This window comes from Pipistrellus hanaki (assembly GCF_964339955.1).
Source record: "Pipistrellus hanaki genome assembly, chromosome: X".
Taxonomy (NCBI): Eukaryota; Metazoa; Chordata; class Mammalia; order Chiroptera; family Vespertilionidae; genus Pipistrellus; species Pipistrellus hanaki.
Window position 1 is genome coordinate 9,945,427 of NC_140524.1, and position 144,179 is coordinate 10,089,605.

The 144,179-nt window shown below is 47.3% G+C and overlaps 3 pseudogenes across 3 annotated transcripts; 2 read left to right on the forward strand and 1 right to left on the reverse strand.

Annotated features, from left to right (window-relative positions):
• Positions 1-25,263: 25,263 nt before the first annotated feature.
• On the forward strand, positions 25,264-25,932 carry LOC311615381 (EKC/KEOPS complex subunit TP53RK-like; annotated as a pseudogene). The gene has a single exon. The product of its transcript is annotated as an EKC/KEOPS complex subunit TP53RK-like (transcript).
• Positions 25,933-29,797: 3,865 nt separating this feature from the next.
• LOC311615382 (ribose-5-phosphate isomerase-like) lies at positions 29,798-79,305 on the reverse strand (annotated as a pseudogene). Its single transcript has 4 exons — positions 79,275-79,305; positions 77,683-78,345; positions 30,203-30,309; positions 29,798-29,936 (listed from the first exon to the last, which is right to left on the reverse strand). The product of its transcript is annotated as a ribose-5-phosphate isomerase-like (transcript).
• A 617-nt stretch (positions 79,306-79,922) lies between these two features.
• Positions 79,923-80,901, forward strand: LOC311615384 (olfactory receptor 10V1-like; annotated as a pseudogene). The gene has a single exon. The product of its transcript is annotated as an olfactory receptor 10V1-like (transcript).
• Positions 80,902-144,179: the final 63,278 nt, after the last annotated feature.

Consider the following 144,179-nt stretch of genomic DNA (forward strand, 5'->3'; position numbering starts at 1 on the left):
AGTAAAGAGAGCAAAGGGTGCTAACATGGCTTTGAGATTGAAGGCCTGTGTCCTTCAGACTTGAGTGTCCAACCCCAGGAAAGGATCTCCAAACAGGACTGACGCTGAGCATGGGTTTGAGAGAGGTTCTAAAGCATCTTTTAGCCCTAAGTGGTCTGGCTCAGTGGACACAGTGTTGGCTTCCCACTCAGGGTACATCCTGGGTTGCAGGCTTGATCCCCGGTAGGGGGCGTGCCGGAGTCAGCCCGTCAATGATTCTATCTCATCGCTGGTGTTTCTATTTAATTTCTCCCGCTCCCTTCCTCTCTGAAATCAATAAAAATATATTTAAAAAACAAAGCATTTTTGGTTCCCTGCTGCTCAGGCTGTTCCACAGTCTCCACTTCTACTCTCTGCAGTGCACAGGGCGAGGCCAACAGGAAGCCCATCAACGGAGACACAGAAATAGCAGCCCAGGAAGCCTGCTTGTCTTTTTCTTTCCTTCCGAACTTTCTCCCTCGACCATCTGGACCCTCTGTGCTTCCCCACTGCTGAGCTTGCTGTTGCCAACTTGGCCTTCAGAGGGGCTGCCCCCACATACAGCTCCGTCAGCAGCATAACAGCCATTCTAGCCTCACTCAAACGGATACAAATTGTTTACGATTTTGCCAGTCTCCTGGGCAAAAACAACTCTTTGTTTTAATTTGCATTAAAAAAAAAACATTAGCAAGGCTCAACATATTTTTCTTGGTTTATTTGCCTTTGTATTTTTTTATGACCTCCCTGTCCACATTCATAGATTTGTGGACACAAAGGGGCCACATGCTAACCCTGACAAGCTCAGGGCAGGCCTGCATGGCAGCCTTTCGAACTCAGAGACCTAAAGTAAGCACAAAGGATGTCCTGACATGGAAATTTACCAACTGAAAGCAGTTTATGGCAGGTGGTTAGGTCCTCTGCTAAAATCTTCCCTGACAAAAGTCAGTCTTAATCTTAATTAAGCCTGTCTGTTGTCTTTTTGCATCTACCTTGAAATGTCAAAGTAATTTCATTTTTCTGGGGCCCTGAAAGCAGATACTGTACCACAGCAAAGACCACAAATCCCCTCACTGCTACTGAGTTAATTGTTGACTGTTAACTATCCTGTAGCCACCGGAATAAGAGAAGTACGTGTCTATCATTTTACTTTTTATCCAATCCCAGAGGTTTCCCTGTTTTGCTTTCTCTCACCTTTCTAATCTATCACCAATGGATTTCATGTAACCCACTTATGTCCTCTTTCCATTCATTGAAATGTATAAAACAGGGTACAGAACTTCCATTTTTCCAGAGCATTTTCTCAATCTGAATTGTCCAGTTTGACTCAAATAAGCTCACAAACATTCACTACCGGTTTGATTATTACTTACATTGATAGATTCACAGCTTACTTTTATATTGGGTTGTTTGCTTTGTCTTATAAAAAATATTTGTTAACGAAATTAGCTCCTTTAAATTGAGATGGGTATTTTTCTCATTTGCCTTTTGCCACACATACATTTTAAATTTTATGTAGCCACTTTATTGTTTTTCTGTTCTGGGGTTTCTGAGCTCAAACGAATTTTAACACTCTCAGATATAAGATATCCACCCACGTGTTTTTCTAGTTCTTTTAATGTTTCATTTTTTCCCTGTGTTTATTCTTGGAGCCATCTGGGATTTATTTTGAAGTAAGCAGTGAGATAGGGATCCACCTTCGTGTGCATGGGCATGGAAAGCCAATTGTTTCAAGTGCCATTTATTGGTGTTGGGAAAATTGGAAAGCCACAGAAGAATGAAACTAGACTATTCTTTAACAACATACACAAAAATTAACTTGAAATAGAGTGAAGAGCCTATATAATCAAAAGGTAATATGCAAATTGACCCTTACTCTGTCACACCATCACAAGATGGCTGCGTCCACTGAGGAGGCAGGGTTCCTGTAACACAAGAAGGTTGCACCCACAGCAGAGGTGGGGCTCCTGTAACAAGAGATCAGCAGGGACCTAAGGCTGTGTGGTGCTGGGCTGGGGGGGGGGCTGAGGCTGCACCCCCCTTTGCCTGGTGGGGCTTGACGGGGAACTTCAGGCTGTGCCCCCAGCCCAGCAGGGCTTGATGGAGGACCTCAGGCCATGCCCCCTGCCCTGGGCCTGGGAACCTGAGGCTGTGCCCCGCACCAAGGCACCAGTCTGGGACCTGAGGGTGCGTTGGGGGACCTGAGGCTGCACCCCCCACCCAGCAGGGCTTGATGGGAGTGGGGCAGGCTGGGTATGGATCTCGCCCAATGTGGGTGGGAACGGCCAGGTCTGTGTCTCACACGATTTCGAGATGCACGTGGGAGGGTGGGGACTTGACTCTGGGTCCTGCTGTGTGCCCCAGAATCTGACAGGAGGAAGATTTTCATATACGTTTTATTAATCTTCTTTCATCTCTGACATTTCTATTGTAGAGAAAGGGCAAATAGCAATATTAAAATATTTCCTCTAATTAATTCCCTGGGCCACTAGTTTAAATATAAGCTCTTAATAAAATACATAGAGGAAAACTTAGCTACCGAACTTATGGACCTTGGACTCAGAGAGGCTTTTGTGAACTTGACCCTAAAGGCAAGGGAAGTAAAGGCAAAAATAAATGAATGGGTCTACATTACACTAAAAAGCTTCTGCACAGCAAAATAAACCATCAACAAAACCAAAAGGCCGCCATCAGAATGGGAGAAGATATTTGCAAACAGTACCATCCAAAATATATAAAGAATTCATACAACCTAACAACAAAAAACCAACAATCCAATTTAAAAGTGGGCAGAGTACTTTGGGACACTTTTTACAAAAAGACATGCAAATGGCCAACAGCTATGTGAAAAGATGCTTAACTTCACTAGCTATAAGGGAAATGCAAATGAAAACCACAACGAGACACTGCCTCACAACTTTAGAGTCGCTATCATCAGTAAGACAAGAAAGAACAAATGTTGGAGAGGATGTGGAGAAAAAGAAACCCTCTTTCACTGCTGCTGGGAATGTAAACTGGCAACACCACTACTGAAAACAGTATGGAGGTTCTTCAAAAATTAAGAATAGAGCTAACATATGACCCAGCGAACACTCTTCTGGTTATCTACCTGACTAATTTGAAAACATTTATTTGTAAAGATATTACGTAATCCCACGTTAATTACAGCAATATTCACAGTAGCCAATACATGGAAACAACCTAAATGGCCTTTGATGAATGCTTGGATAAAATGTGGTACATTTATACAATGGAATACTACTCAGCCATATGAAAGGATGACAACATGGGTAGATCTTGAGAATATCATGCTAAATGAAATAAGTCAGATGGAAAAGAACAAACACCATATGATTTCACTCATGTTTATCCTCTTCCCACCCCCCTTCCCCTCTGGTAACCACCATACTATTGTCTGTGTCTATGAGTTCACTTGTTGCTTTCTGTTTTGTATCGCATGCTGAAAGTATAGACTCTAACCCCATTTCACCACTCTTCTTAGAAACCACCACGCTCACTTGCTTCCTCCTCCCCATCATCTCAGTATAGTGATATCAATCAACATTTAGGCCATGATTGCTATGTGAATACTTACAAGTGCATTTCACAGGCATTCCTTAGCAATCTTACATTCAAGTGGACATGAAGAAAATTGTCCAAACATGCACGAATATTTAACCATGTCAGATTTGACCTGATGTTGAAGATTTCTGTTTAACCTTAGGTGATATATTAAAGTGCCATTAATGAGCCGAAGCCGGTTTGGCTCAATGGTAGAGCGTCAGTCTGTGGACTGAAAGGTCCCAGGTTCGATTCCGGTCAAGGGCATGTAAATGGTTGCGGGCACATCCCCGGTAGGGGGTGTGCAAGAGGCAGCTGGTCGATGTTTGTCTCTCATCGATGTTTCTAGCTCTCTATCTCTCCCTTCCTCTCTGTAAAAAAGCAATAAAATACATATATAAAGTGCCATTAATGAAAAACCTTTGAGTGCCAGCATCCCTAACTCCTGGCTCTGCACCATCACCTGACTTTCAGCACCCTCTGTTAATGTCAGTGGAAACATGCTTTTCATCAGCGCAGCTCTATCACCACCATGCATCTAAGAACACTAATCATGGTAGAAAACTCCTGAGTTGTACATCATCATCACATCTGATCCCCAGTAACTATGGTATCATGTCTGACTCCCGACCACAGGGCTGTCCAGTTTGGTTTAGACTCAGCCATCTCTCTGCTCATCTGAACGTGTTGAACATTCAACATTCATGGGAAACACGTCTGAGGTCTTTCTCCACCTTGGCACCAGGGGAGAGACAAAGGGACTTCACAGGCCGAGATGACTGATGCTCAACTGGCTGGTGCTGATATGATGCCAGTGTGTTCTGATGTAAATGTCCTGCTAGGGTGGGTAGGAAAATGCTGGGCTTTTTCCTGAATGAACACTTGTATTTACAGACCAGTTAGTTATACATATATTCTCTTGGCATTCCTCCAAACAATGTGATGAGATAACTAGTATTTGTCCCATGTCAATGGAAGGAAAATCTAAAGACTAGATTAAGTATTACAGCTCAGCTCAAATCACACAGCCAGGAAGGGGTGGAGTTGAGCTTGAAACTTCAACTCAAGTCTACCCCTCAGTCAAGTCTTGCTCTCGGTTTCCATTCTATGCAGACTGATGCTCAATTCTTATGTACCACAAGGGTCTGTGTTTGGTCCCTTATTAGTCTGTAACTCGTGCATAGACTCTGGCACAGGAGAGAGGCATAGTAAATGATGGCTGTCGGGCTAATAATTCTAGTGTCTGGACAATAATTCTTTGAGTCACTCATTCTTCAAAGGATCTGAAATGCAGCTTTGGACAATGAGTGCAGAAGTCTCAGGTGTTGGGCTGTGAGGTTGCAGCATGAACTTGTTATTTGTTGTCACTCTTTGGAACAAAGGGTCAATCTGTTTGTCCCATCAAGGCCACATTTATAATTGAGGCTACCCATAGAGGTTACTAACAACTTCAGCAATGTGGTTGGCATATACCTCTAATTATTTTCCCTGAGGTTTTTCTTGCCAAGATCATTTTGTATTTTCTAAGACTCTCTCTCTCTCTCTGATTAATAAGGGCGACAGAGGTAACCCCCAAGTAAGCTCTCTCCTCTCCAGTTTGACTGTGGATTGGAAAATTGGGATTATTTTCCTGAGTTACGCTGTAAACCACATGACTCTAACAGAGGTCCTCAAACTTTTTAAAGTGGGGGCCAGATCACAGTCCCTCAGAGAGCTGGAGGGCCGGACTATATGAACTACTAATTCCTACTGTAACACCTCGGCTGCGCTCACTGCCCCCAAAACCTCTGCAGGCCGCATGTGGCCCGCGGGCCGTAGTTTGAAGACCCCTGCAGGAGGTGTCTCTCTCTCTTCCTAGAGTGTTGGCCTTTGTGTGTCCTTAGCAAAAACAACAACAACAACAACAACAACAACTGGATTTTCTTATTTTAAAATATTTTTAAACTTTATTTCAGAGAGGAAGGGAGAGGGAGTGAGAGATAGAAACATCAATGATGAGAGAGAATCATTGATTGGCTGCCTCCTGCACACCCCACACTGGGGATCAAACCTGAAACCTGGGCATGTGCCCTGACCAGGAACTGCACTGTGACCTCCTGGTTCATAAATCTATGCATAACCACTGAGCAACACTGGCTGGGCAGAAGGCTGGGCTTTCTTATTACCTATCCTGACATCACTGCAATCCTAAATTGTGGGCAATGGATAGAAGCTGAAGGTCGTAGGGTAACTGAGGACGCTAAAGTCCTTGGCAACTTGTGCCTTGAGGGATGTCCTTTGCACTTGTCCCAGGTGGACCTCAGAATCTGGGGACCAGCTAGTCAGGAAATGTTGATCGTTATTTAAAAAAGAAGTGACATTTAGTCTACACCCCAGGGAAACAAGAAGTACTCACCTCCACTCACATGTTCATTCACATTGCCTACACCCAGTCCCTGAAAAAAAGTTATCAGGGAATAATCCATATGTATAGCCCTTAGATCTTTAAGGTTATTTAATTTTAATGCCTTACCCTGGAGCCCTTCAAGTCACTACTGATTAGGTCTGCTGACCTCTGTGTGAAGCAAAGCACTGACTAAGCAGTGACCATATTTTTTTCCATCTTCCAGCTAAAATAGAAGTCAACATTTTTGGTAAGTGAAAACATCATGGTTGGAATCAGGCAAACATGTTATGACTTGACAAGAGAAGGGTTACAAAAATACCGTTATGTTCATACCAAAGCAAATCTCAAGAAAACGAAATTTGGCTCAAAGTGAGAGCAGAAAGGGGCCCTCTTTTTCATTTTCTCCACCATCATCACTGAGAATTTGGCCCCTTTAGTCAATTAGACCTGGCTACTGAGCTGGGAGAACCCTGGCTGATTTGAGCCAGCTGCTCAGCCCCTCTCACAGATACAATTTAGTCATGATTCCATCCTATGCCTGGAGGCTGGAATGCCATGTTTAGAAATACATGCCACCTATGGCGTTCTCATGAAACATATCAGGGTCTTTTCCTTGGGGATGATGTTGCCAAATGTCTCAGTGACACAGGATACCTTTGAGTGAAGAAGCTACTTTCTTTAGTCCTCCAGAGGGAGTCCCCACAACAGAAGATAAGGTGGAAGTTGGCCTAATGGCAATATGAGGTGATCACCTAGCCCGGCCAGTGTTGCTCAGTGGTTGAGTGTCAACCTGTGAACCAGGAGGTCACAGTTCGATTCCTAGTCAGGGCACATGCATGCCCTGGTTGTGGGCTTGATCCCCAGTGTGGATGGTGCAGGAGGCAGCCAGTCAATTATTCTCATCACTGATGATTCTCTCTCTCTCCCTCTCCCTTACTCTCTGAAATCAATAAAAATATATTAAAAGAAAAGAAGTGACCACCTTCTAAAATGACTAGCCTGTTTTGTGCCTTACAACATGGCAACACCATCTTCCCCAGGAGCTGGCTGTGAAACAAGCCCCATCAGTGGCTTTTGAAAGGTTGTGTGGTCTTAGTGCCTGTTCTTCAAGTCCGTGTGGGCACATCACTGAGGCTAAATAAAGCTTTCTCAAGGAAAATGCAGGCAGGGATAGTTTAAAATTGTGAATATTTACAGTAAGCCAGAAATAAAACCTTTCCAGCTATCTAAACTTATGAAAATTTCCAAATACTAGTTTAAAAATGTGTGTGTGTTTGTGTGTGTGTGTGTGTGTGTGTGTGTGTGTGTGTGTGTGTGTGAGAGACATAGTTTCACAAAACTTTTGGAGGGGAGTAAGTAAAACTACTTGAAGTCTATTGAGGTGTGCCCCCTCCTCTGTGAGTTCCTCACTGCTGGATCCAAGGGGCAAAGATGGAAACTGCTTCTACGACCTCTCATTATTTTTAGTATCCAATGCCATGAAAGCTTCATGTGGGAAATGAAACTGAGAAATGTGAAAAGCTGGAGTCACATGACAGAAGTGTGGCTTAACAGCCCTGGGGAACAGCAAGGAGGGCTCATTTCCTTTACAAAACCTGGCTGTCTGAAGACTTGGGTACAGAGGAGGGATAGGGGGCAGGCTGGTTTCTCTAGGACTAAAGCGAATACTCTTTCTCATTCTGACTTTAGGACCCTACAGTTATTAAACATCTGAAAAGTTGTCTATGTCTGTTTCTTCTCTCATTTTTGCTTCGGGACAAAAGTTGAGAGCCACCAGGAAATGAGCAAGCTGTACTTGAAGCCAGTGGTTCTCAAACTTTAGAGGCACCAGAACACCATCCCCTGCAGGTCTCTGCTCCCCCATTGCTAGGCTCTACCCTCAGAGTTTCTGACTCAATAGGCCTGGGGTGAGATGCAAGAGTCTGAACCTCTGCCAAGTCCCAGAAGATGTAGAAAAGATGTGCTCTAACCACATGCATCTGTCTGTGGTAACTGAGTTGAGCTAGTTATGAATCGAGTTAGTTCTTTCAACTTTGGTGCCTCCCTCTCTCTACTCCTCCTCATCCGAACTTGAGATGGTCAGATTTTTTCACTCCATGGATGGTCAGCAGAGACTGATGTATTGGCCTTTGTTTCTGCTCTCTTCCCTCCTAATCTCCGACTTGTTGTAGAAGGAACTGACTGACTAGTTCTCACTCACTCTTAATATCTTTGCTGAGATGTCACTTCTTCTCTGATCAGAATTGGGAAGAAACAGTCAAAAGCACCCTTCCTGGATTTTTTTTTTTTGACATTGAGTCTCCCCCAATATGCTACATATCAAATTGTATTATAATAACTAGCCTGCTTCCTTTTCTGTTACTCTCATCAGCTAGGGAATCCCCTGAGCACAGAGACTGTGTCCGGGAGATTGTTAGTAGTAAGTCTTGGTGTAAGGTGGTAAATTCCTGGACTCTAAAGACATCAGAATAAAGAAGAATTTATAGATATGAGAGATATTATAAAGGAATATTCTTCTCAATGCCCAGTCCACAACAGGTGTCTGTAAATGCTTATTCAATTAAATGGACAGGTTAACAGAGCTTTTTGACTGATGATATATGGAGGGTAAATTGAAGAAGGGATCTAACATATGTGCCAGACACTAATAAATTGCAAAGTTGAAAATGGCATTGACTGAGAGGGGAGTAGGGCATAGGAATGAGCTTGACATTGGTGAAGTGGTATTTAAGGTGATGGCAAATACCCAGATGGAGGTACACATCTGGAGACTTATTGATTATACATTGCAGTACAGTAGTTAGGAGCACAGTCAAAAGATTCCTTTTCCACATGTGGCTCTTACCTGGCTATGTTCAACACTTACTTTAGGACATTAAAATATATTTATATGAGACCCCAGACCAAATAGTCTTAAGATGGATGCAAAATTGTCTCTATAGTTTATGCAGCAGTGACTCCAATGCTAAGTCCCCTCGCCTACACCATGAGAAATGAGGATGTGAAAACTGCTTTCAAGACAGTAAATTTTGGGGCCAAGTCCTGATTCCTCGATCACACAACAGCACCATTTCAGACTTCCAGAAATAGGGCTTTAGCCACCCTGGCAACTTTGCATTTGTGATTGACACTTCTAAAATGGGAAACGTTTTTGCAAAGCATCTGAATAATGGAAGAAAGCCTGCAAGAATAGAGATTTGATGACAAACAAAATATAAAACTACAGCATGTCACATGCATCTTAAATAAAAATAAAATGCAAGTTACACACGAGGAGCAATTTTTGCAACATACATAACAGAAATCATCAATAGTCTTTATATAGGGGGGGCAATGGTAAGATATGTACACATATAATACCTTAATAAAAAATAATAAAAAATAATAAAAATAATAAAAATAATAAATGTAACCAGTATTCAACTTGGGGGAAAAAAATAGTCTTTATATATAAAACCTCTTGCACGTCATTAAGAAAGACGGTCAATCTTCCATTAAGAAAATGGCCAAAGAACACAAACATGCAATTCAGGGGGAAAAAATTAAACATTCACACTTAAAGCAACAGCAAAAATATCGCCTTTCATTGACCATATCAACAAAAAAAAGGGGGGGGTACAGTGTTGGTGAGAGTTTGGGGAAATACCATGCAGGGCATATAAATTGGCACAAACTTTCGGAGGGCAGTTTAGCTAGCCATAAACAGCAAACATTTGGGTGGCCCAAGAGTTGGGGAGGTGGCTCTCAGTTGGAAGGGGCTTTGCCCTCTGCACACACTGCTACAGGAGAGCCTGACAGCTCTGAAAATACCCACACACGAACAAGATATCAATCTCCACTTTTAGCAGACTCCCACTGCATACATGCGGAGCTTTCCCCTGCACCCTTCCCAATATTAGGAGAGCTATCACAGTGAGGAAGGTAAAAACCATGAAACTGCACTCTGCCCACCTTGATGAAGACAGTGAATCAAAGACAATGAAGTATGACCATCTGAAGGAGGAGGAAAACATCCAAGCTTTGTTTATGGATCGTTGGCTCAGTGTCTGGGTACAAGCACGGAGCGATGGCAGCTGCATTCTAGTCACACCCCAGGTGACCCTTAAGAAACAGTAGGGCCTGACCGGCATGGTTCAGTGGATGAGTGCCAATTTATGAATCAGAAGGTCACCATTTGATTCCCAGTCATGGCACATGCCCAGGTTTCGAGTTCAGTCTCCAGTGTGGTTCCTTGATCAATGATTCTCTCTCATCATTGATGTTTATCTTTCCCTCTCCTTCTCCCTTCCTCTCTGAAGTCAATAAAAATATTTTAAACAAAAAGAAATAGTGGAAAGGGAAGATCTTATTAAAGGGCAGAACTATGAGTGGTACACATCATCATCCACTTTGTGGGGAAGGAGAAATAGGTCTAGGTGGGAATACCTATCTATCTATCTATCTATCTATCTATCTATCTATCTATCTCAGTTGAATGATAGCCCCCCCCCCCCACACACACAAAGGATAATGTCCCCGAACCTGTGACTAGGTCCTTACTTGGAAATAGGGTCTTTGCCAATGTAATTCAAGTAAAGAGGTTGAGATGGGATCATCCTGGATCAGCCAGGTAGCCCTAAATCCAGTAAGTGTCCTTATAAGAGATAGAAGAGGCGAAGCCATGTGAAGGTGGAGGCAGAGATTCAAGTTATTCAGCTACAAGCCAGTGGACCCCTGAAGCCACCAGAAGTTGGAAGGAGCAAGCAAGAGTCCTCCCCAGAGCTTCTGGAGGGAGCATGGCCCTGCAAGCACCTGGATTTCAGACTTCCAGAAATAGGAGAGGATGAATTTCTGTTGTTTCAAGCCACTCTGTTTGTGGAAATATGTTATAGCAACTCTGAAATATATATTACAGGTACATATATAAATAAAACACAGATATCTGTATATGTTTCTATAATAATAAAAGCGTAATATGCTAATTAGACTGGACACTCCTCTGATGTCAGGACACCTTGCTCCGGTAAGCTGGGAACCAGAAGGTTCACGGGGAAATATGACAAACAACTGGCATTTTCACCCCACTCCACCCCTTGTTGTCTCCCACCCAGCATTAGATGTTTGGTGTGTGCCCTTCTATAACTTTAAAAAATGTGTTTGCTGCCATTGCTGGTTTCAATGGCTAGAGCGACGGCTTTCTGATGAAAGACTGGCGTGTTCGATTTCCGGCCAAGGGCAGGTATCTCTGTTGTGCGTCAGTTGGGGCACATATGGGAAGCAACCAATCGATATGTCTCTTCTCTCTCTCTCTCTCTCTCTCTCTCTCTCTCTCTCTCTCTCTCTCTCTCTCTCTCTCTCTCCTCCCTCCCACTCTGTCTGAAAATCAATGGGGAAAATATCCTCAGGTCTGAATGAAAAAAAAATGTTTGCTTACATATATGTATCCACAAACAGCATACAAGACTTGTAGGGGGATTTTTCATTTACAAATTGTAGCTTACTGTCTCATTTTGCGCCTTCCGGTACAGTCATCACAATGAGCTGGGCAGGCTCACTCCCTAGACCCAGCTGGCAGGAAGCAGGAACCCGTTAATTGCCCCAAAGCTTTCCCCTCGTACAGCCAATTAGCTGCTAGACTGAAACTGTCTTCCCTTCGCTCACACATTCAAGCTAACAAGAAAGACTGTCCCTTCGGTAACCCTTCCTCATCCGAATGCTAAAAAAACACACCCTTAGGTGGAGATTTAACATGCTCATGAGACATACAACGCATGAAGAAGCATGTAGTTTCACTGCACAAGCGCCTAAGAGCTCCCACCTTTACATACTTAGATGTCATCTTTCCCACCTCAGCTTCTTTAAAACTGTTCCCCTGGCTTTTGATCAGAGAGGGGCAGCCATTTTTCCTCTCTTCGGACACTGTTTCCCTGCGACTGGCACATGAGCTTTGTAATAAAGGTCTTGCCTGAGTAGTGTGTGTGTGTGTGTGTGTGTGTGTGTGTGTGTGTGTGTGTTGAGCTCTCTTGGTTTCAATTTTGGGAGTTCCCAAGAACCCCAGACACCAGTAACAACAATGCGTTTGAAATCTAGTTAGTTACACAGCCTCATTCGTTCCTTGTCTCCGCTGCATTTTAATCTAATGGGTGAATATGCCCCATTGCATTCATCCATTTCCTTACTGATGGGACTTGAGATTGTTCCTAATTTTTCCTATCACCAGCATCCTTGGGCATATGTCCTTATACATATCATTTACATGCGTGTCTCTAGGAGATGTATCAGTAATGGGTGTGCTGGGTCACAGATAGATGGGCATTTAAAAAAATGAATTTTATTGATTTAAAAGAGGAAGGGAGTGGGACAGAGAGACAGAAACATCAGTGATGAGAGAGAATCATTGATCGGCTGCCTCCTGCACACCCCACACTGGGGATAGAGCCCATAACCTGGGCATGTGCCCTGACTAGGAATCGAACCGTGACCTCTTGGTTCACAGGTTGACACAACCACTGAGCGATACCGATTGGGCCAGAATTGACATCTGAAGTTGTAATATTCTCAGTTCAAGCCAAGGCCTTGGTCCAACCCTTCTGCTGATATGATTCACAAGCTAAATGACCCTGGGCAAGCAGCAGCCCCTCTCTGTGTCTGTTTCCTCACCTATACATGGACATAATAGTACATACTTCAATCATAGCACTAGTTTAGGGCTTAGTTAATATTTATCTACAGCATATAGAAGAGTGCCAGGAGCCTGAGCGAATGTTGTATAATTTGATGCATAATTTCATAGATTCGTCCCAGTTACTTTGCCAACTGCCTGTCCCACTTCACATGCCCACCAACCTTGGGAAGTTTTGCAAGTCTGGTGAGGGAAAAATGATTTGCCATTTTAGTTTGCGTCTCCTGATGATCAATGGTGAGCACTGGAGTTCTCTCCCTTTTGATTTAAGTCAGGGCTCCATAAACTATGGCCTCTGGCCTGAATGTAGCCGGCCAGTAAATTGTGTTAGAGCAGATTAGTCTACATGCTGGCCAGGGCAGCTTTCCTGTGTTAACCTACACATAAGAGGCAAATAACATTTATTTGAGGCCAAAAGAATAGCTATTCGGGGAAGCACTGATTCAGGCAAATAGTGTTCCGATTGGGAGTCAAGGGAAGATGGTCTTTCTGAGAAAGGCCGGGAACAGTTACATCCACAGAAAGGCAGTATTTCTATTGGTGCAGATAACAAAACATAGTGATGTTTATGCTTAATGATGTTTTAACATTTCAGTCCAGTAGTCATAGTACCTGCTTTCTTGTTATCTTTGCAAACAGTTCTTTGGGACATAAGGTTTCCCTAGGCCCAGCCCAAAGGTAATTTTTACCCTGTTTTGATATTCTAAAGGTTTGAGGCAAAAGACTGACAAGGAGACTCCATTTTATTATTTATTATCTAATTTATTTTATTTTTTATTTTATTTTATTTTTTGTCTTACTTTATTTATTTTATTTTATTATTTATCTAATTTTATTTTATTATTTTACTTATTTTATTTTATTTACTCGTTTTATTTTATTTTATTTTTAAATTTAATTTATTTTCTATTATTTTATTATTTTATTATTTTATTTAAATTATTTAATTTATTTTTATTATTTTGTTTTATTATTTTATTTTTAATTTAATTTATTTTATATTTTATTTTATTTTTATTATTTTACTTTATTTTATTTTATTATTTTATATTTTATTTTATTAATTTTATTGTTTTACTTTATTTGTTTTATTATTTTATTTTATTTTATTTATTTTTAATTTATTCTTAATTTTTTATTATTTTATTATTCTGTTTTATTATTCTATTTTATTTTATTATATCATTATTTTATTTTATTTTATTTATTTTTTATTATTATTTTGTTATTTTATTTTTTATGATTTTATTTTTATTTTATTTTAGTATTTAATTTATTTTATTTCATATTTTATTTTTTATTGTTTTATTTATTTTATTTTATTTTATTATTTTATTTTATTTATTTTATTGTTTTACTTTATTTATTTTATTTTATTATTTTATTTTATTTATTATTTATTTATTATTATTTTATTTTATTTTTATTATTCTATTCTATTTTATTTTTATTATTATTTTATTTTATTGTTTTACTTTATTTATTTTATTTTATTATTTTATTTTATTTATTTTTAATTTAATTTAATTTTTATTATTCTATTTTATTTTATTCTTTTATTTTTTATTCTTTTATTTTATTTATTGGAGACTCCATTTTAAAGTGACTCCATTTATATTATATTTGACACTTCTACAGCAAAGCTTTCCAACCCTGCCTACTGTCTGAGTCCTTTGGCCCTTTGCCTAATAGGCTGTTAGTCTCCTTTGGGAATAGAGACTTGCGATTTTCTGGCCTAGAATGCTTCCCATTCATCACTATATTTAGTCCTTACAAACCCAGGAGGACTAAAACTTGCTACCTCAAGTTTGAGAGTGAGAAACTGAGGCTCAGAACTCAGAAGCAGAGGCACGCGAGGAGGCGGGGCCAGAGCTATGGAACCTGGCACTCAGCTCCCCTCCCCCAACAATCACCGCTGCTAAGGCTGATCTCCCAGCAACGCAGAGTCCCGCCCTCGGCCCTCATTGGCGGGAGTCCTCAAAGGACTCCATGTTGTGCATGCTGATTGGTGGGCTGTGTAGATGTGCGCACTGCTCTTCAGTTTCCGGAGCTTCGAAACCACTCCCAAAGGTTTTGAGATCTGGAGGCGGTGACAGGCAGGGCTTTCCTGCCTGGCTGCCAATTCTGTGCCCATGAGTTCCCCTCTTAAGGATGAGGTGTCTACTCTGGAGGACATCTTGAGCCAGACTGTAGGGCTCGAAATGGTGGGAACGAGGACTTCCTGGGTGGCGGTTTCTAAGGAGTGGGAGGAGAGAACACCCCGAGTGTGTGTCGGGGATGTTGGGATGTTGGAGGCGGTGATGGCCTGGCTGAAGGGGTCCCTATGGGTTAATGGAGGGAGGTGGGCGGTGCCTTGAAAACTAAAAGAGAGTGACTAAAATAAATCTGATTATCACTATGGGTCTCCAGGAGCCGTCCTCACCCAACCCGCCACCCACAGATCCAGAATCCTCTGACGTGTCATCGGATGAATCCCTTGAGGCACAGCTAATGAGGGTAAGCATTTTCTTCAAAGGAGGAAGCCAAGCCAAGCCCAGTGGCTTCAAAGGTTCTTTAAAAATGTCCAGAAAGCGTGTCCTTGGTGGGCCAGGTGCCCTCCTATCCTCCATTCGTCACACATCAACTGTAATCATACAAAGGCAGTCTGCTAGAGACTTTCTCTCTTTTCCCAACAAGTTATCAGCTAAGAAAATGCCAAGCATAGTCAGCGGGAAGAGACCGGACAGGCCTAGCCTCCTGCTTCGATCTACACCTAGGAAGAAGGAACCCCAGGAGAAGAAATCTCGAGTTGGCTGTGTCTCAAAAATTGTCCTGGGGAGAAAATCTCAGGCCTGTATCTCGGGAGGTCCCCCGACACCAGCAGCCTTCCCTCCAATCTCTGGCCCTCCACCTCCAATGTTTGGAATCATTAAGAATTATCCCTTGGCCCCTTTTGGGTCCAAACAGCCCAAGCACAATTCCAGAAATAAATCAGCGGTGAGTAGGCCGAGGGAGTCCGAACTGGTGGCCCAGGAAGATACCAACCTAAATAAAGAGGCTGCTCCTATGGGCCAAGTGAGTAACCCATCTTCCTCGTTCCCTTACCCATCCATTCCCGCAACACAAACAGCTTTTCACCTGCCCTTCTGTCTTTTGATGTTCTCATTAGGATGCCAAGTTGGGGGCCATTTTAATAAGATCAAATGCTTAATATGTGCCCAATGCTGATTTTGGCCAGAGATGGGCTGGGAGGAGGCGTGGTGAGGGCGGGGCTGAAATGGAGGGGGCGTGGCAAAAACGGGGCTTGGAGGGAGGGGCATGGTGAAGGCGGGGCTTTGAGCGAGGAGCCTGGCGAGGGCGGGGCTGGAATGGAGGGGTTTGATGAAGGCGGGGCTTGGAGGGAGGGGCGTGGCGAGGGCGGGGCTGGAATGGAGGTGCGTTGTGAGGGCGGGGCTTGGAGGGAGGGGCGTGGCGAGGGCGGGGCTGGAATGGAGGGGCGTGGCGAGGGCGGGGCTGGAATGGAGGGGCATGGTGAGGGCGGGGCTTGGAGGGAGGGGAGTGGTGAGGGCGGGGCTGGAATGGAGGGGCATGGTGAAGGCGGGGCTTGGATGGAGGTGCGTGGTGAAGGCGGGGCTTGGAGGGATGGGCGTGGTGAAGGTGGGGCTGGGAAGGAGGAATGTGGAGAAAGAGGGGCTGAGATGGAGGGAGCATGGAGAGGGAGGAGATGAGAAGGAGGGGATTAAAATTAGATTTTATTTCTCAACTATTCCCTGCCTTACTCCAGCTCCTACACACACACACACACACACACACACACACACCCACCTCTCACCAGTCAGAAATGTGTGTTTTAGATTTCAACAAACAGGAGAGGGCCGAGACCTCGCCTGACAGTGCATTTTGGAGAATACAGCGGTGGAGACCCTAAGATTAAAACCTTTCCAGTTGCAGAACATGTACAGCTGTTGGCTATAGCCCACGAAGGAGCCAAGTCCAGAGTGCCCCCACCCTCAGGTTGAGTCTAGAGGGTTTGGCTTTTGGGGAGGGGAATTTGTAGGGAAAACTCTGGCTCTCCCCTTCTCAGGGGGTGGGGGGGGGGTGGGAAGAAGGGAGGGGGGAGGAGAGGCGCGAGAAACTGAGTAACTAGGGCTGGCCTGAAGCCATGGCTCCTGAGAAGGCCTCCCTGGGGAGAAAGGCACAAATGCTGGGCAGAGCAGAGGCAATTTGTCCACAGAGGCAAATTCTGCCTCACCGTACATCCTGCTGGGCCCTTCCTGCTTCTCTCCTGGGCTTGGGAGCTGGATGTTGTGTTCTCTTTCAGGTAATCAGGGGCAGCTTATCCAACTACCACCGCAGGAAGAGAAGCAACCACCACCTGGAGCACAAGACTGCCCTCAAGTAATGCTCTGTAGTCTGGGCAGCGGGTTTACGTCCATGTTAAACAGACTTATATTGTCCCCCTCCCGCCATCGTGGAGGGAGGCTACCTTCTTCCCACCCGAGGTCCTATTTCAGTCTAGCCACTGGGCTTTGGGATGTGGGGTAGGTGCCCGAGAGGGAGTGAACAGAGAAAGGAGGCAAGAATACACTAATAATTTCTTTCTCTCCTGCTGCCTGGGTTAGTGTCCTGTGCTCCAGAGAGAGATCGATGAACTGAAAAGCCAACTTGGTATGACCAACCTCTGGCTGGGGCAGGGGAAGACCAGGGCATCCTAGTGCAGAACATGGGGTGGTATGGGCCTGGGAGTGTAGGGCGCTGCCCAGGCATCAATGTTTCTCTGGGAAGAAGACTCTGGCAGACCTGGACCCGGAACCTTCTGTGCATCTTTCCTCTTCTCCTCCTCTTCTCTTCTCTTCTCTTCTCTTCTCTTCTCTTCTCTTCTCTTCTCTTCTCTTCTCTCCTTCCTTCCTTTCTCCTTCTCCTTCTCCTTCTCCTTCTCCTTCTTCTCCTTCTCTCTCTCTCTCTCTCTCTCTCTCTCTCTCTCTCTCTCTCTCTCTCTCTCTCTCTCTCTCATTTCTATCATGTCTCCATGTGGAAATTTATTATATGCGTTACACTTTGTCACTGCCAACAATGAATTTCTGTTCATTTGGAGATACCACATTTATTTTCTCTTTAAGCGCTGCTTGGCAGGGAGTGTACATGTTCTCACCGGTTCTAAATGATCCTGATACATGCCACATTTTGAGAACTGCTCATACCTGTGTTCCCATTTAGAAAACATATCCACCTTTTACTCAAGTGAAGGGGTGGTGGTGGTAGTTTGGATAGGGGGGCTCAGATTGTTGGGTTAGGCCCTACCCATGGGTCCAAGGGGCAGGGCTTCAGTATCGTGGTGCCTGGAGTGACTGGCTATGCTTTTCTCTGTTTCAGTCACCATGCAGGCCCTTATCAACAAATTCCAAAGATTTTGATGTGAGTGGTCCACCCCCCCTCCCACACAGTCTCAGTCTGGGAGGACTGTGGCTGGCCCTGGCTGGAGGCTCCTCCCTGACTCTGCTCTTTCTAAGTTTGAAGACAGCAATCCCCTGCACCCTCCTCACGGAAGCAGCTGTACCTGTCGAACCCGGGACTTAGAGCCACAGGGGTTCCCCTGTTCTCCTTGCCCATAGGCCCACTATGCCCTCTTTCCTGAGGTTTAGCACATCTTTTGTCCTGTTTGTTGCAATTTTATTTTTTATCTTATTATCTTTTAATCCTCACCTGAAGATATTCCTATTGATTTTAGAGAGAGAGGAGGGAGGGAGGGAAACATTGATGTGACAGAGAACATCAATTGATTACTTTCTGTACCGGGCCCCAACCAGGGATTAGACCTGCCCCAAACTTGGGGTCAAACCCGCAACTCGGGTAAGTACCCTGAATGGGAATCAAACCCACAACCTTGCGGTATACAGGATGATGCTCCAACCAACTGAGCCACACCAGCCAGGGCTGTTGGTTGCAGTTTTAAATTAAAGTACTTCTCACCTTGCCCAGGTAACTCATTTTGATTAGTGTCATCCAAGCCCCAGTTGAGGCGCAAGAATCAATCAACAAACACATGGATGAAGTGAAGAACAGATCGATTTCTCTCTCCCTCCCTCCATCATCTTCTCCCTCTCTCCCTCCCTTTGAAATAAAAAGAAAAGAATTTCTTAGATCCTGTGTCTGCTTCTCTCTGGGAGAGGTTCGGGGTGGAGAAAGGGCTGCCGTGCCTCTCTGAGCACTGCACTGTTCCTTATCCCTCTCTCTGGGGTCTCATCACCACCCTCACCTCCCTCTCAGCAGAAGCAAATCCTTCTCTCAGAGGTCCAGCCTCTCTCCCCTCTCCTCATTCGGATCATCTTCCTGGTTCTCCCATCTCTCCCCTTCTTTTCTGCCATGTGTCGGTCAGCTTCTCCTCCATTGTCATTTCAGCAGCCATTACTGAACACCACTGACTCATCTTCTCCCTTCCTAGGTCCAGTCCTCTTTCTGGATTCATTACCTCCCACAGGTATCACCACTTACATGGACAACTCAGCCAGGACTCCACATCGTCCTCATTTCCTCGTTTGCCCTCACATGTCACTCCTCTGTCCTTACTTTCAGTAGAGAGGTGGAGACAAGTCACAACATGGAGAAATGTGGAACAAAAAGGGGGACATAAATCTGTTCTGCTGACTCTGGGCCAACTTGTGGAACAGCTCACGGGTAAATAGAAATGGATGGTCAAGGGGTCAGAGATTTCATATCATTTATATCCCTACTACCACCAGTCTGGGTCCAGGCCTCACCCTCCCACCCCATTAAGGCCCCATGTTACCCATTAAGGCCCCATGTTACCCAGGACTGTCGCATGAATGTCAGTCATGCTGCCCACTTCCTCCGTGCCCTTGTGCCTAGACCCGCACATCTGTGTGCTGACACCAGCCTATCTCCTTTGCTCACACACAAGCTCCATTTTCCCATCAGACTTCACTTATATAACAGAAGCTCAGATATAGAATGATGAAGAATTTCAGATAGCAACAGCAGAGCACTGAACCACACACAAGGTGAGGGGGCTTCTGACTCCAGGGCCCCATGCAAAGGCTGCACACCACGTGCAGGACGACAGCCCTGGTCACATCTAATGACACTTACCTATGTACAGAGATTTGATTCACTGGTGTTATAGGTAAGTTGCTTTTATTTGGATTATTTATCTTTCTCTTAATAATCCTGCTTGATTTTCATTATCTTGAAAGCTTTGTCAGAACTGAAAAGGAGATTGTTTCTATATTTTCCCATACCTTCATAAACATTTAAAATTTTACCTTCATAAACATTTTATTTTATTTTATTTTATTAAAAATCGGATTTAAACCAATTTCCAGAAAGGAAATGTGCCGCTTATGGTTAATTAGGAGTAGTAACAGGTTAGTCTTTCATAAAAAATAAAAGTATGGTTCTTTCAAGATGGCAGCAGAGTAAGCATCACCTCCTCCCAGGACCACACTGGAATACAACTAAATTAAGGAATAATCATCCTGGCCCTAGCTGGTTTGGCTCAGTGGATAGAGCTTGCTGACTGAAGGGTCCCAGGTTTGATTCCAGTCAAGGGCACATGCCCGGGTTGCAGGCTCAATCCCAGTAGAGGGTATGCAGGAGGCAGCCGATCAATGATTCTCATCATTGATGTTTCTCTTTCTCTCCTTTCATCTCTGAAATCAATACAAATATATATTTTTGAAAAAGAATAACCATTATGAACACTTAACTGAAGAGGAGTTTTATAACCAAGGATTTATGTAAGAAGCCACATCAAGAATGGTAAGCCCTAGAATAGGTAAACAGCTAGCTAGTTTGGCTCAGTGGATAGAGCATCGGCCTGCAGACTCAAGGGTCTCAGTTTGATTCCGGTCAAAGGCATATACCTTGGTTGCGGGCACATATCCAGTAGGGAGTGTGCAGGAGGCAGCTGATCGATGTTTCTCTCTCATCAATGTTTCTAATTCTCTGTTTCTCTTCCTTCCTCTCTGCAAAAAAATCAATAAAATATATTAAAAAAATAAAAGTATCACCAAATTGCCTCCTAAATTTTGCACCAATTTGAACTCTAACCAATAATGTATGAAAGTTACCATTTCCCTATATTCCACCTCCCACAGAATATGTCCAATCTTTTACGTAGTGACCAAAATTATATCTCAGTTCCATGCTTGATGAAGAGTGACACCAAAATCACATCTCAGTTGCACTTTTCCTTTTGAATTTACTGTAATTAAATGATAATGTGTGTGACATTTGCCCAGTGGCATCTCGTCATCTGAGAACTATTTGGGACAGTCATGTTTTTCATATTGATCGGTAAATACTCTGTACATGTTCAGAATATAAAATCTTTATCCTAATTGGGAAATACTTTTCCTACTCATTGCTGCATTTTAACTTTGTTCACAGTCCTTTTCTACGCATAAATAAAAATGTAAATGTATTCATGTGATCAATTTTTCATGATGTTTCCTGGATGTTGTGTCCTATGAAAAAGTGATGATAAGATTATAAACCTTTCCACTCACATGATCCTTTAGCACTTTAACATTTTAATCTATGGAAATTTATTTCAGTGATAAAGGACATCAGGATCTAATTTTCTCTTCAATGTTTTAGTCAGGTGTGCCAACACATTTATTGACTAACCCATATTTCCCCACTGAGTTGAAATGTCATCTTTACCGAATTATAAATACCCATCAGATTTTATTCTTGCATATTTGTTCTTCCAAACAGAAAAAACAAAACACAAAAAACTGATTTCTTCAGAATGCTGGTAGCAAGACTTACAGAACTCTCGGCTGGGTGACATTTTGGAGGGCTCTGTGGTTCTCCAAGTCTTCCCAAACAACCTCAGGTCTCCCCATGAGAACTGGGAGGGAACTGGTGCCCTTGTATTCATGACAGAGATAGGGTGAGTTGGGAATACAACTACCGTGTTTCCCCGAAAATAAGACATCCTCCGAAAATAAGACCTAGTGCATGGAAAGATGAGACATCCCCTGAAAATAAGACCTAGCGCAACTTTGGGAGAAAAAATTAATATAAGACACTGTCTTATTTTCGGGGAAACAGGGTACCATTGTACTTTCATAACTTTCAGAATATGTTTCCAGTTGGGTTTCCTTGGCTTCTCAACACTTTAGCTACAAGCACTAAGGAACCCCATCAGCAAGTTTGGGGAGAGGCCAGAAGGTTCCTTCCGGGTCTGGAGACCATCAGAAGTGACTGTCTATCCAGGCATCACTTTTTAAAAAAATATATATTTTATTGATTGTTGGTTTTGTTTTTTTTTTACAGAGAGGAAGAGAGAGGGAGAGAGAGAAACATCGATGAGCGAGAATCATTGATCAGCTGCCTCTTGCACATCCTCCACTGGGGATGTGCCCGCAACAAGGTACATGCCCTTGACCGGAATCAAGCCCGGGACCTTTCAGTCTGCAGGCCGACGCTCTACCACTGAGCCAAACTGGTTTCAGCCAGGTGTCACTTTTTTTTAATTTTTTTAATTTTTATTGATTTTGTACAGAGAAGAAGGGAGAGAGCTAGAGAGCTAGAAAGGTCGATGAGAGAGAGTCATCGATCAGCTGCCTCTTGCACACCCCCTACTGGGGATATGCCCGCAACCAAGGTACATGCCCTTGACTGGAATCGAACCCGGGACCCTTCAGTCCCCAAGCCGACGCTCTATCCATTGAGCCAAACCGGTCTCGGCATCACTTTTAAAAATGGGTTCACGGCAGCCTCTGCCCAAATCCCAGAGCTGGCCCTCAGAGAGCACTTGGTGCCAGTTGCCCACGGGGGACGGTGACAGCTGGGCTCTCTGCCTCCCTCTCCTGCAGTGTGATGGGGGTCTCGGCTTTCCCCAGCTGGACCAATAAGTACCTGCTAATCACAAACCACCTCGCACTTTCTGAGGGTGCTCCTTGATAGAGAGTGTCATCAAGAAGGGATGGCACCCTAACCGGTTTGGCTCAGTGGATAGAGCATCGGCCTGCAGACTGAAAGGTCCCAGGTTCGATTCCAGTCAAGGGCATGTAGGCACATCCCCAGTAGGAGCTGTGCAGGAGGCAGCTGATCGATGTTTCTCTCTCTTCGATGTTTCTGACTATCCCTCTCTCTTCCTGTCTGTAAAAAATTAATAAAATATATTTTAAAAAAGAAGGGATGAGCCGAAGCCGGTTTGGCTCAGTGGTAGAGCGTCGGTCTGTGAACTGAAAGGTCCCAGGTTCGATTCCTGTCAAGGGCATGTACATTGGCTGCAGGCACATCCCCGGTAGGGGGTGTGCAAGAGGCAGCTGGTCGATGTTTCTCTCTCATCGACGTTTCTAGCTCTCTATCTCTCTCCCTTCCTCTCTGTAAAAAATTAATAAAATATATTAAAAAAAGAAAAAGAAAGAAAAAAAAAAAGAAAAAAGAAGGGATGACATGCTCACCTCCTGCTGGTATAGGAATGATTTTTCAGGTGGAACTACAGAGGCTCCTGTGACTTCTAAGAGGACAAAATGTGCAGTTGGAGGCCCTTGTCACTAGGTGGCTGTATATGCACGGGCTGTGGCTTCACGGCACACTCAGTGGGCTGTGAGCCATGTGGAGAAAGAGATGGGTGCCCCTTCAAACTCCTGCCTGGACCATGGCATCTCCACACACCACCCAGGCCATAGCCTTACCCGCTGACGTCACAATGAACATTCCTAGTTCCAGGGGAGAGAATGGATTCATCACCATATCTCAACACGAGCATATGACAGTTATCACAACAGTGTGGCCGAGTGTCTATTCCAAGTGATGGACAAAACAGTACTCTATCCCATGATCCCTGCTGCACGAATGTCTTTGCCGTCTCCTCTGGAAAGGTGTGTGTGTGTGTGTGGGGGGGGGTGTCTGGGTCCCCGATCCTTGAATGTAGGCTGGTTCGTGACTGCTTGTCCCAATGCAGCACAGTGGAAGTGATGCTGTGACTACCAAGGCTGAGTCGTGGAAGGTGGTACTGCTTCTGGATTGTTCCCTGGACTACGTGCTCTGGGAACCCTGAGTTTCCTGGGAGAAGATGGGCCGCCCTGAGGCTGCCAGGCTGTGAAGAAGCCAAGCTGCATGAGAGGCTGTGGGGAGGTGCTCTGGTCCACAGAGCCCGAGCTTCCCAGTCATCCCAGAACAGGACCAGGGAGGAGGGAGCCCTCAGAGGATTCAGCTCACACCTGCCTGAGTCTTCTCAGCCATGGTGGATCAGAGACAACAAACACTCGCCACTCCTCTCTATCCCATGTCCTGACCGACAGACTGATCTGTGTGCACAGCATGTGATTGTTTTAAGTCACGTACATTTGGGGTGATTTCTTTTTTCTTTTTAAAAAATATATTTTATTGATTTTTTACAGAGAGGAAGGGAGAGAGATAGAGAGCTAGAAACGTAGATAAGAGAGAAACATCGACCAGCTGCCTCTTGCACACCCCCCTATCGGGGATGTGCCCACAACTAATGTACATGCCCCTGACCAGAATCAAACCTGGGACCTTTCAGTCCGCAGACTGACGCTCTATCCACTGAGCCAAACCGGTTTCGGCTGGGGTGATTTCTTATTCAGCCACAGTAACTGGAACAAATAGTGATGGCTACAACAGCAAAACAATGAAATATGGATGCTAAGCTTTCCATGACACTGACTTTGTATGGGTCCTTATTCCAAGCACTCGAACTATATCCACTTGAATTACGTCTTAAGAAAACGTTGCCAGGTAGGTATTCCACCATCTCCAGTCGCCAGACCCAGAAGCTGGTGGCTATTGATCATAGGTCACCTAGCTCTCAAGGGGAGGGCCTTCGACTGATCCTTGCAGTCTGGCTCCAGAGCCCACGCTCAGAGCTACTGTCCCACGTGTCAGGCTGCTTCTGGTTCTGCTTCCCGCACCTGAACTTGCACGCGGTGGGCAGCGAGGCCATGGGGCAGAGGGCAATGCCAGAGGAGGTGTGCGGGTTTCAGTTTTTGTTTAGGAAATTTGCTGAGGGACCTCAGAGAGCCAAACAAAAAGCCTCAGCTCCAAGAACGAGTGTGACCTCCCTGTTGCCATAGGAGACACTCCCACTTCCCCTTTCCTAAAGCATTTACTTTAGAAAGCTTGTAACTTCTTTGTCTGCCTCTTTGAAAGCATGCACATTTCTTTTTCTGCAGGAGACAAGAAACCAGCCCGTGACTGGCCACTAGGCACTACCTGGATGTGCAGAAAGCCATCTTGCTCATCCCCAGAAAGCCACGTGGGGAGTCCACGTCTTAGGATCTGAATGCACCCACACCGCCTCCGTGAGCCTCAGGCCCAGTCCCCGGCAGTCCCCCAGCTGTCCCGTGGGAAGGGACAGGGTGGATCCTCCGAGCATGAGGAACACCTCACCGCCTGTCCTCTGCCTGCCTTCCACGACGCAGGCAGCCTGTCCCCATGCCAAACACAGGCCCAGAAAGGGACCCAGAGCCGGTGAGACTGGGGCCGAGCGTGAGGAGACCACAGCTGTGGCTCCAGCACCCCCTGCGCTGCCTGAGGCAGGACCCCCTCACATTCTCCTAGTTAAGTCCTGGCTCCAGGTGGCAGTGCTGAGGGAGGTATGATACCGTGGCTAGGAGAGTGGGTGCTTGCTCCAGGCAGAGCCGAAGGGCGCCGAGGCACAGCCATGGCTGCAGCGAAGAGAGAGGAAACGGTGCCTGAGGCCAGTGCGGTGGCCGCGGCCCACTTGAGCGGCCTGGAGCTGGTGAAGGCCCGTGTGTTCCGCTTCCCTAAGGGCTACAGGCACTGGGCGCCGGAGGCGCGGCAGTGGACGGTGCAGGAGGCCCGGGCGCTGCTCGGTTGCCGCCGCGCAGGGATATCTTCTTTGTCTTCTTTGTGGATTATGCTTCCAACTGCTTATTCATGGAAGAAACTGAGGGCTCGGTGACTGTTCGAGATTATATTCAGTCCGCTATTGAGACCGGAAAACCTCCCGACAGTCTCCTTGGCTTAGCCAAGACCGTGGGGCAGGTTTTGGTTCGAATGCACGATGAGGACCTCATTCGTGGTCATCTCAGCACCTCGAACATGCTCCCGAAACACCCCCCCCCCCCCCCCCCCCCCGAACAGCTGGACATTGTGCTCATCGATTTTGGGCTGAGTTTCATTTCAGCGCTTCTGGAAGATAAGGGGGTTGAGCTCTACGTGCTAGAGAAAGCCTGCCTCAGTACCCAGCCCAACACCGAGAGTGTTTGAAGCCTTTTTGAAGAGCTACTGCGCCTCCTCCAAAAAGGCCAAGCCAAAAAGTTAGATGAAGCGCGCCTGAGAGGAAGAAAGAGGTCCATGGTCGGGTAGAAGAGTGGGCGTGACAACCAGAGACAGTTACGCTATTTACCTCCCAGTGAAAATTTGAAGAAGTGCTAAGAGGATGGATTACACCCAAAAAAAAGCATTTAAAAAATATTTTTAAGTGCTGTCTGTGTTCATGCTTGTTAAGTGCCATTATCCCCTGCACTGAACTGTTCTCAGGAGCTCACCATGGCACATAAGCCATGTTCTAGACCAGGGGTGGGGAACCTCTGCCTGGGGGCCGTATGAGGCCCGCAAAACCATTTGATCTGGCCTTGCCAACGTTTGACCAAATATAGCGGGCTAATTTTAAAAATATATATATATTTTATTGATTTTTTACAGAGAGGAAGGGAGAGAGAGAGTTAGAAACATCGATGAGAGAGAAACATCAACCAGCTGCCCCCCGCACCCCCCCCACTGGGAATGTGCCTGCAACCAAGGTACATGCCCTTGACCAGAATCGAACCTGGGACCTTTCAGTCCGCAGGCTGACGTTGTATCCACTGAGCCAAACCGGTTTTGGCAAGCAGGCTAATTTTTAAGTTGATATTTCTGTATGACCTGCAAATGATGTTATAAATATTCAAATTGAACCACATAATGAGAAGAGTATCCTCTGTTCGTTTCTGGGGAGATGAGAACAGAGTCTCGGTAGCAGTGCCTGTGTACCAGCCTTTTAAGCCAGTGTTGTTTTTTGTTGTGTTCCTGGCATTCCTCTTGGAATCAATGTAGTGGGATACCAGCAGCATTTTAAAAATAAAATAGAACTAGACACTAGGAAATAGAGTTACAGGTGCATTACATCTAGTATTGTAAACACTGTTTTATATGACATATATATGTGTATATAGACAAGTATGTACTCGGTTTTGATGTAAAGTATGTTTTTGAGGGTTATGGTGAATAAGATGAAAAATACAGCTTCACTCCAATTTCTCTTTAAAAAGCTTTTATACAGCAAAAACTGGTTTGGCTCAGTGGTATAGCATTGGTCTGCGGACTGAAGGGTCCCAGGTTCGATTCCGGTCAAGGGCATGTACATGGGTTGCGGGCATATCCCTGGTGGGGGGTGTGCAAGAGGCAGCTGGTCAGTGTTTCTCTCTCATCAATGTTTCTAGCTCTCTATCCCTCTCTCCTCCTCTCTGTAAAAAAATCAATAAAATATATTTTTAAAAAAGCTTTTATACAACATTGTTTTTAAATAAATAGAGAGAGAGAGAGAGAGAGAGAGAGAGAGAGAGAGAGAGACTGTGCTTGAATCAAATCCAGCCTCTGACGCTTGAGAAAGTTACTTATGTAGCTTCCCAGAGTCTCAAAACTGGGTGCTTGTGAGAATCTATAATAATAAAAGCATAATATGCTAATTAGACTGGACATCCTTCAGGACGGCCTTCTGGATGAAGCAAGGGAAGTCTGGGTCCTGGGTGCTTGCCGGTGGCTGGAGGAAAGCCCTGGTACCGGGTGCCAGAGGGAAACTGGGTAACGACAGCTGGGGGAAGGAATGTAGAAATTGCACAAATTTCATACATCAAGCCTCTAGTTAGGTATCTAATAATAGAGGAATGTGCAAATTAGCTGGAACACTGTAATGTCACAACCAATCAGCAGGGACCTGAGGCTGCATGGTTCCTGGCCTGGGTGAGGGACCTCAGGCCACACCCCACACCCCATAGGGTTTGATAGGGGACCTCAGACTTCTCCCCCCTGCCCTGGTACCAGGCCTGAAGACCTGAGGACATGCCCCCCACCCCTGTGCCAGTCTGGGAGACCTCAGGCCATGCCCCCTGCCCCAGCGCTGGGCTCCACCGGCCGCTCCACCGGCCTTGGTGCTGGGGGACCTGAGGCTTCACTCTCGACCAGAGGGGCTTGATGGGAGTGGGTCCGTCCAGGTCTGGGTCTCCTGCCTTTTTGAAGCACGTGCAGGTGGTGGGAAAGGACTTGACTCCAAGTTCCATGGTGCACCCCAAACAGGAGGGAGATTTTCATGTCCACTTTACTAATTGTCTTTCATCTCTGACACTTCTATTATAAACAGCAACTGGCAATATTAAAATATTTCCTCTCATTAATTCCCTTTTAATGTGCATGAATTTCATGCACCATGCCACTAGTATATAATAATGTAGATTAGGTACATAGCATAGTACCTGCACACACACAATTTTATTTTTAATTATATTTTCCCAAGACTACACTACACTGCCCCCCCCCCGCCCCAAAGTCTTAACCAGCTGCCCAGCACTTTTCTTCTCTGACCTGAAACAAGGACAGCAAAGCACACAATTCTTATTCTAGTGTTTCTGGATCCGTTGCTCTGTGTAGGCAATCTGAGTTCATTGTATAGGTTGGTTGGTTTTGTTATGGTTTTGGTGGCAGAAAAAAAAAATCCAGCAGGGACAGGGATGTGGGGAAACCAGCATTCTTGTTGGAATGGGCACATTTTCTGCAGAGCAATTTTTAAAAAATATGTATATTTTATTATTGGTTTTTTTACAGAGATGAAGGGAGAGGGATAGAAAGCTAGAAACATCGATCAGATAGAAATATCGACCAGCTGCCTCCTGCACCCCCCACATTGGGGATGTGCCCCCAACCAATGTACATGCCCTTGACCGGAATCGAACCCAGGACCCCTCAGTCCACAGACTGAAGCTCCATCCACTGAGCCAAACCAGTTTTGGCTGCAGAGCAATTTTTAAATTTAAATATTATTTTACTGATTTTAGAGAGGAAGGGAGAGGGAGAAAGATATATAGAAACATCAATGATGAGAGAGAATCATTGCTCAGCTGCCTTCTGCACGTGCCCCCCCTCCCCCCTGCCACATAACCCAGGCATGTGCCTTTGACTAGAATCAAACTCAGGACCCTTCAGTCTGCAGGCCAAGGCTCTAACCACTGAGCCAAACCAGATAGGGCTGGAGAGTAATTTTGTACTGTATATCTACCTCTTGGAATCTATCTAAAGGAAACAATCATTCAGGCAGAGATCATATCTACACTAATAAAAGAGAAAGAAGCAAGTTGACCGTACTTTCTCAATGCCCACCAGCCAATCAGGAGTATGCAAATTAACCCAACAAAGATGGCAGGTTAATATGCATAGGCAGCCTCAGAGCGGCTGGGGGCGGAGCAATGATGCAGCCATTCCACACCTTCCCAGCTGCAAGGAGCCTCTGGGCAGCATGGGAAAGGCGGCTCTGGCCAGAGTGAAGGCGGTGCCGGCAGCCAGAGGAAGGCAGGCCCATTCTTGCATGAATCTTTGTGCATCGGGCCTCTAGTTATTTATAATGGGGGGAAATGGAAATGATTTAAATGAACAATACCATTAAAATGCATCTTCTATGCAACCGTTCAAGATATTTTTTGAAGAATTTTTGACAGATATTGGATGAGAAAATGTCAGGGGAAAAAAGTCAATGCTAACTTTGAAAAATCTTACTTGTGCATACGACTGCTCTCCATTCACTGTGGATCTACAATTCTGGAACTATAAAAGTGTTCCCAACTGCTGGTAGCAGTTCATGCTGAATGACAAGATCCAAGTAGCTTTCATTGGTTTCTGTTTCCGAAATCGTCTTCCATTGTCCGCTCTACTTGAATATTGGAACCCCAGAACCTTCCCTCCAACCCAAGGACAAAGGCCAGAAAAACGACGCTGACAAGAAACTCAGATGCAAAATAGCAGCTCACTTTTACTACTCGAGTTAGGCGACATTTAAGCAGCAATTAAACAAGAGGGCAGAGTGCCCCAGGGCTGGTGTAGGCAAATAACGAATGAACTCCACACCCCAAATCAAACGGCAGGCACTGCAAAAATCATGGCTTCAGGGAAGGATGTATTTCCCAGGACGGGACACTCCTGTGGCCTCAAGCCCCATTTTGGGACCGGCGCCTTACGCAAAAAGGCGGGACAAAGTGCTGCATGATCTGCACCGCCATGGAAAGCCGGTCGAGCAACGTAGCAGTAGAAATCTGCATCAGGTCAGGGTCCTCAGAAGTTAATCGGCTAAGAGCGAGGGGAGAAGAAAAATCATTTTAGAGGCTGTAACTCGGCGCCTTCCTCATTCCAACCCCTCCCCCCACTGGCAATTCGACCATCTCCTTCACCATAGAGGCGTCCAGGCTGCAGCAGACCCTCTACTGACCAGTGCCCCACGGCCACCCTGAGGCCACCCTTCTGGGGTCCCCACATCGCTAACAGCGCCCCTGGGCCAGAGATCGGCCCCGCCCGCCCCCTGCTGCTACCCCCGCCCAGTCCCTTCTGGAACTTACATAAACAGGTCGCAGCCAGTCACTGTGAGGTCCCAGTGAACCCTCCCGTGGTGGGTCTCAGCACCTGCCAAGAGGTATCCACGGACCACATCTGCTTCCAAGTAAGACTGGAAAGGCACCGAGAGGGTGCTGGTGGGGTTAAGGTAAAGGCTCCATCCACACCGACTTTGTGGTTCAGGCCCCCTTGCCCACGGAGGCCGGTCTTACTCAGGCGTTCCACACCGTCCCAGCTGCTCTGAGCCGCTGGGCAGCGTGGGAAGGCGGGAAGACTGCTCTAAGACCCTCCAGGATGACCCTTCATGGACTCTGGACCACAGCCCCTCGTGAGCCACTTCCCGTGTCCCCAGGCCACACCGCTGCTTCCCCCAGCCATCTTGGTTCCATAACCCCCCCCCATCCTCCCAGATGTCTACCCAGGACCCCGAAGCCTATCCTGCCCATCCTCCTGAGTCCCCCCACCTCCCGCCCATCCCCTCACCCAGGGGACTCCATGGAAAAGATACAACTCCGTCATTGGTCTTCCCAGATTTTCGTGGGAGGTCGAAGCCACTGCACCTTCCGCTGAGTCGAGCAAGGCTCCCTCGACCTCGGGGGCTCGCGCAGCGGCAAGGCTTCCCTCTTCGGGATTGTTCTGGTCTCCAGAGCCCACGGCGCCCTCTGGGCCATCGGGTGACCGGGCACCCTCTGGGCCACTGGGTAACCCAGCACCGCCCTCCACTCCGGCCCTACCGTCGTCGTCGTGCTTCTTTGGCGCCTGCATGGCTGATCTGCTGCCACAAGCCGGAAGTCCCCTAACACTCAAGCTAAGACAATAGGTTCTCCCAAGAAGCTCCGCCCCCTGCAGGCTGCGCCTGCGCATACTGACCTGGGGGGCGGCTCCTGGCACTGGATTGGCTCCCCTCTGCGTCTGCCCTGCGGGGAGACCCCCGCGAGAGGAGCTGCTGGGCGCCTTCACGAAGCCCCGCCCCTCAGTGCTTCACGAAGCCCCGCCCCTCAGTGCTTCACGAAGCCCCGCCCCTCAGTGCTTCACAAAGCCCCGCCCCTCCTTGCTTCACGAAGCCCCGCCCCCGTGCTTCAGAAGCTCCGCCCCCGTGCTTCACGAAGCCCCGCCCCCGTGCTTTACGAAGCCCCGCCCCTCCCTGCGTGCTGCCCGAGGGCCCCGCCCTCCTGGAAGGGCCGGTCTGGAATGAAGGCCTGGATGCTGGGAGGCGGAGTGCGTCCACCATCCACCGGAAGCCAGCAGAAAGGTGGGTGGAATGTGGCCGGGAAACAGGCTCCAGACATGGCCGCCTCAGCCGTGCAGGAGCACCAGCCCTCGGGCTTGCAGGCCGTGCCCTGAGGGGAGGACATGGCCGGTGTCCCTGTGGGCTCACTGTGTGTCCATCAGTAAATGGCGAGGGGCGGGGGGCCCGCTGGGGGACAGCTGGCCATGTTAAAAGTCTCCTCCAGCCTCAGACTTTTAGGAATCTGAGAATAAACAGTATTTCTCAAAGCGTACTGATGGGCTCCTGTCCCACAAGCAGCCAGTTCCCTCGGGGCAACCCAGGAACTCACTGCCCCCGAGGACGGCTGTAGAAGGCCCCCGTGCTCGTGGAGACCCCAAGAGATGCCTTTAGGCTTTCCACTCCCACGGCCGCGACAGCAGCTCCCAAACCTGCTGCTCCAGGCAGGCAATAGGGGCTACCGCCTCACCTCCACTCCCCTTACCCTCCCCCACATACATGAGCTACCGCCTCACCTCCACTCCCCTTACCCTCCCCACATACATGAGCTACCGCCTCACCTGCACTCCCCTTCCCCTCCCCACATACATGAGCTACCGCCTCACCTCCACACCCCTTACCCTCCCCCACATACATGAGCTACCGCCTCACCTGCACTCCCCTTACCCTCCCCCACATACATGAGCTACCGCCTCACCTCCACTCCCCTTACCCTCCCCACATACATGAGCTACCGCCTCACCTCCACTCCCCTTACCCTCCCCCACATACATGAGCTACCGCCTCACCTGCACTCCCCTTACCCTCCCCCACATACATGAGCTACCGCCTCACCTGCACTCCCCTTACCCTCCCCACATACATGAGCTACCGCCTCACCTGCACTCCCCTTACCCTCCCCCACATACATGAGCTACCGCCTCACCTGCACTCCCCTTACCCTCCCCACATACATGAGCTACCGCCTCACCTCCACTCCCCTTACCCTCCCCACATACATGAGCTACCGCCTCACCTCCACTGCCCTTACCCTCCCCACATACATGAGCTACCGCCTCACCTCCACTCCCCTTACCCTCCCCCACATACATGAGCTACCGCCTCACCTCCACTCCCCTTACCCTCCCCCACATACATGAGCTACCGCCTCACCTGCACACCCCTTACCCTCCCCCACATGCATCCAAAAACCGGACAGAAGCATCAGGACAGGCCCGTGATTTCCAAGAAAAGGTTGTCCCCCAAATTGGGAGGTTAGGCGTGAGGGGTGTCTTCAGGGCACTCATCCCCTCGTGCAGCCCCGCCTTCATGACCTCATCTAAGCCCCATTACCTCTCAAAGGCCCCATTTCCAAATACCGTCTGGCGGGGGGTCAGGGCTTCAGTGTACATGGATTTTACGGGAGCCGGGGAAGGACCCAAACATTCAGTCATAGCCGAGTGCTCCTCCCTGACTCCATTATGTGTTTGTATTTTTAACGGGGAGCCAAGGATGGATGTGACCAAATATCGAAACAGCATCTTAACTGATGGCGAGTCCACGGTCTCTGTGTGACAGGAGGGGGTGCTCGGGTCGCACAGGTACTCCCAGCTGCGGGACGGGACAGGACAGGACGGGACAGGACAGTGCACTAAGGTTTTGTGATAACAATCTGTTAAAGCAATCCCCATCCCAATGCCCTCAGGAAGCTCCCGGAATCACAGAGCTATGGAGGCCCACACTACTTTCTCTCAAGTTCACCTGGGAGTGCCCTCCCCCCCTGGGCTGGGGCCTGGGAGACCCTGCTTCCCAGCTGGCTGCTGCAGGGGTGCTGATGCTCCTGCTCCTGTGCCAGGCCCCACCCCCACATCTCAGGCACAGGGGGGCCGCAGGCCACGTCTGCGTTCCTCTCCGCTGCTCTGGCCCCCCTCTCCCTGCTGCTCTGGTGCCTGTCCTTACCCAGCCCTGCTCTGTGCCCAGAGCTGCCCAGGTGGGTGGCACCACTCAGGGCGCTTTGTCCAGGATGCCAGTTGGGCTCAGCCAGTGGAGACCAGAGGGTGGGAGGAGTCGGAAGCAAGGGTGTTTGTCTCCTCACAGCTCCTGGGGCTCCCTGCTGCTCTGGGCATGGCCGCATTCCTCAGCTCTCAGGGGCTGCAGCAGCACTGGCCCTGTCCCGCCCCTTTGGCCCGGGCTGTGCTATAGGCAAGGTGGCTTTTCCTCAGGCGAGGCTTAACGAAAAGGAATAAATTGAGAAGATGTTTTTGTATTTTGGTGCCTGACCACCCTTGGTGGCTGTGGCATACTGGTAAATGTTTGTCAGCTTGTTCTTGGTGTGTGGGCAGGTGGGGAAATTGGAAAGTATGCACATACATCTGTATAGAAGTTTATTAGAATTCTAGCTCTGTTACAATTCTGACTCCCATAAGGAATGTGTAGTACCCCCAATTTAAAATATAATAAAATATAAGATACTATTTATTGTAAATTTCATGGACTTCATGGATTCCCACAGATTGTTTTAGCTGACTTTTGCCAAACTCCTATACCTGTAGCCAATCTGTAATTGCCAATGTGGCCCAGACATGATTGTCACTTGATATTTTCATTCATGTTCTTGAGTAAGGCAAAAACAGCACAGACATCCATCCATCATAATGTTGTCAAATCATAATGTTGGAATATGGCAAACGCATTTCCTCACATTTTTATGCTATTCACATTGGGCCAGCTACAAGTAACACACAATTTCAAGTACATTGGATCTCATTAGTATATTTTCCTCCGTCACTTCCTTAAGTCTAGGCAATCTACAAGACAATCATCCAGAGGTTGGCAAACCAGAGCTCACTAGTCACAAGTGGCTCGCAAGCCGTGGTTTGCCGCTCTGTTGACTAATGAGTTTGCCGACCACTGCAATAAGCCAAGGCCTGATTTGCACCATTTGCCAATTTCCGTGGTGTCAACATTCTAACTCTGGCCGATTTCAAACCACCAGCGGATGTCATGGAACCCGTGTCAGGCAGAGATGTGTCCTCGCTCAGGATTGTACACTATTTCCACCTGGCAGCCCCAATACACAAAATTAGCTACAAGCGCGTAGATGACAGTACCATGTAGCGAAACCATTAGAAAGTCGTGTTTTTGTACCTTTCAGAAGTATAATTCATTTCAGTTATAATTGGATTGTAATTTCATGTAATTAAGATTCTAATAATTATGCCAGATAAATGACCAGTGGAGATCACTATGCAGCACAGAGCCTGTAGTGAACATTATTGTATTATAGCCTTAAAAGTTGCTCTGTTGAGCTGAGACCGGTTTGGCTCAGTGGATAGAGCGTCAGCTTGGGGACTGAAAGGTCCCAGGTTCGATTCCGGTCAAGGCATGTACTTTGGTTGCGGGCACATCCCCCAGTAGGGGGTGTGCAAGAGGCTGCTGGTCGATGCTTCTCTCTCATCGACGTTTTTAGCTCTCTATCTCTCTCCCTTCCTTTCTGTAAAAAATCAATAAAAAAAAAGTTGCTCTGTTGAAATTTATGATCAATATTCTTACCACACATACCCAACAAAATAATAAAGGGGTGGGAGGAGACTTTGGCTGATGATGTCTATGCCCTTGATGGGGGTGATGGCTAAGGGTTATGCTTACCCCCAACCTCGTAGAGTTGTATACATTAAATATGCTCAGCCCTCTACCTGTTAAGCATACCTCAATAAATGCTTAGGAGAATAGGATAAAATAAGCTTTTATTATTGGCTGCACTGAACATCCAACTCCCAAATTTCCAGTGATTTAACACTCAGTTCTTGGGAGCCTCCATGAGCCACCCCCACCCACCTCTGCTCATTGGTCCCTGGCCCCTGCTCACACCTCCCTGCAGGGTCCTTTCATGAAGCAAACTTAGCAGCAAACCTCACAGGTTCCACTCGTTTCCTGTGACGCCTTGACTGGCACTCCATCGGCAGGTGCGGGCATCTTAGGATGACTTGGAGTATCCTCATGTAGTGGGTGTGGTTCATTCGCAGGTACGGCAAGCCTCTGGCTATTTTTACACAGGGAGCAGGTGCTTACAGAACATGTAAAGGGCTGGTATAGACATATAAAGAGTGGCATGTAGGCTGAGGCCGGGAATGGCCCGGTGACCACCGAAAAGACCTGCCAAGGGCGTCGGTCCCCAGGCCACAGGGAGGTGGGGAATCAGGGAGCTGCTGACTCCACCGCTGGTTCCCGGAACACACTCCCCCTGGCTGTGGTCTAAGATCAGGAAGTGTGTGGCTTCCAGAGCCACCCTGCAGCTAGCTGCTGGATCTGCATGGGCCACAAGAAAGGAGCCTTGCACCCAGGGGTGTGCTGCCGAACCTCCAAACAAATAAAAACACACCCAGTGTCTCACCAGCACCTCTCAGAGTGTTCTTTCTATATCGTGATTTGATGGAAAATTCTACAAATATCATTAAATCCACTCAGCCAGATGTGTGGTTCAAGAGCAATATTTCCTTGTGACTTTCTGTCTGGGTAACTTATCCATAGGTGTAAATAGAGTATTAAAGTCCTCCACTATTGCCGAAGCCGGTTTGGCTCAGTGGTAGAGTGTCGGACTGCAGACTGAAAGGTCCCAGGTTCGATTCCGGTCAAGGGCATGTACCTTGGTTGCGGGCACATCCCCGGTAGAGAGGGTGTGCAAGAGGCAGCTGATCGATGTTTCTCTCTCATCAACGTTTCTAGCTCTCTATCTCTCTCCCTTCCTCCTCTCTGTGAAATATCAATAAAATATATTTAAAAAAAAAATAAAGTCCTCCACTATTATTGGACTAGAGGCCCAGTGCACAAAATTTGTGCAAGGGTAGGCCTTCCTTCCTTCCCCTGGCTGCCGACACCAGCTTCTCTCTGGCACCCAGGACCTGGGCTTCCTTTGAAACCCAGGTTTCATCCAGAAGGTCGTCTGGGAGGACATCTGTTCTAATTAGCCCATTATGCTTTTATTAGTATAGATTATTATCAACTTCTCCCTTTCAGTCTATTGATAATTGCTTTGTATATTTTGATGCTTCTAGGTTGCGTGCATATCCTATATAACAAAGAGCTAATATGCAAATGTCATCACACTGTCATGTTGGGGCCAGGGGACCTAAGGCCAGGCTGGGGGACCTGAGGCCAGGCTGGGGGATCTGAGCCCAGGCTGGGGGATCTGAGGCCACACCCCCCTCCCCAGTGCTGGGGCCTGGGGACCTGAGACTGCCCGCCCCCCTCCCAGCAGGGCTTGACCAGGGAACTGAGGCTGCAGCTCCCGCCTGGAGGGGCTTGATGGGGGACCTGAGGCTGTGCCCCCTGCCCTGCAGGGTTTGATGGGGGTAGGGATGGCCGTATCTGAGTTTTGCAGGATTTCAAGGTGCATGTGGGTGGGTGGGGACTTGAGTCTGGGTCCCTCGGCACACCCCAGCCTCTGACAGGAGGGAGATTTTCATATGCACTTTACTAATTTCCTTTCATCTCTGACACTTCTATTATAGAAAAAGGGCAAATAGCAATATTTAAATATTTCATCTAATTAATTCCCTTTTAATGTGCATGAATTTTGTGCACCGGCCCATTTGTATATTAATAAGTATGTCTTCTCCATGAATTGTATCCTTTTCCATTGTAAATTGTCCATCTTTGTCTCTTGTAACATTTTTGCCTTGAAATCTATTTGTCTGATATATCTGGGTGTCATTTGTTTGAAGTATCCTCTTCCACCTATATTCACTCTGAGCTTATGTGTGTCTTTTGAGCTGAGATGGGTCTCCTAAAGGATGAATATAGTAGCGTCTTATTTAATGCATCCTGCTATTCTGTACCTTTTGATTGGTGAGTCCAGTCCATTTACATTTAGGGTGATTATTGCTATATGAGGACTTATTACAGGCATTTAATCTTTTGTTTTCTGATTGGTCTGTATCTCTATTATTTCTTTTCCCTCATGTTTCTGTCTATTTTAGTTTTGTGGTTTTTTAAATGTTTTTTTCCTACATTTCTTCTTTTTTAAAATTTATCAATGCTGCAATACAATCCACAATTATCAGGAATGCAAAGAAGAAAATTTAACCCCATTATGAGGAGAGAAGCCAGTCACGAAAAGGCATCCAGATTGGAAAGGAAACAATCAAACTGCCTTATTTTCAGACAACCTGTTCACCTAGGATGAAAATATGATGTAATCCTTACAAGAGCTATAAAAACTATAAATAAGATTGGCAAGGTTTCCGGAAACTAGGAATATTAGGAGTTAACTCCTCCCCTCTAATGCTTAACTCATCATCTCGACACTTCATCACTGATCTGAAATGTTAGTAAGCCATAAAATTCTTATTCTATGCCCAGATGGTGTGGTTCAGTGGTTAAGCATCGACCTATGAACCAAGAGGTCACAGTTTGACTCCTGGTCAGGGCATGTGCCTGGATAGTGGGATCAGTCCCCAGTATGGGGTGTGCAAGAGCCACCTGATCAATGATTCTCTCTCTTTGGTGTTTCTATGTCTCTCTCCCTCTCCCTTCCCCTCTGAAATAAAAAATATATATATATATTTTTAAAATTCCTATTCTAGTGTTTCTGGGTTGTTTTAACTTCTCATGCAAACTAAGGTTTTTTTTGTGGTTTTTTTTTTTGTGTCATTGTTGGTATTTTTTACAAGAATCAGAACTACTGGCATAAATAGGTGAGCAAACTAGAATTCTGGCGAGGGGGCACACTTTCTGCCTAGCAATTGTTTACTATAAATTAAGAGCCTTAAAAATAGAAACATACATTCTTAACTCTAATTTTACTTCTTGGAATCTATCTTGAGGAAATAACCATTCAAATAAAATTATACAGAACTCCATTAGATCATTATAAGAGGAGGGAAAACGAAAACATTAAATGTTCTACAATTACACTATTATTATTCTTTTATGAATCCATGGATATGTATTTAATTTTTTTTAAAGAAAGAGCACATATATTAAATGAAAATAGTTTGGAAAAACTTTAACCCTGAACTTGCAAAAATTATACATTATATAGTATTGTTGTGCCATTAATACATAAATGCAACTATAAAATTAAGAAAATATTCCCAAACTAGAGGCCCGATGCATGAAAATTCATGCAAGAGTAGGCCTTCCCCCCCCCCCCCAGCTGCCTACACTGGCTTCCCTCTGGTACCTGGGACCCAGGCTTCCCTCCGGCCACCTGCAGGCACCCAGGCCCCCCCCCTTTGTCAGGAAGGACGCCAGAATGACGTCCACTCTAATTGGCACATTACCTTTCATCATTATAGATACTGACAGCAGTTAATGCCGAATCCCTCACCTCCCCACGAAACCAGAGACAAAGGCAAAAAAAAAAAATTGGAGGTGCGGTAACTGAAAATAATCTCACACAGGACTAGCAGTTCAGCTTTATTTTCTGCTGTAACAATTAAGAACCCCATTCTCCAGCAATAGAGAGTGCGGAAGGACCGATACAAGCAAACGATTGGGCCCCATAATAAAGTGGCCACCCCTGTAGGAACCAATGCCCCAGGGGAGGATGCAGTGCCCAGGGAGGGACCCTAGGTTAGCCTTGGTCCCCTTCCGGCCTAGGGTTAACTAAAAGAAATGGAGGCATAATGCGATGCATGGTCCGAATCAGCAGGCAAAAGTCATGGAGCCAGGAAGAGAAAGACATTAGGAGCTGGTTGGGGTCTTCAGCAGCCAGATGGCTAAAAGAAGGGGAGAAATCAAATTAAATGTGCTAACTCTGCCCTGAGCTCTCTCTGTCCACTTAGGTGGTGACAGGCCCAGTTCACCCCAAGTATCTGCTTAGACGTGACATTAAAAAAAAAAAAAAAAAAAAAAAAAAAAAAATATATATATATATATATATATATATATATATATATATATATATATATATATATATATAATTGATATTTTACAGAGAGGAAGGGAGAGAGATAGAGAGCTAGAAACGTCGATGAGAGAGAAACATCGACCAGCTGCCTCTTGCACACCCCCTACCAGGGATGTGCCCGCAACCAAGGTACATGCCCTTGACCGGAATCGAACCAGGGACCTTTCAGTCCGCAGACTGATGCTCTACCACTGAGCCAAACTGGTTTCGGCTAGACGTGACATTTTGGGGGGATCCCCAATTCACTATTATAAGGACCCTCTGGAGAACCCCCCTGGCCACCTACCCACCCCATGTCCCCCACACCATGTTTTTAGAACTAACATAGTAAGAAGGTTGTCAAACACTGCGAGTTCCTGCTTAACAAACATTCGTTGGGGTTGGTCACACCGGGCCAGGTACTGGAAGGCCAGCACTGCCGCCCTGTGTGACTGCAAAGGCACTGTGAAGGAGCTGGAGGAGACTCAGTTAAGCACCATCCCATTCAGACTTTGTTGCTTCCTCTAAGGCCACTCTCCCCCGTCTTAGTCCCCCTCCTGGTCCCCGGGGCTACCTCCCCCCACCATCTCAACCGCCCACCACTGGCCCATCCCCTCAGCCACCCGGCTCACCTCTCTCCCCTATGCTCCCTCCCCCGGCTGACCCCTCCTTCCTGTCCCAGGTCCAGGCCTACTGTGTCCCCCTGGCCATCCAGCCACTTGCCAAATAGGATACAACTGGAGCCTTCCTCGTCGTTGTGGTTGTGGTGGAATTCTGGCTATGGTCCTTGGCTCGGCATCTGCGCCGGGCGCAGGAGCATCGAGTGGCCGTGAGACCTGTGACGCTGGCCTGGCTTCGGCACCGGCCTCCCCGCTGCCGCCTCTCCCGGGTTCCTGGTGGTCTCCGGGGCGATCTTGGCCACCACGGCCCCCCGCACTGGCCTGGCCTTCTCCCTCTTCGACCACATGGCCCGCGCCTGGATCCTCAGCCTCCATGGCCCTCAGCCTCCTTCCCGCTCACTGCTCAGGAGGGAGGGGCGTCAGGGAGCCCCGCCCCCTAACCATTAGCACCAGTCTAACTTTGCAGAGCACGTCCTGCTGCCATTAACTAGAAAGGGCCCTGGGCACGTGACTGTTTCTCCTCCCCCTCCCCCCCCCCACGCATCCCCATGCCTGGGGATGGGGATGTACCCCCAGCTCAGACCCTGGAGGACCCGGGATGGATGGGCCTTGCTCCTGCAGCAACACTGCTCACCCGGGCACTGTCCCTTAGTGCTGCCCGCCAGCCTGGGGGAGGGCAGCTGCCAGCCCCACTGCCTCTGCCTGGCACGCACACTGCCCTGTCTCAGACCTCAGGCTCGGGCGGGCTGGGTCCCGCTGCTCAGGAGGGACCAGCACGTTGGACAAAAGCACTAAAGGAGCGGGAGCACCGCCCCTGCGACAACTCCCAGCACCTCTGCTGGCTCAGCCCTCATGGACTGTCCTTACCCCTAGGAGCAAAGTCCTCAGGGGTAGGGGTGGCAAATGGCAGGGGAGGGCTGGAGGTGCCAGGGTCCCTCAACTGAGAAACAACCCTGTATCTGCTGGCCTGCTGGTATAAGAAGGCGAGCAAACTAGAATTCTGGCGGGAGGGCACGCTTTTTGGATAGCAATCGTATGCAGTAGACTAATAGCCTTAAAAAAAGAAATACAAACATACATTTCTAAGTGAGTCCTCATACCTGTTGGAATCTTATCTTGAGGAAATAACCATCCGGCAAAATCATATAGAAGAACTCCATCGAATCACTGTATTAGAAGAAAAATGGAAACACGAAACGTCAAGCAATGATATTATTGTACTTCTTTCACGCATCAAGAGACATGTACTTCAAGTTTCTCTTAGATCACAAAATAAACTGCTGAATGGAGTGGATGCAGAGACATGGAAGAATGGAACAGAGTGCGGAATATCGGAGGGAAGGTGGAGGGGGATGGGTGTGTGGGAAGGAATCAACCAAGAACCTTGTATGCATGTATGCGTGGCCCATGGCCATAATGGGGTGGTGCAGGCTTGGGGGGGGGGAGGGTGAGTGGCTGAAGAAGGTAGATGGGGGCAAAAGTATGACATATGCAATATAACAACAAAGAATTATAAAATAAATAAATAAAGGTTGCTAAGAGAGTATGTCATAAAAGTTCTCATCACAATAAAGTTTTTCTTAGAAAGAGGGAAAGGCCGTAGGTTAAATATAAATAGCTCAGAAAAAAATTTACTCCTGAATTTGCAAAACTTATGCATTGTATATTATTTTGTGCATTCAATATATAAAGATTATAGAGCTAAGAAACTATTCTGAAATACCAGCAACTGTTAATGCTGCAATGGCAGGACACAGCTCATTTTCATTTTCTTCCATTTCCTAACTTGTCTTCAAGCAACTAGAGCCATGGTCGGCAAACTGAAGCTCGCGAGCCACATGCGGCTCTTTGGCCCCTTGAGTGTGGCTCTTCCACAAAATACCACGGCCTGGGAGAGTCTATTTTGAAGAAATGGTGTTAGGAGAAGTTTAAGTTAAAAAAAATTTGACTCTCTCTAGCTGAAACCGGTTTGGTCAGTGGACAGAGCATCGGCCTGCAGACTGAAGGATCTGGGGTTCGATTCCAGTCAAGGGCATGTACCTTGGTTGCGGGCACATCCCCATTGTGGGGTGTGCAGGAGGCAGCTAATGGACGTTTCTTTGTCATCGATGTTTCTAGCTCTCTATCCCTCTCTCTTCCTCTCTGCAAAAAATCACTAAAATCTTTAGAAAAAAAATTGGCTCTCAAAAGAAATTTCAATCGCTGTACTGTTGATATTTGGCCCTGTGGACTAATGAGTTTGCCAACCACTTAGTAACGGAATTGCACATCTCCGCTCCGACCCAGGGATCGGGTAACTGAAAACACACTAAAAGGAGAGTAGCGGCTCATTTTTATTTTTATTTTCTGCTGTTAACGAACAATTCAGAAACCCCCCTCCAGCTACAGGAAAACAATAGAATGGAAAGTAACAAAGGGGCAGTACAAGCAAACAATTAGGTCCCCATAATGAAGTGGCAACTCATGCAGGGGTCCATGTCTCAGGGAAGGATGCACTGCCTCGGGGAGGGGGGGGGGACTCTAGGTTAGAGTTGGCCCCCATTTACAGTCTTGGGGTCAACGCAAATAAAATGGGAGCACAATGCGTCGCATGGTCCGGATCACCAGCAAAAGCTCCTGGAGACAGGAGGAGACGGAAAGCCGCAGTTGGTCCCTGTCTTCAGCAGTCAGGCGGCTAAAGGAGGGAAAAAGAAAAAGAAATAAAATATGATAACTTTGCCCCTAGCTCTGTGTGTCCCCTCAGGTGGTGAGGGGCCCAGTTTACCATGAGTACCTCCCTAGAACTGACATTTTATTTTATTTTATTTTATTTTACTTTATTTTGTTTTGTTTTGTTTTATTTTGTTTTATTTTACTTTATTTTGTTTTGTTTTGTTTTGTTTTATTTAATTTTGTTTTATTTTATGGGAGTGGAAGGATGGTGGGGGAGAGAGAGAGAGACAAACAAAAATGTGAGAGAAACACATGGATCAGGTGCTTCTCTCACACTGGGGGGGGGGGGGCAGGTATTGAACCTACAAGCCAGGTAGGTTCTTTAAACAGGGCATTGAACCTTCCACCCTCCAGTGTGCCCGCCCATGCTCTAACCATTAGGCTTCACCGGCCAGGGCCGGATCTGACTTTTGGGGGGATCTCCAATTCAATATGATAATGACCCTCCCGAGCCCCACCCTTGCCACCTGCGCACCCCACCTCCATCCCCCACCATGACCCTCTTTAGAACTCACATAGTGAGAAGATGGCCAGTCACAGTGAGCTCCTGCTCCACGGTTGGTCCGAGAGACTGGGTTCGCGGGGCCAGGAAATGGCACGCTCTCGCTGCCTCCACGGGTGATCTGAAGGGCACCAGGATGGAGCTAGGGGAGATCCGTTAAGGCGCCATCCCATTCAGACTTGGCCGCTTCCTCTCAGGCCACTCTCACCCGACTCAGTCCCCTCACGTGTGCCCCCTCAGGCCGCCTCCCCCCCTCCGCCTCCGCCATCTCCACAGCCCGCCATTACCCACCCCTCAGCCCCCCGGGCCGGCCATCCCCTCAGCCTCCCCCCCTCCCCGGGCTGACCCCTCCTCCTGTCCCAGTGTCCAGCCTAGGCCCGGCCCCCCGCCCCCGGCCATTTTCCCAAAAGGGATACAAATGGAAAGTGTCTGGTCTTGGAATTCCGGCCGCGGGCGCTGGCATGGCAGCGGCACCCCCCTCAGGAGCCTCGAATGCCGGGGCGGCCTGTGGCGCTTCCCTGGGGACAGCATCGCCTCTCCTGGGGTCCTCGGGGCCATCAGGGCCACCTTGGCCGCCAGGGGCCCCCGCAATGGCCTGACCTTCTGCATCTTCGGCCACAGCGGCCGGGACAGGGAGGTCCGCCTGCATGGCCCTCACCTCCCCTCTCTGAGGCCGCTGCACCCCAGGCGCCCGTTTCTGACAGGAAGCCCCGCCCCTTAACGGAGCCACCACCTGCGAGCCCCACGGCGCATGCGCACACGGGCCCTGTGCCATTTGCTGCACACCGGCCAGTGCGTGCCCTGGGCACGTGACTGCTTCCCGCCAAATCTGCCCAGCAACAGCTGGCGGGGAGCCCCGGAGCCAGCCCAGCGAGCTTCTCGCGGGGGCAGCTTGCTGCTGGGGGACCTGTCATTGGTCTCAGTGGGTCAGAGGCCTCAGGCCAGTCCCCGGGAGTCTCGCCTGGGCCCTGCCCGCCCTGCCCACGTGTACCCCAGCTCAGAGACTGGAGGACTTGGATGGATGGGCCTTGCTCCTGCAGCAACACTGCTCACCCGGGCACTGTCCCTTAGTGCTGCCCGCCAGCCTGGGGGAGGGCAGCTGCCAGCCCCACTGCCTCTGCCTGGCACGCACACTGCCCTGTCTCAGACCTCAGGCTCGGGCGGGCTGGGTCCCGCTGCTCAGGAGGGACCAGCACGTTGGACAAAAGCATAAAAGGAGCCGGAGCACCGCCCCTGGGACAACTCCCAGCCCCTCTGCCCTCTGGTGGCTCAGCCCTCATGGGGCTCACCCTCATTTAGAAGCAAAGTCTCGTCATTCTGAGCGTGGGAGGGTGGGTGGGTGTGATGAGGGTGGGAGGAAGGCTGGAGGTGTCAGAGGTGCCTGGTCCCTCAAGTGGTAGGTGACCCTGTGTCTGCTGATCTCCTCGGGACAAGTTTACTTCTGTGTCTGGGAAGGGGGTCAGGTCTCCAGGAAAAGTACAGCGAGAGGTGAGCAGGTCTAGGGCAATGCCTGGACACGTGTTCCTGTGCCCACGCTGCTGCTCTGCCCACAATCGTGGGAGTGGGTAGATGTGGTGTCTGTCCCAGGGGTCAGGGGCAGCTCGCCTGGCTGGCATAACTGTGGGCACCCGCCAGGGAAGGGATCGGAATGGTGCACTTTCCATATCTCAAGTATTCCATGTAGCAGCTTTTCTTTTTTTTTTTAAATTTCTTTATTGATTAAGGTGTTACATATATGTCCTTATTCTAAGGTGATCAGACATCCCGCTTTTGGCAGGACAGTCCCAATTTTTAACAATTTGTCCCGCATCCTGCAGCATTTTCAAAAATTCGGGACTTTTTTAAAACCCCGTGGGACTGTACCGCCAAAAGTGGGACGTCTGGTCACCTTACCTTATTCCTCCACCCCCCTCCCCATTTCCTCCACTCATGCTCTCACCCCCTGTTATCTGTGTCCATTGGTTAGGCTTATATGCAGGCATACAAGTCCTTCGTTGATCTCTCCCCTTTATCCCAACCCTCTCCTACCTTCCCTCTGAGGTTTGATGTAGCAGCTTTTCTTAAGTCACGTCTGTATCACAGCTAATCCCAAACCTGGTGAGAAAGAGCTTTGCAACACAGGCTGCACTATGTTATAGCTGAGTAGATTCTCCAAAGACTTTCCCATACCCAGAGATCAGGTTGAGGGGTAAGGTGGGATTGGGGGGGGGGTAAAGGGGGACATCCTTTTCTGCTAAAACAAACAAACAAACAAAAACAAAATGGAAACCTAACAATAGAAATGCAATTTCTGGAAGTCAACTGCTGCTCCTGTGCTTGTCTTTGGTGGATGGAAGAGTGGGAAGGGACAGAGGATACACAGGAGGCCGCCCCCCATCCACCTGCTTCCATGGGTAAGTATTTGTTCTGGGGGCTCTGCACCCCACACTGTTCCGGGAACTGGTGAAAACAGCAGGGAGGAAGCCTGCAGAAGGCCTTTCCCAGGGAGCTGACTTCCTTGGGGAGAACAGGCTGTCATGAGCCAAGGAGGGAAAAGCAGGCTGGGCAGGTGACACATGAAGGCTCTGCTTTGATTGGATAATGAGCTCCTTCCTGTGCTGTCTGCTTATCTCTGGAGTCTGCCTGCTCACCGTTACCTGCAGGCTGCCTCTTCCTTCTGAGATTCGGTATATGCGCCCCTCATGCCCGCTGAGGTCACCCTGCTGGGGTGAACACCTCTGTACCTGGTGCTTGTGTTACCCACCTTCTCCCTGCATGCCCCTCTTCTCCTGCCTCCAAATAGCCTGTGCTTAGGGGTGGGGGGGGGGCGGTGTGGGATGACACAGGGAGTGCAATCGAGTTTTCACCTCGACTAAGCTCACTGCTGATACAGCCAAGACTCACGGGTTTTGCATTTATGAATCAAAGACTTGTTCGGAATGTACTAAACATATTTAAAAATGCACCAGTCATAATATGTAATGACTAAGCCTAAGAGTTGTCAAGGCCAGGAAGTATAAATTGAAGAAAAATGATGGTTAAGTCAACAAGGACCTTTTTTAGTTGCAAAATACTCAACACCTTTCCTGTTGAGTAACTTCATATCAGCATAGCCCCTGGAAATTGCATGTCCTAAAGGCACCTGGACCCCAACTAGTCCTCAAAATGCCTATATTCCCAACCTCTAAATGTTTCCTTCTCTTTCATGTACTATCTTAGTCAGCTATTTTCACAGGCTCCCAGTTGCTCATCTCACCGTCCATTAAATCAAACACCTAAATGTGTTCTAGCCACCCTCCCTAGCCCATCGAAATCCAGGATGGCATTATCTCTTACCCTACAGATTTGTAATCTCTAATATAAATGTAGCCACTATATGTTTTGGAAAAAATTTAATTGATTTTAGAGTGAAACCAACAGGAGAGTCAGACAGAAACATCAATGATGAGAGAGAATCATTGATTGGCTGCCTTCTGCACACCCCAAACAGCGGATCAAGCCTAGAGCCTGGGCATATGCCCTTTACCAGAATCAAACCTGGGATTCTTCAGACTGCAGGCACATGTTCTATCCACTGAGCCAAACCACCTACGGCAGACGGCACACTTTTTTGATAGCAATGGTGTACTGTAGATTAACAGCCTTAAAAATAAAACAAAAATTTTTAACTGAAAAAATATGCTTTCTGGAATCTATCTTGAGGAAATAACCACCCATGCTAAATCATATTGAAGAATTTCACAGAATTATTTATACCAGAAAGAAAACCAAAACACTACATGTTAAGCAAGTATATTCTTGTACTTCTTTTATGCATACAGTGACATGTATCAAGTTTTTCTTAGAAAGTGGGAGATTATATGGTGCATGTAAGTAGTTCAGAAAAATTGAATCCTGAACTTGTAAAACTTATACATTGCATGCTATTTTTGTGCATCCAATATATAAATGCAACTCTAAAGCCAAGAATTTGTTACAAAATACTGACAGCTGTTCATGCCAAATGGCATGGCACAATTCATTGTCATTTCCTTCCGTTTCCTACTTTCTCCAAAATTGACTAGAGTAACCCAATTGCACACCTCAGTTCCAAACCAGAGACAAAGTCAGATAAATATGGAGGCTCCGGTAACAGAAGACACTCAGAGAAGAGTAACAGTTCACTTTTATTTTCTGCTGTTACAAACAATTTAGAACCCCGTGCTGCAGCTATGGGGAAACAATAGAATTGAGAGACCCAAAGAGCTAGTGAGATAAACAATTGGGCCGCCATGATGCTGTGGCAGCTCCTGTAGGTTCCATGCCTCAGGGAAGCATGCACCCATAGGGACTCTTAGTCATCATTTTCTGTCATGGAGCTAACAAAATAAACTGAGGGCATAGTGTGCCACATGTTTTGAAGCAGCTGGAAAATCTCCTGGAGACAGGAGGTGATGGAAAGTCTCAGCTGGTCCATGTCTTCAGCAGTCAGGCGGCTAAAGGAGGGAAAAGAAAATGAAATAAAATATTATAACTTTGCACCTAGCTCTGTGTGTCCCCTCAGGTGGTGAGGGGCCCAGTTCACCATGAGTACCTCCCTAGAACTGATTTTTCTTTATCACTAGAGTCCGGGTGCATGAAAATTCATACACTGGAGGGGGGTCCCTTAGCCCGGTCTGTCCCTTCTCAAAGCCTGGGAGCCCTTAAAGGCAGGAGGCGACGCAGGGATCAGGGGAAGGAAGTGCCTCATCACACCTCTGCTGCTGCCACTGCCGGCAGCACAAGCCTTGGCTGGCCCTGGTTACCTGAGCCTGTGCGACCCTGGGCAGCCGCCATCTGAGATTTGTCTGCACCTTGGGCTGGCACAGGGTGGCTGTGGCACTGAAGGGACTGGGGGACTTCAGAGGCAGCCTGGCCCCTGCCATCCTGGCAGGACTGAGGGGACTGGGCATCACCATCTTGTGGCTGTGGGCCTTGCCATCTTTGAGGGCAGGGCAGTCAATTAGCATATTCCCTCCTTATTGGCTGTGGGAGCTGCCATCTATGAGTGTGGGGCAGCCAATTAGAATATTCCCCTTTTATTGGCTGTGGGTGCCACCATCTTTGTGACGGCATGAGGGTCAATTCCCAAATCCCTCTTTATCAGATAGGATTATTTTAGAGCCAGTGAAAGGGAGGTAGGAGGAAGAGAGATGGGATAGAAAAAAGGAAAGAGGGAGGAAGAGAGAGAGTGAGAAGGAAAGAGAGACATAAATTCGAGAGGAGAAACATATGGGTCAGTTGCTTATCTCACACACTGGCCATGAATATACTCAGGATATGGAATTGAATCTTCCATCCTCCAGTGTGCCCACCCGTGCTCTAACCACTGAGCCTCACTGGCCAGGACTTGAGCTGACTTTTGGTGGATCTCCAATTCAATATTTTAATGAGCCTCCCGAGTCCCACCCTTGCCACCTGCCCGCCCCACCTCCAGCCCCCACCATGACCGTCTTTAAAACTCACATAGTTACAACACGGCCGGACACGGTGATCTCCTGGTGAACTGCTGCAGGTTGAGGTTGGTCACCGGGGACCAGACAATGGCAGGCGAACTCTGCATCCATGGGTGATCTGAACTGCACCAGCAGGACGCTAGAGGAGACTCGGTTAAGGCGCCATCCCATTCAGACTTTGCTGCTTCCTCTCAGGCCACTCTCACCCGTCTTAGTCCCCTCACAAATGCTCCCCCTTTCCTGGTCCATTAGGCCGCCTGCCCCCATCCCCCGCCTCCGCCATCTTTACATTCCGCCATTACCCACCCGCTCAGCTCCCCGGGCCGGCCATCCCTCAGCCACCCCCCCTCCCCAGGCTGACCCCTCCGCCTGTCCCAGTGTCCAGCCTAGGCCCGTCCCCCGGCCCCCGGCCATTTTAAAAAAAGGATACAACTGGAGCGGCACTGGTCTGGGAGCTCTGGCCGCGGGCGCTGGCTCGCCATCGGAGCCCCCCCGAGGAGCACCCAGAGCGGCCTGTGGCGCTTCCCTGGGGACAGCACCCGCCGCCCTGCTGCCGCCTGTCCCGGGGCCCCCGGGGCCTCCAGGGCCACCTTGGCCGCCAGGGCCCCCCGCACTGGCCTGGCCTCTTCCATCTCCGGGCACACCGCCGGCGCCTGGATCCCCAGCCTCCATGGTCCTCAGCCTCCTTCCCGCTCACTGCTCAGGGGGGAGGGGCGTCAGGAAGCCCCGCCCCCTCGCGGTGCCACCAACTGAACTCCCCACAGCGCATGCGCACACAGGCCTGTGCCATTTGCCGGGAACCCAGCCAAAGTGACTGTTTCCCGCCAAGTCTGCCCAGCAACAAGCTGATGAGTGAGTGCGGGAGCCAGCCCAGCTACCCTCTCGGGGGAGCAGCTTGCTGCTGTGGTCCCTGTCATTGGTCTCAGTGGGTCAGGTACCTCTGGGTCAGTCTCCAGGAGTCTCGCCTGGGCCCTGGCTGCCCTGCCACGTGCACCCCCAGCTCAGACCCTGGAGGACCCGGGATGGATGGGCCTTGCTCCTGCAGCAACACTGCTCACCTGGACACTGTCACTTAGTGCTGCCCGCCAGCCTGGGGGAGGGCAGCTGCCAGCACCATTGCCTCTGCCTGGCGCGCACACTGCCCTGTCTCAGACCTCAGGCTCGGGCGGGCTGGGTCCTGCTGCTCAGGAGGGACCAGCACGTTAGACAAAAGCACAAAAGGAGAGGGAGCACTGCCCCTGAGACAACTCCCAGCCCCTCTGCCCTCTGTGGACTCAGCCCTCATGGGGCTCGCCCTCATTTAGAACAAAAGTTCCCCACTCTGGACATGGGTGGTGTGAGGGTGTGCATGTGGTGGGAAGTAAGGCTGGAGGTGTCAGAGGTGCCAGGAGCCCTCAGCTGGTAGGTGACCCTGTGTCTGCTGATTTATTAGGGGCAAGTTTACTTCTGTCTGGAAGGGGGTCAACTCAAAAGGTTGGGCACAGTAAGAGGTGGGCCGGGCTAGGGTTGATGGTAGGGCTGGTGGCAGCAATGCCTGGACACGTGTTTCTGTGCCCACGCTGCTGCTCTGCCCACAATCCTGGGAGTGGGTAGATGTGGTGTCTGTCCCAGGGCTGGGGGCTGCTCACCTGGCTGGCACAACTGCAGGCATGTGAGGTGTTGGCGCCCACCTGTGAGCTTAAGGCTGGTGCACTTCCCACATGTCAAAGCTTCCATGGAGAAGCTTTACTGGACCCTCCTCTGTGTCACATCCAATTCCAAGACAGCTGCGTGGATTCTGAAGTGACTTTCCCCACCCCCGAGACCAGGTGGAGGGAGGGGCGGGGTGGGAGGGCAGGAGCAGTGGGGACATTCTTATTCTGCTAAAAATCTGCTGCAAAGGTAACCATAGACATGCCATTTCCCACAGCCGGCTCCTGCTCCCCCTCTGCCTGATTTGGGGGATGGAAGAGTGGGAAGGGAGGGAGGGTACAGGGAGGCCCTCCACCCAGCTGCTCCCATGGGCAAGTGTTTGTTCTGGGGGCTCAGCACCCGCACTGTTCCGGGAACTGGGGATAACAGCAGGGAGGAAGCCTGCAGAAGGCCTTTCCCAAGGAGCTGACTTCCTCGGGGATAATAGGCTGACATGGGTTCAAGGAGGGAAAAGCAGCAAGCGGGGCAGCTGGGTGTGGGGATTCTAGGTAAATCACAGAAAGTCGTTGTTAGCAGATCAAAGCCACAGACTCCAGGAAGGACTGGATGTGGAGGTGAACACGTGTGGTCACAAGGAGGATCCCCAGGGACTGGCATACCTGGCCAGGCTGACATGGGGCCAAGGAGGGAAAAGCAGGCTGGGCAGGTGACACATGAAGACTCTCCTTTGATTGGCTAATGAGCTCCTTCCTGTGCTGTCTGCTTATCTCGGGAGTCTGCCTGCTCACCGTCACCTGCAGGCTGCCTCTTCCTGCGGAGACTCTGCGCCCCTGTTCTCTCATTCGCGCTGATGTCACCCTGCTGGAGTGGACACCTCTGTACCCAGTGCCTGTGCTCCTCTTCTTCTCCCTGCACGCCCCTCATCTCTTGCCTCCACACAGCCTGTGCAGTGTGCTGGGGTGGGGTGTGGGGGGGACTGGGAGTGCAGGGGAGTTAGTGCCTGCACACAGGTCTCTGCTGATGCAGCGAAAACTCATGGGATGAGTCCTTTGAGGGACACTCTGAGGTGCAACTGGCTGTTCCATGAATGAAATAGGATGAAACAGATGAGCACTGAGGTCATAGGCTGCTTTTATGTATCTCACTGAGACATGGGGGGAATGCATTCACATTTATACTATTCATTTGTATAGGATATGAATGGTTTATAATTAGTAGGTATTTATGTGTTATACTCACAATAAAACCAAAGTGAAAATACCAGAAAATTTTAGATGAACTTTGATTTTTGGACAGGGTAAGACTTTCCTAAGCCTACTACTAACAATCTTACCTAATAATAGACAAAGATGTAAATTGACTGTACCTCCACTACCCCACAGACAATCAGAGTGAGTATGCAAATTAACCCCAACAAAAGATGGTGGTGAATTTGCATACATATCTGGGTCCAGGGGACCTCCTTGGCACCCAGGTCACTCCCAGCCAGCCATCAGGCAGAGCTTTAGGCTTGGAAAGGGGCCAAGCCTGCCATCAGGGGGGTGGGGGAACCCCTTCCAAGCCTAAAGCCTAGGGTGGAGGCTTTAGGCTTGGGCAGGAGCCGAGCCTGGGATCGGAGGGAAGAGGAAACTATCAATGAAAACATATCTTCAGGTGAGGATAAAAAGAAAAATAAAGAAAGAAATGTCATATCCTATGAAAGAAACATCTTGAAAATGCTTAGAGTGTTGTCATGTTTTCATGGTGAAGAGACTGGAATCTGTGTTGATGAAACTACCTTGGCAGCTGCAGTGACTGGCAGTGGCTGCAGCAGCGGGGTGATGGGGCTGGCACCTTCCCCTGATAAGGCCTATCACCTCCTCAAAGAGAGGCCAGGCTGAGGCTTAGGTCTGCTCCCAATAAGGAGTGGGCTTAAGCCATCCGTAGGATATCCCCTAAGGGCTCCCAGTATGTGAGAGGGGGCAGGCTGGGCTAAAGGACCCCTCCCCAGCGCACGAATTTCATGCACCAAGCCCCTATTGAAATTATAATAAGCAACAACGTGACCCTGGCCAAGTGGCTCAAGTGTTTGGAGCATCATCCTGTACATCAAAAGGTTGTGGGTTCAATTCCCTGTGTGGGCACATCCTAGGTCAGGCCCCTCAAAAGGCAACCGATGTATGTTTCTCTCTCACATAAATGTTTCTCTCTCTCGCATTTCTCTCCCTTAAAAATTAGTAAAAACAACTCGTGGATGAGAATTAAAAAAAAACAACACAAAAAAACAATGACATGCATTTAGTGATTTCCTTGTTCCAGTCACTGTTCTAAATACTAAACATAAATAACCTCATTTCATCCTGAAATGCAGCAACAGTTTCATTGTGGTGATCTTTAGTTGGGAGATGATGGGTAATTATTTTTTTTCCAAACTTGGCCATATTTTTTTTTCTATTTTTGACAGTGGGCATCAATTACATATGTAAACAGAAAAAAATTAAGTTATTCAGTAATTGTTGTTCAGAGAAACTTCTAATGAGTTCCCAAGTGCACTACTTAGCTGAAGTTTGAATTACCCTCGTCTATTCATTGGGGGCCAATCTTTCCTTTGAAAGTGTGTATACTTGGCCCCTTCTCTTGATGCAGGAAGGAGGCCTGTGATGAAGTCCCTGAAGTCACGGAGCCTGGGGACCCAGCCGAATGACTGTGGGCCCGTGGGGCACAGCCCTGCTGTCCTCATGACTTTGAGCTGCTTCCCAAGAGCAATCCTTTCTAAACTCCTCACACAATCCCCATGCGACATGGACACTTATTCCTCTAGAGGCAACTGCAAGTTTGCTGTCATCAGCATTTCATCAGGATGACACAAGGTAATATTGTGCTCTTCTCATCTTTCCAAATACACGTGCACCTGTGTACATGAGCAAGAAGCACATGCACATGCAGCTACATACCCAGGAGGCGCTCAGCACATCCAGCCTCTCCTCTCCATAGCACCGGATCTAGCTTAATCTGTTGGCTGCATGGCAGTTAAAGCCTTCACATTTGTAAAACAAAGAGGACTTGTATGGAATGCAATAAATATATCTTAAAACACCTTAGGCATGAACCACGATGACTTGTCCAATAGAGGGGTGCCCATGCACCCTCTGTAAGGGCATCATATGGCCCAGCAGCACAGGGCCCACATGGGACTGCAGTGGGGTTTTGGTCGCTGTCTGTCTCTCTCTCACTCTCTCACTCTCTCTCCAAAGCCATATGGAACCAATTTACTGATCACCGCCTTCCCTGGGATCCACCTGGAGTCGCCACTTAAGTTTCCGGCAAATTTCCTCAGGGAGTCAGCCCCCCAAACTTTCCAGGCTGCAGCCCCTCCACCCCTAGCTCCGAGGGCACCGAAGGAAGTGCGTCCTGAGGGTGAGGGAGCGACATGGAAGGACCCAGTACCCCATCAGCTCATCATGCTTGGTTCCATCGATCCGACAGCCTGTATGCCAGGCACTGCCCAGGCCTCGCTTCCCATGCTTTGTCCACGAATCCTCACCACACTCCCAGATGGGGGATAGCATTGCCCACTGGATAGCAACATGAGCCTGTCTTTGGCACAGCACCCATAGCACTGACTGTGCCCAGGATCTGCTGGTGTGCAAGCTCCTGGACAGAGCCTCTAGTCTAGGGGATCCTTCTGACCAAAAAGCAAGCAGGCTGGCACTAGGAAAAGTGATCTACATGCTTCCTGTCCTCCCAGATGTGTCACTGCCATTGAGGAGTGCCCCCCGGTGGGTCTGGGGCCTCTTTGCTGTGGAAGATGGGCCGTCGCCTCGGCACAGTGAGGTGGGTAGGAGGAGCTGCAAATGGAGGAGACAGGCAAGGCTGGAAATAGCTGATTCCCTCAGGGTTTTCTGTGTCAGTAAGGACTGCTTTTGGGGCTTACACTACCAGGAAATGTATTGTTGACTGAATGTGCAGTCCAGAGGGAGAGGGTCATCACGCTGGCTTACTTGTCCAATGAGGGGTCATCAAGGACCCAGTCCCCCCATTCCTGACCCTTTTAGCAGAATGTGAGTGTTCCTAGGTTTGGTGTTGGGACAAGTCCCTCCTTCCTGTGACTAGCTGGTAACAATTGTGTTAAATATAGTTGTTTCGGTGCCTAACCCCCAAGGCTAATTTGTGAGCAAATTAGGTCACAAACTTGAGGGCAGAGTGTGTGTTGCTTTTCATAGTCCCAGTGCTATGCCCAGTGCCTGTTACACACAAGATGCCCATTCATTCATTCATTCATTCATTCATATATTCATTCCTTCAACTATTCTTTCTTGCACTGGGTGTGAACAGTTCCTGCTGGCCGCAATTGTCCCTGAGAGCTTCTCCACCTCCTCCTGCTCCTGAGGGGCAATTGGGGCAGTAGCCACCACTCACACCTGCTGACAGCACCAGCTGGACTCAAACCCACTGCTGGCTCAGGCCCCAATCACTCCACATCATCAGCGAGTGTGAGTGGGGCCAGTGCTGTCAGCACATGGGAGCGGTGACAGTGAGAGTGGGGCTGCCAGCATACAGGGGATTGGGGGGGGGGGCCAGCAGGAGGGGCCCATCACGGGTGGGGAGGATGGGCTGATACCCGCCCCTTTGCCCACAACAGCCTCACAGCCCACAGTTCCTTTCAAGGTGCACATATTTGTTCACAGGGCTCCTAGTATTCATATAAGTTCTTTGGTTAATCTCTTCCCACCTCCTCCTGCTCTCCTTCCCTCTGAGATTCATCAATCGGTTCCATGTTTCCATTCCTCTGCATCTGTTTTGTTCATCAGTTTATATTGTTCATAATCTTCCACATTAAGGGAGATCATGTATTTCTCTGACTTATTTTGCTTAGCATAACACCTTCCCAGTCCCTCCATACCATACTGTCTTAAAGGTTAAGAGATCCTTCTTTTTTACTGCTGCATAGTATTCCACTGTGTAAATATACCACAGCTTTTTGGTGTGTGTGTGTGTGTGTGTGTGTGTGTGTGTATCAATTCATTTACCAATGGGCAATTGGGCTGCTTAAAGATCTTAGTTATTGTAAACAATGCTACTGTGAACATCGGGGTGCATATATGCTTTCAGATTGGTGTTTCATGTGTTTCCATTTACATTATTTTGGACACCTGAATGACATGTCACAGAAAAACTTTCCAAACTTGCCCACTGCCTGTTTGCATCCTCTGCCCATTTGCCTAGTGGGCGTTAGTCTCCTTAGGGAATGGAGACTTGCAATTATTTTCTGGCTTGAATACTTCCTATTCATCACTCTATGTAGTCATCAGAAGACCAGGAGGAAGGGGCTGCTACTTCAAGCTTTGGAGATGAGAAACTGAGGCTCAGAGGCAGAGGCCCCCAAGGAGGTGGAGCAAGAGCTTCTGAACCTGGAATTCAGCATGCCTCCCCTCACAATCACCTCTTAAGTGGCTTAATTCAGAGATGATAAGACATGTTTGCATGTGTAAAAAATCATACCTACAAAAAAGAAAAATGGCATTTAAAAAATCACTATCATTTATAATAATACCCTAAAACATGAAATATCTGGTGATGCACTTAATAAAATATGTGCAAAAACATTCACATAGAAAACTTAAAACGATTGACAAGAGAAAGTGAAGAAAAACTACCTAAGTGTTAAAAATGTCATGTTCATGGATTGGAAGACCCACGATTCTATAAATTTTGTATTAAGCTAACAGAAATCCTGAATTTGCATAAATTGACAAACTGATTCCAGCATGCACATGGAAATGCATAGAACCTAGAATGGAGAATCAAACATGAAAAAGAATAAAGTTGGAAGATATAAGTGTGACTAAATGAGAATACAGGCAAAATGAAAACTTCATAGTTTACTGGTGGGAATGTGACTTGGCAAAATCATGTTGAAAAAACAGTTCTGTTTCTTATAAAATTAAATTTCCACTTAACCTTATGACCCAGCACGGCGATGTCTGCTATTTACCCGATAAAACCATATGTCTTCACAAAGACGGGTACATAAACTTTTGTATCAACTCTATTAATAAGAAGCCCTATTTGAAAACAACCCAGATGTCCACAACAGGTGAATGGTTACACAGATAATGATACTACATTTGTGCGACGAATAGCAGTCAGCAGTGGAGAGGGACTGAGGAGAGACTGCTGCTGGGAACCCCCCAGGGCAGGGCCCACCGTCTCTGCAGATTCAGATGCAGCAGCAGGTGGAGACCAGAGGGAAGACAGGCCGGGACCCGTCCAGAGGCGCCTGCGCCCCTTCCAGAACTCGATAACAAGGGACAGGGGTCAGATAACAGTGTTACATGAGGGCGGCCAGGCCTGTGCTGCCAGAGGCTCTGAGGCTCACCAGGAAGCCTGGGGCGGGGCCAGATGGCGGGAAACAGGTTCCCAGCAGCCCCAGCTCATCAGCCCCTCTGGCCAGGAAACAAGCGGATGGGGGTCTGTTTGCGCATGCGCCCTGGGTGCATAGTCTCCTGGCGCAGAGCTTCCTGCGGGTCCTCATTGGCTGAGCGTCTCAGGGTCTGTGCGCCAGGATGGCCTGGACCAGGGGCACTGCCTCTGCATCCCAAGGGGCGGTGTGCGCACACAGGCGCCCTGGGTGCATAGCGCTCCCGGGGCAGAGCTTCCCACGGGGTCCTCACTGGCTGAGCCTTTAGGTCTGGGTCTGTGCGCCAGGGTGGCCTGGACCCGTGGCATCCCTCTGAACCCAAAGGGTGGTGTGCGCACAAGGCGCCCTGGAGACTCCTGGTTGCCTGTGTGCATGAGACGGTGGGACTTCCTGCGGAAGCCTCAGCCCCTCATTTGTGGGCCCAGGGGGCCATCGTTGTCTTTAAGCAGAGTCAGAGGGTGCAGGGACTTGGCAGCAGCCCAGCAGAATGCAGGCAGAGACGCGGGTGGGACAGCTGGTGCAGGGGGTAGACTCGGAGGCCCTGCAGACCAGGGTGGCACCGGAGACACTACCAGCCATGCTCTCCACAGCGATCTGGAAGGCCAGCGTGGTCCTGGCGGCTCTACTAACCCTGACTGTCCTACACCCAGAGGGCCCTTGCAGCCCCCCTGACCAGTGTGGCCCTGGTGCCCCGACAGTCAGGGTGGCCCTGGTCCCCCCGGTGGCCGGGAGATGAGGAAACGATGGGACCAGCAGCCACAGGCGCTCCCTGTTTCTGGGCCAGGTAGAAGGGCAACATCAGAGGTTGCAGGACCAGGAAACCGAACGATGGTCTGGCATCCTTTCCGGGGATGCCCTGAGGACTGGTAGCCAAGGGGTGGCTCAGAGACATCCTACAAGCCTAGGGCTGGCTTTTGGGGACAGGGCACAGGGCAGCCTGGGGAAGATGAAAATGGGAGCAGCGCCGAAACCGGTTTGGCTCAGCGATAGAGCGTAGGTCTGCGGACTGAAAGGTCCCAGGTTCCATTCAGGTCAAGGGCTTGTACGTTGGTTGCGGGCACATCCCCGGTAGGGGGTGTGCAAGAGGCAGCTAGTCGATGTTTCTCTCTCATGGACGTTTCTAGCTCTCTATCTCTCTCCCTTCCTCTCTGTAAAAAATAAATAAAATATATATATTTTTTAAAAATGGGAGCAGCAAAGGGATGTGGGGTAGCCGGGTACGAAGCTAGTGGACAGCTGAGTAGGCTGAAGGGTAGGGAAGTGGTGCAGGTGGGACATGACGAACTGAGTGAGGAGGGACGCAGGCCACGGTGACCTGAGCTGGGGGCGTTGGGAGGAGTTGTGGGTGAACAACTTGGGGGAAAGCTGGATGTGGAGTCCAGCCTCTGAGGTATAAGGAAGCCTGGGGTACTGGAAAATTCAGCTGCACAATGCCATTATTGTACTTCTTTTATGCATCCAATGGCATGTGTTTCAAGTTTTTCTTAGAACGAGGAAAAGCTCCTTTGGTAAATGAACATAGCTCAGAAAGAATCTAATCCTGATATTGCAGAAAATACACACTGCATGTTATTTTTGTGCATTTAATATATAAATGCAACTATAAAACTAAGAAGACATTCCCCCAAAGCAGCAGCTGTTAATGCTGAAATGGCAGGACACAATCCATTTTCATTTTCTTCCACATTCAACTGACTACACAGACTGAATTGCACATCTCTCCAACCCAGGGATAATATAATAGAAGTAAATGTGGGGGATCGGGTAACTGAAAACACACTCAGAGGAGAGGAGCAGTTCACTTTTATTTTCTGCTGTAACAAACGATTTAGAACCCCTCCCCCCCCTGCCCCACCAGCAACAGGAAAACAACAGAATGGAAAGTAACAAAGGGGCAGTACAAGCAAACAATTAGGCACCCTAATGAAATGCAACTTCTGTAGAATTCCTTGCCCCAGGGAAGGATGCACTACTAGGGAGGGACGCTAGGGAGGGACTGGGGGGGGAGGGGGAACGACTCTAGGTCAGTCCTAGCCCCTTTTCAGACATGAGCGTGGAATGCGCTTCATGGTTGGAATCAATTGGTCAAGGTCACGGAGACAGGCGCAGAGAGAAATTCCCACTTGTTCAGGGTCTTCAGCACTCAGTCGGCTAAATGAGGGGGAAAGAAAATCAAAATTAACTCCGCACCTAGCTCTCTCTGGCCCCTCTGGTGGTGACAGGCCCAGTACACCGGGAGGACCTCCTGACTTTGTGTGTGTGTGGGGGGGGGGGGGGAGGTGCCTCCAATTCACTATTAGACTGACCCTCCAGAGAACCACCCTCACCACCTGCCACCCCTCCCCACTTGGCCCTTTTTAAAACTTACACAATTAGAACATTTCCAGATAGGATGAGCTCCTTCTGAACCCCCCTTGGGATGGGTCGGGCATGGTGCTCCATGGCATCTAAAGTCCTCTGGGCCTCATCAGGTGATGGGAAAGGCACCCGGAGGGTGCTGGTGGAGACTCAGTTAAGGTACCATGCAATGAAGGCTATCTCCCCCCAGACCACAGTCACCCACCAAACCCACCAATCCTTCTTCTTGTTCCCTCAGGCCGCCTCCCCTCCCCATCTCAGCTGCCCCCCACTGGCCCATATCCTCAGTCACTGGGGGCTCCCCTCCTCATACAGTACCCCTAGGCTGACACCCCCACCCCGACCCATTGCCTCGACCTCCAAAGGATACTACTTGAGCACTAGTCTTCCCGGCCTTCTGGCCGTGGGCTCAGCATCTGGATTCGGCCATGGCAGGGCATTTCTGCCCACCCCAAGGGCGCTGAGTGCCCTCATGACTGGATCTCCTCTTCCACCTCCACCGTGGAGCCCTGGAATGCCCCGACCTACCGCACCTACGGCCATACCACCTGCGATTTGGTCTTCAGCCTGCATGGTTCCGCAGCCTTTCTTGGGGCGTTCTGAGAGCTGGCTAAACATTGAAGGGAATGAGGCTCCTTCAGAAACTCTGACCTCTAGCAGGAGATATCCTTAACGCCCCCTTCCCCAATCCCAATCCCCAGGAGCTGCGCCATTTCCCAAGACCCCTCTTACCGGGCCTCTGGGCACGAGACTTTCTCACGCAGCCTGCCCTGCCCCAAGCGTGTGGGTGAGCCTCCCAGCCTGGGCTGGTGCAGCCCAGCTACCCCCCCGGGTGACCAGCTTGCTGACCGCGGTCCCTGTCCTTGAGTTCTGGGAGTGAGTCAGGTGCCTCTGGGCCAGTCCCAGCCTGTCCTGCTCCCAGGACTCCGCATGTGGCCAGCGCCTGCAGAGCCCGGGCAGGACCAGCCCCGGGGCATTACCGGCGGCGGGACCTCCGGCGGCTGTCAGTCGGAGCGCAGGCCTGGCCACTCCGGAAGGCGGGCGCACGGGACTGCTGGGAGGATCGGCCGCAGGATTCTGGGTTACTCCGGCACTCCAGCCCGATCGATCGCGGTGGTGGGGCTCAGTGCAGCAGCATCTGCAGGCTTCCGGAGGGCGGCCCTTCCGCCCCCCATGCCCACCCCCACTCCTCCTACCATAGGCCGGGAAGGGCCGCCGGGGAGTTCCTCCCATTGGCCAAGATGGCCCCGGGGGTGGCCCTTACACAGAGCACGCCAAAAGATGAATGGACAGCGCCCAAGCGCCAGAAGCAGAAATATAAATGGATAGGGCCCAAACACCACCAAAGCCAGCAAGACAATTGGACAGAATAAGGTCCTCCCCTCGCTGTCCCTGTTAAGAAGCGGTGGGCAGCCGGCACCGGTGTGGCTCAGTGGATAGAGCGTCGGCCTGTGAACTGAAGGGTCCCGGGTTCGATTCCCGTCAGGGGCATGTACCTTGGTTGCGGGCACATCCCCAGTAGGGGGTGTGCAAGAGGCAGCTGGTCGATGGTTCTCTCTCATCGACGTTTCTAACTCTCTATCTCTCTTTTCCTCTCTGTGAAAAATCAATAAAATATATATTTTTTTAAAAAGCAGTGGGCATGAGCAGAAGGGGGTTGTCTTGGAGACCTGAGACCACCACGTGGTGTCTGTCTCAGGGCCGGGGGCTGCTCACCAGGGCTGGTGTGTGAATAAAGCCTCTTTAATTCCTTTTGCACTAGCACCTGCCTCGCAAGTTCCTGTGACCCCGGGCAGCAGAACCTCCGTTTTCCGGTTACAGCAGGAGTCACTCGTGGGCCTTGCCTCTCCTTTGGCCTCCTCCAGCCCAGGGTGGATGGGCCTTGCTGCTTCAACGCCATTCCTCATCCCAGGCCCAGTCAGCACTGCATGGTGCCTCCAAGCTAAGGGGGGGGGGGGGGATGAGAGGAGGGAGGTAGCTGTCAGACCACAGGTTCTTCCCTGATATTCCCAGGGTCCGGACCCATATGCTGCCAAAGTCTCCAGGCCTCAGGCGTTGGCAGGCTGGGCCAAAGTGCTCAGGAGATAGCAATTAAATTGGGCAAAAGAGTGGCAGCAGAGGGACCACCAGCCCTGGAACAACACCCAGTTGCTTTACCCTCTGCTGGCTCAGCCTGGGTGTGTGTGTATGTGTGTGTGTGTGTGTGCATGCGTGTGTGTGTGTGTGTGTGTGTGTGTGTGTGTGTGCTGGGGGCGGAAGGAGAGGCTGGAAGTGTAAGATGTGCCAGGGACCCTCTAGTGGGAGGTGACCCTGGTCTACTGATCTGCTGGGTGCTATTTGAGTTCTGTGTCTGGAAGGGGGTCAAGTTGCCAGGACAAGTACAGGGAGAGGTGGCAGGGCTAGGGCAGTGGTCGGCAACTGATTAGTCAACGGAGCCAAATATCAACACTACAACTATTGAAATTTCTTTTGAGAGCCAAATTTTTAAACTTAAACTTCTTCTAATGCCGCTTCTTCAAAATAGACTTGCCCAGGCCGTGGTATTTTGTGGAAGAGCCACACTCAAGGGGCCAGAGAGCCGCATGTGGCTTGCGAGCCGCAGTTTGCTGTCCACGGGGCTACGGCAATGCCTGGAGGGGTGTTTCTGTGCCCACGCTGCTGCTCTGCCCACAATCCTGGGGGTGGGGAGATGTGGTGTCTGCCCGAGGGCTGGGGGCTGCTCACTCTGGCTGGCACAACTGCACGCATGTGAGGTGGGCACCCACCTGTGAGATTAAGGCTGGTGCACTTCCCACATGTAAAGGCTTCCATGGAGCAGCTTTACTGGACCCTCCTCTGTGTCACATCTAATACCAGGACAGCTGCGTGGATTCTGAAGTGACTTTCCCCACCACTGAGACCAGGTGGAGGGAGGGGCGGGGTGGGAGGGCAGGAGCAGTGGGAACGTCCTTATTCTGCTAAAAAGCTGCTGCAAAGGTAACCATAGACATGCCATTTCCCACAGCCGGCTCCTGCTCCCCCTCTGCCTGTCTTTGGGGGATGGAAGAGTGGGAAGGGAGGGAGGGTACAGGGGAGGCCTCCCCACCCCCAGCTGCTTCCATGGGCAAGTATTTGTCCTGGGGGCTCAGCACCCATACTGTTCCGGGAACTGGGGATAACAGCAGGGAGGAAGCCTGCAGAAGGCCTTTCCCAGGGAGCTGACTTCCTTGGGGATAAAGTATCCCAGAATGCCAGAGAGGAACACAGCAAGCCGGCAGCTGGGTGAGGGGATCAAGAGAAATCACAGGAAGTCCTTGTTAGCAGGCCAAAGCCACAGACTCCAGGAAGGACTGGATGTGGAGGTGAACACGTGTGGTCACAAGGAGGACCCCCAGGGACCGGCTACCTGGTCAGGCTGACAGGGGGCCAAGGAGGGAAAAGCAGGCTGGGCAGGTGACACATGAAGGCTCTGCCTTGTCCGGCTAATGAGCTCCTTCCTGTGCTGTCTGCTTATCTCTGGAGTCTGCCTGCTCACTGTCACCTGCAGGCTGCCTATTCCTGCGGAGACTCTGGGCCTCTGCGCCCTTCATGCTCCCTGATGTCACCCTGCTGGGGTGGACACCTCTGTACCCAGTGTCTGTGCTCCCCACCTTCTCCCTGCACGCCCCCTCTTCTCCTGCCTCCACACAGCGTGCGCCTTGGGGCGTCTGGGAGTGCAGGGGAGTTAGCGCCTGCACACAGGTGTCTGCTGATGCAGCCAAGACTCACGGGATGAATCTTTGAGGGACACTCTGAGGTGCAAGGACTGTTCAATGAATGAAATAGATGGGCCACAGAAACACTGCGGTCATAGGCTGTTGTTACCTCTCTCACTGAGACACGGGGTATGTGTGTGAAGGAATGCATTTCCATTTATGCTACTTATTGGTTCGAGGTCGGAATTGCTATAATGAGTAGGTGTTTATGTATCATACACACAACAAAATCAAAGTGTAAATACCAGAAGAATATTTAGATGAACTTTGGTTTTTGGGTAGGGAAAAAATTTCCAAGTCTACTAAGTAAAGAGTTTCCTAAGCCTGATGGAATAATAATCAATAACATGACCCTGGCCTGGCGGCTCACAGGTTGGAGGACCATCCTGAAAATCAAAAGGTTGTGGGTTCCATTCCCTGTTAGGCACATCCTAGGTGGTGGGTTTGACTCCCAGTCAGGCCCTCTGCAGGGCAACCAATCCATGTTTCTTTCTCACATCGATGATTCTCTCTCTCTCTCTCTCTCTCTCTCTCTCTCTCTCTCTCATCTCCTAAAAATTAATAAAAACAATTTCTGAGATGACTATTTAAAAAATAAGCAATTACATTGTTTGAATTTTTACCTCGTTTCAATCACTGTTCTATATACTAAAGATCAATATTCTGCTTTCATCCTGAAATGCAGCAACATTTTCATTGTGGTTATCTTTAGTTGGGAGATGACGCGTAATTATTTTTTTTTTAAACCTTGGCCATGCTTTTATATTTTTATAGTGGGCATCAATTACATTTGTAAATAGAGAAAAATTAATAGTCATTCAGCAATTGTTCAGAGAACCTTCGAATTAGTTCCCAAGCGAACATTAGCTGAGGTCTGAGTTATCCTCGTCTCTTCACTGAAGGCCCGTCTTTCCTTTGGAAGTGCATGCACATGGCCCCTTCTCCTGATGCAGGAAGGAGGCCTGTGATGAAGTCCCTGAAGTCACGGAGCCTGGGGACCCAGCCTAATGACCGTGGGCCCCTGCGGCACAGCCCTGCTGTCCTCATGACTTTGAGCTGCTTCCCAAGTTCAATCCTTTCTAAACTCCTCACACAATCCCCATGCGACATGGACACTTATTCCTCTAGAGCAGTGGTTCTCAACCTTACTAATGCCACAACCCTTTAATACAGTTCCCCATGTTGTGGTGACCCCCCAACCATAAAATTATTCTTGTCGCTACTTCATAACTGTACATTTGCTACTGTTTGGAATCGTGATGTAAATATCTGCATTTCCCGATGGTCTTGGGCTCCACAGCAGCGGTTCTCAGCCTGTGGGTCACGATCCCCAGGGTGAGAACCGCTAGCAGGCTTTTCATCTTGTTCCGTTTTCCTCTTCTTCCATTTCCTACACTGTCCTCAAGAGGAACCAAATTGCACACCGCAATTCCAAACCAGGGACAAAGTTAAATATATTTTATTGATATTTTACAGAGAGGAAGGGAGAGAGATAGAGAGCTAGAAACGTCGATGAGAGAGAAACATCGACCACCTGCCTCTTGCATCCCCCCCCCCACCGGGGATGTGCCCACAACTAACCTACATGCCCTTGACTGGAATCGAACCCGGGACCTTTCAGTCCTCAGACCGACGCTCTACCACTGAGCCAAACCGGCTTCGGCAAACCAGGGACATATTTAAATAAACACAGAGGATCCAGTAACAAAACTCAGTCAGAGAATAATAACAGTTCACGTTTATTTTCTGCGGTAACAAACAATTTAGAACCCCCTCTTGTAGCTATGGGGAAACAATAGAATTGAGGGTACCAACGGGCTAGTGAGATAAACAATTGGCCGCCATGATGCTGTGGTTCCGTGCCTCAGGGAAGCAGGCACCCATAGGGACTCTAAGCCTTTAGCCCCATTTACTCTCTTGGGGTTAAGAAAAACAAAAATGGGGGCAAAATGTGCCTAATGGATTGAATCAGCAGGAAAAGCTCCTGGAGACAGGTGGAGATGGAAGCTTGCAGTTGCTCCATGTCTTCAGCAGTCAGGCGGCTAAAGGAGGGAAAAAGAAATGGAAAGAAAATATAACTTTGCACCTAGCTCTGTGTGTCCCCTCAGTTGGTGAGTACCTCCCTAGAGCTGACTTTTTAGTTATTATTTTCTTAGAGAGAGTGGATGTGAGGTGGGAGGAAGTGAGAGAGACAGAAAGAGAGAGAGGGGGAGGGAGAGAAACATAAATGTAAGAGGAGAAACACATGGATCAGTTGCTTCTCTCACACACTGGCCATGAACTGACTTGGGCTCGGGTAATGAACCTGCAAGCCAGGTAGGAGTCCTTAACAGGGCATTGAACCTTCCACCCTCCAGTGTGCCCTCCCATGCTCTAACCACTAGGCTTCACTGGCCAGGGCTGGAAGTGACTTTGGGAGGGGGGGATCTCCAATTCAATATTATAATGACACTCCTGAGTCCCACCCTTGACACCTGCCCGCCCCACCTCCATCCCCCACCATGACCCTCTTTAGAACTCACATAGCGAGAAGAGTGCCAGACACAGAGAACTCCACGTGAACTGCTGCAGGGTAAGTTTGGGTATGGGGGCCCAGTATATGGCAGGCGATCTCTGCCTCCATGGTTGATCTGAAGGGCACCATGAGGGAGCTGGAGGAGACTCAGTTAAGGCGCCATCCCATTCAGACTTTGCTGCTTCCTCTCAGGCCACTCTCACCCGACTTAGTCCCCTCACGTGTGCTCCCCCCATCCCGGTCCATTAGGCCGCATGCCCCTCCCCCACCTCCGCCATCTTTATATTCCGCCATTACCCACCCGCTCAGCTCCCCGGGCCGGCCATCCCTCAGCCTCACCCACTCCCCAGGCTGACCCCTCCTCATATCCCAGTGTCCAGCCTAGGCCCGTCCCCCCGGCCCCCGGCCCCGGCCATTTTTAAAAAAGGATACAACTGGAGCGGCACTGGTCTTGGAATCCTGGATAATGGCGATGGCTGCACATCAGCTCCCGGTACATGACCATCGTTTGCGGGGACGACCTGTACCACTCCCATGATAAAAGAACTGGCCTGCCCGCTGCCGCCTCTCCCGGGGCCCCGGGAGACTCCAGGGCCACGTTGGCCGCCAGGGCCCCCCGCACTGGCCTGGCCTCTTCCATCTCCAGCCACACCGCCGGCGCCTGGATCCCCAGCCTCCATGGTCCTCAGCCTCCTTCCCGCTCACTGCTCAGGGGGGAGGGGCGTCAGGAAGCTCCGCCTCCTTGGGCGCCAACAACTGAACTCCCCACAGCTCATGCGCACACAGGCCAATCCCATTTGCCAGAAACTTGGCCAATGAGTGCCCTAGGCACGTGACTGTTTCCCGCCAAGTCTGCCCAGCAACAAGCTGGCAGCCGAACCTCAGAGCCTGTGCAGTGACCAGTCCAGCGACCTTCTCGCGGGAGCAGTTTGCTGCTGGGGGACCTGTCATTGGTCTCAGTGGGTCAGGCGCCTCTGGGCCAGTCCCCGGGAGTCTTGCCTGGGCCCTGCCTGCCCTTCCCGCCCTGCTCACGTGTACCCCCAGCTCAGACCCCGGAGGACCCGGGATGGATGGGCCTTGCTCCTGCAGGAACACTGCTCATCCGGGCACTGTCCCATAGTGCTGCCCGCCAGCCTGGGGGAGGGCAGCTGCCAGCCCCACTGCCTCTGCCTGGCATGCACACTGCCCTGTCTCAGACCTCAGGCTCGAGCGGGCTGGGTCCCGCTGCTCAGGAGGGACCAGCACGTTGGACAAAAGCACAAAAGGAGCGGGAGCACCGCCCCTGAGACAACTCCCAGCCCCTCTGCCCTCTGTGGGCTCAGCCCTCATGGGGCTCGCCCTCATTTAGAAGCAAAGTCTCTTCATTCTGTCGTGGAAGGGTGAGTGTGGCTAGCGGTGTGGAGGAAGACTGGTGGTGTCAGGAGAAGGGAGCCCTCAGCTGGTATTATGACCCGGTGTCTGCTGATCTCCTTGGGACAAGTTTAGTTCTGTGTCTGGGAAGGGGGCCTATTCCCCAGGAAAGGTACCAGGAGAGGTGGGCAGGGCGAGGGAAATGACCGGACACATGTTCCTGTGCCCACGCTGCTGCTCTGCCCACAACCGTGGCAGTGAGTACATGTGGTGTCTGTCCCAGGGCTGGGGGCTGCTCACATGTCTGGCACAACTGCAGGCATGTGAGGTGGGCACCAGGCTGGGAAGGGACCAGGGAATGGGCGCCCACCTGTGAGCTTAAGGCTGGTGCACTTCCCACATGTCAAGGCTTCCATGGAGCAGCTTTACTCAACCCTCGTCTGTGTCACATCTAATCCCAGGACAGCTGCATGGATTCTGAAGTAACTTTCCCCACCCCCGAGACCAGGTGGAGGAGTGGTGCAGGCTGGGGGATCAGAGGAGACATCCCTTTCTGCTAAAAAACAACAAAAATCAATCCTGGAAATGTAACAATTGAAAGCCCATTTCCCACAGCCGGCTCCAGCTCCCCCTCTGCCTGATTTGGGGGATGGAAGAGTGGGAAGGGGGGGAGGGTACACGGGAGGCCTCCCCACCCCCAGCTGCTCCCATGGGCAAGTATTTGTTCTGGGGGCTCAGCACCCACACTGTTCGGGGAACTGGGGATAACAGCAGGGAGGAAGCCTGCAGAAGGCCTTTCCCAGGGAGCTGGCTTCCTTGGGGAGAAAGGATCCCAGGATCCCAGAGAGGAACACAGCAAGCCGGGCAGCTGGGTGAGGGGATCAAGAGAAATCACAGGAAGTTGTTGTTAGCAGGTCAAAGCCACAGACTCCAGGAAGGACTGGATGTGGAGGTGAACACGTGTGGTCACAAGGAGGACCCCCAGGGACCAGCATACCTGGTCAGGCTGACAGGGGGCCAAGGAGGGAGAAGCAGGCTGGGCAGGTGACACATGAAGGCTCTGCTTTCATTGGATAATGAGCTCCTTCCTGTGCTGTCTGCTTATCTCTGGAGTCTGCCTGCTCACCGTCACCTGCAGGCTGCCTCTTCCTGCTGAGACTCTGTGCCCCTGTGCCCTCATGCCCGCTGACGTCACCCTGCTGTGGTGGACATCTCTGTACCCTGTGTCTACAGTCCCCTTTTTCTCCCTGCATGCACCGCTTCTCCTGCCTCCACACAGCCTTTGCACAGGGGGTTTGGGAGTGCAGGGAAGTTAGCGCCTGCACACAGGTCTCTGCTGATGCAGCCAAGACTCACATGATAAATCCTTTGAGGGACACTCTGAGGTGCAACTGGCTGTTCCATGAATGAAATAGATGGGAAAAATGAGCAGTGAGGTCATAGGCTGTTGTTACTAGTAAATATCACACTAACACATGTGAGGCTACTTATTTATATAGGATATGAATTGTTTTTAATGAGTAGGTATGTATTTATCATACATACAATAAAATCAAAGTGAAAATACGTGATGAAAATTTAGATGAACTTTGATTTTTGCAAAGGAAAAAACTTTCCTAAGCTTACTAACAATGGAATAATAATAATCTATGGCATGACCCTGGCCAGTGGCTCCTGTGTTTGGAGCACCATCTTCTATACTACGGGTGTCGAACTCAATCAGAGAAGGGGCCAAAATCTAAAACCCAGCCTAAATCGCGGGCCGAATGGTTTACTGAACAGTCATAAACTGACAATGTCATAAACTGACAGCGGAATGCAGTGATGACAGCGCGGTGCGGGCCACATTGCAAGGCCTGGCGGGCTGGATTTGGCCCACGGGCCTTGTGTTTGACACATGTGGTCTATACCAAAAGATTTTGGTTTGATTCCCAGTCAGGGCATAGGCCTGGTGTTGGCTTCCATCCATGGTCAGGGTGCTTCTAAAGGCAAATAATCCTTGTTTCTCTCTCTTCCCTTTTCTCTCTTCTCTTTTCTCTCTTGTCTCTCTCTCTCTCTCTCCCTCTCTCTCTCTCTTCCTCGTTCTCAAAAATTAATTAAGACATAATCTGGGATGAAAATTGTATAAAAAGAACCAATAACAAGAATTGAGTGGTTACCATGTTCCAGTCACTGTTCTAAATACTAAACATGAGTTAGCTCATTCCATCTTGAAATACACCAACATTTTCATTCTGATTTTCATTAGTAGGGAGATGACTGGTAATTCTTTTCTGAATTTTCCCATTATTTTTTTCTTTCTGGTTTGGCTATGAGCATAGATTACATTCGTAAGCAACAACAAAAAATTCAGAAAGTTATTCAGCAACTGATGCTCAGAAAAACTCCTATTTAGTTCTCTTTGCTGAAGTTTTAATTATTGGGTACTACTCAGTGAAGGCGCATCTTTCCTTTGAAAGTGTGTGCACTTGGCCCCTTCTCCTGATGCAGGAAGGAGGCTGTGATGAAGTCCCTGAAGTCACGGAGTCTGGGGACCCAGCCTAATGACTGTGGGCCCGTGAGGCACAGCCCTGCTGTCCTCATGACTTTGAGCTGCTTCCCAAGAGCAATGCTTTCTAAACTCCTCACACAATCCCCATGCGACATGGACACTTATTCCTCTAGAGGCAACTGCAAGTTTGCTGTCATCAGCTTTTCATCAGGATGACACATGATAATAGTTTGCTCTTCTAATCCTTCCAAGTACTCCAGTACACGTGCACCTGTGTGCATGAGCAAGGAACCCATGCACACGCAGCTACATACTCAGGACGTTGTCAGCACATCCAGTCTCTTGGGTCCACTGAAACCCTTTGTCTGCCCAGCGGTTAAGGCCTTCACATTTCTGAATCAAACAAGACGTGCTTGGAATGTAGTAAATATGTCTCAAAACATATTAGGTACAATAGGTAATGATTAAGTCTAAGAGGTGTCAGGGCCAGGGAGGATACATTCAAATCAGCAAGGATCTTTGTACCAGTTGCAAGATACTCAACATCTTTCTTCGATTCCTCCATTATTTCCCACTTAACTTGGAGCACAAATCTTTAGTATGACCTCTGGTCACTGCCAACTCTCTGACCCCTCTTCTGCTACTCTCTTCCCTCTCCTCGCTACCCTCCAGTCTTTGCTCCAATCTCAATGTCACAACCGGCAACCACCCCACTTAAAATTGCAAACCACTTCTCCTAGTACTCCTTATTCTTTCCCCTGCTTTATTTCATGTCGTATGACTCTCCACCTGCACAGAGTTATTGCTTTTGTTTCTTCACTGTCTTTCCCCATTATTATAGAATGTCCATGGGTGCCTGGAACAGTGTATTGAAATAAATGTTTCTTGAATTATTGAATAATGAAAGTTAATGCAGAAAATGTAGGAAAGCATCCTTGTGGTCTAGGAATAGGGAAGAACTTTTTAAAAATATATATATTTTATTGATTTTTCACAGAGAGAAGGGTGAGGAATAGAGAGTTAGAAACATCAATGAGAGAGAAACATCGAACAGCCCTTGACTGGAATTGAACCTGGGACCCTTCAGTCCGCAGGCCGACGCTCTATCCATTGAGCCAAACTGGTTTTGGCAAGAATTTTTTCAATGTTGTTTAAAACTAATAAAGAATTAATATCAAGAATATATTTTAAAAACAACCTCCTGGTTATCAAGAAGAAAACAGCACCCCCAATTTTCTCCCTGGGCAGAGGATATGAGTGGTTTAGTTACAGTAGAAGAAACCCCCAAAGACCCCAAGGATATGGTGCAGTGGGCACAGTCCTAGCAGAGGGCACCCTGACTCACTGTCCAATAAAGCATGCCCATCTGTAAACCCGGCAGTTGTGCTCTTGGGAAACGGTGGCCTACCCCCTTAAGGAGTAAATGTGAGCATGTTCTCACAGCATTGTCTGTGGAGAGGGAAGACAGGGCCCCTAAGTGTCCCACTGACTTTCTCTTTTGCCCTTGGTGCAGACCATGGGGGTGTCAGCCACATGCACTGAACGTTCCCCATCTCCACCGAAAGCTTTTCGACAGAGGCGCTGACGAAAACTCACAGCTGACCAGGGTCGTCTGCAGTCCATTTGCTAAAAGTGAGGGATAGCTGAAACTGGTTTGGCTCAGTGGATAGAGCATCGGCCTGTGAACTGAAAGGTCCCGGATTCGATTCCGGTCAAGGGCATGTACCTTGGTTGCAGGCACATCTCCAGTAGGGGGTGTGCAAGAGGCAGCTGATCGATGATTCTCTCTCATCGATGTTTCTAACTCTATTCCTCTCTCTTCCTCTCTGTACAAAAATCAATAAAATATATATATATATATTTTTTAAAAAAGTGAGGGATAAAAATCAAATTAAAGGCGATGACTCTTACACCAGCACACCACCCCCTCTCCGGACACCTGACACTCTGTTTATGCATGACACAGCCCCTCTCTGGCTAAGACTGACTCTTAGGCCCTGACTCTTGCCCCTACTCCATCTTGGCTCCTTCTATAACTGACACAGCCAGCCTGCTGCCCTTCACGTTGAACTTCTCTTAAATCGCCTGCAGGTGGTGTTGGTCATCTTTGTCCTTGGACCTGCTGGCCATCTCAGCCTCCAGGAGGCACCAGAAAGGCACGGGGAGCTTGCTGCAGGAGTCCTGGTTAAGGGGCGATCCGCAGCTGAATTTTCCAGTGCCTCGGGCTTCCTTGTACCTCAAAGGCTGGCCTTCACCCCAGGCTTCCCTCAAGTTGTCCTCTGACACCCTCCACTACCCCACGACCCTCCCCCCCGCCCCCTCCTGTCTCTGGCTACCTAGGCCTGCGACCTTCCACACTCAGCTAATTCTGTCCCACTTCTGCTACTCCCTCAGGCTGCTTCATTACTCTCCAGCCTCCTCAGCTGTCCACTCACCTCCTATCGTGCTGCCCCAGGTCCCCTTGCTGCTCCCATTTTCATCTTCCCCAGGCTGCCCTGTGCCCTGTCCCCAAAAGCCAGCCCTAGGCTTGTAGGATGTCTCTGAGCCACCCCTTGGCTACCAGTCCTCAGGGCATCCACAGAAAGGATGCCAGACCATCGTTGGATTTCCTGGTCCTGCAGCCTCTGATGTTGCCAGTCTACCTGGCCCAGAAACAAGGAGCACCTGTGGCTGCTGCTCCCATCGTTTCCTCACTCCTGGCCACCCGGGGAAGCAGGGCCACACTGGCCAGGAGGGCTGCAAGGTAGAGCCGCCAGGACCACGCTGGCCTTCCAGATCGCTGTGGAGAGCATGGCTGGTAGTGTCTCCGGTGCCACCCTGGTCTGCAGGGCCTCCGAGTCTACCCCCTGCACCAGCTGTCCCACCCGCGTCTCTGCCTGCAGCCTGCTGGGCTGCTGCCAAGTCCCTGCACCCTCTGACTCCGCTTAAAGACGATGACTGCCCCCTGGGCCCACAAATGAGGGGCTGAGGCTTCCGCAGGAAGTCCCACCGTCTCACGCACACAGGCAACCAGGAGTCTCCAGGGCGCCTTGTGCGCACACCACCCTTTGGGTTCAGAGGGATGCCACGGGTCCAGGCCACCCTGGCGCACAGACCCAGACCTAAAGGCTCAGCCAGTGAGGACCCCGTGGGAAGCTCTGCCCCGGGAGCGCTATGCACCCAGGGCGCCTGTGTGCGCACACCGCCCCTTGGGATGCAGAGGCAGTGCCCCTGTTCCAGGCCATCCTGGCGCACAGACCCTGAGACGCTCAGGCAATGAGGACCCACAGGAAGCTCTGCCCCAGGAGACTATGCACCCAGGCGCCTGCGCAAACAGACCTCCACCCGCTTGTTTCCTGGCCAGAGGGGCTGCTGGGCTGGGGCTGCTGGGAACCTGTTTCCCGCCATCTGGCCCTGCCCCAGGCTTCCTGGTGAGCCTCAGAGCCTCTGGCAGCACAGGCCTGGCCGCCCTCATGTAACACTGTTATCTGACCCCTGTCCCCTGTTATCGAGTTCTGGAAGGGGCTCAGGCGCCTCTGGACGGGTCCCGGCCTGTCTTCCCTCTGGTCTCCACCTGCTGCTGCATCTGAATCTGCAGAGACGGTGGGCCCCGCCCTGGGGGATTCCCAGCAGCAGTCTCTCCTCAGTCCCTCTTCACTGCTGAGTGCGATTTCTCGCACAAATGTATCATTATCTGTGTTACCGTTCACCTATTGATGGACATTTGGGTTATTCTTAATTGAGTTGATATAACAATTTGTGAGGACATATGGTTTTAATTAGTAAGAAACTGAAGAACTTTTTCAATATGATTATGCCAGCTTACATTCCCACCAGCAAACTACGAACTTTTCATTTTGTCCGTTTTCTCTTTTAGTCAAAGTTGTACCTTTAAACTTTATTCTTCTTTTTCACAGTTGCTGTTTCTATTCTGGATTCTTTGCATTTCCACACTCATATTTTTCTTCACACACATTTTGTAATCAGTTTGCCATCTTCTGCCAAGTCAGGATTTTTATTAGGTTTACATAAAATTTATAGAATGGTGTGCTGAGAATGTACAACTTATAAATACTGGGTCTTCCAATCCATGAACTTGACATATTTCTCCACTTATGTAGGTTTTCTTTAATTTTTCTTGTCAACAGTTTTTATTAGTTTTCACTGTAAATATTTTGTACGTGTTATCTTAAGTGCATCACTAAGCATTTCATGTTTTGGAATGCCATTAGAAATGATAGTGGTTTTTTATGCCAAAACCGGTGTGGCTCAGTGGATAGAGCGTCGGTCTGTGGACTGAAAGGTCCCAGGTTCGATTCCGGTCAAGGGCATGTACATGGGTTGCAGGCACATCCCCATTAGAGGGTGTGCAGGAGGCAGCTGATCAATGTTTCCCTTCATAGATGTTTCTATTGTAGCTTTCTATCCCTCTCCCTCTCCTTTCCTCTCTGTAAAAATCAATAAAATATTTTTTAAAAAAGAAATGAGCCGAAACCGGTTTGGCTCAGTGGTAGGTTCGGTCTGCGGACTGAAAGGTCCCAGGTTCGATTCCAATCAAGGGCATGTACATTGGTTGCGGGCACATCCCCGGTAGGGGGTGTGCAAGAGGCAACTGGTCGATGTTTCTCTCTCATCGACGTTTCTAGCTCTCTATCTCTCTCCCTTCTTCTCTGTAAAAAATCAATAAAATATATTTTTTTAAAAAATGAAACATTGACAGTAGTATTCCATGACAGACACAGAATTGAATTGGAAAAATAAAAAAATAAAACAAAATTGGGTATCATCATGCTACTGTCACAGAAATCTTATACAAATCCCTTCCCTTCACTTGGCCTCAGGTTCCCTATCTGTAAAAAATATTTCAAACTCTTCTGAATCCAATATATTCATAGTCTATCACCTATACAGGATTTAGTTCAGTCATTTAAAAAAAGGTCGTAGGTGTGAGTATTAATCACAATATCTAACATTGACCTTGACATTTTTGGCACAGGAAAGCATTTGGTATAAGAAAAGAAAGCTACTTCTCATATTTTATTTCTTTATTTTGCATAGGTAAAATAAATTTGATAGGTCACTACTTCTGATAAGTAGATAAGATATCAAATTAATTTCTGAAGCAATATATCCCCCAAACCTTGCTACCCAAAGTTTATATACAATAATGAATTAATGATGTGATCTCAAAGGAATACTATAAAATTGATTATTTCAGTGAAATAGTTTTATTCTTTAAATCCCAGTGCTAGCCATGAAATTAAAAATGTTTATATTTTATATTTTGAGCCACATAAATACAATGAGTTTTCTTTAAAGAAATCAACCCATACACATTGGAAGCTGGATAACATTAAAAGAACATCATCTTTTGTTATCTTGATTTTTACCCTGAAATATTAATCATCTGACACTCATTCTTAGTTTTTAAAGGACTTCAAATATTGCAACCAGCAGATTCTACTTCAATATATATTTTAATTTTAGATACATGTTATTATGTATGAAAAAATCAATAAAGAGAATATTTAATTAAGATTAAAAATGTAACTACAGGGTATATACATATGATATATGCACTTTAGTAGTGCCTTTTTCTAAAATTTCTAAGTAATCTGCTGAAACCGGTTTGGCTCAGTGCATAGAGCGTCGGCCTGCAGATTGAAAGGTCCCAGGTTCGATTCTGGTCAAGGGCATGTACCTTGGTTGCAGGCACATCTCCAGTAGGGGGTGTGCAAGAGGCAGCTGATGGATGATTCTCTCTCATTGATGTTTCTAACTTTCTATCCCTCTTTCTTCCTCTCTGTAAAAAATCAATAAAATATATTTTAAAAAATAAATAAAATAAAATTTCTAAGTAAAAAAAATATATATATATTTTTTTTTAAAAAGAAATGATAGTAGTTTTTTTAAATGTTACTTTTCTTTTTTATAGGTAGTATTTTCTACACACAGAAACACATCCTGTCCTCTCTTAATAAAGCCAATGAAGAGGTGATTGTGGGTGGATGGGAGCTGAATGCCAGGTTCCAAAATTCTGGCCGCATCTCAGGTGCCTCTGAGCCTCAGTTTCCCACCTCCAAAGCTTGAAGTAGCAGCCCCTTCCTCCTGGTCTTCTGATGGCTACATAGAGTGATGAACAGGAAGTATTCAAGCCAGAAAATAATTGCAAGTCTCCATTCCCCAAGGAGACTAACGCCCACTAGTAAAATGGGCAGAGGATGCAAACAGGCAATAGGAAAGTTTGGAAAGCTTCTCTGTGAAATGTCATACAAATGTCCAACATAATGTAAATGGAGCCACATGAAACACCAATCTGAAAGCATATATGCACCCCGATGTTCACAGTAGCATTGTTTACAATAACTAAGATCTTTAAGCAACCCAAGTGCCCATTAGTAAATGAATTCACACACACACACACACACACACACACACACACACACACACACACACACCAAAAAGCTGTGGTACATTTACACAGTGGAATACTATGCAACAGTAAAAAAGAAGGATCTCTTAACCTTTAAGACAGTATGGAGGGACTGGGAAGGTATTATGATAAGCGAAATAAGCTGGTCAGAGAAAGACAAGTGTCACATGATCTCAATTTTATGTGAAATATTATGGAGAAAATAAAATGACCAGCAATACAGACCCAGAGGAATGGAAACATGGAACAGATTGATGAATCTCAGAGGGAAGGGGGATGGGAGGAGGTGGGAAAAGATTAACCAAAGAACTTATAAGCATATATGCATAACCCATGGACACATTCAATAGTGGCATATGGGTGGGGTGGGGTGGAGGGAGTCAAAGGGGGGGAAAGGGGACCTCTGTAACAATAAAGATAAATTTTTTTAAAAAATGGAACAGCCTTGCCCATCTTTTGCCTCAAACCATTAGAATGTTAAAACCAGGCAAATTAACCTTTGAACAGGGCCTAGGGTAACCTTGTGTGCCAAAGAACTGTTTACAAACACAACAAGAGCCCTGACCAGAGGTACTCTGTGATAAGAGCGTCAATACGTGCGCCAAAGTCTCCAGGGTGCGAGTCCAGGTAAAGGGCAGGTACCTGGGTTTCGGGTTCACTCCTTTCCATGGTTGGAGTGCCTGTGGGAGGTAACCAGTGAATGTGTTCTCTCAAATTGATGTCTCTTTCTCTCCCTCTCACTGTAGCTCTAGCTCTCTCTCCCCTGCCCTTCTTGCCTTCAAATTCCAAGAAAACCAAAGGGAAAAAGATCCTCAGGTGAGGACTAAACAAAAAACACATCAGAAAGCAGGTATTGTGACTACTGGACTGAAATGTTGAAACATCATTAAGCATAAACATCACTATGTTTTATCTGCACCGACAGAAATGCCTCCTTTCTGTGGATGTAACTGTTCCAGGCCTTTCTCAGAAAGACCCTCTCCCTTTGACTCCTAATTGGAACACTATTTGCCTGAATCAATGCTTTCCCGAATAGCTATTCTTTTGGCCTCAAATAAATGTCATTTGCCTTTCACTTTGAAAGGCCTTTTGTGTGTAGGTTAACACAGGAAATAGTTTCAGCTTTGCAGCCACGTGATCCTTGGCATCCACTGGACTCTGCAGTTGTGGCGGGAAAGCTTCCCTAACCAGGATGTGGACCAATCTGCTCCAACACAATGTACTGGCTGGCTGCATTCAGGCCAGAGGCCATAGTTTATGGAGTCCTGAGTTAAATCAGTCAGAAGTTCTTTTTTAAAAATAATAAAAAAATATATGTTTATTTTTTTAAGACATTTAATAACAATACTTCAGCCCTGGCAGGTGTTGCTTAGTTGCCTGAGAATCATCCCATGTACTGAAAGGTCACCAGTTTGATTCCTGGTCAGGGCACATTCCTTATCAGGATACATAACAGGTGCAGCCCAATCAATGTTTCTCTCTCTCCCTCTCCCTTCCTCTTTCTTAATATATATATATATATATATATATATATATATATATATATATATATATATGTATGTATGTATATATGTACATATGTATATATGTATATATATCTCCACACTGGCACATACGTTAAGGCAAAGTCTCCTGGAGAGGCATCTCCACCTGGCTGGGGACTCAAGGTGAATACACTCCACTCCTCTTAGGTCAATAGAAGGGCTTCTCCCTCATATTCACTGAGCTGTCCTGCATCCCAAAGGAGATTCTCAGACATATTGATGGGCCTACCACACCTGGGATCATTTTTTTTCTTACTCTCACCCAAGGGTATGGTTATTGGTTTTAGAGAGAGGAAAAGGAGGAAGGGGGGTGTGTGTGTGTGTGGAGAGAGAGAGAGAGAGAGAGAGAGAGAGAGAGAGAGAGAGAGAGAAGAAGAAGAAGAAGAAGAAGAAGAAGAAGAAGAAGAAGAAGAAGAAGAAGAAGAGGAGGAGGAGGAGGAGGAGGAGGAGGAGGAGGAGGAGGAGGAGGAGGGAGAAGAAGAAGAAGAAGAAGAAGAAGAAGAAGAAGAAGAAGAAGAAGAAGAAGAAGAAGAAGAAGAAGAAGAAGAAGAAGGGAGAACATTAATTGGTTTGCCCCAACTGGGGAACAAACCTGCAATCTAGGCATATGCCCTGACTGGAAATCGAACGGGAACCATTTTAGTATATAGGACAACGCTCCAACCAATTGAGGCATAACAGCCAGGGCCACACCTGGGATCATTTTGATAGCTGTGTTCACTTCACTCTGTACACCTGGTCAAACTTCCAGGCCAGGATAAAATTCCCATATTCCCATTATCCGTCACCATGAGACCTGCCTTGTTGATGACCATTTGAAGTTCAACCATGCCCCCAAACTCAGATCACTGGGATGTAAGTCATTGGTATTACCTCAATGGGGAATCACACTCCTGATCCTCAAGGTTCTTTGAATCTTTTCTGAAAGTGACATCACGATAAAGCACTGGTATAGCCCACTACAATGTTCTCCTGGGTCAGACAGCCTCCACCGCCTTTGACAAGATTGAGCTTAGCATCTGCTCTGGGTGTTGGTCCAGATCACTGAACGTTAAGCCAGACTGCAGGGTGAGCTGATGGACCTGGAAGGAGGTGGGAACACAGACAAGGGTCACATTCCCTTGTTTTATTCTTCCAGCTATTTGCTGCACAGCATGGGCAACTGTAGAACCACTTCCAATCCCCAGCGCTTGGTTATTCCTCATGAGATTCTCCATCTCTGGGAGGCCCTCAAGCTTCTTGACCTCCTCAGCCTTGGACATCGTGGAGGGGGGTGGCAAGATGCTGGTGGCTTCCCTACCATTGGTGCTTGTTCTGCCTGAGCCACCTCGAATCCCAGACAGCTCTCACTGGGGTGGGCTGAGGGCCAGCCCTAGGTGCCAGAGCAGCAGGGCTAGGACCAGCCTGTAGATGGTGCTCAGGATGGCGCCCCTTTACATAATCGTCCTAGATGTCCTGATATTTGGTCTCACATGTAGTTTTCTCACACTCTGTAGCTCAGTTGGCCATGGTGAAGATATGCCTAAATCCAAGGTCTCTCTGAACCTTAACAATAAGAGCTCTGCTTGGTCCATTAACATGGTTGTCTGAGTCAGTACAAATTCCCTGCTCAGCTTAGGGAATCAGGTGAACAGAGAATCTCTATGGGCAATCAAACATTAAAGCAGCTTATGGTTCATACAGAGAGAAGTGGTTAAAGAGAGTATCCAAAATTAATGACCCCTTTTATGGTGAATTTGATACAAAATGTGGCACTATCCCAATGATATGCTTGTTACCTTGTCTATTGGAATATTCTTGCTGGTCTTTACAGCATTCAATCATTCGACAAACTCTCTGATCACTTATGATTTATCAAGCACTCTTCTAGGCACTGGAAAAAAGAGATTAAGAAAGTCCATGCTCTCAGGAAACCAGCAGTCAGAAAACTGGATACCCTACATATAAATACATAAATGCAAAAGAGGGTTATGAGCTATTAAAGAAGCAAATCTGAAATTAGAGAGCTCTCTAGCAAAGAAACCATATTGGAGACAAGGACAGATGACATAATTTGCAGAGCCTAGTACACAATGAAAATTCTGAACCCCTAATTTAAAAATCATTATGAATCTCAAGACAGCAGCAATAAAGCATTCATTCAGAATCACTCCTGGGCTTTTCCTGCACCAAGGATAACTGTTATGAGACTGAGCATCATGGCAACCCGGTATGCAGACACTTGGATGATTCTTTGTGTCTCAGTCCTATTTCTACATCCTCTGAAGCCAGCAGGATACTCGTCCATATCTCCCTGAACAGCTCCTCAGGATTCACAGACAAGTGATTTCAAGGCAGCTTGTTCTGTGTCCAGACTGTTACTAGCCGAGAACAGTCTTCAGCGATGTGGTTAGAGGTGAGTTCAGTTGAGTTCAGCCAGACACCTTGGGTTCTGGAAAATGCATGCCTTGGTCCACTGGTGACTATGAGCAGCAACTATTCTTGAACATGCCAAGAACACTAATAAGAGTGAGGAGTGCTAAATTAAATAAGTAATTAGCTTTGTACATAGGATGCTTAGAGTTTGAAAGAGAATACTTATTTGATGAGTATTCCTCTCCTCTTATTCCACCCTTTAAAAAAAAAAGCTTGTGTTGAACCTGAGTGAAAGCAAAGGACATAAAGGGGCTATGGCATGAATTATAAAACTATTTAAATGAGCAAATCTTTATTCTCAGCGAGCTGAGGGCAGAATGTAAGAAGCTCATGAACTTAGACCAGAGCCAAGCCTGGCAAAGTGGGTTGGAGGCAGTGGAGAGGTGGCTACACTCCCATTTGTGGAAAGGGCTGCAGAGTCTCCCACAACTTAGGAAATTGCTAGAAAACTGCCTTTTCCAGCCCAGGAGTTCTACAGGGGAATACAGGATGGCCTCACTGCAGGAACACCACACCTTGAGCTCAGTTTATCATCTTGGGCTTGTGGACCTAGTTGAATTGCAAATCTTCCTTTTTGGACTCTTTTTAATCATGCATCTTGTCACCCAAGCATCCACACAACCATTGTGCTCATCACCCTCATTGACTCCTGCCTCCAGACGCCCATGTATTTCTTTCTTCGCAATCTGTCCACCATTGAAATTTGCTACATATTGGTCATTGTCCCCAACATGCTGGCTAACTTCCTGTCCCGCAGCCAGCGGATGCCCATGCTGGGCTGCGCGTTGCAGATGCACCTCTTCATCGCTCTGGGGGGAGCAGAGTGCTTCCTCCTGGCCGTGATGGCCTATGACCGCTTCGTGGCCATCTGCAGGCCCCTGCGCTACCCACTCATCATCACCAGGGCCCTCTGCCTGCAGATGCTGGCTCTGGCGTGCGTTGGTGGCTTCGCACTCTCACTCACGCTCACCACACTGATATTCCTCTTGCCCTTCTGTCAGTCCCATGAGATCAATCATTTCTTCTGTGACATCCCTGCTGTGCTCTTCCTGGCCTGCTCAGACACACGAGCCAATGAGATTGCAGTCTTCATGGTCTGCATGCTCATCCTGCTGATTCCCTTCTTACTGATACTGCTACTGATACTACTTCTTACTGATACTACGGCTTCATCATCACCGCCATTCTCAGCATCCACTCAGCCCAGGGCAGGAGCAAGGCCTTCTCCACCTGTGCCGGCCACCTGCTGGTCTCTCTTCTGCACTATGGCTGTGCAATATTCATCTACATTCGCCCCAAGTCATGCTACACCCCGGAACAGGACAAGGTCGTGTCCTTAATCTACACCAATGTGACCCCCATGCTCTACCCCATGATCTACAGCCTCAGGAACAAGGAAGTCCAGGGTGCCCTCGGGAGACTCCTCGAGAGCTCTAGCCAGGTGAGGGGGCAGCCTAAAGCCAGGTGAAGGGCAGAGTGGAGTCCACCAGGACTCTCCTGGCCCCTTATGAGAACCCAGTGGGCCATCTCACTGCCCACCTTGTGACTCGGCTCCCCCTCTGAGGGCTGCTCCATGGTTCTGCGTGCACTTTGACCTCACCACACCCTTTCTGTGGTCACAGAGAGGGAACGAATCCTGAGGTTTCCAAAACATGCCAGTACTGGGAGTGCCCCTTCTTGGACAATTACGTTCATCATCCGGGACCTGGCAGAGGCATGGACACCGACAGGAAGAAGGTCATGAGATGCCCAAACAAATCATCAGGGCACCACTTCTCCGGACAAGGAGTTAGCGAGGGTCCATTCAAGGAGCTCCCAGGCCCAATCCGGGCAGAGTGAAGAAGTGGACAGGCAGAGCCTCCCAGAAACTGAACCTGCATCACCACAAAACGACGCAGCGATTCTGGAGATAAACAGTGCAAAGCAAACAGCAGCAGCCCCGGGGGCCTGTGACCTGCTCTGCCCCCTCAGCTCACGTCCTCACGAAGGCATTTGCCTCACTGTGCACCCGTCCAGCCTCTGGGCCAGGTGACTCCTCCTCCTTGCATTGCTTAAAGGGCCACCTGCTCCCGGGGGCCTGTGCACACTGCCCTTCCTCCTTCCTGCCCTGCCCTGCTTGGGGAGTGAGTGCCTCTCCACCATGGCCGCAGTGCTTACTGCTCACCCAGCGCTGACATGATTTGTCCCTGACTGGCCCGGGGCATTGCAGGTAAGAGGTATGATTAATCTCTGTTACCAGAGACCTGTCACGTAACAGGTACTCAGTGAGCTGTAATCTAACTGTGAGTCCCATGAGCTGTGGCTTACCTTCCACCCTGGTTGCTAATGAATGAAAGCCTTCAACCCTGCTGAGCCGAGGCCTCTGTGTTCAGGGACTCGAGTCAGATGTAAAGATCTCAAGAGAGTGTTTGCTGACCCCACTCCCACCCCATAGGCTGGGCTATGTGCCAGGGGTCCCTGGATTCTCCTCCATCATAGCACTTAGCAAGAAAGAGTTGTTGAATGAATGAATGAATGAATGAATGAATGAATGATTGGGCCCCTTGTGTGTAACAGGCACTGGGCATAGCACTGGGGCTACGAAAAGCAACACAGACCCTGCCCTCAAGGAGCTCACAAATTAGCCTGAGGGATTAGGCACCGAAACAACTTTATTTAACACAATTGTTACCAGCTAGTCCCAGGAAGGAGGGACTTGTCCCAACACCAAACCCAGGAACACCCCCGTTCTGCTAAAAGGGTCAGGAATGGGGGGACTGGGTCCTTGATGACCCTTCATTGGACAAGTAAGCCAGCATGATGACCCTCTCCCTCTGGACTTCACACTCAGTCAACAGTACATTTCCTTGTATAATAGTTTAAGCCCCAAAAGCAGTCCTTACTGACACACAGAAACACTGTTTTTAATTTTTACTCCAGTAGTCATAGTATCTGCTTTCTGTTATGTTGTAAATAGCTCCTTGGGACACAAGGGTGCTGTAAGCTGAGTCCAAAGGTAATTTTGCCCTGCTTTAACTTCCCAAAAGCTTAAGGCAAAGACATGCAAGACAGCCCTCTGGCATGGAAGCTCCAGCTGCATTTAAAAAATATATATATATTATTGATTTTTTACAGAGGGGAAGGGAGAGGAATAGAGAGCTAGAAACATTGATGAGAGAGAGTCATCAATCAGCTGCCTCCTGCACGCCCCCTACTGGGGATGTACCCACAACCAATGTACATGCCTTTGACCGGAATCGAACCCGGGACCCTTTAGTCCGCAGGCTGACGCTCTATCCACAGAGCCAAACCGGATTCGGCTCCAGCTGCATTTTAAAGTGGCTCCATTTAGCCCGGCTGGCATGGCTCAGAGGTTGACCATGGACCTATAAACCAGGAGGTCACAGTTCAATTCCTGGTGAGGGCACATGCCCGGGTTGCGAATTCCATCCCAGCTGTGCCTGATCCACTCTCAGACGTATGACAAGGACTCTTGACAGCAAGTTGCTTCCCAGGGCGGGTAGCTGCCCCCCCCCCCCCCAGGCTGTGAGGCTCCCCGGCGAGCATCTTGCAGCCACGTGCCCAGGACACTCATTGGCCTGATATCTGGCAAATTACGCCGGCGTGTGTGCGCATGCGCTCCATAGAGTTCCACTGTCAGAACGTGGGTGCCTCAGCGGTGTAGCGGCTCTCAGAAGTCCCGAGTAGAGGCTCGGGAGCCATGGAGGGGGACGACGGTATCCCAGTCCCGGGCCGTGTGGCCCAAGATGGGGAAGCCCAGGCCGGTGCGGGGGATCCTGGCAGCCAAGGTGGCCCTGGAGGCCACGAGGGCCCCGGCAGCGGTGGCAGCGTGGAGGCGGAGGCGGTTGCTAGGGAAGCGGAGGAGGTTGCTAGGGAAGCGCCACAGGTTGCCCAGGCTCTTGACAATCCGGGGCCTAGAGCTGATGCTGATGCCCAGCCAGGGTCCCTGGCCAGAATTCAAAGAAGGGTTTCACTTCACTTGTATCCTTTCTGAGGAGGGGCCGGGGGCTGGGGGGACAGGCCTAGGCTGGACACTGGGGCAGGAGGAGGGGTCAGCCTGGGGAGGGGGTGAGGCTGAGGGGATGGCCGGCCCGGGGGGCTGCGGGGGTGGGTAATGGCGGAATGTGGGGATGGGGGAGGGGAGACGGCCTGAGGGACCAGCAGGGAGGGAGGGGGCACACGTGAGGGGACTAAGTTGGGTGAGAGTGGCCTGAGAGGAAGCAGCAAAGTCTGAATGGGATGGTGCCTTAACTCAGTCTCCTCTAGCGTCCTGCTGGTGCCCTTCAGGTCATCCATTCAGGCAGAGATCGCCTGCCATTTGCTGGCCTTCAGTTACCAACCTGAACCTGGGGCAGCTCAACAGGAGTTTCGGGTGTCTGGCAGGCGTCTGGCTATGTGAGTTCTAAAGAGGGTCATGGTGGGAGATGAAGGTGGGGCGGGCAGGTGGTAAGTGTGGGACTCGTGAGGGTCATTATAATATTGAATTGGAGATCTCCTCCCCACTCAAAGTCACATCCAGCCCTGGCCAGTGAAGCCTAGTGGTTAGAGCATGGGCGGGCACACTGGAGGGTGGAAGGTTCAATGCCCTGTTTAGGGCACCTACCTGGGTTGAAGATTCAACGCCTGCCCCCCAGTAAGTTCATGGCCAGTGTGTGAGAGAAGCAAATGAACCATGTGTTTCTCCTCTCACATTTATGTTTCTCTCTGTCTCTCTCTCTCCTTCCCACCTCACATCCACTCTCTCTTATAAAAATAATAAATAAAATGTCAGTTCTAGGGAGGTACTCATGGTGAACTGGGCCTCTCACCACCTGAGGGGACACACAGAGCTAGGGGCAAAGTTATCATATTTTATTTCTTTTTTCTTTTTCCCTCCTTTAGTCGCCTGACTGCCGAAGACATGGACCAGATGCAAGTTTCTATCATTTCCTGTCTCCAGGAGCTTTTTGTGCTGATTGAAACAATGCAGCACATTTTGCCCCAATTTTTTTCCGTCAACCCCAGGACAATGAATGGGGGCTAAGACTTAGGGTCCCTATGGGTGCATGCTTCCCTGAGGCATGGAACCTACAGGAGCTGCTATAACATCATGAGGGCCCAAGGGTTTACTTGCACTAGGTCTTTGGGTCTCTCAATTTGATTGTTTCCCCATAGCTAGATCAGAGGGTTTTAAATTGTTTGTTACATCAGAAAATACAAGTGAACTGCTACTCTTCTCTCAGTGAGTTTTGTTACTGGAGCCTCCACGTTTATTTAACTTTGTCCTTGGTTGGGAACTGAGGTGTGCAATTGGGTTACTCTAGTCCAGTGGTCGGCAAACTCGTTAGTCAACAGAGCCAAATATCAACAGTATAACAATTGAAATTTCTTTTGAGAGCCAAATTTTTAATCCTAAATTTCTTCTAATGCCACTTCCTCAAAATAGACTCGCCCAGGCCGTGGTATTTTGTGACTCAAGGGGTCAAAGAGCCGCATGAGGCTCGCGAGCCACAGTTTGCTGACCACGGCTCTAGTCAACTGGGAACAAATTAGGAAATGGAAGAAAATGAAAATGGATTGTGTGATGCCATTCAGCATAAACAGCTGTCAGTATTTTGGAACATTTTCTTGGATTTATAGTTGCATTTATATATTGCATGCACAAAAATATCATGCAATGTATAAATTTTACAAGTTCAGGAATAAATTTTTCTGCACTTATTATATTGAACACTAGTGGCCTGCAGCACGAAATTTGTGCATATTAAAAGGAAATTAGTCAGAAGAAATGTTTTAATATTGCTATTTGCCCTTTTCTATAATAGAAGGGTCAGAGGTGAAAGAAAATTAGTAAAATGTATATGAGAATCTCCCTCCTGTCAGAGTCTGGGGCACATCACATGACCCAGAGTCTAGGTCTTACCCACCTGAACGAGCCTCAAAATTGCACATGACCCAGATCCAACCAGTCCCACCACATCAAGCCATGCAGAACATGGGGTGTAGCCTTAGGTCCCCCGGTACTGCTCAGGGTGGGAGACGCAGCATCAGGTGCCCCATCCAGGTCTATCGTGCAGGGGGCTCAGTCTCAGGTCCCCGATCAAGCCCCGCCTGTTAGGGGGCATAGCCTCAGGTCCCCCATCAAGCCCTGCCGGGTGGGGAGTCAGGCCTCAGGTCCCCAAGCCCATCCTCAGGTCCCCTGGCCTGGCCTCAGGTATCCCGGCCCCGATGCCAGGGTAGGAGGACGCCAGAGCATGATGACCATTTGCATATTAGCTCTTCATTATGTAGGATAGGATCTCTCACTTCCTAAGAAAAACTTTAAACACATGTCACTGGATGCATAAAAGAAGTACAATAAGATAATTTAGTGCTTCTGATTTCCTTCTGGTATAAAAACTCAAAAAAAAAGTTCAATATTATTTTGTTTGAATAGTTATTTTCTCATGAGAGATTCCAAAAGGCATAATTACTGAGTTAAAGATTTATGTTCACTTTTTTATGTTTACTTTTAAGGCTGTTAATCTAAGGTACACAATTGTTCTTCAAAAAAATGTGCGCTCTGCTGTAGCTGGTTTGGCTCAGAGGATGGAACATCTACCTGCAGACTGAAGGGTCCCGGGTTTGATTCTGGTCAAGGGTACTTGCCCAGGTTATGAACTCAATCCCCTGTGTGGGACGTGCATAAGGCAGCCAATCAATGATTCTCTCTCATCATTGATGTTTCTCTCTCTCTCTCCCTTCCTCTCTGAAATCAATAAAAACATAGTTTAACATATACGTAGTGGCTCCATTTATATTAGTGTTTACAGATCTGTAGGGTAAGAGATGATGCCATACTGGACTAAGGTGGGCTAGGGAGGGTGGCTAGAACACATTTAGGGGTTTGATTAGATGGGAGGTGAGATGAGTGAGTGAGAGGTTGTGAAAATAGCTGTGACTAAGACTAAATGGAAGAGAAGGAAACATTTGGAGGTAAGGAAACAAGTCATTTGGGGGACTAGTTGGGATCCAGGTGCCTTCAAGACATGCAAGTTCGGCTGGCTATGCTGATTTGAAGATTCTCAACAGGAAAGGTGTTGGGTATCTTGCAACAAGTAAAAAGATCCTTGTTGATTTAACCATCATTTTCCTTAACTTATACTCCCTGGCCTTGACACCTCTTAGGCTTAGTCATTACATATTATGACCAGTGTGTTTTTAAATATATTTAGTACATTCCGAACAAGTCTTCTTTGATTCAGAAACGTGGTCTTAACCGCTGGGCAGACAGAGGGTTTCAGCTAGACCTGGCGCAGTGGACACAAGAGGCTGGATGTGCTGAGCGCCTCCTGAGACTGTAGATGTGTGTGCATGTGCTTCTTGCTCATGCACACAGGTGCCTGTGCACTGGAGTACTTGGAAGGATTAGAAGAACAAAACATTACCTCGTGTCATCCTGATGAAATGCTGATGACAGCAAACTTGCAGTTGCCTCTAGATCAGGGGTCCTCAAACTTTTTAAAGTGGGGGCCAGATCACGGTCCCTCAGAGAGCTGGAGGGCCGGACTATATGAACTACTAATTCCTACTGTAACACCTCGGCTGCGCTCACTGCCCAAAAAACCTGGCAGGCCGGATCAGACTCCTCTGCGGGCCGCATGTGGCCCGCAGGCCGTAGTTTGAAGACCCCTGCTCTAGATGAATAAGTGTCCATGTCGCATGGGGATTGTGTGAGGAGTTTAGAAAGGATTGCTCTTGGGAAGCAGCTCAAAGTCATGAGGACAGCAGGGCTGTGCCCCAGGGGCCCACAGTCATTAGGCTGGGTCCCCAGGCTCCGTGACTTCAGGGACTTCATTACAGGCCTCCTTCCTGCATCACGACAAGGGGCCAAATACACGCACTTTCAAAGGAAAGACAGGCCCCCAATGTATAGACGAGGATCATTCAAACTTCAGCAAAGTAGTTCAGAGGGGGAGCAGGAGCCGGCTGTGGGAAATGGCATGTCTATGGTTACCTTTGCAGAAGCTTTTTAGCAGAATAAGAATGTCCCCGCTGCTCCTGCCCTCCCACCCCGCCCCTCCCTCCACCTGGTCTCGGGTGTGGGGAAAATCACTTCAGAATCCACGCAGCTGTCCTGGGATTAGATGTGACACAGAGGAGGGTCCAGTAAAGCTGCTCCATGGAAGCCTTGACATGTGGGAAGTGCACCAGCCTTCAGCTCACAGGTGGGCGCCCATTCCTTGATCCCTTCCCAGGCTGGTGCCCACCTCACATGCCTGCTGTTGTGCCAGCCAGGTGAGCAGCCCCCAGCCTTGGGACAGACACCACATCTACCCACTCCCAGGATTGTGGGCAGAGCAGCAGCGTGGGCACAGGAACACGTGTCCAGGCATTGCCCTAGCCCTGCCCACCTCTCGCTGTACCTTTCCTGGGGAAGAGACCCCCTTCCCAGACACAGAAGTAAACTTGTCCCGAGGAGATCAGCAGACATAGGGTCATATACCAGTGGAGGGCTCCTGTCTCTTCTGACACCTCCAGCCTTCCTCCCCACCCCCGGCACACTCACCCTTCCACGCCAAGAGGAGCAAGACTTTGCTTTCTAATGAGGGAGAGCACCCTGAGGGCTGAGCCACCAGAGGTGCTGGGAGTTGTCCCAGGGGTGGTTTTCCCGCTCCTTTTGTGCTTTTGTCCAACGTGCTGGTCTCTCCTGAGCAGCGGGACCCAGCCCGCCCAAGCCTGAGGTCTGAGACAGGGTAGTGTGCGTGCCAGGCAGAGGCAGTGGGGCTGGCAGCTGCCCTCCCCCAGGCTGGCGGGCAGCACTAAGTGACAGTGCCCGGGTGAGCAGTGTTGCTGCAGGAGCAAGGCCCATCCATCCCGGGTCCTCCGGGGTCTGAGCTGGGGGTACACGTGGGGAGGGCAGGCAGGGCCCAGGCGAGACTCCAAGCGGACTGGCCCAGAGGGACCTGACCCACTGAGACCAATGACAGGTCCCCCAGCAGCAAGCTACTCCCCCGAGAGGGTAGCTGGGCTGGCTCCCGCACAGGCTCCGAGGCTCCCCCGCCAGCTTGTTGCTGGGCAGACTTGGCGGGAAGCAGTCACATTGGCCAGGTTTCTGGCAAATGGCACAGGCCTGTGTGCGCATGCGCTGTGGGGAGTTCAGTTGGTGGCACCGCGAGGGGGCGGGGCTTCCTGACGCCCCTCCTCCCTGAGCAGTGAGCGGCCCTCAGAGCGGGAAGGAGGCTGAGGACCATGGAGGCTGGGGATCCAGGCGCCGGCGGTGTGCCCGGAGATGCAGAAGGCCAGGCCAGTGAGAGGGGCCCTGGTGGCCAAGGTGGCCCTGAAGGCCCCGGGGGCCCCGGGAGAGGCGGCAGCGGGGAGGCGGGTGCTGTCCCCAGGGAAGCGCCACAGGCCGCCCCGGCTCTGGATGCTGCTGTGGGGGGCTCCGATGGCGAGCCAGCGCCCGCGGCCAGAGCTCCCAGACCAGTGCCGATCCAGTTGTATCCTTTTTTAAAAATGGCCGGGGCCGGGGGGACGGGCCTAGGCTGGACACTGGGACAGGCGGAGGGGTCAGCCTGGGGAGGGGGGGGTGGCTGAGGGATGGCCGGCCCAGAGGGCTGAGGGGTGGGTAATGGCGGGTTGTAAAGATGGCGGAGGCAGAGAGGGGAAGGCGGCCTTAGGGAGCACACTTGAGGGGACTAAGTCGGGTGAGAGTGGCCTGAGAGGAAGCAGCAAAGTCTGAATGGGATGGCGCCTTAACTGAGTCTCCTCTAGCATCCTGCTGATGCCATTCAGATCAACCATGGAGGCATTGTTCGCCTACCATGTACTGGCGCCCCGTGCCCCACGTCAACCTGGGCCAGTTCACCAGGAGGTCACCGTGTCCGGCAGTGTTCTAACTATGTGAGTTCTAAAGAGGGTCATGGTGGGGGCTGGAGGTGGGGCGGGCAGTTGGCAAGGGTGGGACTCAGGGGGGTCATTATGATATTGAATTAGAGACTCCACCAAATCAGATCAGGCCCTGGCCAGTGATGCCTAGTGGTTAGAGCATGGGCGGGCACACTGGAGGGTGGAAGGTTCAATGCCCTGTTAGGGGCAGCTACCTAGGTTGCAGGTTCAACACTGCCCCCCAGTCAGTTCATGGCCAGTGTGTGAGAGAAGCAACTGACCCATATGTTTCTTCTCTCACATTTATGTCTCTCTTTCTTCTCTCATCCCTCATCCTCCCTCTTCCTCCCACTTTTCTCTCTCTATTGTCTCTCTTCCACCTCCCTTTCATTTGCTCTAAAATAATCGTATCTAATAAAGAACGATTTGCTAATTGACCCTCAAGCCATCACAAAGTTGACGGCACCCACAGCCAATAAAAAGGGAATATTCTAATTGGCTGCCCCACACTCAAAGATGGCAATGCCCATAGCCACAAGATGGCAGTGCCCAGTCTCCTCAGCCCCAACAGGATGGCAGGGGACAGGCTGCCTCTGAAGTCCCCCAGTCCCTTCAGTGCCCCAGTCACCCAGGGCAAGCCTTAGATGGCAGCTGCCCAGGGTCGCCCAAGGCTCAAGTAACCAGGGGCAGCCAAAGCTTGTGCTGCCGGCAGTGGCAGCAGCAGAGGTGTGATGAAGCATTTCCTTTCCCTGATCCCTGTGTCGCCTCCTGCCTTTAAGGGCTCCTGGGCTTTGAGAAGGAACAGACCGGGCTAAGGGCCCCTCCTCCAGTGTATGAATTTTCATGCACCCGGACTCTAGTGATAAAGAGAATGTCGGTTCTACGGAGGTACTCGTGGTGAACTGGGCCCCTCACCACCTGAGGGGACACCCAGAGCTAGGTGCAAAGTTATCATTTTATTTCTTTTTCTTTTTCCCTCCTTTAGCCGCCTGACTGCTGAAGACATGGACCAACTGCGACTTTCCATCTCCTACTGTCTCCAGGAGCTTTTCCTGCTGATTCAAAACATGTGGCACACTATGCCCCAATTTTATTTTATTAACCCCAAGACACTAAATGGGAGCTAAGATTTAGAGTCCCTAGCGGTGCATGCTTCCCTGAGGCATGGAACCTACAGGAGCTGCCACAGCGTCATGGCATCCCAATTCTTTATCTCACTAGCTCTTTGGGTCTCTCAATTCTATTGTTTCCCCATAGCTGCAGCACGGGGTTCTAAATTGTTTGTAACAGCAGAAAATAAAAGTGAACTGTTACTCTTCTCTGAGTGTCTTCTCTTACCGGAGCCTCCATATTTATTTGACTTTGTCCCTGGTTTGGAACTGAGGTGTGCAATTGGGTTACTCTAGTCAATTGAGGAGAAAGTATTATGTCTAGTAATAATTAATGTCGTTTTCTAATACCTTTTTAAAATCGAATTTATTTAAACAATACAGCAAAATTTAATCAACAATATAGTTGCCGTTGTTTTCTACTACTTGTGCCCAACGCTCAGGAAGCATTTTAATCCCTCTGTTGTAAAATTCTTGTGATTTTGATGCAAAAAATTCGGTCAATGCATTTTTGAGGCATTCTTCATTATTAAATTTTTTTCCAAGAAGAAAGTTTTGCAAAGAACAAAACAAATGGTAATCGGAAGGGGCAATATCAGGAGAATATGCAGGTTGAGGGAGAACTTCCCATTCCAACTGGCGCAGTTTTTCAGCAGTGATTCTTGCAGTATGCAGTCGTGCGTTATCGTGGTGAAGAATTACGCCCTTCCAATTAATCAGCGCGGGTTCTTTTTCTCTTAAAGCTTGGGCTAACCTTTCCAATTGGGCACTATACACTGCACTTGTAATGGTTTGGTTAGATGGTAAAAGTTCATAATGAAGAATTCCTTTAAAATTCCACCAAACACACAACATCACTTTTTTCGCATGCAAGTCAGGTTTTGGCGTGGGCTGCGGAGCCTCATTTTTGTCCAACCATTGAGACCACCTTTTAAAATTAACATACAGCACCCATTTTTCTTCTCCGGTAACAATTTGCTCTAAAAATGGCAAACGGTTTTGACGAGAGAGGAGCGAACTGCAAATTGTGACTCTGATTACGGTTGTTGTCGGTCAACTCATGAGGAACTCATTTTCCAAACTTTTGGACTTTGCCAAGTGCACGCAATTGATTGGAAATTGTTTTTTGTGAACAATTTAAAGTTGTCGCAAGCTCTTGTTGGGTAATTTGAGGATTTTGCACCAAAAGAGCTTGAAAAGCTTCTTGATCAAAATTGGACACACAGCCTCGACCACTCTTGTCATCTAACGAAAAATTTCCCTCGCGAAATTTCTCAAACCAACGCTGGCATTTTCTGGCGCTAACTGCATCTTGACCAAGAGCACTACAGATGTTTTTTGCAGCCTCACTTGCTTTTCTTCCTAATTGGAACTCGTAAAGCATGCAGTGCCGATTATGCTCTTCATCCGCCATCTTCTTAGCCCTAGTTTTGCAACAAAAACCAAACCAAACACAAACTTTTTCAAGCAAAACTTGTTAATTGCACTTCACACGTTCTGTAGATACCACGTGTTTGAAGGTTATGTCAATACAAGTCAACGCCAAGCAAGATTTTAAACGAATGTTTTAAAACGACATTAATTATTACTAGACCCCTAGGAAATGGAAGGAAATGACAATGAATTGTGTCATGCCATTCGGCATGAACAGCTGTCAGTATTTTGTAACTAATTCTTGGATTTATAGTTGCATTTATATATTGGATGCACAAAAATAGCATGCACTGTATAAGTTTTACAAGTTCAGGATTTAATTTTTCTGAATTACTTACATTTACCATATAATCTCTCCCACTTTCTAAGAAAAACTTGAAATACATGTCACTTGATGCATAAAACAAGTACAATAATATACTTGCTTAACATGTAGTGTTTTGGTTTTCCTTCTGATTTAAATAATAATTCAATAGAATTCTTCAATATGATTCTGCATGGATGGTTATTTCCTCAAGATAGATTCTAGAAGGCATATTTACTGAGCTAAAAATATTTGTTTTATTATTAAGGCTGTTAATCTACAGTACACCATTGCTATCAAAAAAGTGTGCCGTCTGCCTTAGCTGGTTTGGCTCAGTGGATATAACATGTACCTCCAGTCTGAAGGGTCCCAGGTTTGATTCTGGTAAAGGGCATATGCTCAGGTGGTAGACTTGATCCCTTGTTTGGGGCATGCAGAAGGCATCCAATCAATGATTCTCATCATTGATGTTTCTATCTGACTCTCCTCTCCCTCTCTAAAATCAATAAAATATTTTTTTATAATATATAGTGATTATATTTATACGAGTGTTTACAAATCTATAGGTAAGAGATGATGCCATCCTGGACTTAGGTTGGCTATGGAGGGTGGTTAAGACACATTTAGGGGTTTGATTTGATGGGAGGTGAGGTGAGGGACTGGGAGGCTGTGAAAATAACTGACTAAGACAGTGGTCAGCAAACACATTAGTCAACACCGCCAAATATCAACGGTACAATGATTGAAATTTCTTTTGAGAGTCAAATTTTTTAAACTTAAACTATATACGTAGGTACATTGTTATTAACTTCATTAGGGTACTCTTATGCTGGCCTTGGCTAAAAACGTCCTCAATCTGTTGGAGGTATGTTCTCTGAGGTTGATCCCTTCCAACTCTCCCATACATACATACTCGTATACTTGTTTCGTCTATCTCCTTTCGTTCATCCTCTCTATATGTCCAAATCATGTGAACATACCTTTCTCAATCCTTGACACTATATCTTCTTTCACTCCACAACGTTCCCTAAATTTAATAAACTTTACTTAAAGTTTTAAGTCTTAGTTAAACTATAGGTATGTTGAATACAACTTGATATCATGCTTAAATAACGATATTATTTATTGATAAAATTAAATTCCTTCCAATTTACCTTACAATATCCATAAAATTAAATCATGATAATGATTGCCAAACACTAATGTGAACAATGGCCTTGCATCTCCTTGGAAAGTTTGGGTAAGTCAGGTTTGTATGTTGTTTTTAATTTTAGGCACGATTCCAGGTTCTCATCAATAAGACGATTTCTCAATTTATTCTGGATAAGGTTTATGATTGAAAATGATTGTTTGCATAAATATGTAGACCCAAATAAGGAAAGAACAGCAAATGCTAGTTTTTTCAGTTGATTATATGAGTCAGGAATACTATTCCAGGTGTTAAAAATCTATACATATCTTCCTTCTCCAGGTCTGTCAAAGCAGACCACTTGTGCTGTGAGCTAAGTTCACATTTGTTTTTCTCCAGTATTTCTATATCAGCACAAATATGTTCACATTTCGAGCTCCACAATTCTTTTTTTTTAATATATTTTATTGATTTTTTTACAGAGAGGAAGAGAGAGGGATAGAGAGTTAGAAACATCGATGAGAGAGAATCATCAATCAGCTGCCTCTTGCACACACCCCCACTGGGGATGTGCCCGCAACCAAGGTACGTGCCCTTGACCGGAATCAAACCTGGGACCTTTCAGTCCGCAGGCTGACGCTCTATCCACTGAGCCAAACCGGTTTCGGCGAGCTCCACAATTCTTGTTTTTTAAATCCAGCAATTGCATTTCAAAGTTGCCAATGTCAATATTAAAGGGAGAAAATTTTAATCCTGTTATAGTAGCCTTAAGAGGTTTTGAAACAAAGGCAAACATTGCTTTGCGGTTTCTGAATTCCTAAAACCTGTTGAGAAAAGCTTCCCTCATATTTAAAAGTGTTGTTTTGAAATAGTAAATGTCAATATCAGAATTATTTTCTTGGCGATGTTTCAACAGGCTTAGAAAGTGAATCAAAGTTTCTCTTTCAAAATCTTGAGCAAAAAGAGATCATTTGTTTTTGAATGAAATAATTTCTAACATCAAAAAAATTGTTTCCTGCCGTTTATGATTAAGCTGATTTAGATGAGACGTAACGTCTACCATGAAATAAAATTTTTGGATCCACTGATTGTTTGCTAGTTCTGGATAGTGAACACCCTTCTCAAGGAGAAATGCTTTAATTTCTGTTAATAAGGAAGCAAAACGTTTCAAAACATTTCCTCTTGATAACTGACATACCTTATTATGCAGCAGATCTGCGTACTCACTCTTCATTTCATCTAAAAATTCTTTAAATTGTCTATGATTAAGAGCTTTAGCTATAATGTAGTTGATAATGCTAATCACCAATTCCAAAACTTTGCAAATTTCTTCTGGAAATGTCTGCACACAAAGCGCTTCTTGATGAATGATGCAATGGTAAGTATCTCATGATTAATTTTTTTCTTACAAAATAGCAACAAACCTATTTCTTACACCGGTCACAATTTTTGCCCTGTCTGTTGACAATGAGACAATTTTATCGAGTGGAATATGATGTTTTTCAATGCACTCAATTACATTTGCTATTTCCTCTCCACGTGTTTGGCCTTTGAGTGGCAATAATCCTAAAAGTTCTTCTTTAGGACCTGTGGATGAAACAAATCGTACAAAAAGTGAAACTTGTTCTGTATCCTTTATGTCACAAGACTCATCAACTGCTATTGATAAAGCTGAAATCAATTTAAGATCTTCGACTTGCTGGTCGGCTATATTCAAAGACATTTTGACTGTTCTATCTTTCACTGTTTTAGCAGACAATGGTGAAATAAGAAATTAAGAATATACAAGTCATGTAAAAACTGCTGTTTGAATTTTAAACCCTGCTAAGGCAACTTTCCTGTGCCTGGGACCATAACCTTTGGAGATTAACCACTGAGTTCTGCTTCTGCAAGATAGGGCCACATTCCAATGTCCAGCAGGATGTGACTGGAAATGACCCTACGGGCTGACCCCAGTTTTTAGAATATAGTCTTTAGGATTCAGAATTTAGAACAAAGGAAAATTCCTGTGGTTTGAGCTGTTGCAGAGTTCCCGAGCGGTCGGGTGGTGCAGGGGGAGAGTTTGAAGAGACTTGCTTTGTTCATCGCGCGATGGGCTTAGGGAGGATGAGTTCAAGTTCTGGGCAAGGTTACAGGCAGAACTTTCTTTCTCATTCAAGAGCCAGCCCTGTGTACACTTAGTGGTTATCTCGATGCTGGCCTCAAAAACAATGCTGTTCTATCCAATTTAAAAAAAATGCACCTGGCATGGTATTGAGATTGTGGGCATGTCTGGTCTCTGGCCTACAAGGTTAGACAGCTAAGTTTATCTTCATCATTCTTCAAATGGGCTAAAGCAAACTAGAAAGCAACATTTTATCTAGGAAGAACAGCAGAAAATTCCAAACAACAGTTTGTTGCAGAATGAGGGTTTTCCTTCTCAGAACCTTTAAAAAGAACTACCTGCCCCTAAAGTGGCACAGTCGTGTAAGGTCCGCCTGCGTGTGGTACTTTTGCAGCTGCCCTGGCCAGATATTTCAATAAACCCTTGCCTGCTTTTTTTTTTTTTTTAAATAAATCATCAGCCTCCGGTGGTCTTATTTTGAACCCAAGGTTCGACCCCATAACAAATGGTAACCCTTTAATTTTTTTTTTTTAGAGTATCTGCTTTGTTCTTAAAATCCTGAAATAGCTCTTCAGATGCATTTATAACACAACTTTTTATGTTTTTGCCATCTGCATATATTTTCCTTTCTTAGCAATCTCTTGACAAACCACAAAACTTGCAATATTAACATTGTTGGAAGATTACATCCAATAATTAAATAAAGAACTTGATTTTTCTTGACTCTTCTGAAGTTTCTCAATGCTTTCTTCCTTACATCACCGACAGGAGATTTAGTACTAAATGACATGTTTTTGGTTGTAAAGTGTCTCTTCAAATTTGATTTTTTGTTATGTACCAATTTTTCCTGACAAATAAGACAGGTCGGAAGGCCATTTAAGTTTTGAATAAACGCAAAAGTCTTGGTCTATTCAACTTTAAATTCACGGTTTTCATCTTCCATTCTTCTTTGCTTCTTCTTTGTACCTATATCAAACAGGGCATCTAAAAAAAGTTTCATTCTATAATAATAAAGCCACCAACACAAAATAATAACAATTCTTAAATTGATGACAAAAATACCTGTGGGATTTGCAGCTGGTTGGAAAAATACAGGTAATTTTATGCTCCCAGTAGGTACTTTTGTCACCCACATGCAATTTGCGAATGCAACTAGCACTAACCATTGCACAATGAGACTGCTGACTGTCTAACTCAACTCATGCATGAATCATGAGCGCCTCCCGTCCTGTGCATCCCATGGCCCGCCTGTGCCATTTGACTGACAAACACCCCCACTTCTTCTAACACCACTTCTTCAAAATAGAAAACCGACTTCTGCGCATAGGCCACGAAGTTTCAATTGCACTGTATGTGCTTGTCTGCATGTGGTATTTTGTGGAAGAGCCACACTCAAGGGGCCAAAGAGCCACATGTGGCTCATGAGCCGCAGTTTGCCGACCACTGGACTAAGACAGTAAATGAAAGAGAGGGAAACATTTGTGTTGTGGAGCAAATGCGAGTGAATGACCACTGGAGTCCAGACCAAATAAAATTTAGGGAGGCTTTATTAGCTGGCAGGCTGGCCAGCCGGCCAGCCAACTGGCAACTGCTCTGCCTTTCTCTACGCAGGGAGTCCAGAGAGCAGCAGCAACCCTTTATGTAGGACTGCTTTTAAGCCCATTAACCACATCTCGTTTTTGCAGAATAAGTAGCCAAAGACAAAACAGTTTTTCCCAAGCAACGTCAGAGTCGTGCCATTGACAATCATGATATTCACAGGGTCATCTTGTTCTTCAGAAAGCTGACAGTGATCTACGAAAGAAGGTCTATGTGCTGAGAAGGGTCCATGAGACCCTATCTCAAGGCCTGGCCTGGTGTCAGCACTGACAACTCTATCTGGGGCATAGTCCACAGCTTCTCTGGAAGCATGCTCAAAAATTCCCACTCTCCAACAATTTGGAGGTAGGGAAAATAGGAGGTCATTTGGGGGCTAGTTGGGATCCAGATGCCTTCAGAACATGCAATTTTGAGGGCTATGCAGATATGAAGATACTCAACAGTAAAGGTGTATCTTGCAACTGGTACAAGGATCATTGTTGATTTAACCATCACTTTCCTTGAATTTATACTCCCTGGCCTGACACTTCTTAGGCTTAATTGTTACATATTATGCCCAGTGCATTTTTGAATATATTTACAGCATGATGAACAAATCTTCTGTGATTCAGAAATGTGAAGATCTTAACCGCTCTGCAGACAGAAGTGTACAGGTTAGACCTGTTGCTATGGACACAAAAGGCTGCATGTGCTGAGAGCCTCCTGAGTATGTAGCTGCATGTGTATGTGCTTCTTGCTCATGCACACAGGTGACATGTACTTGGAAGGATTAGAAGAGCAGAATATTACCTTGTGTCACCCTGATGAAATGCTGATGATAGCAAACATGCGATTGCCTCTACTTTTTAATTTTTTTTTTCCTAGAAGCTGCTCTACTTGGGTATTTTTTTCCATGTCTTTTAGCTCACTGATGTGGTCCTCTGCTTCTTCTAGTCTACTCATGATGCTTTCTATTGAGTTCTTTATAGCATCGATGTCATTTTTCATTTCTTCTTGGTTCTTCTTCATTTCCTCTTGGTTCATACACATATTGTCGAATTTGTCTTCCATTCTTTTCAGCCACCTTATGACCATTTCTCTGAATTATTTCCCTGTCAGGTTGCTTGCCTCCTTTTCATTTACTTCCTTTTCTGGTAATGCCTGCTTTTCTTTCATATGTGGGCTGTTTCTTTGTCTCCCCATGGTCTCTTTTCTCCGGTTGTCTGGTTATATAGTTCTCTCTCTCCTTTCCATGGTGGAGTGTAGAGCTCCTCTGAATCCACGTGTTTGTGCCAATTGGGGACCGGTGTCCTGGGGTTCGCATCTGTTCAGTGGGTGCCACAGTTGTAGATTTTCAGGCTCCCGATAACATCCACTTTCCCATTCAGATCGCGCAGTCTCCGCATCCTAGCTGGTTACTCCGGGAGGGAACCCAACAACAGTGGTGGCTGCCAGATCAGGGAAGCCCTGTCCTGCAGTCCACCACAGTCTCCTGAGTATAGCTGTCCCTCAACTCAACAAGAAACACTCCTGGTGCGACCCTCAGCTGTTCTTTCTATCTCCTCCAGGACAAGGCTGGGGACACGACTATCTATTCCGCTGCCATTTTTTTCTGCAGTTACCTCTAAAGCAGTGGTTCTCAACCTTTCCAAAGCCCTTTAATACAGTTCCTCATGTGGTGGTGACCCCCAACCATAAAATTATTTTCGTTGCTACTTCATAACTGTAATTTTGCTACTGTTATGAATCATAATATAAATATCTGTGTTTTCCGATGATTCTTAATCTGGGGGTCCACAGATTGATAACCATTTGCAGGGTTATCTGTTTACAAATGTAAAGGAAAGATAGGCCTTCATGAATAGAAGAGGATAATTCGAACTTCAGCAAAGTAGTTGGCTTGGAAATAATTCCAAGATTATCTGAAAAACAACTGCTGAATTACTCTATTATTTTTTCTCTGTTTACAAATGAAATTGATGCCCACTGTCAAAAATAGAAAAACATGGCCAAGTATGGGGGGAAAAGTAGCCTTCATCTCACTACTAAACATCACCATAATGAAATGCTGCTACATTTCAGAATGAAATGAGGTTATACGTGTTTACTATTTAGAACAGTGACTGGAACATGGTAATCACTCAAAGCATGTAATTGCTTATTTTTTAAATACTCAGCTGGAAGTTGTTCTTATTAATTTTTACAATGAGATGAAGAGAGAGAGAGGAACAACAATGTGACATAGAAACATGGATCGCTTACCTCCCAAAGGGCCTGACTGGGAGTCAAACCCACTACCTAAGATATGCCCACACAGGGAATCAATCCCACAACCTTTTGATTTATAGGAAGGCCTTCCAACACCTGACCCACCCGGCAAGGGTCATGTTATTGATTATTGTTATTCCATTAGGTTTAGGAAAGTTTTTCCCTTCTTAAATGCTAAAGTGGATCGAAATTTTCTTCTGGTATTTATACTTTGATTTTGTTGTGTGTATGATACATAAACACCTCATTATAACAATTCCTACCTCATACAAATAACTAGCCTAAATGGAAATGCATTCCTTCACGCACCTCTCTCCTGTAACCCAGTAACATATGTAACAACAGTGATCATCTGTCCCATCTATTTCATTCATTAAAGTCACTTGAACTTTAGAAGAGCCCTTAAAAATTCATCCCATGGGTCTTGACTGCATCAGCAGAGAGCTGAGTTCAGGTGCAAACTCCCCTGCACTTCCAGTGTCATCTCTCCCGTCATTCACAGGCTGTGTGGAGGCAGAAGAAGGGGCGCGTGCAGAGAGAGAAAGGGGAGCGCGGGCACTGGGTACAGAGGTGTCCATCTCTGTCTTTCTCTCTCTTTCCCTCCCAAACTCACCCTGCGACAGCTCACCAGAATTCAGGGGTGATGTTGGGGGGCATGAAGGGCACAGAGATCCAGAGTCTCAGCAGGAAGAGGCAGCCTGCAGGTGACAGTGAGCAGGCAGACTCCAGAGATAAGCAGACAGCACAGGAAGGAGCTCATTAGCCGGACAAGGCAGAGCCTTCATGTGTCACCTGCCCAGCCTGCTTTTCCCTCCTTGGACCCCTGTCAGCCTGTTCTCCCCAAGGAAGCCAGCTCCCTGGGAAAGGCTTACTGCAGGCTTCCTCCCTGCTGTTATCCCCAGTTCCCGGAACAGTGTGGGTGCTGAGCCCCCAGAACTTGCCCATGGGAGCAGCTGTGTGATGGGAGGCCCCCTGTGTACCCTCTGTCCCTTCCCACTCTTACATCCCCCAAAGACAGGCAGAGGGGGAGCAGCAGCTGGCTGTGGGAAATGGCATGTCTATGGTTACCTTTGCAGCAGCTTTTTAGCAGAATAAGGATGTCCCCACTGCTCCTGCCCTCCCACCCCGCCCCTCCCTCCACCTGGTCTCTGGGGTGGGGAAAGTCACTTCAGAATCTATGCAGCTGACCTGGGATTAGATGTGACACAGACGAGGGTTGAGTAAAGCTGCTCCATGGAAGCCTTGACATGTGGGAAGTGCACCAGCCTTAAGCTCACAGGTGGGCGCCCATTCCCTGATCCCTTCCCGGCCTGGCACCCTCCTCCCATGCCTGCAGTTGTGCCAGCCAGGTGAGCAGCCCCCAGCCCTCGGACAGACACCACATCTACCCACTCCCACGATTGTGGGCAGAGCAGCAGCGTGGGCACAGAAATACGTGTCCAGGCATTGCCCTAGACCTGCTCACCTCTCGCTGTACTTTTCCTGGGGACTTGATCCCTTCCAGACAAAGAACGAAACTTGCCCCTAAAAGATCAGCAGACACAGGGTAACCTGCCAGCTGAGGGTTCCAGGCACCTCTGACACCTCCAGCCTTCATCCCCACCCCCAGCACACCCTGACACCCACCCATGGCAAGTGTGGCAAGACTTTGCTTCTAAATGAGAGCGAGCCCCATGAGGGCTGAGCCACCAGAGGGCAGAGGGGCTGGGAGTTGTCCCAGGGGCAGTGCTCCCGCTCCTTTTGTGCTTTTGTTCCAGTGCTGGTCCCTCCTGACCCAGCCCGCCCGAGCCTGAGGTCTGAGACAGGGCAGTGTGCGTGCCAGGCAGAGGCAGTGGGGCTGGCAGCTGCCCTCCCCCAGGCTGGCGGGCAGCACTAAGGGACAGTGCCCGGGTGAGCAGTGTTGCTTCAGGAGCAAGGCCCATCCATCCCGGGTCCTCCGGGGTCTGAGCTGGGGGTACACGTGGGGAGGGCAGGCAGGGCCCAAGCGAGACTCCAAGCGGACTGGCCCAGAGGGACCTGACCCACTGAGACCAATGACAGGCCCCACAGCAGCAAGCTGCTCCCCCGAGAGGGTAGCTGGGTTGGCTCCCGCACAGGCTCCGAGGCTCCGCCGCCAGCTTGTTGCTGGGCAGACTTGGCGGGAAGCAGTCACATGGGCCAGGTTCCTGGCAAATGGCACAGGCCTGTGTGCGCATGAGCTGTGGGGAGTTCAGGTGGTGGCACCGCGAGGGGGCGGGGCTTCCTGACGCCCCTCCCCCCTGAGCAGTGAGCGGCCCTCAGAGCGGGAAGGAGGCTGAGGACCATGGAGGCTGGGGATCCAGGCGCCGGTGGTGTGGCCAGAGATGCAGAAGGCCAGGCCAGTGCGGGGGGCTCTAGCGGCCAAGGTGGCCCTGGAGGCCCCCAGGGTCCCGGGAGAGGAGGCAGCGGGGAGGCCAGTACTTGTGTCATGGGAGTGGTACAGGCTGCCCCGGCACTCGATGCTCCTGTGGGGGGCTCCGATGAGGAGCCAGCGCCCTTAGTCAGATTTCTAAGACCAGTGCCGCTCCAGTTGTATCCTTTCTGAGGAGAAGCCAGGGGGTCGGGGAGGGGGTGTCAGGGGGGTATGGACCTAGGCTGGACACTGGGACAGGAGGAGGGGTCAATCTGGGGAAGGGGTGAAGCTGAGGGGATGGCCGGTCCCGGTCGCTGAGCGGGTGAGTAATGGCGGAATGTAAAGATGGCGGAATGTAAAGATGGCAGACGCGGAGAGGCGGGGGAGCGGCCTGAGGGACCGGGAAGCGGGGGGGGGGGGGGGGGGGCACACGTGATGGGACTAAATCGGGTGAGAGTGGCCTGAGAGGAAGCAGCAAAGTCTGAATGGGATGGCGCCTTAACTGAGTCTCCTCTAGCGTCCTGCTGGTGCCCTTCAGATCAACCATGGAGGCAGAGTTCGCCTGCCATTTGCTGGCCCCGGATGCCCGAACTCACCCTGCAGTAGCTCAACAGGAGGTCACTGTGTCTGGCACTCTTCTTACTATGTTAGTTCAAAAGAGGGTCATGGTGAGGGCTGGAGGTGGGGTGGGCAGTTGGCAAGGGTAGGACTTTGGTGGGTCATTATAATATTGAATTGGAGATCCCCCAAAAGTCAGATCCAGATCTGGCCACTGAAGCCTAGTGGTTAGAGCATGGGCGGGCACACTGGAGGGTAGAAGGGTCAATGCCCTGTTAAGGTCACCTACATGGCTTGAAGGTTCAATACCTGCCCCTGAGTCAGTTCATGGTCAGTGTGTGAGAGAAGCAACTGACCCATGTATTTCTCTCACATTTATGTTTCTCTCTGTGTGTCTCTCTCCCTCCCTCTGTCTTTCTCTCTCTCTTTCCCTCCCACTTTCCTTCCACTCTCTCTAATAAAATGTTAGTTCTAGGGAGGTACTCATGGTGAACTGGGCTGTCAGCAACTGAGGGGACACACAGAGCTAGGTGCAAAGTTAATCACGTTCTATTTGATTTTCTTTTTCCCTCCGTTAGCTGCCTGACTGCTGAAGACACTGACCAACTGCGGCTTTCCATCTCCTCCTGTCTCCAGGAGCTTTTGCTGGTGATCCGGACCATGCGGCGCGTTTTACTCCCATTTCTTTTTGCTAACCCCAATAGAGTAAGCAGGGGCTAAGACTTAGAGTCCCTATAGGTGCCTGCTTCCCTGAGGCATGGAACCTACAGGAGCTGCCACAGCATCATGGCGGCCCAGTTGTTTATCTCACTAGCTCTTTGGGTCTCTCATTTCTATTGTTTCCCCGTAGCTACAGGAGGGGGTTCTAAATTTGTTTGTCACAGCAGAAAATAAAAATGAACTGTTACTCTTCTCTGGGTATGTTTCGTTACTGGAACTCCAGATTTATATGTTTGTCCATGGTATGAAACTGAGGTGAGTAATTCGGTGACTAGTCCAGTGGTTGGCAAACCACGGTATGTGAGCTGCTCAGGTTTGCCACTCTTTTGACTAATGAGTTTGCCGACCACTGTCATATATTACCCTTTACCTGTTTGCACACAATGTGCCACAATTGCCTAATCCTTGCAGCTTCCAACTACACGGTAACATTTAGTCTGGCCAGTGGTCCGCATACTCATTGGTCAACAGAACAGCAAACTGCAACTCGCCAGCTGCATGTGGCTCAAGAGCCGCTGTTCGCCCACCACTGGTCTAGTCAATTGAGGATAATGTAGGAAATGGAAGACAATGAAAATGAATTGTGTCATGCCATTTAGCATTAACAGCTGTCAGTACTTTGGAACAACTTTTTGGATTTATAGTTGCATTTATATATTGGATCCACAAAAATAACTTGCAATGTATAAGTTGTGCAAGTTCAGGTTTTATTTTTTCTGCACTACTTATATTTCACACCACTGGCCCAGTGCATGAAATTTGTGCACATTAAAAGGGAATTAATTAGAGGAAATATTTTAATATTGCTAATTGCCCTTTTCTATAATAAAAGTGTCAGAGATGAAAGAAAATTAGTAAAATGTATATGAAAATCTCCCTCCTGTCAGAGTCTGGGGCACATCATGGGACCCTGAGTCCAGGACCCATCCAACTCGTGCACCTCGAAATACCATAAGACCCTGATCCAGAAAGCCCCACCCCTGTCAACCCACACAGTGGGTGGGGTGCAACCTCGGGTCCCCAGTCACTTCCTTCTGGATGAGGGCCACAACCTCAGGCCACCCGTGAAGCCCCGTTGGGTGGGTAGTGCGGCCTCAGTCCATGAGACCAGCCTCAGGTCCCCCAGCCTGTCCTTAGGTCTTCATGCTCTGGTCCCTGGGAATGAGTGTGCCAGGGTGCAAAGGCATGGCGACCATTTGTACTTTAGTGCTTCATTATATCGGATATGATCTCTTCCAATTTCTAAGAAAAACTTAAGGAGGCAAGATGGCGACCGGCAGGAAAATAGGGAGGGAGAATGTGTGAGAGAGTGAGAGAGCAATAGAGGTGTGTGTGGGTGTGTGTGGGAGTGAAATAGGGACAGTTAAACCCTGCAGTTTTTCCAGGGGGTTGTCAATCTGGGCAGTCTTAGACAGCAAAACCCCGTGGTCTCTACAAACACACCAGGGAGGATATCGGTGGCACAGAGACCACGCCATCTTGAAGAACAGAATTGCTTGAGACTAAGTTCCTAGCCTCACCACCACCCAGTCTTGTCTCAGAAGCAAATAAGGACCCTAGAGATGCTCTGGTAGAAGACCTGCCACCACAGCTGCAGACCCAGGGTCACCAAGACTCCAGGCACCTGGCCACAGATTTCTGTGAGTCACAAACCCAATCTCTCTCCCCTGCCGCCCCCACAGCAATGACATTGAATCTACCAGACCCCTGCCGTACAATAATGCTTTCTCCACACACAAAGCAGTGGCAACTCTGCCTGACTTGGAGTCTTGTTGTGGAACATGGGAAGTTTGTTTTCCATGACTAGTCTCTGAACCCAGGCAGGGACACTGAGCAGAATTCTAGCCTAGCCACTTCATCCCTTAGGAGGTAGTTTCTGCGACCAGATCCCGCACCCACGCAGGGCAGGGAGACAACACTGAACTGGAGCCCGGACTTGTGAACTTGGGGAATTTGTTTCCGGTGACACATCTATCTCCATGCCCAGGCAGATAAACTGAGCAGAATTTAAGCCTAGCTGCTCATCACTAGGGAGGTAGTTTCTGCTACCAGATCCCTCGCCCACACAGGACAGGGAGACAGTGCTGAGCTTGAGCCTGGACTTGGGAACTTGGGGAATTTGTTTCCCGTGACAAATCTCCACGCTCAGGCAGAGAGACTGAGCTGAGTTTGAGCCTAGCTGCTCATCCTTAGGAAGGTGGTTTTCTGCGATCAGATCCCACACCCATGCAGGGCAGGAAGATAGTGCTTAACTTGAGCTTGGGCTTTCAAACTCAGGAAATTTGTTTCCCACGACTCATCTCCATGTCCAGGCAGGGAGGCAATCCTGAATTTGAGCATAGGTGCACGACCTTGGGGGAAATGTTTTCTGCGACCAGATCCTACACCCATGCAGGGAGACAGTGCTGAATTTGAGTCTGGAGGTGCAAGTCTGGGGATGCAAACCGGGGGAGTATGCTTTCCATGACCAGACTTTGCAGCTTAGCAGAGAGGCTGTGGGGAATTTGAACCTGGATGTGCGGTCTCAGGGAGTTTGTTCCCCACAACCAGACTCTGTGCCCACACAGGAAGGCAGCAGTGAATTTGAGCCTGGTTACATGGACACAGGGAGTTTGATTTCCAAGTGCACACCCACACTTTCCATGACCAGAAACCACATCCACACTAAGTGGCAGTGCCACCTGACTTTGATTCAGGGCAAGCGCATACAGAAGGCTATTTACCGCAGGGCAGAAATGGACCTCCTGCCAACACAGTGGGACTGAGCAACCCAGTCTCCTGGGCAGATAGGGACCCTGAATCTCCACACAAGAGGCAGCACTGACCACCAGTGACTAGACTCCATTCCTCATTATGTGCATCTGAGATCCCTGGTTCCCAGTATATTCAAACTGAGAGCAAGTGACTCCAATTCTTGGTGCATGTGCATACAGGGACTGATTCTCAGTGCGAGGTAGCACCAATAAACAGAGACTCTGATACTCGATTCTCAGCATGGACACAGGGAGCCTCTGACTCCTGACACACAAGAGGGGGCTTTGATTTTTGGCATACACCAATGGGTTCTCTGTTTCAACATGGCACAGGTGGGGTCCTTGATTCTAGGTGCACATGTGAGGCCACACTAAGCGCCTGTGACTCTGATCCAGGGCAAGCATGGCTCCCACCAACTCACAGCAACTGCACATCTTGGTATCAGAGCTCCTCACTTGGGGGGTGAAAAACTCCAAATGCACATGGTCTAGGCCCCCGCAACTCAACATCTGAACCTTCTGGTGATAGTCAGAATGGGGAGACAATGAATCAATCCCCAGAGGAAAGAAAAGGATTTGCCAAGTAAGGAAATAAGTGAAACAAAAGCATGCAACATGAAATAAAAAGAATTCAGAGTAATGGTCATACAGTTCATACACTGGATGGATGAGAAAATCAACAACCTATGCAAAAATCAGGAAGAAATGAAAAATGATATAGCTACTATCAAAAACAGCATGGAAGGCTTCAACAGTAGACTAGAAGAAGCAGAGGACTGAATCAGCGAGTTAGAAGATCAGATACAGAAACAAGCCCAATCTGAACAGCAACTTGAGAAAAAAAAAATAATAAAAAGCAGGAGGAGAGCCTAAGGGAGCTTTAGGACAATGAAAAACAAAATAACATACATATAATAGGTCTGCCAGAAGGACAAGAAGAGCAGTAAGGATTAGAAAATCTATTTGAAGAAATAATGACAGAAAACTTCCCGTATATGGGGAAGAAAAAAGTTACACAAATACAGAGAGTCCCAAGCAGGATCAACCCCAAAAGACCCATACCAAGATACGTAATAATTTCAATGGCAAATATAAATGACAAAGAGAAAATCTTAAAGGCAGCAAGAGACAGAGAGTTACCTACAAAGGAACACCCATCAGATTATCAAATGATTACTCAACAGAAACACATCAAGCCAGATGGGAATGGAAGGAGGTATGCAGAGTGTTGCAAAGCAAAGGACTGAATCCAAGAATACTCTATCCAGCAAAACTATCAATAAAAATTGAAGGGGAAATCAGGAGCTTCGCAGACAAAAAAAATGCTAAGGGAGTTTGTCACCACCAAACCAGCAATGCAGGAAATGCTAAATGGAATAATGTAAAAAGAAGAAATAAGCAGGTAAGAAGGAACACAGACACAAAAATAGATATGACTACAAACAAATACCTTTCGGTAATAACTTCAAATGTAAATGGACTAAATGCACCAATCAAAAGACATCGAGTGGCTGAATGGGAAAAAAAAAAATTACCCATATATATGCTGTCTGAAAAAGACCCACCTCAGAATAAGAGACTCACACAGATTGAAAGTGCAGCAATGGAAAAATATCTCTCAGGTAAATGGAAATGGAAAAAAAAGCTGGGGTAGCAATATTATGTCTGACAAAGTAGACCTCAAAGTAAATGCTGTAACAAGAGATAAGGAAGGCGACTTCATAATACTAAAGGGATCAATACAACAACAGGACATAACCCTGATAAACATATATGCATCCAATGCAGGAGCACCCAAATACATAACAAAACTCCTGGAAGATATTAAGGGAGAGATTGACACCAATACAATCATAGTAGGGGACTTTAATACACCACTTACATCACTGAATATATCCTCTAGACAAAAAAAAATCAGAAAAGACACAGCAATCCTAAATGACTCACTAGATCAGATGGAATTAACTGACATCTTCAGAACATTTCACCCCAAAGCCATGGAATATACGTTCTTCTCAAGTGCACATGGGACATTTTCAACAATAGACCACATATTAGGTCACAAGCAAAGACTCACCAAATTCAAGAAGATTGAAATCATACCAAGCATCTTCTCAGACCACAATATCATAAAATTAGAAATAAACTACAATAAAAACAATCCAAAAATCTCAAACACTTGGAAACTGAATAGCATGCTATTAAATAAGTACTGGGTTACCAAAGACATCAAAGAAGAAATTAAAAAGCATCCTGGAAGCTAATGACAACAAAAATACAACAATCCAATGCTTAAGGGACACAATGACAGCAGTCCTGAGAGGGAAGTTTATAGATCTACAATCCTACTCAAAAAATAAGAAAAAATGGTAGTAAATCATCTAACTCAAAAACTCAAAAAATTATAAAGAGAGCAACAAGAAAAGCCCAGAGTGAGCAGAAGGAAGGAGATAATAAAGATCGGAGCAGAAATAAATGACATAGATACAAACGAACAAAAATAAATAAATAAATAAACCACACAATACAAAAGATCAATGAAACAAAGAGCTGATTCTTTGAAAGGATAAACAAGATTAATTAACCTCCATCCAGGATCACCAAGAAGCAAAGAGAGAGGACAAAATAAATAAAATAAGAAATTATGCAAAATAACAACAGACCTCACAGAAATACAAAGGACTGCTAAAAAAATACTATGAGAAACTCTATTCCAAAAAACTAGACAAACTAGAAATGGACATATTCCTAGAAAAAAAACACCTTACAAAATTCAATCATAAAGATTCTAAAAATCTCAATAGGCTGATAACTATGGAAGAAATTGAAGCAGTCATCAAAAAGCTCCCAGCAAACAAAAGCCCGGGTCCAGATTACTTCACAGGGAAGTTGTTTGTTTGTTTGTTTGTTTGTTTTATATATTTTATTGATTTTTTTTTTTACAGAGAGGAAGAAAGAGGGATAGAGAGCTAGAAACATTGATGAGAGAGAAACATCGATCAGCTGCCTCCTTCACACTCCCCACTGGGGATGTGCCCGCAACCAAGGTAAATGCCCTTGTCCGGAATCGAACCCAGGACCTCTCAGTCCGCAGGCCAACGCTAAATCCACTGAGCCAAACCGGTTTCAGCTTAACAAAGAAGTTTTAACAAACATTCAAGGAAGAACTAAAACCTATCCTCCTCAAACTATTTGAAAAAAATCCAAGAGGAAGGAACACTTCCAAGCTCCTTCTATGAAGCCAGCATCACCCTAATACCAAAACCAGATAAAGACAACACAATGAAAGAGAATTACAGGCCAATATTCCTCATGAACATAGATGCCAAAATCCTCAACAAAAATTCTAGCAAATCGGCTCCAGCAGTACATCAGAAAGATCATATACACCATGACCCAGCAGGATTTGTCCCAGGGATGCAAAGATGGTACAATATCCGCAAATCAATAAACGTGATACATCACATAAACAAATTGAGAGATAAAAAATAACAATCATATAAAATGACACAGAAAAAGCATTTGGCAAAATTCAACACCCCTTCTTTATCATAACACTCATCAAGGTGAGAATAGAAGAATCATACCTCAACATAATAAAAGCCATATATGACAAACCCATACCCAACCAACACCATACTCAATGGACAAAAACTAAAACCATTTCCCTTAAGAACATGAACAAGAGAGGGATGTCCACCCTCACCACTCCTGTTCGACATAGTAGTGTCAGTATTAACCATTGTGATTACACAAGAAGAAGAAATAAAAAGCATCCAAATTGTAAATGAAGAAGTAAAACTGTCCTTATTTACAGATGACATAATATTTTACATTAAAAAAAAACTAAAGACTCCATCAAAAACACTATTAGACTTAATAAATGAATTCAGCAAGGTAGCAGGATACAAAATTAATGCCAAGAAATCTATGGCATTTCTATACACCAATAGTGAATTTACAAAAAGAGAGACTAAAAAAGGAATCCCATTTACCATTGCACCAAAATAATTAAGATACCTAGAAATAAACTTAACTAAGGAGGTAAAAACTTATATGCGGAAAACTATAGGACACCGGAAAAACTGATAGAGGAATACAGAAACAGATGGAAGAACATACTGTGTTCATGGATTGGTAGAATCAACATCATTAAAATATCCCTACTACCCAAAGCAATCTATAGATTCAATGCACTCCCCATTAAAATACCACTGGCATATTTCACAAACCTAGAAAGAACTCTCCAAAAATTCATTTGGAATAAAAAAAAAAATAGATCCTGAATAGCTGCAGCAATGCTGAGAAATAAAAACAAAGTAGGCAGGATCTCAATATCAGATTTTAAACTGTATTACAAAGCCACTATTCTCAAAACAGCCTCATGCTGACACAAGAACAGACATATAGACCAACAGAATAGAATAGAGAACCCAGATATCGACCCAAACTACTAGGCTCAATTAATATTTGACAAAGGAAGTATGAACATACAATGGAGTCAAGACAGTCTCTTCAATAAATGGTGTTGGGAAAATTGGACAGATACAAGCATAAAATGAAACTAGACCACAAACTTATACCATACACAAAAATAAAATCAAAATGGATAAAGGACTTAAGCATAAGATGGAAAACCATAAAAATACTAGAAGAATCCACAGGCAGTGAAATCTCAGACATACGCTGAAGCAATTTCTTCACTGATACCACTCCTAGGGCAATGGAAACTAAATACAAAATAAACAAATTGATCCAGGCTTTTGGGAAGATGGCAGCAAGGTAAACAGTTGTACGTGCTGCCTCTCACAACCATATCAGTGCTGCAACTGGGGATCTTACCTGAGACCTGAAAAAACCACAATTGTGAGTGCCCCAACCAGTGCAGACACGCAGATTCCACAGAAAGGTTGGATTTTGCCGGGGATAACGTGGGGTGTCTGTGTCCCAACAGCGAAAGCGGGAGCCGCAGAAGCTGAGGCTGCTGTGGCGGCAGAGGCAAAAGCGCGGGCTGGTACAGTGGAAATCTGTGTCCACAAAAGCCCCCCGCTGTTGGGTCTGGCGTGATTCGAGAGAGTGGACGGGGGTCCCCAAGGTTGCTAATAGTGGGGTTCTCTAGGGAGTAACCCATTCTGATCCGACACGGAGGGAGAACATAGGAGTTGGAAAGCAGTCTGTTTGTAAGTGCACACAGACTAGCCCATCTCGCACCTAGGCTGGTTCCCCTGAAACACTTTGCTTCTGATTACAAAGGAGAGATCACCCAGATTGGCTGGCCCCGAGACAGCAGGGGAAAACTGCTTTTCTGGAAGCTGAGAAGCAGAGGGGGGAGAAATCATCCAGGATTCAGCTTCGAAGGAAAAACAAAACAAAACAAAAACAAAACAAAACAAAACAAAACAAAAAACAAAACAGTATTGAGTGCCATAGAAAAAGAAGGCTAGAGCAGCCAAAAAGACGGGGACATCAATCCAGAAACACTGCCACCTCGGGGATGGAGTACAAACTGACTGTTTATTACTAGTTTTATTTTATCAAAAACCAAGAAACTAAGGAATCGCCATTGGGGGGGGGGGGCGTCATTTTTTAAAAATATATATTTTATTGATTTTTACAGAGAGGAAGGAGAGAGACAGAGAGCTAGAAACGTCAATGAGAGAGAAACATGGACCAGCTGCCTCTTGCACACCCCCTACTGGGGATGTGCCGGCAACCAATGTACATGCCCCTGACCGGAATCAAACCAGGGACCTTTCAGTCCGCAGACCGATGCTCTACTGCTGAGCCAAACCGGTTTCGGCAGGAATCGCCATCTTAAAATCAAGGACTAGTTTACAACACAGAGGTGCAGCAGAACGCAGGGAACTGCAATACTGTCTGAAACAGGCGTGCCAAACAGAATAACAGAAGAAGCGAATGGCCTTCACAACTGCACACTTTTTTTGCTAAATCTTTTATTTTTTATTTCATTTTCATTTTTTGCATCTTTTATTTAAGAAACAATTTTTTTCATTTTTTCCTCACTTGATTTTAAATTTTTAATTATTACATTTTTAGGTTCAATTAGCATTATTACTACTGCTATTTTAATTTTTTAAGTGCCATTTTATTTTCTCTTTTTTTTACATTGGAATTAGTGTTCTTCATTTTATTTTCATTTCTCTTTTAACATTGTTTAACCCTATCTCAACACGACCTTTACACCATCACTCTCTTTCTAACCTTCCCCCTTTTGTATCCTGTTTATCTTAACCCTTTCCTGCTTTAGATTTTCCTTACTCTTTCTGTCTCTCCCCTGCTAAAATTTCTACTCTAATTATATATCTAATTTCCAATCCCCTGTGCCAAGTGCATACATACCCCTCTCTGAGCTGTATTAACTAGCAAAAAAAAAAAAATTGTTTTCCTCACTGTCCTTTTGATGATGTTTTGGGGGATGTTGATTATATTATATTTTTATGCTTTTTAGTGAGAGTATTTTGCTTATTCTTTTGTTGTTGCTGTTGATTGGTATTTTCTTATTTGATTGGTTTTTGTTTGTTTTTTTACTTCTGTTTTCCCTTCCTTTGCTGGAAATTAGGGGGTGTTGTAGATTGTATTATTCTCCAGGTACTGCTGCCAGCATTTGCTGGGGTTAGTGGTTGTTCTATTGAAATTCTCTCCCCATATATATAGTTTATTCCCCATTTATCTCTAAGTCTCTTCTCTCTCTCTCTCTCTCTCTCTCTCTCTCTCTCTCTCTCTCTCTCTCTTTTTCTTATCCCTGTTTCCCAATTTCATTTCGACACTCCTTTATATATATATATATATATATATATATATATATATATATATATGTATGTATTTTTCCCCCCTATCTTTTTCTTTTGCTACCTCCCTCTTCTCTTTTTACTCTTCCTTTTTCTCTCCTATCCCCTAATTTGCCTTTCCCTAGTGGTCACCTTTATTGGAGGTTGTTAATATTGCAAATACATTTCTGTTCAGTGTCTTGTGTGTTGTACCTGGTTGTGTTGTATTTTGTGCCTTTAAATCAACGCAGGAGAGAGAGATCTACATAACCAGACATCCTGAAAAGAGAGACCATGGGGAGACAAAGAAACGGCCCACAAATAAAAGAAAAGCAGGCATCACCAGAAAATGGAGTAAATGAGTTAGAGGCAAGCAACCTACCAAAGCAAGAATTCAGAGTTATGATCAAAAGATGGCTAAAAAGAATGGAAGACAAATTTGACAATATGAGTAAGACCCAAGAGGAAATGAAGAAGAACCATGAGGAAATGAACATGAATCAAGAAGAAATGAAAAATGACATCGCTACTATGTCTTTATCTTCATTTCCTCAATAGAAAGCATCAAGATGGGGGGGGGGGGGGAGGGAATACCCAATTAGAGCAGCTTCTAGGAAAAAAAAATTGAAAAGCAGGAGGAGAGTCTAAGGGAACTTTGGGACAATACAAAACAAAACAATATTAAAATAATAGGGGTTCCAGAAGGAAAGGAAACTGAGGAAGACATGGAAAACGTATTTCAAGAAATAATGACAGAAAACTTTCCTGAGATAAAGAAAAAACCCACACAAATCCAAGATGCTCACAGAGTCCCAAGCAAAATGAACCCCAGAAGACCGACACCAAGGCACATTATAATTAAACTGGCAAACACCAATGACAAAATAAGAATCTTAAAAGCAGCCAGAGAGAGACAGAAAGTTACATACAAAGGAACCCCCATCAGACTAGCAACTGATTTCTCCACAGAAACTCATCAGGACATAAGGGAATGGGATGAAATATACAAAGTCATGCAAAGGAAGGGTCTGAATCCAAGAATACTGCACCCAGCAAGGCTATCAATCAAAATTGAAGGTGAAATCAGGAGCTTTACAGACAAAAAAAAAAGACTGAAGGAATTTATCTCCACCAAACCAGCAATGCAAGAAATGCTAAAGGGTCTACTGTAAAAATAAAGAAATAGGAAGCAAAGAAGGAACACAGGGGTATAGAATAAAAATGGCATCAAATAAATACCTATCAATAATACTGTAAATATAAATGGATTAAATGTTCCAATCAGAAGTCATAGGGTAACAGATTGGATAAGAAAACAAGACCCATATATCTGTTGTCTACAAGAAACCCACTTCAGCCGAAGCTGGTTTGGCTCAGTGGTAGAGCGTCGGTCGGAGGACTGAAAGGTCCCAGGTTCAATTCCGGTCAAAGGCATGTACATTGCTTGCGGGCACATCCCCGGTAGGGGGTGTGCAAGAGGCAGCTGGTCGATGTTTCTCTCTCATCGACATTTCTAGCTCTCTATCTCTCTCCCTTCCTCTCAGTAAAAAATCAATAAAATATATTTTTTAAAAAGAAAAAGAAAAAAAAAAAAGAAAAGAAACCCACTTCAGAAAAAAAGACGCACACAAACTGAGGGTGAAGGGATGGAAAAAGGTTTTCCAGGCGAATGGAAATGAAAAAAAAAGCTGGGGTAGCAATACTTATATCTGACAAATTAGACCTCAAAGTAAATGACATAATAAGAGATAATGAAGGCCACTTCATAATACTAAAGGGAGCAATCCAACAAGAAGAAATAACCCTGGTAAACATAGATGCACCCAATACAGGAGCACCCAAATACATTAAAAAAAAAAACTGCTGGAGGCCAAAACTGGTTTGGCTCAGTGGATAGAGTGTCTGCCTGTGGACTGAGGGGTCCCAGATTCGATTCCGGTCAAGGGCATGTACCTTGGTTGTGGGCACATCCCCAGTGGGGGGTGTGCAGGAGGCAGCTTATCGATGTCTCTCTCTCATAGATGTTTCTAACTTTCTATCCCTCTCTCTTCCCTCTGTAAAAAATCAATAAAATATATATTTTTTTAAAAAAAAAAACTGCTGGAGGACATTAAGGGAGAGATCAATAGCAATACAATCATAGTAGGAGATTTTAATACCCCACTGTCACCCTTCGACAAATCATCTAAACAAAAAATCAGCAAAGAAATATCAATCCTAAATGATGCACTAAACCAGATGGAATTAATCGACATCTTCAGAACATTCCATCCCAAAGCCACAGAATATACATTCTTCTCAAGTGCACATGGGACATTCTCAAAGATAGACCACATGTTGGGACATAGGCAAAGTCTCTTCAAATTCAAGAAGATAGAAATCATATCAAGCATCTTCTCAGATCATAGTGGCATAAAACTGGAAATTAACTACAATAAAAATAATACAAAGAAATCAAACACATGGAGATTAAACAGCATGCTATTAAGCAAGGACTGGGTTACCAGAGAAATCAAGGAAGAAACTAAAAACATCCTGGCAACAAATGACAATGAAAACACAACAATCCAAAATCTATGGGACACAGCAAAAGCAGTTTTGAGAGGGAAGTTCATATTTCTACAAGCCTATTGTTGCAAAAAAAAAAAAAAATGGTAACAAATTATCTATCTCTACAACTGAAAGACTTAGAAAAAGAGCAACAATAAAACCCCAGTGTAAGCAGAAGGAAGGAAATAATAAAAATTAGAGCAAAGATAAACGACATAGAGACCAAAGAAACAATACATAAGATCAACAAAACCAAGAGCTGGTTCTTTGAAAAGATAAACAAGATTGATGAACCTCTAGCCAGGCTAATCAAGAAACAAAGAGAGAGGTCCCAAATAAAATCAGAAACGAAAGAGGTGAAATAATAACAGACCCCTCCGAAATACAAAGGACTGTAACAAAATACTATGAACAACTCTATTCCAACAAACTGGACAGCCTGGAGGAAATGGATAATTCCTAGAAAAATACAACTTCCAAAACTCAATCAGGAAGAATCTAAAAACCTCAATAGACCAGTGACTTGGGAAGAAATTGAAACAGTCATCAAAAAGCTTCCAGCAAACAAAAGCCCAGGGCCAGATGGCTTCACAGGAGAGTTTTACCAAACATTCAAGGAAGAACTAAAACCTATCCTCCTCAGACTATTCCAAAAAATTCAAGAGGAAGGAACACTTCCAAACTCTTTCTATGAAGCCAACATCATCCTAATACCAAAACCAGATAAAGATAACTCAATAAAAGAGAATTACAGGCCAATATCCCTCATGAACTTGGATGCCAAAATCCTCAACAAAATTCTAGCAAATCGGCTCCAGCAGAACCGATCATACACCCGACCAAGTAGGATTTATTCTGGAAATGCAAGGATAGTACAATATCCGCAAATCAATAAACGTGATACATCACGTAAACAAATTGAAAGATAAAAATCATATAGTCATATCAATTGATGCAGAAAAAGCATTTGATAAAATCCAACACCCTTTCCTGCTAAAAACTCTCAACAAGGTGGGAGTACAAGGATCATACCTCAACATAATAAATGCTATATATGATAAACCCACAGCCAACATCATACTCAATGGACAAAAACTAAAACCATTCCCTCTAAGAACAGGAACAAGACAGGGATGCCCATTCTCACCACTCCTGTTTGACATAGTACTGGAAGTACTAGCCATTGCAATTAGACAAGAAGAGGAAATAAAAGGCATCCAAATTGGAAAAGAAGAAGTAAAGTTATCCTTATTTGCAGACGACATGATATTGTACATAAAAAAACCAAAAGACTCCATCAAAAAACTAATAGACTTAATAAACGAATTTGGCAATGTAGCAGGATACAAAATTAACGCCAAGAAATCTATGGCATTTTTATACACCAATAGTGAACTTGCAGAAACAGAGACTAAAAAGGCAATCCCATTTACAATCACACCAAACAAATTAAGATACCTAGAAATAAACTTAACTAAGGAAGTAAAGGACCTATACGCGGAAAACTACACTACACTGAAAAAAGGGATAGAGGAAGATGTAAACAGGTGGAAGAACATACCATGTTCATGGATTGGTAGAATCAACATCATTAAAATGTCCATACTTCCCAAAGCTATTTATAGGTTCAATGTACTCCCCATTAAAATACCAACGGCATATTTCACTGACCTAGAAAGAAGTCTCCAAAAGTTCATTTGGAACAATAAAAGACCCCGAATAGCCACAGCAATCCTGAGAAAGAAGAGTAAAGTAGGAGGGATCTCAATACCAGATTTCAAGCTGTATTACAAAGCCATTGTTCTCAAAATAGCCTGGTACTGGCACAAGAACAGACATATAGATCAATGGAATAGAATCGAGAACCCAGATATCAACCCAAATCACTATGCTCAATTAATATTTGACAAAGGAGGCACGAACATACAATGGAGTCAAGACAGTCTCTTCAATAAATGGTGTTGGGAAAATTGGACAGACACATGCAAAAGAATGAAACTAGATTACCAAGTTACACCATACACAAAAATAAACTCAAAATGGATACAGGACTTAAACATAAGACGGGAAACCATAAAAATACTAGAAACATCCAAGGTCAGCAAAATCTCAGACATATGCCAAAAGAACTTCTTCACTTATACTGCCCATAGGGCAATGGAAGCAAAATAGAAAATAAACAAATGGGACTACATCAAAATAAAAAGCTTTTTTATAGTAATAGAAACCATCAGCAAAAGAACAAGAAAGCCCGCTGTATGTGAGAACATATTTGCAAATGTTATCACTGATAAAGGTTTAATCTCCAACATCTACAGACAGCTTATACAACTTAATAAAAGGAAGATAAATGATCCAATTAAAAAGTGGGCAATGGTTCTAAATAGAATATTTTCAAAAGAAGACAGAAGGAAGGCCAAGAGGCACATGAAAACATGTTCAAAGTCACTAATTATCCGAGAGATGCAAATCAAAACAACAATGTGGTACCATCTCACACCTGTCAGAATGGCCAACATCAGCAAATCAACAAACTACAAGTGTTGGCAAGGATGTAGAGAAGAAGAAAAACACTCGTGCACTGCTGGTGGGAATGCAGACTGGTGCAGCCACTGTGGAGAACAGTATGGAGTTTCCTCAAAAAACTGAAAATGGAACTCACATTTGACCCAGCGATCCCACTTCTAGGAATATATCTCAAGAAACCAGAAACACAAATCATAAAGGATATATGCACCCCTATGTTCATAGCAGCACAATTTACAATAGCTAGAATTTAGAAACAGACCAGATGCCAATCAGCAGATGATTGGATCCAAAAACTATAATATGATACATCTACACAATGGAATATTATGCTGCCATAAAAAAGAAGAAATTCTCATCATTTGCAGCAACCTGGATGGAATTGGAGAACATCATGCTGAGTGAAATAAGCCAGTCAATGAAAGAGAAACACCACATGACCTCACTCATTTATGGATGATAAAGAACATTATAAACTAAAGAACCAAAAGATAGATATAGAGATAGTAAAGCAACAAGCAAACTGTCAAATTAGAGCGGGGAGGGTAGGGAGATCTGGGGTAGATAAGAGATCAACCTAAGGACTTGTATACATGCATATAAGTACAACCAATGGACACAAAACTCTGGGGAGGGAGGGCATGTATTGGGGGGGGCATGGTATATGTACAAAGATAATAATTTAATTTAAAAAATAAAAAATAAAAAAAAATCAGACTATGTCAAAATAAAAAGCTTTTGTATAGCAAAAGAAAATAACAAATCAATAAGAAAGCCTACATCATGGGAGAACATATTTGCCAATGTTATCATCAATAAAGGTTTAATCTCCAACATTTACAGGGAACTCATACAACTTAATAAAAGGAAGATAAATGATCAAATAAAAAAAATGAGCAATGGACCTAAATAGATACTTTTCAAAAGAAGACAGAAGGAAGGCCAAAAGACACATGAAAACATGCTCAAAGTCACTCATTATCCGAGACATGCAAATCAAAACGACAATGCAGTACCATCTCACATCTGTCAAAATGGCAATCATCAGCAAATCAACAAACCACAAGTGCTGGCAAGAATGCGGTGAAAAAGGAACCCTCGTGCACCGCTGGTGGGAATGCAGACTGGTGCAGCCACTGCAGAGAAGAGTATGGAGTTTCCTCAAAAAACTAAAAATGGAACTCCCATTTAACCCAGTAATCCCACTGCTAGGAATATATCCCAAGAAACTAGAAACACCAATCAGAAAGGATATATGTTGAATATCTTCAAAGTAACATAGCTGCCTGAATACTACACAGCTATAAAAAAGAAGGAATTCTTACCATTTGCAGCAGCATGGATGGAACTGGAGAGCATTAAGCTAAGTGAAATAAGCCAGACAATGAAAGGAAAATTCCACATGATCTCACTCATTTATGGAAAATAAAGAACATAATAACCTGATGAACAAAAAGATAGACACAGAGAAATTAAGTCATCAAACAGACTGTGAAATTGCAGTGGGAAGGCTCGGGAGTATTGGGGATGGGGGGGGTGAGGGGGGGAAAGAGATCAACCGAATGACTTGGATGCATACATATAAGTACAACCAATGGACAGAAGACACTGGGGGCGGGGATTGGCCTGAGGGCATGTGACAGGGGTTAGGGGAGGCTTGGAGAAGGTCAATGGGGGGGGGGAAGGAGATATATGCATTACTATGTGTAATACTGTAAACAATAAAAAATGAATAAATAAATAAATTACAATAAAAATAAAAAATGAAAGTTTCAGAAAAAGAAGATGGATTACAAAAGGCATAATTAGTGAGTTAAAATTTATGTTTACTTTTTAAGGCTGTTAATCTACAGTACACAATTGCTATCCTAAAAGTGTACCCTCAGCCCTAACTGGTTTGTCTCAGTGGATAGAACATCTGCCTGCAGACTGAAGGGTCCGGGTTCCATTCTGGTTAAGGGCACATGCCTGGGTTGCGGACTACACCCACTGTGGGGCATGCAGAAGGCAGCTGATCAATGATTCTCTCTTATCATTGATGTTTCTATCTCTCTCTCCTCTCCCTTCCTCTCTGAAATCAATAAAAGTATATTTTAAAGATACATACTGCTTCCACGTATATTAGTGTTTACAGATCTGTAGGGTAAGAGATGATGCCATCCTGGACTTAACTGGGCTAAGGAGGGTGGCTAGAACACATTTAGGGGTTGGATTTGATGAGGTTGTGAAAATACCTGTGACTAAGACAGTAAATGGAAGAAAGAGAAACATTTGGAGGTAGGAAAAATAGGAGGTCGTTTGGGGGCTAGTTCAGATCCAGATGCCTTCAGGACATGCAAGTTCAGGCGGCTATGTTACTGTGAAGATACTCAATAAGTAAAGTGTCGGTGTACCTTGCAACTGCTACAAGGATCCTTGTTGATTTAGCCATCACTTTCCTTGAATTTATACTTCCTGGCCAGACACCTCTTAGGCTTAGTCATTACATATTATGCCGACTGTGTTTTTAAATATATTTATTACATTCCAAACAAGTCGTCTTTGATTCAGAAATGTGAAGGTCTTAGCTGGGGAATCCAAGATGGCTGCCCAGGTAAACACCTAGCCGCAGCTGCACACAACAATTTCAATAAAATACAACTAAAATATAAAATGGACATTACCCAGTACTACAAGTCGACTGACTGAAAATTCTACAACGAGAAGCAAGGAGAAAACCAGAAGGAAGCGCAGAGGAGCTGTAAAAGCCTGAGGTACGGAGTCACGCGGCGCACGTGGAGAGGAGGGAGGCTGAGAGCCTGGCTGGCGTTCCCTAGGAGGAAGGAGATAGCTCCGACTGTGCTGGGCCCCAGTTCCGACTGCTCTGAACCCCAGTTCTAGGCCAGACCCAGGGGACCCAGGCTCATCCACAGGGAGCTGGGCTGTAAGGCGGAACCCCGGGGGAGCGGCGAAAGGAGGTCCCGGAGGCGCACACATTGCACGCAGAGAAGGGACAGTTGGCTGTGCCGCAGAATTGCCCTGGCGGGAAGGAGACAGGGGCTCCAGACTGCTCTGAACGCCACCTCCAATCCCACTACCAACTGAACTGAACCCCAGTTCCGGGCCATTGGGGGAGAGCCTAGACTGTTTGGTAGCAGGCGAAAATCGAGGGCACCTTTCTCTCAGAGGCCCTTGCAATGAGTACTGAAGGACCCTGAGACCCAGGAACCACATAGGGTGGGGCTGACAGAAGCCAAGGCTGTAGGCTCCACCCTGAAACCCCGCCCCATCTGTAGCTGCGAAATGCGACAACGAAATAGATCACAAATGAAAGAAATGGAGGACAAAAAACGACTGGATATAGAGTTCAAATCTAGGCTTATAAGGTTTTTCAAGAATTTCCTAGAAAAGATCCATAAGTCCTATGAAGATATGAAAAGAGATCAACTAGAATTAATAAGGAATCAACAAGAAATGATAAGGGATCAACAAAAAATGATAAGAGATCAACAAGAAATGATAAGGGATCAACAAGAAATAAAGAATACATTGTCTGAAATAAAAAATATTATACAGAGTCCTAAAAACAGAATGGAAGATTGCAAGAATCAAGTCAAAGATTTGGAGCATAAAGAGCCAGAACACACTCCTCCACAGAAGCTAGAAGGCTAGAGAATCCAGAAAATTGAAGATAATGTAAGAAACCTCTGGGACAACTTCAAGCGAACCAACATCAGAATTATGGGGGTCCCAGAAGATGAGAGAGAGCAAGATATTGAAAACATACTGAAAGAAATAGTGACAGAAAACTTCCCCCACCTGGTGAAAGAATTAGACTTACAAGTCCAGGAAGCACACAGAACTCCAAACAAAAGGAATCCAAAGAGGACCACACCAAGACAAATCATAATTAAAATACCAAGAGCAAAAGACAAAGAGAATATTAAAAGCAGCAAGAGCAAAGAAGGTAGTTACCTATAAAGGAGCACCTATACGATTGTCAGCTGATTTCTCAACAGAAACCATGCAGGCCAGAAGGGAATGGCAAGAAATATTCAAGGTGATGAATAGTAAGAACCTACAGCCAAAGATAATCTATCCAGCAAAGCTATCACTCAGAATCGAAGGTCAGATAAAGAGCTTCACCAATAAAAAAAAAAAGCTAAAGGAGTTCATCACCACCAAACCAGAATTATATGAATTGCTGAAGGGGGTTCTTTCAGAAGAGAAAGTAAATAAAGATAAAAAATTATGAACAACAAATACATAACTATCAACAAGTGAATCTAAAAACCAAGGAACTTTAAAAAAATCTGATGAACAATATTAACTGTTGAATATAATAGAATCAGAGGTATGGAAGGGGAATGAACTGACGATTCTTGGGGGAAAGGGGAGAGGGGGATATGGGAAGAGACTGAACATAAACTGTGCACCTATGGATGAGGACAATGGGGGATGGGGAAAGAGCAGAGGGTGGGGTGGGAACCTGGTGGAAGAGAGCAATGGAGGGGGGGGAGGGAACATTTGTAATAATATGAACAATAAAAATTTATTTTTTTAAAAATCAAAATAAATAAATAAATAAATGTGAAGGTCTTAACTGCTGGGCAGACAGAGGGTTTAAGCTAGAGCTGGCTCCGTGAACACAAGAGACTGGATGTGCTGCACACCTCCTGAGTGTGTAGCTGCGTGTGCATGGGTTCCTTGCTCATGCACACAGGTGCACATGTACTGGAGTACTAGGAAGGAAGAAAAGAGCAAAACATTACCTTGTGTCATCCTGATGAAATGCTGATGGCAGCAAACTTGCAGTTGCCTCTAGAGGAATAAGTGTCCATGTCACATGGGGATTGTGTGAGGAGTTTAGAAAGCATTGCTCTTGGGAAGCAGCTCAAAGTCATGAGGACAGCAGGGCTGTGCCCCACGGGCCTCACAGTCATTAGGCTGGGTCCCCAGGCTCCGTGACTTCAGGGACTTCATTACAGGCCTCCTTCCTGCATCAGGAGAAGGGGCCAAGTACACTTTCAAAGGAAATACTGACCTTCATTGAACAGACAAGGGTAATTTAAACTTCAGCAAAGTAGCTCAATTGGGATCTAATTGGAAGGTTATCTGAACATTACTGAAAAACTCTATTAAACTTTTTTCTGTTTACAAATGTAATTGATGCCCACTGTCAAAAATACACCCCCCAGCACAATCACCCTTCACCTCCAGAGGGGCGAGACTGCTTCTAAATGAGGGTGAGCCCCATGAGGGCTGAGCCCACAGAGGGCAGTGGGGCTGGGAGTTGTCCCAGGGGCGGTGCTCCCGCTCCTTTTATGCTTTTGTCCAACGTGCTGGTCCCTCCTGAGCAGCCGGACCCAGCCATCCGAGCCTGAGGGCTGAGACAGGGCAGTGTGCACGCCAGGCAGAGGCAGTGGGGCTGGCAGCTGCCCTCCCCCAGGCTGGCGGGCAGCACTAAGTGAGCAATGGTTCCGTAGGAGCAAGGCCCATCCATCCCGGGTCCTCCAGAGTCTGAGCTGGGGGTGCACGTGGGCAGGGCGGGCAGGGCCCAGGCGACGCTCCCAGGTACTGGCCAGAGGGGACTGACTCACTGAGACCAATGACAGGCTCCTGAAACAGCAAGCTTCTCTCCTGCGAGAGTAGCAGGGCTGGCCCCCGCACAGGCTCTGAGACTCACCCAGCATGTTGCTGGGCAGACTTGGCGGGAAACAGTCACGTGCCCAGGGAATTCATTGACCAGATTTCTGGCAAATGGCACAGGCCTGTGTGCGCATGCGCTGTGGGGAGTTCAGTTGGTGGCACCGCGAGGGGGCGGGGCTCCCTGACGCCCCTCCCCCCTGAGCAGTGAGCGGCCCTCAGAGCGGGAAGGAGGCTGAGGACCATGGAGGCTGGGGATCCAGGCGCCGGCGGTGTGGCTGGAGATGGAAGAGGCCAGGCCAGTGCCGGGGGCCCTGGCGGCCAAGGTGGCCCTGGAGGCCCCGGGGGCCCCGGGAGAGGCGGCAGCAGGGCGGCGGGTGCTGTCCCCAGGGAAGCGCCACAGGCCGCTCTGGGTGCTCCTCGGGGGGGCTCCGATGGCGAGCCAGCGCCCGCGGCCAGAGCTCCCAGACCAGTGCCGCTCCAGTTGTATCCTTTTTTTAAAATGGCCGGGGGCCGGGGGACGGGCCTAGGCTGGACACTGGGACAGGCGGAGGGGTCAGCCTGGGGAGGGGGGGTGGCTGAGGGATGGCCGGCCCGGGGAGCTGAGCGGGTGGGTAATGGCGGAATGTAAAGATGGCGGAGGCGGGGGATGGGGGCAGGCGGCCTAATGGACCAGGAAAGGGGGAGCATTTGTGAGGGGACTAAGACGGGTGAGAGTGGCCTGAGAGGAAGCAGCAAAGTCTGAATGGGATGGCGCCTTAACCGAGTCTCCTCTAGCGTCCTGCTGGTGCAGTTCAGATCACCCATGGATGCAGAGTTCGCCTGCCATTGTCTGGTCCCCGGTGACCAACCTCAACCTGCAGCAGTTCACCAGGAGATCACCGTGTCCGGCCGTGTTGTAACTATGTTAGTTTTATTTTATTTATTTATTTTTTTAAAATCAATCTTTATTGTTCATATTATTACAAAGGTTCCTCATTTCTTCCCCCCTCCACCAGGTTCCCACCCCACCATCCGCCCCCTCTCCATCCCCCATTGTCCTCATCCATAGGTGCACAGTTTATGTTCAGTCTCTTCCTCCCTCCCTTTCCCCGATAGTAAATCCCTTTACAGATAGTAAATCAGTTACTTAGCATTTTCTCATATCAATAATACCTCCACATGCCCAATGATACATTTCACACAAAAGATATTTCCAAATAGGTCAACCAGCCTCATCCAGGCCCCACCCAAGGCACTCACAGATCAACACCCCAGCCCTATACTAACTCAACACATCCGGATCTAAGCCTTCATCACTTGATTCAGCAGACACTCAAGTTCCCACAAAAATTTCCAGCCATGTCTGAGAGGCAGCCGTGGGGCAGGGGCAGGCGAGGAGCGAGCTGTTTCGGGCCTGGCTGCTCTGGGCCTGGCCTCTATTGCTCTGGTTCGTTCCACAACCAGCTGCTCCAGGTCTGGTCACTGCCGCTACTGAGCTAGTTGCTCTGGACTTGGCTGCTGCTGCTCCGGGCCTGGCCACACCCGACCCGGCTGCTCTGGGCCCGGCTGCTCCAGGCCCGGCTGCTCTGGGCCTGGCCGCTCCCAGCCTGGCAGCTGCTGCTTTGGGCCTGCCCGCACCAGACCCGGCTGCTCCGGGCCTGGCCACTCCCAGCCTGGCAACCGCTGCTTTGGTCCTTGCCGCACCAGACCCGGCTGCTCCGGGCCTGGCCGCTCCCAACCTGGCAGCTGCTGCTTTGGGCCTGGCCGCACCAGACCCGGCTGCTCCGGGCCTGGCCGCTCCCAGCCTGGCAGCTGCTGCTTTGGGCCTGGCCGCTCCCAGCCTGGCAACCGCTGCTTTGGGCCTGGCCGCACCAGACCCGGCTGCTCCGGGCCTGGCCGCTCCCAGCCTGGCAGCCGCTGCTCCGGGCCTGATAACTATGTTAGTTTTAAAGACGGTCATGGTGGGGGCTGGAGGTGAGGCGGGCAGGTGGCAGGGTCATTAAAATATTGAATTGGAGATCCCCCAAAAGTCAGCTCAAGTCCTGGCCAGTGCGGCTCAGTGGTTAGAGCATGGGTGGGCACACTGGAGGATAGAAGATTCAATTCCATACCCTGAGTATGTTCATGGCCAGTGTGTGAGAGAAGCAACTGACCCATATGTTTCTCCTCTCACATTTATGTCTCTCTTTCCTTCTCACTCTCTCTCTTTCCTTTTTTCTATCTCCTCTCTCTTCCTCCTACCTCCCTTTCATTGGCTCTAAAATAATCCTATCTAATAAAGAGGGATTTGGGAATTGACCCTCATGCCGTCACAAAGATGGCAGCTCCCACAACCAATAAGGAGGGAATATGCTAATTGACTGCCCTGCCCTCAAAGATGGCAAGGCCCACAGCCACAAGATGGTGATGCCCAGTCCCCTCAGTCCTGCCAGGATGGCAGGGGCCAGGCTGCCTCTGAAGTCCCCCAGTCCCTTCAGTGCCACAGCCACCCTGTGCCAGCCCAAGGTGCAGACAAATCTCAGATGGCGGCTGCCCAGGGTCGCACAGGCTCAGGTAACCAGGGCCAGCCAAGGCTTGTGCTGCCGGCAGTGGCAGCAGCAGAGGTGTGATGAGGCACTTCCTTCCTCTGATCCCTGCGTCGCCTCCTGCCTTTAAGGGCTCCTGGGCTTTGAGAAGGGACAGACCGGGCTAAGGGACCCCTCTCCAGTGCATGAATTTTCATGCACCCGGACTCCAGTGATAAAGAAAAATCAGTTCTAGGGAGGTACTCATGGTGAACTGGGCCCCTCACCACCTGAGGGGACACACAGAGCTAGGTGCAAAGTTATAATATTTTATTTCATTTTCTTTTCCCTCCTTTAGCCGCCTGACTGCTGAAGACATGGACCAGCTGCGACTTTCCATCACCTCCTGTCTCCAGGAGATTTTCCAGCTGCTTCAAAACATGTGGCACACTATGCCCTCAGTTTATTTTGTTAGCTCCATGACAGAAAATGAGGACTAAGAGTCCCTATGGGTGCATGCTTCCCTGAGGCATGGAACCTACAGGAGCTGCCACAGCATCATGGTGGCCCAATTGTTTATCTCACTAGCTCTTTGGGTCTCTCAATTCTATTGTTTCCCCATAGCTGCAGCAGGGGATTCTAAATTGTTTGTAACAGCAGAAAATAAAAGTGAACTGTTACTCTTCTCTGAGTGTCTTCTGTTACCGGAGCCTCCATATTTATTTGACTTTGTCCCTGGTTTGGAACTGAGGTGTGCAATTGGGTTACTCTAGTCAATTGAGGAGAAAGTAGGAAACGGAAGGAAATGACAATGAATTGTGCCATGCCATTCGGCATGAACAGATGTCAGTATTTTGTAACAAATTCTTGGCTTTAGAGTTGCATTTATATATTGGATGCACAAAAATAGCATGCAATGTATAAGTTTTACAAGTTCAGGATTCAATTTTTCCGAACTACTTACATGTACCATATAATCTCCCACTTTCTAAGAAAAACTTGATACATGTCACTGTATGCATAAAAGAAGTACAAAAATATACTTGCTAACATGTAGTGTTTTGGTTTTCTTTCTGGTATAAATAATAATTCTGTGAAATTCTTCAATATGATTTAGCATGGGTGGTTATTTCCTCACGATAGATTCCAGAAAGCATATTTACTCAGTTAAAAATGTTTGTTTTATTTTTAAGGCTATTAATCTACAGTACAGCATTGCCATCCAATAAGTGTGGCGTCTGCCGTAGGTGGTTTGGCTCAGTGGATAGAACATGTGCCTGCAGTCTGAAGAATCCCAGGTTTGATTCTGGTAAAGGGCATATGCCCAGGCTGTAGGCTGGATCCCCTGTTTGGGGTGTGCAGAAGGCAGCCAATCAATGATTCTCTCTCATCATTGATGTTTCTGTCTGACTCTCCTGTCGGTTCCTCTCTAAAATCAATTAGATTTATTTTTTCAAAACATATAGTGTTTACATTTATATTAGAGTTTACAAATCTGTAGGGTAAGAGATGCTGCCATCCTGGATTTCGATGGGCTAGGGAGGGTGGCTAGAACACATTTAGATGTTTGATTTAATGGACGGTGAGATGAGCAACTGGGAGCCTGTGAAAATAGCTGACTAAGAGAGTACATGAAAGAGGGGAAACATTTAGAGGTCGGGAATATAGGCATTTTGAGGACTAGTTGGGATCCAGGTGCCTTCAGGACATGCAATTTCCAGGGGCTATGCTGATATGAAGTTACTCAACAGGAAAGGTGTTGAGTATTTTGCAACTAAAAAAGGTCCTTGTTGACTTAACCATCATTTTTCTTCAATTTATATTCCCTGGCCTTGACAACTCCTAGGCTTAGTCATTACATATTATGACTGGTGCATTTTTAAATATGTTTAGTACATTCCGAACAAGTCTTTGATTCATAAATGCAAAACCCGTGAGTCTTGGCTGTATCAGCAGTGAGTTTAGTCGAGGTGAAAACTCCATTGCACTCCCTGTGTCATCCCACACCGCCCCCCCCACCTCCACCCGTCCCCCAAGCACAGGCTATTTGGAGGCAGGAGAAGAGGGGCATTCAGGGAGAAGGTGGGTAACACAAGCACCAGGTACAGAGGTGTTCACCCCAGCAGGGTGACCTCAGCGGGCATGAAGGGCACATATACCGAATCTCAGAAGGAAGAGGCAGCCTGCAGGTGACGGTGAGCAGGCAGACTCCAGAGATAAGCAGACAGCACAGGAAGGAGCTCATTATCCAATCAAAGCAGAGCCTTCATGTGTCACCTGCCCAGCCTGCTTTTCCCTCCTTGGCCTCATGTCAGCCTGTTCTCCCCAAGGAAGTCAGCTCCCTGGGAAAGGCTTTCTGCAGGCTTCCTCCCTGCTGTTATCCCCAGTTCCCGGAACAGTGTGGGTGCTGAGCCCCCAGAACAAATACTTGCCCATGGGAGCAGCTGGGTGGGGGGCCTCCCTGTACCCACCCTCCCTTCCCACTCTTCCCTCCCCCAAATCAGGCAGAGGGGGAGCAGGAGCCGGCTGTGGGAAATGGCATGTCTATGGTTACCTTTGCAGCAGCTTTTTAGCAGAATAAGAATGTCCCCACTGCTCCTGCCCTCCCACCCCGCCCCTCCCTCCACCTGGTCTCAGGGGTGGGGAAAGTCACTTCAGAATCCACGCAGCTGTCCTGGGATTAGATGTGACACAGAGGAGGGTCCAGTAAAGCTGCTCCATGGAAGCCTTGACATGTGGGAAGTGCACCAGCCTTAAGCTCACAGGTGGGCGCCCATTCCCTGGTTCCTTCCTGGCCTGGCGCCCACCTCACATGCCTGCTGTTGTGCCAGCCAGGTGAGCAGCCCCCTGCCCTGGGATAGGCACCACATCTACCCACTCCCAGGATTGTGGGCAGAGCAGCAGCGTGGGCACAGAAACACGTGTCCAGGCATTGCTGCCACCAACCCTACCATCACCCCTAGCCCGGCCCACCTCTCGCTGTGCCCTTCCTTTTGAGTTGACCCCCTTTCAGACACAGAAGTAAACTTGCCCCTAAGAGATCAGCAGACACAGGGTCACCTAACAGCTGGGGGCTCCTGGCACCTCTGACACCTCCAGCGTTACTCCCCACCACATGCCCACCCTCACACCACCCATGTCCAGAATGATGAGACTTTGCTTCTAAATGAGGGTGAGCCCCATCAGGGCTGAGCCAGCAGAGGGCAAGGTGCTGGGAGTTGTCCCAGGGGCGGTGCTCCCACACCTTTGTGCTTTTGTCTAACGTGCTGGTCCCTCCTGAGCAGCAGGACCCAGCCCGCCCGAGCCTGAGGTCTGAGACAGGGCAGTGTGTGTGCCAGGCAGAGGCAATGGGGCTGGCAGCTGCCCTCCCCCAGGCTGGCGGGCAGCACTAAGGGACAGTGCCCGGGTGAGCAGTGTTGCTGCAGGAGCAAGGCCCATCCATCCCGGGTCCTCCGAGGTCTGAGCTGGGGGTACACGTGGGCAGGGTGGGCAGGGCCCAAGAGTGACTCCCAGGGCACTGGCCTAGAGGCTCCTGACCCACTGAGACCAATGACAGGTCCCCCAGCAGCAAAATGGTCCCCTGAGAGGGTAGCTGGGCTTGCTCCTGCACAGGCTCTGAGACCCACTCGCCAGCTTGTTGCTGGGCAGACTTGGCGGGAAACAGTCACATTGGCTGGGTTCCCGGCAAATGGCACAGGCCTGTGTGCGCATGCGCTGTGGGGAGTTCAGTTGGTGGCACCGCTAGGAGGCAGTGCTCCCTGACGCCCCTCCCCCCTGAGCAGTGAGCGGGAAGGAGGCTGAGGACCATGGAGGCTGGGGATCCAGGCGCCGGCGCTGTGCCCGGAGATGCAGAAGGCCAGGCCAGTGCGGGGGGCCCTGGCGGCCAAGGTGGCCCTGGAGGCCCCGGGGGCCCCGGGACAGGCGGCAGCGGGGAGGCGGGTGCTGTCCCCAGGGAAGCGCCACAGGCCGCCCCGGCTCTGGATGCTCCTGTGGGGGGCTCCGATGGCGATGGCGAGCCAGCTCCCGCGGCCGGAGCTCCCAGACCAGTGCTGGTCCAGTTGTATCCTTTCTGAGAGGCCGGGGCCGGGGGGACGGGCCTAGGCTGGACACTGGGACAGGGCGAGGGGTCAGCCTGGGGAGGGGGTGAGACTGGAGATGGCCGGCCCGGGGGGCTGAGCGGGTGGGTAATGGCGGGCTGTGGAGATGGTGGAGGCGGAGAGGGGTCGGCGGCCTTGGGGAGCACACTTGAGGGGACTAAGACGGGTGAGAGTGGCCTGAGAGGAAGCAGCAAAGTCTGAATAGAATGATGCCTTAACTGAATCTCCTTGAGCACTTTCGTGGTGCTCCTGAGATCAACCATGGAGGCAGAGATCGCTGGCCATTTGCTGATCCCTGGTGCTCACACTCCCCCTGAGGCAGCTCACCTGGATGTCCGCGTTTCTGGCAGTCTTCTCGCTATGTGAGTTCCAAAGAGGGTCATGGTGGGGGATAGATGTGGGGCCGGCAGTAGGCAAGGGTGGGACTCGGAGGGGTCATTATCGTATTGAATTGGTGACCCCCCAAAGTCATATCCAGGCCTGGCCGGTGAAGCCTAGTGGTTAGAGCATGGGCGGGCACACTGGAGAAGGAAGGTTCAATGCTCTATTAAGCGCACCTACCTGGGTTTCAGGTTCATTACCTGCCCCCCAGTCAGTTCATGGCCAGTGTGTGAGAGAAGCAACTGATCCATGTGTTTCTCCTCTCACATTTATGTTTCTCTCTCACCCTCTCTCCCTTTCTCCCTCCTTCCCACCCTTCACTCTCTGTAATAAAAATAATAAATAAAATGTTAGTTTTATAAACACATTTATATTAGCGTTTACAAATCTCTAGGGTAAGAGATGATCCATCCTGGACTAAGGCGGGCTAGGAAGAGTGGTTAGAATGCATTTAGGAATATTAATGGTGAACGGGGCCTGTCATCACCTGAGGGGACATACAGAGCTAGGTGCAAAGTTATCATATTTTATTTTTTTATTTTTCCCCTCCTTTAGCCGCCTGACTGCTGAAGACAGGGACCAACTGCGAACTTCCATCACCTCCTTTCTCCAGGAGTTTTTGCTGGTGATCCGGACCATGCGGCACATTTTGCCCGCATCTGCTCTTGTTAACTCCAATAGAGTAAATAGGGGCTAAAACGTAGATTCCCTATCGGTACATGCTTCCCTGAGGCATGGAACCTACAAGAGCTGCCATCATGGGGTCCTAATTGTTTATTGTACTAGCCCTTTGGTACCCTCAATTGTATTGTTTCCCCGCAGCTAGAGGAGGGAGTTCTAAATTGTTTGTTACAGCAAAAAATAAAAGTGAACTGTTACTCTTCTCTGAGTGTGTTTTGTTATTGGAGCTTCTAGATATATTTAAATTTGTCCATAGTATGAAAATGAGGTGTGCAATTCGGTGACTGTAATCCCATAGTCTCATGAGCCGCTCTGGTTTGCCACTCTGTCGACTAATGAGTTTACGGACCACTACCCTTTACCGCTTTGCACACAATGTGCCACAATTGCCTAATCCTCACAGCTTCCAACTATGGTGTAACGTTTCGTTTAGCCAGTGGTCGGCAAACTCATTAGTCAACATAGCTGCAAACCGCAGCTTGCGAGCAGTATGTTGCTCGTGATCACGGGTTGCCGACAACTGTTCTAGTGAATTGAGGACAATGTAGGAAATGGAAGAAAAGTTAAATGAATTATCATGCCGTTTAGCATTAACAATTGTCAGTATTTTGGAACAATTTTTTTTATTTATAGTTGCATTTATTTATTGGATGCACAAAAATAACTTGCAATGTATAAGTTGTGCAAGTTCAGGATTTAATTTTTTTGCACTACTTATATTTCACACCAGTGGCCCAGTGCATGAAATTTGTGCACATTAAAAGGGAATTAATTAGAGGAAATATTTTAATATTGCTAATTGCCCTTTTCTATAATAGAAGTGTCAGAGATGAAAGAAAATTGGTAAAATGTATATGAAAATCTCCCTCCTATCAGAGTCTGGGGCACATTCCGGGACCCAGAGTCCAGGCCCCATCCACCTGCATGCACCTCGAAATACCACAAGACCCAGATCCAGCCAGCCCCACCCTCCTCAACCCACATAGTGGGTAGGATGTAACCTCAGGTCCCCAGTCATGTCCTGCCAGGTGGGAGGGCACAACCTCAGGTCCCCCGTAAAGCCCTGTTGGGTGGTGAGTGAGGCCTCAGTCCCTGAGACCAGCTTCAGGTCCCCCAGCCTGTCCTTAGGTCTTCAGGCCGGAGCCAGGGCATGAGGGTTCCAGAGCCCAAGGGTGTGGCGACCATTTGCACTTTAACGCTTCATTATATAGGATATGTTCTCTCCCAATTTCTAAGAAAAACTTTAAATACATGTCACTGGATGTCTAAAAGAACTGAAATGATACAACTGCTTAACATTTAGTGTTTCCATTTATCTTCTAATATAATGATTCAATAGAATTCTTCTATATGATTTTGATGGTTATTTCCTCTATATAGATTACAAAAGGCATAATGACTGAGTTAAGAATTTATGTTTACTTTTTAATCTACAGTACACAATTGCTATCCAAAAAAAATGTGTCCTCTGTCCTAGCTGGTTTGGCTCAATGGGTAGAACATATGTCTGCAGACTGAAGGCTTGGTTCGGGTCAAGGGCACTTGTCCAGTTTGGGGAATCCATCCAGTGTGGTGTGTGCCAAAGGCAACTGATGAATGATTCTCATTATTGATGTTTCTATCTCTTTCTCCTCTCCCTTCTCTCTGAAATCAATAAAAATATAGTTTAAATATATATAGTGGCTCCATTTATATTAGTGTTTAGAAATGTGTAGGGTAAGAGATGACACCATCCTGGACTAAGGTGGGCTAGGGAGGGTGGCTAGAACACATTTAGGGGTTTGATTAGGTGGGAGGTGAGACGAGCGACTGGGAGGTTGTGAAGATAACTGTGACTAAGACAGTAAATAGAAGAGAGAGAAACATTTGGAGGTAGGGAAAACAAGTCATTTGGGGGCTAGTTGGGATCCAGGTGCCTTCAGGATATGCAAGTTCGGCTGACTATGCTGATTTGAAGATTCTCAACAGGAAAGGTGTTGGGTATCTTGCAACAAGTAAAAAGATCCTTGTTGGTTTAACCATCATTTTCCTTAACTTATACTCCCGGGCCTTGACACCTCTTAGGCTTAGTCATTACATATTATGCCCAGTGTGTTTTTAAATATATTTACTAAATTCCGAACAAATCGTCTTTGATTCAGAAACATGGAAATCTTATACACTGTTCAGCCAGAGGGTTAGGCTAGACCTGGTGCAGTGGACACAAGAGACTGGATGTGTTGACAATGTCCTGAGTATGTAATTTCATGTGGATATGTTTCTTGCTCATGCACACAGGTTCATGTGTACTGGAGTACTTGGAAGGATGAGAAGAGCAAAATATTACCTTGAGTCATCCTGAAATGCTGATGACAGCAAACTTGCAGTTGCCTCTAGATGAATAAGTGTCCATGTCGCATGGGGATTGTGTGAGGAGTTTAGAAAGCATTGCTCTTGGGAAGCAGCTCAAAGTCATGAGGACAGCAGGGCTGTGCCCCACGGGCCCACAGTCATTAGGCTGGGTCCCCAGGCTCCGTGACTTCAGGGACTTCATCACAGGTCTCCATCCTGCATCAGGAGAAGGGGCTAAGTACAAGCACTTTCAAAGGAAAGATCGGCCCCCAATGAATAGACAAGGATAATTCAAACTTCAGCAAAGTAGTTCACTTGAGAATAATTCCAAGTTTCTCAGAACAACAATCAGAACAACAATTGCTGATTAACTCAATTAATTTTTCAGTTTACAAATGTAACTGATTCCCACTGTCAGAAATAGAAAAACATGGCCAAGTTTGAAAAAATAATTACCCATCATCTCCCTACTAAAAATATTCACAATAAAAATATTGCTGATATATGCTTCGACCGTGGGTACAGGCAATAGTGTAGTGAAGGCCCAAAGAAGGAGTGGCAGAGGCTGGAGGAGGTGGGCAAAGGAGGTAGAATTGGAGGCATCTGCAATAGTGTCAACAATTAAATAATTAAGAAAAAAGAAGGTATGGTGAGGGAGGAAAATGGTGGCAGAATAGATAGATGTGTTTTGAGCCTTGTCCCGGAGCAGAAAGAAAGAACAGCTGAGGGTCACACGGGGAGTGTTTGTTAGCAAGCTAAGGGACAGCTGAACTCCAGGAGAAGGTGGGGGACTGCTGGACTGGGTTCCCCTGACAGGGCAGCACCCACTGCGGCAGGGTCCCCGCCTGGAGTTACGGGCTCAGACTGGGACACCTCGCCATTTTGAAAGGGAAAGTGGATCTTGTCGGAGGCCTGAAAATCCACAACTGCAGAGACCACCAAACACCTGTGAGCCCCAGAACACTGTTCCCCAGGTGGCATGAATGCTTGGACTCAAAGGAGCTCTTCACTCCACCACGGAATTTTGCCTGGGATAGGGTGGTCCCAGCTTGAGAGAAAGGCGCGCACACTGTAGGAGCTGGAGGACCAGGAAAGTCTGAGCCTGGAGAAGTCCGTGGCTGTTGGGCCTGGTGTGATCTGTGATTGTGGAAGGGGGGTTGTCAGAGCTGCTAACGGGGGGGGGGATCTCTAAAGAACAACCCATTTTAATCTGATGCGGAGGGATAACCTGGGAATTTCAGAGGTGTTCAGGCTGCTTGGACTTGCCTGCCAGCCTCCCCAAACGGGTATTGAGTGCCAAAGAGACAGAAGGCTAGAGAGGCCTTAGAGTACCAGAAGTCAATCCAGAAACACTGCCACCCATGGGTTGAATCACAAATTGACTGTGATGTAATAAAAAAATAAAGGAATAGGAGAAATTAAGACACCGCTTGCTTAAAAATCAGAAGTGGCTTACAACACTGAGGAGCAGTGAAACGCAGGAAACTGCAATACTCTCCAGACTGGGGAAACAGGCATGCCAAACAGAATAGAGGAAGTGAATGACCTTCACTACTGCACATTTTATTTTTTTATTTTAATATTTTAATTTTTATTTTTCATTTTTATTTTCTGCATCATTAACTTAAGAAACTAATTTTTTTCTTTTTTCCTCACTTGATTCTACCTTTTTAATTATTACATTTTTATTTGCAATCAGCATTATTACTACTACTATTTTACCTTTTTTTTAAGTGTCATTTTATTTTCTCTTTATTTTATTTTGGGATTAGTGTTGCACATTTTATTTTCATTTTTTCTTTACCATCATTTTATTCTATCTCAACTCTACCTTTATGCCATCACTCTCTTCCTAACCTTTCCCTTTTGGTGTCCTGTTTATCTTAACCCTTTCCTGCTTTTGATTTTCCCTATTCTTTCTGTTTATCCCTTGCTAAAATTTCACCCTACTTATATATCTAATTTCCAATCCCCTGATCCAAATCCATACACACCTCTCTCTTCACTGTCTTAACTATCAAAAAAATTGTTTTTCTCTGTCCTTTTTCTGTTGTTTGCTTGAATGTTGATTATACCAAATTTTTATGCTTTTTTGTGAGATTGTTTTGCTTATTCTTTTCTTTGTTTGCTTTGTTTTTGTTTGTTTGTTGCTTCTGTTTTCCCTTGCCTTGCTTGACATTAGTTGGTGTTGTAGTTTGTATTAATCTCCAGGTACTTGTTGCTGGCATTTGCTGTGATTAGTGGTTGTTCTATTGGAGTTTTCTCCCCATATATATCATTTGTTCCCCATTTCTCTCTTAGTCTCGTTCTAGTCTATCTTATTTATTTCTCCTTTCCCCAATTTAATTTTGACACTCCTTTTTTTTTTTTTTTTTACTCTTTCTCTCCTATCCCCTAATTTGCCTTTCTCTGGTGGTCACCTAAATTGGAGGTTATTAATATAGTGAATACATCTCTGTTCAGTGCCTTGTATGGTATACCTGGTTGTGTTGTATTTTGTGCCTTTAAGTCAATGCAGGAGAGAGAGAACTACATAACCAGACATCTGGAGAAGAGAAACCATGGGGCGACACAGAAGCAGCCCACATATGAAAGAAAAGCAGGCATCACCAGAAAAGGAAGTAAACAATATAGAGGCAAGCAACCTATCAAATAAAAAAAATCAGAGAAATGGTCATAAGGTGGCTGAAAAGAATGGAAGACAAATTTGACAATATGAGTAAGAACCAAGAGGAAATGAAGAAGAACCAAGAAGAAATGAAAATGACATCGCTGCTGTAAAGAACTCAATAGAAAGCATCAAGAGTAGACTAGAAGAAGCAGAGGACTGTATCAGTGAGCTAGAAGACAAGATGAAAAAATACACAACTAGAGCAGCTTCTAGAAAAATTAAAAAGCAGGCGGAGAGCCTAAGGGAACTTTGGGACAACACAAAACAAAACAATATCCACATAATAGGGATTCCAGAAGGAAAGGAAACTGATCAAGGAATAGAAAACCTGTTTGAAGAAATAATGACAGAAAACTTCCCTGATATAGGGAAGAAAAAACCCACACAAATCCAAGAAGCTCACAGAGTCGCAAGCAAAATGCAACCCAAAAGACGGATGGGAAGGCACATTATAATTAAATTGGCAAATACCAACGACAAAGTAAGAATCTTAAAAGCAGCCACAGAAAGACAGAAAGTTACATACAAGGGAACCTACCTGGGTTTCAGGTTCAACCCCTGTCCCCGAGTCAGTTCTTGGCCAGTGTGTGAGAGAAGCAACTGACCCTTGTGTTTCCCCTCTCACATTTATGTTCCTCTCTATATATATCTCTCCCACCTTCCTTCTACTCTCTCTCTAAAAAATGAAAAGTTAGTTCTAAGGAGGTACTCATGGTGAACTGGGCCTGTCACCACCCGAGGGGACAGATAGAGCCAGATGTAAAATTATCATATTTTATTTTTATTTTTCCCTCCTTTAGCCGCCTGAGTGCTGAAGACATGGACCGACTGTGACTTTCCATCTCCTGCTGTCTCCAGGAGCTTTTCCTGCTGATTCAAAACATGCAGCACATCCCCCCTCCCCACTTCATTTTTGTTTTTGCTAACCCCAATAGAGTAAATGGGGGCTAAGGCTTAGAGTCCCTATGGGTGCCTGCTTCCCTGAGGCACGGAACCACAGCATCATGGCGGCCAATTGTTTATCTCACTAGCTCTTTGGGTCTCTCAATTCTATTGTTTCCCTCTAGCTACAGGAGGGGGTTCTAAATTGTAACAGCAGAAAATAAAAGTGAACTGTTACTCTTCTCTGAGTGAGTTTTGTTACCGGAGCCCCACATTTATTTGGCTTTGTCCCTGGTTTGGAACTGAGGTGTGCAATTGGGTTACTCTAGTCAATTGAGGAGAAAGTAGGAAATGGAAGAAAATGAAAATAAATTGTGTCATGCCATTCAGCATGAACAGCTATCAGTATTTTGGAACAATTTATTGGATTTATAGTTGCATTTATATATTTGATGCCCAAAAATAACATGCAATGTATAAGTTTTACAAGTTCAGGATTAAATTTTTCTGATATACTTATACTTAACATATAATCTCTCCCACTTTCTAAGAAAAACTTGAAATACATGTCACTTGATGCATAAAAGAAGTATAATTGTTACAGAGAACTGGAATAAATCAAGCAATGCTCAGAGAGTTTGAAATCATACTTTATTCACTGTGGTGGGCTTAGAGAAAATGAACTCAAATTCTAAACAAAGCTACAAGCAGAACTTCCCTTTTTATTAAGAGCCAGCCCTATGTGTGCTTAGTGGTTATGTCGCTGCTGGCATTGAAAACAACACACTTCTACCAATTAAAAAAATACACCTGGCATGGCATTTAGATTATGGTTGTATCTAGTCTCTGGCCTACAAGGTCACACAGCTAAGTTTATCTTCCTCATTATTCAAAGAGGCTAAAGCAGGCTAGAAAGCAAAGTTATTTTTTTTTTTAGAATAAGAGGCTGTCTAAAAAATATCAGAGATTTCCAAACAGTAGTTTTACAAAATAGGGGTTAACCATTTCTCACACACACACACACACACACACACACACACACACCTTGTCCCACAAGTTTTATAGCCTTGTGGTACAATAACCAAGGGGTGTTATGGTGAACAGGGGTGACGATCGCTCTTTTACTGCTTCCTGATGAAAAGGGGTGATATGCAAGGGGTTAACATCCAATTTCTTCCTCTCAGAGAGGTTTGTAGGGATTTCTGGCTTGTAGGACCATTTGAAGTTTAAAGGCATCTAGACAGGATGAGATAAAGCGAGTCAACAGATTTAGAAGACATGGTCATAGGGTTATGGTTATAAGTATCATTTACAATGGTCCTGTCAATGGAAGGAGCCATTTCCAGACACACACACACACCACCACCACCATCACCACCACCACCCCCCTGCCCAATGCATCCCAGGTCTCAGATAACTCCTGTCTTATTTTTGGAGCTCAATCAGCTAGTTTCTTGGCCCCATCCCTTACAATACCAGACTGGTTAGCATAAAAACAGCACTCTTCCTCAAGGAACAGGCACAGCTCCCATTTTTCTGCTGTGAGAAGGTCTAGTCCTCTTCAATTCTGGAGAGTAATGACTGCCAGTGTGTCAATCTGATCTTGTACTGCAGCAATACTTTGAGCTATTTCTTCTAAAGTGTCAGCAAGGTCTTTGGATAGGCTCTGATAGTAGGAGAGGGTGAGATTAAGTGTTTGGTAGAGATAGTGAGGACTCGGGAGGCTCTCAAGAGGCAGAGTGTAGACCTGAGAGTGGTCAAGATTAAGAGAGAGTTCAGTAACAGTAAAATAAGTAGCCTTAGCTTCATCTTGTTTCTTTGCTGTGTATGAAACAGTAATTTTATGGTGCTTCTGTGTTCCGACATGGGCAGGAGAGTTCTCCTCCTGGGACTAGCCTCAGGTTCTGGCAACACTCATAAAAAACAAAATGAGAATTATTAGAAATATAAAGCAGTGATTATCCAGAATGCCAGAGCATTTTGCCTTTCAGAGAAGATAAGAAAGATTAGAGTAAGGAAGAATTCAGCAGGGCATTTCTGAATTCCCTGGAGCAGGTTGATCAGCCAGGTCTGCTGTCTTCTTGAGGGTGATCCGCAGGGGGTGTTTCTGGTCAGAGCTCACCTCCCACTCAAGCTGGATGTCACTCGGTTGGTGGGCTGCTTTCACCCAGGAGTGGTGTTCAGTCCTGCAAACTTGAGAGCTGTGGGAGTGGTTAGTATGACTGGATAGGGTCCCTTCCAAATTGGCTTAAGGGGCTCTTTTTTCCAGTCTTTTACCCAAACCTGGTCTCCAGGTTTATAAGAATGTGCAGCTGTTCCTGGAGAGATGGGTAGTCAATCAGTAACACATCTGTGTACCTCAAAGAGTTTTCCCAAGCCCTTGTAGTTGCTTCTGGATTTCTAAGGTTTCTATTTCCCCCAAATATCTCTTTGGCCAAATTAAGGGAGAGGGTCTAGCCCTAACTGGTTTGGCTCAGTGGAGGGAGCGTCAGCCTGCGGACTCAAGGGTCCCAGGCTTGATTCCGGTCAAGGGCATGTATCTTGGTTGCGGGCACATCCCCAGTACGGGGTGTGCAGGAGGCAGCTGATGGATGTTTCTCTTTCATCGATGTTTCTAACTCTCTATCCCTCTCCCTTCCTCTCTGTAAAAAATCAATAAAATATATATTTTTTAAATGTTAAGGGAGGGGGTCTACCTTATAGAATTTCAAAGGGAGAGAAACCTACCCTGGCCCTCAGGGCACAGCATACCCGCAGGAGTGCAAGAGGCAAGATATTTGTCCAGGGTAGGGCTGTCTCTCGGCATAGCTCAGCCACAGTCTGCTTTAGAGTCCGGTTCATGAGCTCTACCTTCCCTGAACTCTGAGGCCTGTAAGCTGTATGTAGGTTCCATCTAATTCCTAAAGCCTTAGTTACCTGTTGTACTATTTCTGCTACAAAGGCTGGGCCATTATCAGATCCTATGGTCAGAGGTATTCCATACCTTGGAATTATACCCCTCAGCAATGCCTTAGTGACTTCTTTCCCCTTTTCAGTGTGAGTGGGATATGCCTCGACCCAGCCTGAAAAGGTGCAAACAAAAACTACCAGGTATTTATTCCCTCTGCTAGGCCCTATTTCTGTAAAGTCTACTTCTAAGTCCTCAAAAGGAGCTTGCCCACAGCGCCGAACTCCTATTGGTCCCCAGGACCCTGTTTGGCATTGTTCTGCGCACAGAGGCACACTGTGAGAGTGGGGCACACAAGGAGGGAATATGGGCAATTAGGTAGTATCTGCCTAACAAAGCTTCTAGGTCAGTCTTTCCTAAATGAGTAAGTTCATGCTGCTGGGGGACTAACTTATAGGCTAACTCTTCTGGAACATAAACCCTATGATCTGGGAGTATCCACCAGCCTTCTTTTGTTCTTTTTCCCCCTTCTTGCTGGGCCCATTCCCCTTCCTGAGGAGTGTACTTTGGAGGTTCAGGTAATTAGGGGCCAACATGATCTGTGTCGGTGCTGCTTGTTCTTTGGCAGCCTGCTTTGCTGTGGCGTCAGCACGCTGGTTTCCTTCTGGCACTGAGTCTTTCCCTTTCTGGTGACCTTAGCAATGGCTGACGGCTATTTCTTTAGGCTCCCAGACTGCTTCTAGTAACTTTAAAATCTAATTTTGATATTTTATTCCTTTTCATCCCCCTGTCAGGAGCCCCCTTTCCTTGTATAGAGCCCCATGAATATGCAGAATAGCAAAGGCATAGCTTGAATCAGTGTAGATGTTGTCACAATTATCCTTACTGAGTTCTAGGGCTCTTACTAGGGGCCAAAGTTCTGCCTTCTGCGCTGACCATCCTTCAGGCAGGGCCTGTGCTTCAATTGTCTCAAAATCTGATACCACTGCATTTCCAGCTCGTCTTTTTCCTTCAACTAAGAAGCTACTGCCATCTGTGAACAATACTAAGTCCTGAGTCTTTAGGGACTTACCTGTTAGATCTGGCTGGCTAAAGTAAACCTCCTCTAGGACTTCTAGGCAATCATGCTCAGGGGCCCCCTTAGCAACGGGTAGAAAGGTGGCAGGATTAAGAGTTCTCACTGCTTCTAATGGTACCAACGGATTCTCACAGTCCTTTGTATTGAGTCATCCAAGCATGAGTTAGCCAGTGCTGCCCCCTAGCTTCCATTAGGGTAATAACAGAATGAGGTACTTTTACATTTAAGTTTTGTCTCAGGGTAAGCTTATCTGTTTCTTTGACTAATAATGCCGTGGCTGCAAGGGCCCTGAGACATAGGGGCCACCTGGAGGCAACCGGGTCAATCTGCGTGGAGAGATAGGCTACTGGTCTTTGCCAGGGTCCAAAATCCTGTGTTAGAATTCCTAGGGCTACCCTGCTGTTCTCCTGTACAAAGAGATTAAAGTCTCATGTCACATCTGGGAGCCCTACTGCTGGGGCCTCAGTGAGCTTTGCCTTTATGCTGATGAAGGCTTTCTCCTGCTCGGGGCCCCATTCAATGGGTGCCTTCTCTTCCCCTTTTAAAGCTTCATAGGGAGGCTTGGCCAGATCTGAAAACCCTGGGATCCAGATTGGACAGAATCCTGCTGCTTCCAGGAACTCCCGAATCTGCCACCGAGTGCTAGGGACTGGGATGGCACATACTGCCTGCTTCCTTTCAGACCCTAACCTTCGTTTCCCTTGGGTGATTTGCAAGCCTAGATACTTGACTTCCTTCTGACAAATGTGTGCCTTTTTCTTGGACACTCCATAACCTGTTTTAGTTAACAGTCTCAGGAGGGCTCGTGGTCCCCTCCCAGCACTGAACTCCTGTGGAACTAGCTAATAGGAGGTCGTCTACATATTGAAGTAGAACACACCCCAAGTGGTGTTCTGGGAACTTAGATCAGATGCCAGTGTTCTACTAAAGAGAGTAGGGGAGTTTTTAAATCCTTGTGGAAGTCTGGTCCATGTGAACTGCTCCTTGGCCCCGGTAGTTGGGTTTTCCCACTCAAAAGCGAAAAGAGGCTGGCTGAAGGGGGCTAATCAGGCAGAAAAAGGCATCTTTCAGATCTAGGCATGCAAACCATTCCTCTTCTGATGGAATGAGTCCTAGAAACATGTAGGGGTTTGGCAGAGCTGAATGCAAGGTTGTAACAGCCTCATTAACAGCCCGTAAATCCTGCACTGGGCCGTAGTCATTAGTCCCAGGCTTTTTGACAGGCAAGAGGGGAGTATTCCATGGTAACTGGCATCTTTTAAGGCAGGGGTCTTCAAACTACGGCCCGCGGGCCACATGCGGCCCGCAGAGGAGTCTGATCCGGCCCGCCAGGTTTTTTGGGCAGTGAGCGCAGCCGAGGTGTTATAGTAGGAATTAGTAGTTCATATAGTCCGGCCCTCCAGCTCTCTGAGGGACCGTGATCTGGCCCCCACTTTAAAAAGTTTGAGGACCCCTGTTTTAAGGAGTCCCCACTGAAGTAGCCGGTCTAAGTGGACCTGAATTCCTAAGCGTGACTCCCGTGGAATTGGATATTGGCGGATTTTGACAGGCTGTGCCCCAGGCTTTAAGTCAATTAGTATCGGGGCAGGGTCTTTGCCCAGGCCAGGGGGATTTCCTTCTGGCCAGACCAGTGGGAATTCTTCCTCTAATTCAGGCTCGAAAGGTGAGGCTCTTTGACTGAGGGGCATAGAGTCTCCATTCTTCCTCCCGGGGCACTGCTAAGGACAGGATCATTGGAGAAGTCTTCTCATTTAGGTGAAGCTGTGCTGAGCCATGTGGAGCAAAAGTGATTTCTGCCCCCATTTTGGCTAAAAAGTCTCTACCCATCAGAGATACTGGACAGTCTGGCAAGTACAGGAATTCATGAATTAATAGGTGGCCGCCAAGTTGGCATTGGGGAGGGTGGCAGAATGGTCTACGGGTCTGGTCTCCAGTAGCTCTAATAATGGTGACCTTCTTTCCTGAGTAACTACTGAGTGCTCCACTCCCATATCAAAAGTCCAGTCTGACTCCCAATTTTCATTCTGACCTTGGGCTATTGGGGGCCTAACTGAAAAGAGCTCGGTCTGTCCTAATCAGAGTCAGCTGCTGCCAGCCCAATAAGGTCTGCTTCAGGTGTCTGGTTGATAGCGACTGGGCAGAAAAGGGGGCCCAGTTTTCTTGCTCTGTCGTTTGGGACATTCATCTTTCCAGTGCCCTGTCTCCTTACAATAGACACACTGGTCCCGTCTCAGGCTTGCTCTTCCTTTCCCTCCTGATCTGTCTCTTTGCTTCCCTTTTTGGGCTGTCTGGGAGCCCGAACCTCTAAAAGCTGCTGCTATTATACTGGCCCTTCTTTGTATTCTCTTTTCTTCCTCCTTCCTTGCCGCACTGTCTCGTTTGATGAAAGCCTTGTTTACTATCTCTAGCAGTTCACTAGCATTTTTCCTGCAAACCCTTCCAGCTTCTGTAACTTTCTCCTGATATCAGGCTGAGCTTGGCCTAAAAAAGCAGCATTTCCCAGGGCCTCGGGGTTAAAGGGAGTGTAGATTCGTTATGCCTCACACAGTCTCTCATAGAAAGCTGTTGGACTTTCGTCAGGCATCTGGAAAACTTCAGAGATTTTAGCCATATTGGTGGGTTTCTTGACTCCAGCCCTGACCCCCTGGAGGAAAGCCAGCCAATATCTTTCTAGCCTGGTCTTTATGTCTTCTGAGTTAGGGAACCAATCAGGTTCCTCATCTGGGAAGACTTCCCTTGCCCATCTGTCTGTGTCTAATGACCCTGCCGGGGCCTGGGTCTGGAGCCACTTCTGAGCCTCTGTCGTTACTCTCATGCGCTCCTCAGTGTTAAAGAATGCGAAAAGGAGCTGCTTGCAGTCCACCCAGGTGGGCTTCTGGGTCTGGAAGATAATTTCTAGGAGATCTACCATGCCCTGAGGTTTTTCAGAATAAGCTGGGGTGTGTTGCTTCCAATTCAGAATGTCACTTGTGGTAAAGGGCTGATAATAACAGACCAGCCTTCCTTCCTGTAAGGTCCCATCTTCACCAAGCACTTGGGCACCCCAAATCTCCTTGAGAGGCTTCTGACGTGCTGGCTGTTGTTTGGGCCCTTGACCCGCTGAATGCAAGCTCCACCCAACCGGCTCTGGAGAGCCTGGTTGAGAAGAGAAAGGGGGGGCGGTATTTCCAGACTTTCCGTATCTTTCAGACTAGGAGCCGGGGCACTTGGTGCTGCCTATGGCTCATAGGTAAAACTGGTGGGACTTCCTCCAAGGGGGGTCCTGTAGAATAGGGGGTTGAACTTCCTTCTGAGAGACCTGCTTCTCCTGCCCTGCCTGCCTCTCCTTAGCCTGCTCCTGCCCTGCCTGCCTCTTCACTCCTGCTACTAAAACCTTACTCTGTCCCTTCTTACACACAGAACCGGACCCAAGGCAGCAAGGTTTGAGCAATTTCTAACCAGCTGTCTATGTAGGGAAACTGATCTGGGTGTCCAGGGTTTCCTGTGACTACATTCCAGGCCATCCTGACCAGTCCCTTATTAAGGTGCCTTCTGAGGGCCGGCCAACCCTGAAGGCTGGCCATTCTACTTCACAGAATTTCCTCATTGT